Source organism: Pseudogymnoascus verrucosus (assembly GCF_001662655.1).
Source record: "Pseudogymnoascus verrucosus strain UAMH 10579 unplaced genomic scaffold scaffold_77, whole genome shotgun sequence".
NCBI classification, from domain to species: Eukaryota; Fungi; Ascomycota; class Leotiomycetes; order Thelebolales; family Thelebolaceae; genus Pseudogymnoascus; species Pseudogymnoascus verrucosus.
This window is the reverse complement of record NW_017263728.1, coordinates 1-121,036: the sequence shown is the minus strand read 5'-3', so window position 1 is coordinate 121,036 and position 121,036 is coordinate 1. Positions and strand designations below refer to the sequence as shown.

General features: G+C 52.2%; 43 protein-coding genes across 43 annotated transcripts; 22 read left to right on the top strand and 21 right to left on the bottom strand.

Moving 5' to 3' along the window:
* Window positions 1-10: 10 nt before the first annotated feature.
* VE01_10277 (uncharacterized protein) lies at window positions 11-2,149 on the bottom strand. Its single transcript, XM_018279680.2, has 7 exons — window positions 1,795-2,149; window positions 1,681-1,743; window positions 1,465-1,627; window positions 768-1,411; window positions 402-712; window positions 217-350; window positions 11-155 (listed from the first exon to the last, which is right to left on the bottom strand). Exons 1-7 carry the CDS (start codon window positions 1,891-1,893, stop codon window positions 28-30), a joined length of 1,542 nt encoding a protein of 513 aa, XP_018125456.1. The 5' UTR covers window positions 1,894-2,149; the 3' UTR covers window positions 11-27.
* Window positions 2,150-2,317: 168 nt separating this feature from the next.
* VE01_10276 (uncharacterized protein) lies at window positions 2,318-3,563 on the top strand. The gene is made up of 5 exons (XM_018279679.2): window positions 2,318-2,733; window positions 2,794-2,963; window positions 3,011-3,123; window positions 3,180-3,347; window positions 3,412-3,563. The coding sequence occupies exons 1-5, from the start codon at window positions 2,479-2,481 to the stop codon at window positions 3,474-3,476; spliced, it is 771 nt and encodes a 256-aa protein (XP_018125457.2). The 5' UTR covers window positions 2,318-2,478; the 3' UTR covers window positions 3,477-3,563.
* A 227-nt stretch (window positions 3,564-3,790) lies between these two features.
* On the top strand, window positions 3,791-5,184 carry VE01_10275 (uncharacterized protein). Its single transcript, XM_059464141.1, has 5 exons — window positions 3,791-4,106; window positions 4,154-4,384; window positions 4,451-4,618; window positions 4,669-4,970; window positions 5,034-5,184. Exons 1-5 carry the CDS (start codon window positions 4,034-4,036, stop codon window positions 5,118-5,120), a joined length of 861 nt encoding a protein of 286 aa, XP_059319249.1. The 5' UTR covers window positions 3,791-4,033; the 3' UTR covers window positions 5,121-5,184.
* A 252-nt stretch (window positions 5,185-5,436) lies between these two features.
* Window positions 5,437-8,898, top strand: VE01_10274 (uncharacterized protein). The gene is made up of 4 exons (XM_018279677.2): window positions 5,437-5,711; window positions 5,767-5,834; window positions 5,889-6,846; window positions 6,900-8,898. The coding sequence occupies exons 1-4, from the start codon at window positions 5,616-5,618 to the stop codon at window positions 7,890-7,892; spliced, it is 2,115 nt and encodes a 704-aa protein (XP_018125447.2). The 5' UTR covers window positions 5,437-5,615; the 3' UTR covers window positions 7,893-8,898.
* Window positions 8,511-10,443, bottom strand: VE01_10273 (uncharacterized protein). Its single transcript, XM_018279676.2, has 5 exons — window positions 10,163-10,443; window positions 9,986-10,109; window positions 9,342-9,932; window positions 8,819-9,295; window positions 8,511-8,736 (listed from the first exon to the last, which is right to left on the bottom strand). The coding sequence occupies exons 1-4, from the start codon at window positions 10,334-10,336 to the stop codon at window positions 8,967-8,969; spliced, it is 1,218 nt and encodes a 405-aa protein (XP_018125442.1). The 5' UTR covers window positions 10,337-10,443; the 3' UTR covers window positions 8,511-8,736; window positions 8,819-8,966.
* Window positions 10,444-10,599: 156 nt separating this feature from the next.
* On the top strand, window positions 10,600-12,376 carry VE01_10272 (uncharacterized protein). The gene is made up of 8 exons (XM_018279675.2): window positions 10,600-10,804; window positions 10,945-10,982; window positions 11,033-11,121; window positions 11,168-11,311; window positions 11,360-11,441; window positions 11,510-11,647; window positions 11,703-12,122; window positions 12,173-12,376. The coding sequence occupies exons 1-8, from the start codon at window positions 10,778-10,780 to the stop codon at window positions 12,300-12,302; spliced, it is 1,068 nt and encodes a 355-aa protein (XP_018125443.1). The 5' UTR covers window positions 10,600-10,777; the 3' UTR covers window positions 12,303-12,376.
* An 82-nt stretch (window positions 12,377-12,458) lies between these two features.
* On the bottom strand, window positions 12,459-15,579 carry VE01_10271 (uncharacterized protein; the record flags this gene model as incomplete). The annotated part of the gene is made up of 11 exons (XM_018279674.1): window positions 12,459-12,860; window positions 12,915-13,039; window positions 13,090-13,160; window positions 13,281-13,499; window positions 13,553-13,670; window positions 14,042-14,314; window positions 14,371-14,569; window positions 14,620-14,854; window positions 14,989-15,323; window positions 15,393-15,425; window positions 15,481-15,579. The coding sequence occupies 11 exons, from the start codon at window positions 15,577-15,579 to the stop codon at window positions 12,459-12,461; spliced, it is 2,109 nt and encodes a 702-aa protein (XP_018125444.1).
* A 2,380-nt stretch (window positions 15,580-17,959) lies between these two features.
* VE01_10270 (Type I Iterative Polyketide synthase (PKS)) lies at window positions 17,960-27,306 on the bottom strand (the record flags this gene model as incomplete). The annotated part of the gene is made up of 3 exons (XM_018279673.2): window positions 25,795-27,306; window positions 19,229-25,735; window positions 17,960-19,165 (listed from the first exon to the last, which is right to left on the bottom strand). The coding sequence occupies exons 1-3, from the start codon at window positions 26,317-26,319 to the stop codon at window positions 17,960-17,962; spliced, it is 8,238 nt and encodes a 2,745-aa protein (XP_018125445.1). The 5' UTR covers window positions 26,320-27,306.
* Window positions 27,307-31,217: 3,911 nt separating this feature from the next.
* On the top strand, window positions 31,218-33,369 carry VE01_10269 (uncharacterized protein; the record flags this gene model as incomplete). The annotated part of the gene is made up of 5 exons (XM_018279672.2): window positions 31,218-31,616; window positions 31,881-31,899; window positions 32,017-32,094; window positions 32,739-33,307; window positions 33,364-33,369. The coding sequence occupies exons 1-5, from the start codon at window positions 31,575-31,577 to the stop codon at window positions 33,367-33,369; spliced, it is 714 nt and encodes a 237-aa protein (XP_018125426.1). The 5' UTR covers window positions 31,218-31,574.
* A 3,527-nt stretch (window positions 33,370-36,896) lies between these two features.
* On the top strand, window positions 36,897-40,082 carry VE01_10268 (uncharacterized protein). Its single transcript, XM_018279671.2, has 5 exons — window positions 36,897-37,673; window positions 37,820-37,913; window positions 37,970-38,009; window positions 38,084-39,124; window positions 39,245-40,082. Exons 1-5 carry the CDS (start codon window positions 37,408-37,410, stop codon window positions 39,628-39,630), a joined length of 1,827 nt encoding a protein of 608 aa, XP_018125425.2. The 5' UTR covers window positions 36,897-37,407; the 3' UTR covers window positions 39,631-40,082.
* A 2,412-nt stretch (window positions 40,083-42,494) lies between these two features.
* Window positions 42,495-43,697, top strand: VE01_10267 (uncharacterized protein). The gene is made up of 3 exons (XM_018279670.2): window positions 42,495-42,992; window positions 43,073-43,287; window positions 43,364-43,697. The coding sequence occupies exons 1-3, from the start codon at window positions 42,783-42,785 to the stop codon at window positions 43,527-43,529; spliced, it is 591 nt and encodes a 196-aa protein (XP_018125450.1). The 5' UTR covers window positions 42,495-42,782; the 3' UTR covers window positions 43,530-43,697.
* Window positions 43,698-45,042: 1,345 nt separating this feature from the next.
* On the bottom strand, window positions 45,043-47,211 carry VE01_10266 (uncharacterized protein). The gene is made up of 2 exons (XM_018279669.2): window positions 45,934-47,211; window positions 45,043-45,882 (listed from the first exon to the last, which is right to left on the bottom strand). Exons 1-2 carry the CDS (start codon window positions 46,492-46,494, stop codon window positions 45,088-45,090), a joined length of 1,356 nt encoding a protein of 451 aa, XP_018125430.1. The 5' UTR covers window positions 46,495-47,211; the 3' UTR covers window positions 45,043-45,087.
* A 235-nt stretch (window positions 47,212-47,446) lies between these two features.
* On the top strand, window positions 47,447-49,027 carry VE01_10265 (uncharacterized protein). Its single transcript, XM_018279668.2, has 4 exons — window positions 47,447-47,837; window positions 47,928-48,203; window positions 48,286-48,424; window positions 48,505-49,027. The coding sequence occupies exons 1-4, from the start codon at window positions 47,727-47,729 to the stop codon at window positions 48,855-48,857; spliced, it is 879 nt and encodes a 292-aa protein (XP_018125455.1). The 5' UTR covers window positions 47,447-47,726; the 3' UTR covers window positions 48,858-49,027.
* A 572-nt stretch (window positions 49,028-49,599) lies between these two features.
* Window positions 49,600-51,187, bottom strand: VE01_10264 (uncharacterized protein). The gene is made up of 5 exons (XM_018279667.2): window positions 51,035-51,187; window positions 50,721-50,965; window positions 50,516-50,663; window positions 50,190-50,462; window positions 49,600-50,124 (listed from the first exon to the last, which is right to left on the bottom strand). Exons 1-5 carry the CDS (start codon window positions 51,119-51,121, stop codon window positions 49,795-49,797), a joined length of 1,083 nt encoding a protein of 360 aa, XP_018125428.1. The 5' UTR covers window positions 51,122-51,187; the 3' UTR covers window positions 49,600-49,794.
* Window positions 51,188-51,763: 576 nt separating this feature from the next.
* On the top strand, window positions 51,764-56,176 carry VE01_10263 (uncharacterized protein). Its single transcript, XM_059464140.1, has 4 exons — window positions 51,764-52,140; window positions 52,193-52,283; window positions 52,332-55,304; window positions 55,353-56,176. Exons 1-4 carry the CDS (start codon window positions 51,962-51,964, stop codon window positions 55,950-55,952), a joined length of 3,843 nt encoding a protein of 1,280 aa, XP_059319248.1. The 5' UTR covers window positions 51,764-51,961; the 3' UTR covers window positions 55,953-56,176.
* Window positions 56,177-56,326: 150 nt separating this feature from the next.
* NAM9 (mitochondrial 37S ribosomal protein nam9) lies at window positions 56,327-58,065 on the bottom strand. Its single transcript, XM_018279665.2, has 3 exons — window positions 57,936-58,065; window positions 57,409-57,855; window positions 56,327-57,352 (listed from the first exon to the last, which is right to left on the bottom strand). The coding sequence occupies exons 1-3, from the start codon at window positions 57,969-57,971 to the stop codon at window positions 56,522-56,524; spliced, it is 1,314 nt and encodes a 437-aa protein (XP_018125429.1). The 5' UTR covers window positions 57,972-58,065; the 3' UTR covers window positions 56,327-56,521.
* A 171-nt stretch (window positions 58,066-58,236) lies between these two features.
* On the top strand, window positions 58,237-60,204 carry VE01_10261 (uncharacterized protein). Its single transcript, XM_018279664.2, has 4 exons — window positions 58,237-58,295; window positions 58,356-58,875; window positions 58,928-59,730; window positions 59,785-60,204. Exons 2-4 carry the CDS (start codon window positions 58,543-58,545, stop codon window positions 59,900-59,902), a joined length of 1,254 nt encoding a protein of 417 aa, XP_018125452.1. The 5' UTR covers window positions 58,237-58,295; window positions 58,356-58,542; the 3' UTR covers window positions 59,903-60,204.
* Window positions 60,205-60,378: 174 nt separating this feature from the next.
* VE01_10260 (uncharacterized protein) lies at window positions 60,379-61,706 on the bottom strand (the record flags this gene model as incomplete). Its single annotated transcript, XM_018279663.2, has 1 exon — window positions 60,379-61,706. The coding sequence occupies exon 1, from the start codon at window positions 61,576-61,578 to the stop codon at window positions 60,379-60,381; it is 1,200 nt and encodes a 399-aa protein (XP_018125451.1). The 5' UTR covers window positions 61,579-61,706.
* Window positions 61,707-61,755: 49 nt separating this feature from the next.
* On the top strand, window positions 61,756-62,400 carry VE01_10259 (uncharacterized protein; the record flags this gene model as incomplete). Its single annotated transcript, XM_018279662.2, has 4 exons — window positions 61,756-61,866; window positions 61,919-61,938; window positions 62,012-62,194; window positions 62,258-62,400. The coding sequence occupies 4 exons, from the start codon at window positions 61,756-61,758 to the stop codon at window positions 62,316-62,318; spliced, it is 375 nt and encodes a 124-aa protein (XP_018125440.1). The 3' UTR covers window positions 62,319-62,400.
* A 4-nt stretch (window positions 62,401-62,404) lies between these two features.
* On the bottom strand, window positions 62,405-64,726 carry VE01_10258 (uncharacterized protein). The gene is made up of 3 exons (XM_018279661.2): window positions 64,410-64,726; window positions 63,621-64,274; window positions 62,405-63,570 (listed from the first exon to the last, which is right to left on the bottom strand). Exons 1-3 carry the CDS (start codon window positions 64,448-64,450, stop codon window positions 62,544-62,546), a joined length of 1,722 nt encoding a protein of 573 aa, XP_018125441.2. The 5' UTR covers window positions 64,451-64,726; the 3' UTR covers window positions 62,405-62,543.
* Window positions 64,727-64,931: 205 nt separating this feature from the next.
* On the top strand, window positions 64,932-67,039 carry VE01_10257 (uncharacterized protein). Its single transcript, XM_018279660.2, has 2 exons — window positions 64,932-65,091; window positions 65,521-67,039. The coding sequence occupies exons 1-2, from the start codon at window positions 65,013-65,015 to the stop codon at window positions 66,786-66,788; spliced, it is 1,347 nt and encodes a 448-aa protein (XP_018125438.1). The 5' UTR covers window positions 64,932-65,012; the 3' UTR covers window positions 66,789-67,039.
* Window positions 67,040-67,053: 14 nt separating this feature from the next.
* MCM3 (MCM DNA helicase complex subunit) lies at window positions 67,054-70,363 on the bottom strand. Its single transcript, XM_018279659.2, has 3 exons — window positions 69,980-70,363; window positions 67,415-69,920; window positions 67,054-67,339 (listed from the first exon to the last, which is right to left on the bottom strand). Exons 1-3 carry the CDS (start codon window positions 70,050-70,052, stop codon window positions 67,306-67,308), a joined length of 2,613 nt encoding a protein of 870 aa, XP_018125439.2. The 5' UTR covers window positions 70,053-70,363; the 3' UTR covers window positions 67,054-67,305.
* Window positions 70,364-70,571: 208 nt separating this feature from the next.
* Window positions 70,572-72,514, bottom strand: VE01_10255 (uncharacterized protein). Its single transcript, XM_018279658.2, has 2 exons — window positions 71,490-72,514; window positions 70,572-71,432 (listed from the first exon to the last, which is right to left on the bottom strand). Exons 1-2 carry the CDS (start codon window positions 71,704-71,706, stop codon window positions 70,876-70,878), a joined length of 774 nt encoding a protein of 257 aa, XP_018125436.1. The 5' UTR covers window positions 71,707-72,514; the 3' UTR covers window positions 70,572-70,875.
* Window positions 72,515-73,033: 519 nt separating this feature from the next.
* VE01_10254 (uncharacterized protein) lies at window positions 73,034-74,776 on the bottom strand (the record flags this gene model as incomplete). Its single annotated transcript, XM_018279657.2, has 1 exon — window positions 73,034-74,776. The coding sequence occupies one exon, from the start codon at window positions 74,774-74,776 to the stop codon at window positions 73,538-73,540; it is 1,239 nt and encodes a 412-aa protein (XP_018125437.1). The 3' UTR covers window positions 73,034-73,537.
* A 334-nt stretch (window positions 74,777-75,110) lies between these two features.
* Window positions 75,111-75,660, bottom strand: VE01_10253 (uncharacterized protein). Its single transcript, XM_018279656.2, has one exon. It carries the CDS (start codon window positions 75,640-75,642, stop codon window positions 75,325-75,327), a length of 318 nt encoding a protein of 105 aa, XP_018125434.1. The 5' UTR covers window positions 75,643-75,660; the 3' UTR covers window positions 75,111-75,324.
* A 24-nt stretch (window positions 75,661-75,684) lies between these two features.
* Window positions 75,685-77,051, bottom strand: VE01_10252 (uncharacterized protein; the record flags this gene model as incomplete). Its single annotated transcript, XM_018279655.2, has 1 exon — window positions 75,685-77,051. Exon 1 carries the CDS (start codon window positions 76,885-76,887, stop codon window positions 75,685-75,687), a length of 1,203 nt encoding a protein of 400 aa, XP_018125435.2. The 5' UTR covers window positions 76,888-77,051.
* Window positions 77,052-77,384: 333 nt separating this feature from the next.
* VE01_10251 (uncharacterized protein) lies at window positions 77,385-80,203 on the bottom strand (the record flags this gene model as incomplete). The annotated part of the gene is made up of 1 exon (XM_018279654.2): window positions 77,385-80,203. The coding sequence occupies exon 1, from the start codon at window positions 80,031-80,033 to the stop codon at window positions 77,385-77,387; it is 2,649 nt and encodes an 882-aa protein (XP_018125432.2). The 5' UTR covers window positions 80,034-80,203.
* A 245-nt stretch (window positions 80,204-80,448) lies between these two features.
* EXO70 (exocyst complex component) lies at window positions 80,449-82,706 on the top strand. The gene has a single exon (XM_018279653.2). It carries the CDS (start codon window positions 80,760-80,762, stop codon window positions 82,686-82,688), a length of 1,929 nt encoding a protein of 642 aa, XP_018125433.1. The 5' UTR covers window positions 80,449-80,759; the 3' UTR covers window positions 82,689-82,706.
* Window positions 82,707-83,937: 1,231 nt separating this feature from the next.
* VE01_10249 (uncharacterized protein) lies at window positions 83,938-86,184 on the top strand. Its single transcript, XM_059464139.1, has 3 exons — window positions 83,938-84,351; window positions 84,484-84,552; window positions 84,633-86,184. Exons 1-3 carry the CDS (start codon window positions 84,270-84,272, stop codon window positions 85,835-85,837), a joined length of 1,356 nt encoding a protein of 451 aa, XP_059319245.1. The 5' UTR covers window positions 83,938-84,269; the 3' UTR covers window positions 85,838-86,184.
* A 90-nt stretch (window positions 86,185-86,274) lies between these two features.
* On the bottom strand, window positions 86,275-87,796 carry HIS5 (histidinol-phosphate transaminase). Its single transcript, XM_018279651.2, has 2 exons — window positions 87,620-87,796; window positions 86,275-87,549 (listed from the first exon to the last, which is right to left on the bottom strand). The coding sequence occupies exons 1-2, from the start codon at window positions 87,703-87,705 to the stop codon at window positions 86,412-86,414; spliced, it is 1,224 nt and encodes a 407-aa protein (XP_018125415.1). The 5' UTR covers window positions 87,706-87,796; the 3' UTR covers window positions 86,275-86,411.
* A 457-nt stretch (window positions 87,797-88,253) lies between these two features.
* VE01_10247 (uncharacterized protein) lies at window positions 88,254-92,104 on the bottom strand (the record flags this gene model as incomplete). Its single annotated transcript, XM_059464138.1, has 3 exons — window positions 91,141-92,104; window positions 90,471-91,075; window positions 88,254-90,417 (listed from the first exon to the last, which is right to left on the bottom strand). Exons 1-3 carry the CDS (start codon window positions 91,642-91,644, stop codon window positions 88,254-88,256), a joined length of 3,273 nt encoding a protein of 1,090 aa, XP_059319246.1. The 5' UTR covers window positions 91,645-92,104.
* A 23-nt stretch (window positions 92,105-92,127) lies between these two features.
* On the top strand, window positions 92,128-93,456 carry CYC2 (mitochondrial peripheral inner membrane protein; the record flags this gene model as incomplete). The annotated part of the gene is made up of 1 exon (XM_018279649.1): window positions 92,128-93,456. The coding sequence occupies one exon, from the start codon at window positions 92,128-92,130 to the stop codon at window positions 93,454-93,456; it is 1,329 nt and encodes a 442-aa protein (XP_018125421.1).
* A 381-nt stretch (window positions 93,457-93,837) lies between these two features.
* On the bottom strand, window positions 93,838-97,687 carry VE01_10245 (uncharacterized protein; the record flags this gene model as incomplete). The annotated part of the gene is made up of 4 exons (XM_059464137.1): window positions 97,141-97,687; window positions 95,926-97,083; window positions 95,807-95,873; window positions 93,838-95,185 (listed from the first exon to the last, which is right to left on the bottom strand). Exons 1-4 carry the CDS (start codon window positions 97,235-97,237, stop codon window positions 93,838-93,840), a joined length of 2,670 nt encoding a protein of 889 aa, XP_059319247.1. The 5' UTR covers window positions 97,238-97,687.
* A 522-nt stretch (window positions 97,688-98,209) lies between these two features.
* Window positions 98,210-99,950, top strand: VE01_10244 (uncharacterized protein). The gene has a single exon (XM_018279647.2). It carries the CDS (start codon window positions 98,950-98,952, stop codon window positions 99,778-99,780), a length of 831 nt encoding a protein of 276 aa, XP_018125423.1. The 5' UTR covers window positions 98,210-98,949; the 3' UTR covers window positions 99,781-99,950.
* On the bottom strand, window positions 99,838-101,054 carry DPH5 (diphthine synthase). Its single transcript, XM_018279646.2, has 3 exons — window positions 100,888-101,054; window positions 100,706-100,830; window positions 99,838-100,619 (listed from the first exon to the last, which is right to left on the bottom strand). Exons 1-3 carry the CDS (start codon window positions 101,020-101,022, stop codon window positions 100,013-100,015), a joined length of 867 nt encoding a protein of 288 aa, XP_018125418.1. The 5' UTR covers window positions 101,023-101,054; the 3' UTR covers window positions 99,838-100,012.
* A 166-nt stretch (window positions 101,055-101,220) lies between these two features.
* On the top strand, window positions 101,221-102,084 carry VE01_10242 (uncharacterized protein; the record flags this gene model as incomplete). Its single annotated transcript, XM_018279645.2, has 2 exons — window positions 101,221-101,672; window positions 101,725-102,084. The coding sequence occupies exons 1-2, from the start codon at window positions 101,325-101,327 to the stop codon at window positions 102,082-102,084; spliced, it is 708 nt and encodes a 235-aa protein (XP_018125417.1). The 5' UTR covers window positions 101,221-101,324.
* Window positions 102,085-102,639: 555 nt separating this feature from the next.
* On the top strand, window positions 102,640-104,169 carry VE01_10241 (uncharacterized protein; the record flags this gene model as incomplete). The annotated part of the gene is made up of 2 exons (XM_018279644.1): window positions 102,640-103,136; window positions 103,185-104,169. The coding sequence occupies 2 exons, from the start codon at window positions 102,640-102,642 to the stop codon at window positions 104,167-104,169; spliced, it is 1,482 nt and encodes a 493-aa protein (XP_018125420.1).
* A 510-nt stretch (window positions 104,170-104,679) lies between these two features.
* On the top strand, window positions 104,680-105,351 carry VE01_10240 (uncharacterized protein; the record flags this gene model as incomplete). Its single annotated transcript, XM_018279643.1, has 2 exons — window positions 104,680-104,822; window positions 104,970-105,351. 2 exons carry the CDS (start codon window positions 104,680-104,682, stop codon window positions 105,349-105,351), a joined length of 525 nt encoding a protein of 174 aa, XP_018125419.1.
* A 1,904-nt stretch (window positions 105,352-107,255) lies between these two features.
* Window positions 107,256-108,707, bottom strand: VE01_10239 (uncharacterized protein). The gene is made up of 3 exons (XM_018279642.2): window positions 108,489-108,707; window positions 108,191-108,415; window positions 107,256-108,132 (listed from the first exon to the last, which is right to left on the bottom strand). The coding sequence occupies exons 1-3, from the start codon at window positions 108,610-108,612 to the stop codon at window positions 107,390-107,392; spliced, it is 1,092 nt and encodes a 363-aa protein (XP_018125453.1). The 5' UTR covers window positions 108,613-108,707; the 3' UTR covers window positions 107,256-107,389.
* A 1,421-nt stretch (window positions 108,708-110,128) lies between these two features.
* On the top strand, window positions 110,129-111,191 carry VE01_10238 (uncharacterized protein). Its single transcript, XM_018279641.2, has one exon. It carries the CDS (start codon window positions 110,323-110,325, stop codon window positions 111,064-111,066), a length of 744 nt encoding a protein of 247 aa, XP_018125454.1. The 5' UTR covers window positions 110,129-110,322; the 3' UTR covers window positions 111,067-111,191.
* Window positions 111,192-111,374: 183 nt separating this feature from the next.
* On the top strand, window positions 111,375-112,824 carry VE01_10237 (uncharacterized protein). Its single transcript, XM_018279640.2, has one exon. The coding sequence runs from the start codon at window positions 111,605-111,607 to the stop codon at window positions 112,649-112,651; it is 1,047 nt and encodes a 348-aa protein (XP_018125448.1). The 5' UTR covers window positions 111,375-111,604; the 3' UTR covers window positions 112,652-112,824.
* A 1,805-nt stretch (window positions 112,825-114,629) lies between these two features.
* GRE2_4 (methylglyoxal reductase (NADPH-dependent) gre2) lies at window positions 114,630-116,122 on the bottom strand. The gene is made up of 2 exons (XM_018279639.2): window positions 115,906-116,122; window positions 114,630-115,769 (listed from the first exon to the last, which is right to left on the bottom strand). Exon 2 carries the CDS (start codon window positions 115,726-115,728, stop codon window positions 114,673-114,675), a length of 1,056 nt encoding a protein of 351 aa, XP_018125449.1. The 5' UTR covers window positions 115,729-115,769; window positions 115,906-116,122; the 3' UTR covers window positions 114,630-114,672.
* Window positions 116,123-116,790: 668 nt separating this feature from the next.
* On the top strand, window positions 116,791-119,413 carry VE01_10235 (uncharacterized protein; the record flags this gene model as incomplete). The annotated part of the gene is made up of 4 exons (XM_018279638.1): window positions 116,791-117,152; window positions 117,207-117,849; window positions 117,897-118,633; window positions 118,681-119,413. 4 exons carry the CDS (start codon window positions 116,791-116,793, stop codon window positions 119,411-119,413), a joined length of 2,475 nt encoding a protein of 824 aa, XP_018125427.1.
* Between the last annotated feature and the right edge of the window lie 1,623 nt (window positions 119,414-121,036).

Below are 121,036 nucleotides of genomic sequence, written 5' to 3'. Positions count from 1 at the left end.
TTATGTTCTTATTCTACGAAATGGCATTTACAGCACATAGCGGAAATCCTTGTTCTCGAACTCCGTCTTGTCCTGCATCCCAGCCTCGTTACTCATCTCCTTATTTGCAGGGCCATAAGTACGCTCTCTGTATCTGTTGGTGAAAAACATGTATGCTGGAAATAAATCATTAGCTTTAGTATATAGAAAATCCAGGGAAGTAATATGAAGGCTTACCAAGAAGTAAGAGATGGCATCCAAGTTTGACAGAGTAGCCGGCGAGTAGACCTGCCGTTGCAGTGGGATAGGTCGGAGCCTCGCTAGCTTTAACAACAAATGGTCCTGTAAAGTTACCCCAGCAGTATGCAGTGCTATATAAATGTAAGTCTGGTTTCATTTAAAGAAGCAAAGGCAATTCTTACAAAATCATAGCGCTAGCCATCGATCGATGAGTGAACCCCGCCATGTTCGATGAGACGGTCACAAGTGAGATAGTAAATCCAACGGACTGCGTGTTAACCAGCCAGAACGAAACGAGTCGTCCCCAGGTATTAGAACGTGGAAGATATGCTGTACATGCGGCAGCAACTGTGCATATGATATTTGCGGCGGTAGCTGTTAGCAGGCGAGAGTTCGGCACATTAAGGGTAATTGCTCCTCCGATAATGAGAGCAATGATTTGGATCGCATCGCCGACGGACTTGAGCTGGGTCGTTTTGGTAGTGCTAAATCCCTATACGTATAGTTAGTAGGAGAAAATAGAAACATAGCAGATGATGGCGTTGTACCAAATCTTTAATAATGATGGTAGAGAAGGAGTTAACAACTCCATTCGGGATGGCAGCGGCGAAGACAGACGCAAAGAGGAGCAAAGCCTTGGGATCAGCGAAGGCTTGAATGGCTTGCTTGGTGTTGAATGCCTTGTTCTTGATACCCGTCTCGTTGCCAGCTACTCTTTTGACGGCAACGAGGCGTTCGCGCTCGTTGAAGAACCGCGCATTTGACGGAGTGTCGGGGAGCAGAAAGTAGATGACAAATGCCCATAGACACGTAGCACCACCGAGAATGAAGAAAATAAGCTCCCAGCGCTCCGGGGTCAAATCCTCGGGAAGTTTGGAAATGCCCATCGAGATATAGGAGCCGATAATACCGCCCCATCCAAGGGCAGAGTACCAAATGCATTGGCGAAGCGGAATCTCTTGTCTGGTGTACCAGAATCCAGTCATCAATGTAAGACCGGGAGTTACGGCGGCCTCAAAGACGCCCATTATGAAGCGGACGGCGAGGGCGCTGCTGAATGTTCGGCATTGTGTCAGGATAAGAACTGTTGCTCCCCAGAGCAAGCAGCTTATGCCGAGAACTTTCTGTGCAGGGAATCGGCCGATGAGCCAGCCGCAGGGGTACTGTCCAAAGAAGTATCCTGCATATACCACTAAAATGCAGGGTTAGATAACCATTCAAACAAAATCTCCCAGCAAGACTCACTCGCAGACAGGTAATTGAACTGTTGGCCATGTAGCCCAAGGGCTTTCTGATATCCGAACAGATTGGCATAGTTCAGTGCCGTCTTGTCAAGAAATTGCAAGGTCTGTGTGACCAAGAAGATTGGTAGAATGATTAGATCAATCTTCCAACGGACACGGCGATTCTGAATAATTTGTTAGACATCGCGTAAAATGTAGACGAGTGGGCATTGCTTACTTCTTGTTGTGAAATTTCTATGTTAAGACCCTCTCTATACTCCGAGTATCCAACTGCATCACTCTAAATATTGTGAGCCAATGCATAATTTGAACTTGTAACGGCGGTGGTTACCTCGTTGAAATTGTCCAGCGGTTGCTTTAAATCTGCATCGTGATCGATGCCACCATCGCGCTCCACGTGTGCGACTTCGTCAACCTTCACGGTGGTCATCTCGAAAAACTTGAGAGCCGCAGAAGAAATAGTCGTGGTTATAAAAACTCAGGAGAACAGAAACACAGAGGCATGGAAATCCGATTAGCCATGTGCTTCCAGGGAAGGAAGGAGGATCTTAAATCTAAAACAAGTTGGGGAAATGCTGGGGATACCCCGCATGCACCCCGCATATATTCGCTCCATTATTCCCATAAACTGGGGCGCCGGGTATCAATTCGGCTGCCCATTTGCTGGGCTTAAAGATATATCCGAACTAATATGGCAGAGACGAAGCTCGTTGGTATTTCTGCAATTGGGATTCGGCGTTAGGCGTCCGGCGGTCGGCATACCGGACTCACTAGCCCAACTGTGGGGAACCCCGCAATATGGCCGATGATCACCCAGGCTCGGAGTTTCGCCGAATGCTGCGGGAACTCGGCGACGAAGATGACCTACAAACGTGACTTCGTTGTGGTATGTTGCAATCGAACGAAGACGAAACATATCATGAATGGATGATGCTTGTTGATGTCCATATTTTACTACAACTTCCTAAAACTCTCACACCCTTATAAATTTTAACCAAACGACGCATTCATCTTAATGATGGCAGATCCAGTTCTTGCGAAGCCATCAGGACCCTGCTGTCTAAATGGCACAATTCACCAAGGAGAGTCGAAAGGCAAGTTCGTCACACTTGCAGGTGTAGAGACGTACGTTGGAACGCCCACAAAGCCAAATGGTCATATTTTGCTCTACTTTCCTGATGTCTGGGGAATGTTTCCCAACGGGCTTCTTATAATGGATGGCTTTGCTGATGCTGGATATCTTGTGCTGGGCATGGACTATTTTCGCGGGGTAAATTCTCATTCTAGGACTCTTATCACAGAGCAAAATGGAACTCATTTGATTTTATAGGACCCAGTGTGGAAGCACAGAAAGGACAGACACGACAACTCTGATCCCAATTTTGACTATGAGGCTTGGAAGAAGAAGCACACAGCGTTTGCCGATGAAAATGTTCCCAAATGGGTCAGCGCGGTGAAAGAGGAATATGGCGAGGAGCAAACGAAATATGCTTGTGTAGGGTAAGTCTGCTCGATAATCACTGTGATTCTCATACTTATCGTTTTAGATACTGCTTTGGTGCCCCGTACGTTTGTAATGAATTAGCTGGCAACACTGTCACGGCTGGTGCATTCGCCCATCCAGCGTTCCTCAAGGTGCACCATTTTTTCAACCTAAAGAGTGAGTTAACTCCCAGTAGCGAAATTGTAGCTTTAAACTAATGAATTTGCACGAAGAACCATTATTCCTATCTTGTGCTGAAGTCGACCATACGTTTGACACTCCTTCGCGACGACGAGCGCTTGAAATCCTTCAGACGGAAAAGAAACCCTACCAACTACAGCTCTTTAGCGGTGTTCAGCATGGATTTGCGTTGCGAGGTGATCTGGAGAATCCTTATGAACGTCAGTTGCCTCTCCTAAGAAATATCCATCTCATCATGTAATACACATACTAACTTGTTCGTAGGATATGTCAAAGAGCAGAGTTTAAAGGGTATCGTCGAATGGTTTGATTTCTGGTTATCGCAATAAATAATATCTACATAGATCTTGGAACTATTACCAATGAGCTGAATCACAATTCGTGCACAGGCTTGAATAAATATGAATACTTTTACCTCACTGTAATATTGGATCAATGGATGAATGAACGGATCAGGCACCTTCTCGAGTACCTCATCCAGAAGTGGACCCTCTATTGAAAACGTGGGAAGCAAGCTATTTGACCCCACATTCCCCCGGTTCTCCACATTTCCCCGGCTCTCCGGATGATCTTGGCCTAATACCGAGATCTCGGGATTAACACACGCCGAGTATCTTGGAATTGGTGCATCTTCTGAGTATGACCGAGCGACTCACTCGGACGACTCACTCGGAGGAAGTGGGTAGCCTGTGTGTGTCCATTCTCGGCAGAATATCACGATGGCGATCAGCCCGGCGCTTTAACCTGACTTATGGACCTATGAGAAACTCGATGCCATGAATATATATACCCTTCAACACTGAATATATTTCTCCATGTATCATTACAACACTACCTTCACCTAATTAACCACCCGCCTGTTGTCTCCTAAGTCTCACTCGGATCAATGGCGCCTCCTGTAGCTTTCAATTTTGAGGGAGAGGTAGCGATCGTTACCGGCGCTGGCTCCCGCATGCCAGGTATGTTCCTCCAATTATGAATTCATATTCATCTAACCTTGATGCAGGTGAAATTGGCAATGGGAGAGCGACTGCAATTCTTCTCGCCCGCCAGGGTTGCAAAGTTGCTCTGGTTGACTTCAACGTTGAGTGGGCGCAAGAGACGAAGCGCATGATCGACGAAGAGGGTGGCATCTCTGAGGTTATCCAGGCAGATGTCACCGACGAAGAGTCATGCAAGAGTGCCGTGGAGAAGACTGTAGCAGTATTCGGCTCTGTGGATATTCTCGTTAACATTGGTATGGACGGCCCCGTCACTTTATTACAGTTATTGAATTCTCGGACTGATGCAAATGTTTCTATAGTTGGGGTTGGAGGAGCCATGGGCGATTGCACTAAAATCGACATGGCTGCTTGGGACCGCGATTTCCGCATTAATGTAACGAGCATGGTACTTATGAGTCGACACGTTGTTCCTGAGATGCGCAAGAAGGGAAGAGGTTCGATCGTCAATATGTCTTCTGTCAGCGGCCGTATGTCCCCCTTTTCATCGCCTTCCTTACCCCAGCTTACATTATTTTAGTCCTTGGCGGCAATCCGAGCCTATTATATCCTACCACCAAAGGTGCAATCATCCAAATGACACGCGCAATGGCCGCACAACATGGGTCTGAAAACATTCGTGTGAACTGCGTGTGTCCAGGGATGGTGTTTACGCCAATGGTGCGGGGAAGAGGCATGACTGATGATATGCGCCAGGCGCGGATTAACCAAAACCTAATGAAGCAAGAGGGCACAGGTTGGGATGTGGGCTACGGAATCCTGTTCTTGTGTAGTAAGGAGGCAAAATGGATTACAGGACTGATAATGCCAATCGATGGAGGGGTAAGTTTTCCTGGGCTGTGAGTTCTTCTCAAGTTGTACGATACTGACTATTTGGGACGATAGACAACGGCGGGAAAGGCAGACAGGCCAGCGCTGAAGGCCGATGTGCTAGCAGAGATTAATACACAGATACCCAACGGCATAAACTAGATGTTCTGTTGATTTGCAGTACAGGCGATGGATGGAAAGGGGTAAAAATATTATTGATACCAAGCATGGAGTCACGAAATAAATTAAACAAGCCCATTTACAAACCAGCGTGACGACCAACATTATCTAACCCTAACTACCTCGTAATTAAATCATATAGTATAGAGTAGCGATACGTACTATTATAAACAAATAGAAAATATAAAATGCATTGCTCGAAGTAGTAGCCTCACAAATCGGGCCGTATTTTCTTGTGTCGCGGGTAGCTTTGGTCGGTAATTATTCGCCTTCTCCACTCCAGATCCGTGCGGGGAAGTTAACACAAACCTGAATACCTCCTGCAATTGACCCAGAAAACAGGCATTACGATAGCATATTCTACACCTATGTCCTACACATTGTCATAAATCTGCTCCTCCAATCCGGTTCCATTGCGCGAGACAGTCGTGGGTTCTTGAGAGCTGTGATGTTCGCCGGGGTTCCGGCCACGCTCACATGGCCTCCACACACAATCGGCACGCCGGTACTATGCAGGTTGAAACCTCCAATCACATATTCGGTCAAGCATGCATCCACTGCAACCTAAAAAAGGTATTCGCTACTGTTCTAGAAGCCCAGCCTTATGGCTATGTACTAATTAGGGAAGATTAAATGCAGATTATTGACGGAACAGGGGCCCTGCCAATCGTGCTCCTCCTTACGCATTGAGTGCATGTAAGCATCCCTTGCAACTCCCTTATTTCAACCATGCTGATGAGAATCAAATAGCCCTCGAACCCGCAAGAGACGCCGAGCTGCTCCAGCGAGGACTTCAAGTGCAACTTTGCATCATGTTGAGAGGCCGCCTAGCGGTATCCAGAACACCCTAAGTAACCATGGCTATGGTGATCCCACAAGTGCGCAAATGCCACTTCCATTTTGGCCACGCCCGCATTCTCTGGTTATACCTGACATAGTAGTACCAGAGGTCCTTCCTGGCCGTGGGCAGGTAGACGGTTTGCAAGACGCAGATCATGCTGTTCATCACATTCCTGATGAGAGAAGCCATTCATTACCATTACAATCTCAACCGCCTGGAGGCAGCGATATTACCACGGATTCGCCCCGTGAAATTATTACAGTGAACCGTCAAAGGACTGAGTCTCCAACATATATTGGGAGGACGTATTATATTGGCGGCGACACAACCATTGACGAGAGGTCGGCTCGGTCATATACCCCATCGAGAACCGGTGGACTCTCTGATATGGAAGAGAAAATATTAGAGCTCTGCGGATCTTTCAAACTCCCACCGAAGTCTACCCGTCAAATACTCATGGAAACCTTTATGCAGTATTGCTACCCGTGGATGCCGACCCTCAGTCAGTCGGAGCTACATCAAGGCAGCGATAAGTTTCAGTCGTTGTTGCTGATGCAGTCAATGTTTGTAGCAGCTAGTCGAATCTCGCCAGGCCCAGGTGTGGAATCTTATGGATCCTCGGAACAGTTCTACCAGCGTGCAAAGGCTCTATTTTGGGCAGGCCACGAAAACAACCCCCTTACAGTTATCAAGGCGATTACAATGCTACATTGGTATAATCCTGATGGACCCGCGTATGTCTCATACGATGCTAGCGAATTTTGGCTTAAGACGGGAGTCGGCCTTGCCTACCAGATTGGCCTCCATAAAGAGCCACCTCAGGGACCACACAGAGCCATTCGCCGGCGTATATGGTGGAGTTTGGCAGTAAGTTTGGTTCTTCTCAAATGATTAGATTCACGATATTAAAGTAATCTTAGGTCCGTGATTCCCTCATCTCTGTTTCACATGGGCGACCGCGAGCAATCAATATGGACGACTGCGAAACTAGCCCCCCATGTTTGGACGACTTTCCGGAATCTCGTGCGCAAGGAGAGCTGTTTATTCCATACGTTGAGATATGCTGTCTCCTTGGCAACCTCGTTGAGTGCTGCTCTAGAAGACGCATGTGTAGTACACAACGCCTGCACGTGGAAACTGTCCTATTTCGCTGGACAAGGACACTTCCTTCAAATTTAAGATTGTCCCCAAAGCAACCCCATACTCAGACGTATGATCTCCTCGCACACAATTTCAATGCCCGACAATTGCATGTCCCATACTTGATCTGTCTAATTATTCTGGCTCGCCCTACTGCAGCGTCAGGAGAAGTATCACCAGTCCCTGTTTTGGCGGCTTCGTTTGTCGCTGGAATCTACGAATATTTTCTAGCACGCGATCAAGTTAAGTTCTTGTCGCCAGTGTTTACAAATTTTTGCCTTGTCGCTAGTATCGTGTTGCTATCAGTCAGGCCGTTTCCTGATTTATGGGAAGCCATTCAGCCAGATCTTGAGGTCATGCAGAAATGCCTGAATGAGCTTTCGAAACGATGGCGGTCTGCCATTGGAGCATCTAAAGCGCTACAAAAAGCCATCGATATACGGAAATCCCACTTACCGGGTGAAGGGTCGTCTCTAACAAAGCCTACGAGCGCCCAACTGGCTTTACTTGAGGGATTTTCGGTTGATCTCTGCAGAATATGGCCTATTTATGAACCCCAGATTGCACTACAACGTAGCGACAATGCAGCTCAGAGAAATATCGACATTCAAGGCAATCCAGGAGAAGAATTTACATCTATTTCGGACCAGACCACGGCAGCGATGGCCGACGTTGGTTTCGCAACTGAAGCAGAGCAGGACCTTATGAATCTAGATTTTGGAGGTATAGGCGAGTGGTTCATGAATGACTGGGATATGACTGGGTTCAGGTGATCCTCTGGGCCTTTTATTCCCAGATTTTAGACACTGAATTCTCTGCTGGTGAAGAAACTTCAACTGGCATCAATGCGGTTAATACGTTAAAAAAGGCTGTCGCAACCAGAAATGGCGCTCACAATCTCCGATGAGTCGATGGCTGCAGACCACTGTCGCTGGCGGCGAAAGATAGCCACGAGCAGGTGGTGGAGCATCTTCTCGCTGCCGACAGAGCGGATCCTAACAAGAGGCTGCTTACTGCCTTCAACCTCGCTCTAGATTTGGCGTCCCTGATTTGCTCAGATATGTCTAGTCCTTGCCGATGATCTATTAGACATCCAAGCGTTAGAGCATCATGAGAGTTTGGCAACTCAGCTGCAGAAAGCAGCGCCTAAAGCAGCTACAAAGAGAACCAAGTTTGCCGAAAGGAAATGTAGTAAAATAATGGGAGACAAGTGCGCATCAAGAAACCGGTGTGGCCCCGCCTCCATACAACAATCATCGACGTTCCAACGGCGGTTAGCTTGTCGGGTGAGCTGAGATCGGACCATCCTTGAATCCGCCACAACAATGCACTCTTTTCCCGTCCCCTTCAGGCAGAGCGGGCAAAATATCGAGTGCTACAGGGTTTGGAGACGCACATGTTCTAGTGATATTTTTTTAGCTTTAGGCGTGCTATTTAGGTCCTAAATCTAGACATCGAGTATTCGTCTCACAATCTCCGCGGTTCAGCTCAAAGTTCAAATATTGCGCTCTAATTCTGACCTTCAGCTCTGCTTCTAGAACATCCATCTCTAATAGCGCCTTGACAAACGAATCTGAGGTTCAAGCCGATTCGACATTCCTTCTTCCTTTTAATACACTAGTCGCATTGGTCATATTAGTAAAATGAGCCCATGTGGGGGCGGGTCGGCCCGCGGTGAAAGCTTAGACGGCCGACTAACCTGCAACAGTGTCACTAGACAAAGCTATGTGCATCTGTGTGTGTATGTAGGTGCGTAATGCTGATACTGAAAATTTGGAGCTCTAAACAAGTAGGTCTATATCATAGACAATGTACCACCGTTGACCTCGTCTTAAACTCATATCTACCTACTCCTTCAACTGACACTCCAGGACTGTCTGACTGCCCAACTGGCTCCACCAGATCTTAACCAGCCGTAGGCCCGCCGAATCTAAGATCGCCTTAAATTCTTTTTCACTTCTCTCTTTCCCTCCGATAACTAACATGCACATATCCATCCAGTACACCGTCATATCCAAACCTTCGTAGCCTGTTTTCGGCACCTCAGGTACTACCATCTCGCCAATCAGAAGACGAGAATCTGGTGCCATGGCTTCGGCAATGTGCGACAGAATTACGATAGCTTCGCGGTCTTGCCAGTTGTGCATAATGCGGCGGAGGTAATAGACATGTGCGTCTACAAATGTGAGTATATTGCCAGGAACTGTTGAGGGGGCAATTACTCTTGATTGGTTGTGGTGTGAAGAAGTCAATGGGTACTTTTTCCACTCCAGGTAGGGCATCGGCGGGAATTGCATCCAACACCCTCTCCCGATCCTCTAGAATCGCTCTACCTATCCCCGTCACCCCACTCTCCTCGATTTCCCGGGTGATCTGCAGTAAGCTTTGACCACGGCCACCAGCCACATCGACAATGAAAGCACGTTCAGGGTCACTAGTGTCAATAGAGGCAGGCAGTGTGGCAAACGGGAACATGCCAAGAACTGGCAACGCAGCTTCCTGCGTTGTCATAGCAATGTTAAACCGCTGTAGTCGCTCAGGCCACTCCAGCAAACACTCGTAGAAGTTCTTACCTTCCCGGTCATTATGCCACGCAAAGGGGGAGGTGCGAGGATTCAGAATACCTGCAGAATCGTGCGTGGACATGTATTCAGGGAGACGATGGGCGGCAGGAGCTACTTCGTCCACACAGAGGGTGAAGAAGTCGGTTGCCACATCATCAATGTAGACAAGTGAGAACTTGGTATGCGCATAAGTGTCTTCAGCCACGGAGCGGAAGATGTTGGTTGCGGTTAGGATCCGCATGAGACGGGCTGAAGGTAGATGTTAGCCTTGCGTGATAGGCTCAACTGGTAATTGTGCATACTGAGAACCTCGAGATCAACATTCACAATTACAGCGAGCTCTTTGGCAGTTATGCTGCCCTCCCGGGGAATGCTGTGGAAGACCTTGAGCTGTAGCAATGTATTCACAGCTGCTGTTTGCGAGTACTACGCTGAATTAATGTCTGCGTGAAATAGGGTATATGTCAAATAAAACGTACATTGGTGATCTGGCTGAACATCTTCTCAACAGGATCCTCCAAGCCCTCGCGCAGAGCATCGAGCCTAGCTATTAGATCCAACCTGGAACGTTTGTCTGCTCCCTCAACATCGTAGACCTTTGCTGCCTCAAGCAAAGATTCAGCATCCCTAACTAACTTTGACTTAATGACCATGTTGCTGATTGGCCCTAGAAATACTCTTGGATATACTGGAATGGTTGGCAAGTGATATGTTACACAAGAAAGTCAAAAGAAATCCCACGGAAGTGGCTGGTCAAATGAGGGCGGGGTAGACTTCAAACACAAGAGAAGAAGACATCAGTGATTGGTTGATCAGCATTCCATCGGTCGGGCCGTTGCGCCTCCCTTGCATCGGACGGATATATGTAAAAGTGGGGCCTGGATTCATACAGAGCCCCCTTCACAATTGCTTCATTTCCGAAGCCACGACGGGTCTTCCATATACAAATAACTCATGTTCATCATTCAACAGCGCAATGATCTGTCTGTTATCTACGCCTAACCCGTAAATGCATGCACGGGACTCGGCATTTAATTTTAAACTCGTTGATATAAGATACATGATCGCAGCCTTCCCCGTACGGTATATGAAGGATGCAGAGAATCGAAGCTGATCCCGATGTTCGTCTTTACAAATTTGCTTATGCTCCTCTCACACTCATTTCTCATTTCTATATGGTTATAATCCGGGGGATCCGCTAGCTTGTCAACCTGCTATTGTGGCGGAATTGTGTGATTCGATGCTAAGACGATAATCGCAGTTTGAAGACGAGGGAGCAGTCTTTGATGCCGACTCGCTGTTGGTTTTACAATTTCCAAGCTCTATACTTGTTTTTAATGGTGCTTTAGATATGGTGATTCAACGACTTCTATCACCTCGAGTATCTTGAGAGGTGTAGATGAGCATGGTCGAACATATGCTGCATATGGTAAAAGCGGTAAGATGTGAGTGGACAGCCTCAAAGTCGTATCTGACATGTGCAGGGTATGGCATGCCCATAGACGGGGACGAATTGGATCGTATCGACATGAAACATAGGATGTACAGCATGTTGCTAGATGAAGAATTGTTTCTAGCTCCGATAGGCTCAAGCCCACACCGAGTACTTGACCTTGGGACTGGTAGTGGTAGGTCTAATCAGCCCTAAATATGAAGGGGTTCTAATATTATGAAAGGTATTTGGGCTATAGACTTCGCAGACCAATTTCCGTCTGCGGACGTTCTTGGTGTCGACGTCGCTCCTATCCAGCCAGATTGGTTAGTCACTCTACGATACCACTTCGCAGTGCAAATTGGATAGTGAATGCAGATCTGACTATGGATAGGGTGCCTCCTAACTGCCACTTCGAAATAGATGACGTCGAGGAGCAATTCACCTACCATCAGAAATTCGATTTCATTCATTCACGCGATTTCCTTTTTTCTATTAAAGACTGGCCGCGCCTCGTCGGGCAATGTTACGAGTCCGTCATCCCACCACTCTCCTCTTGTTCGTCTCCGCTCACTTTATTCCCCTAGACAGCTGGTACCCGGAGGCTACCTTGAGCTGCAATGCCTCCTTCCTGTCCCCAACTGCGATGATGATTCTGCACCCCCTGAAAGTGGCGTACCCATCTTCTCCACCAAAGTCATCGAAGCTAGCCAAATCGTTGGCTGGTCATTGTTAGAACCAAACAATTTCGCCAAATACCTCCGCGAAGCAGGATTTGTGAATGTCGTCGAGAAACGGTATAAAGTCCCTACGGGCCCTTGGCCGCTCAACAAGAGATTGAAGCTCATTGGCGCATTCGAGATGCAAAGTCTGCTGCAAGGTGCTAGTGCCTTCAGTTTGATGGCTTTCAGTAAAGCGTTCGGCTGGACCAAGGAAGAAACAGAAGTATTTCTTGTTGCGTTAAGGAGGGATGTAAAGAATTTGAGGTATCATACATATTATGAGTTGTGAGTGTGTCAAGTTCCACAGTGGGCGGAGTAAATACTGACAATTATAGTATTGTGGCATACGGACAAAGACCTAAGGATGTAGGTACAACGAAAGAGGCATCACCTGAATCGCCAACTGCAGAGTCAGTGGGAAGCCCTGGCAAAACAGAATCAGAGGATAGCCCTCCCAAAGTTTAAAAGAAAGCAGCCGAAAGCAGCAGCTGGTTTGCTGCAAGATAGTTATTTTATTAGGGGGTTAAAGAGGTGTGCTACAATATACAATATCGATATTCTATTATAAGTGAGTGGAATTTATAGGTAGCCACCATGTGCGGGTTTCCAGCCCCATCGCGACTAGTTGAGGTCTTGTTGTTGTTGTCGAGTAACAATAGACTTGATAAAAGGATGCTCCAATGCCTCCAGCGCTGTCGGTCTCTTCTTGCAGTCCAGCTCCAAGAGGTATAAAATAAACTCTATGCCCTCTCGTGAACAGAGCTCGCGCGGCAGTTTCTCGAACTCTTCCTCGAGCGTTCCTCCCACAATATAAGGCCTCATATCACCCGTTTTAGGGTCCTTGAAGTCCATGGCTTCCAATCCAACCGCTAGCTGCCATTCGCCATACCGCTCCATCTCCTCCGTCATGTCGAAGCGCCCTCTGAGCCTCATCAGCTTGGCCATGCACCACGCGTCAGTGTGGTCCTTGATTATTTTCCCGCCGGGCCCAAAGGGAGTTTTGGACATGAGCCAGTGCACGAGCTAGCAATCACGTCAGCTTCGAGGAGCGGCAGTATGCGGGAATGAAGGGCTTACCGTTACTCCAACGGACCACACGTCGGAGATAGGCCAGGCATCAAGGCCTTTCCATACCTCTGGGGCGCGAGTTTCGAGCGTTTGGGGACATTCGCGTTCTCCGCCCTTAACGCCTTCCATGAATGCTGTTCTAAAGTCAGAGAGATAGGAAGCCGTCAATATCTTCTATCCTTACCCTGGTCTAAGTCGCTTACTCTGACGGTAGGAAATGGCTGATCGAGGTTGGATAGAAGAACATTGTTTGGGCTAATGTCTATAGTATGTTAGTGCGTTTTTCGCATGGGCTCAAGATGGCTGTAGACCTGTATGCACGGCATTGAGGCCTTGGAATACGGCAAGGGCTTCCAATACCGATTTTGAAATCACTTGAGGAAGATTTGGGTGCGAAAGATTTCCGTGTGGCCGGCATTTCCATAGATCAGTATCCATCCATTCGAAAACCAGCTTCTTCGGTTCCCCGGGCGCCGCGCCCCATCTTCGGGATGGATAACATCTACCAACTGCCGAATGTAGGGGCTCTCTTCGATAGCAGGAATTCGATGGGTATCCAATTCGCGCTCAAAAATAAGGTCCTTGATAACTACCCTGGACTGTCTGTTAGTCCCATGCGACAGTAAACAGCAACAGGCGGAATGCACAGGCCTGGCTCAGGCCTCAAACCGGGTCCTAAGGGGAGGGTTTTGGCTTTGGCTACAGTTTGCCCTTTCAGAAAGGCGAGGATTTCGTAGGATGCCCTCTGGCCCTTGAGAATGCGGCCTACGGCATGTACCATCTCGCGAACAGTTTGGCGTCTATTATTGTTTTGGGTATACTTTTCTCGGTATGTAACTAACTACAACGTGGAACAATACATGGTCCGGCGTGAATATATATCCCTTGGCTCCCAACTGGACCCCTACTTTATCTTATCCACGCGCATAGCTATTTCTATCACCATGGAGCAATAAATTAACTAGCTTGTCTTCGTTGCCTGCTACCATAAGGAGCATGCCGGCGAGAGTCAAAAATGAGGAGGCCACCATAAATATTCCAAAGCCATACACATATGTTATAGATTGTCTTATTAAACCATCGGTGTATGGAACTTCTTAGTTGTTGTTCTGTCTCAGGTTGTGGAGGGTGTTTACTATACACGCCGGACTGGTGTCTAGTGGCTGTGCTGGGCGAGCTCTGAACATTAGAGCCAAGGTCGTTCTCCATGTCGGCAGGGTCGGCCCCAGTTCCTAGCAATTTTACCATTTCAACGGCATTGACTATGTCCAGCTCAGCATATAGGCCTGTGCAAAGTGGAAGGCCGCCAAGTTGTTCCTCCTCCAATAGTCTCTTAGACAACCAAGCTTCATCAAGAGCAGATGCCGTATCATCTTGTATAGAATTAGTAGACTTGGATTTCAATATCCCTTATGTATGGTTAGATCGGAAATAAACTTCTCTAGGAATCAAATGCTTTGCATACCTATGGCGCCTTCAAGAAGACTAAATAAGGGAATGATTAGCAACAATGTGGGGACAAGTTGCCCAAACTCCCATGAGTTCTCTTGCAGCACAACGTCTTCCTTACTATCCTGTGTAATTGCAAAATCTACACCTGCTATCATTCTGTCTAGGAATATTCGTAGGGTTCCCCAAGCCAATGAAAAGAGTAGCCAGACAATCTACACGTCTGTTAGCATATGGTAGAAAAGACCGATATAAGTTGACTAACCTCAAAAAGTAAGGAGTCAACACAATCATAAATAGCTCGTGCAAAAGTTATAAACGCCATGATAGCGCAATAGCAAGCAATGTACATGCCGCGCGCTGAGTTTAAGTAGGAATCGTAATACCGCTCTTCCAACTTACTTGCGATACGTTTGCACATTTTCGCAGGTTTATGCCTCAGCCATGTCTTCGAAAACCCAGAGCTCCCGCGGAAGAGTTTGAACACTCTCGTAAGGGAGCTACCGATTAGCCTTCCGATACCATCATGACGTCGAATTTATTTTTGGTGCCTATGAAGCCGGCTTTATCAGACATCGCCAAAAAACAACACTTTCCTGGCGATCCTGGATACACTGGATGAAAACCAAAATACCTCAACTCGTTGGTGCTAGTGTTGCCGTACGTAGATGGATACCCACGTTCATAATTCTCCAATCCACACTCTCCACCAGTCGGGATAAGGGCAACAGCTAGCATGAGCATAAGTACCAACATGAGAACCAGCCTCAGTATCCTAATCGCACTATTATCTTGGATATATCGCCGGAGGAATGTCAGTGTTGTAAGATGCGTCACGGATGAGAACCACGCAAGGCGGACCACCATGTGCCAATGGAAAATAGAAAGGCCGCAATTGATTTGCGAGAAGCCACCAATGAGTATGGAGAGTCCTGTGACAATTTGTGCATCGCTCATTGCTAGGATAGCCTGGGAACGAAGTTTAGCTCTTGGATTAGGTATGTCTCGGCATATGAGGCAGCGCTGTCATGTACTTACCTCAACCAGAAGTCCCCCAAATCGCGCCGAGGGCTTTCTTAATGGCGGCAGCAACTTTACCAGACAGTTTTAATGCGGTGAGACTCACCCCGATCCCAGAGATGTCGGGATTTGGCTGCAGGACTGGGGGTAACAACAAGCCGGTGGCATCGTGCATATAGGAGCAGTCAGGGTTGACACAAGCCATTCTGAAGATTTTTGAAGCTTCGCGCTCGAGTATCACGTTAATGCCTGCATCCCCACGGATATATACAGCTGCGACACCACTGATATATGCAATACCCAAGCCTAGCAGAGCAAAAAGCTCAACCTATCCTTTAACCGCTACAATGCAACCCTCCATGCAGCCAAGGACCCAGGCCAAATCCATTACACACAAAATACGCTACACCTCTAGAATCCCACACACAGGAATCCTTCCACGCTTTCAGCTTTGCTTGACCTGTGCTTATTAATAGGCCAGAATATATCATCCGAAACTTCGCACAACCAGAAAGGAGCCAACACCTACAAGCGTAGGATGGGAGCGCGGTCCTTCAACGAAACCGGTATTAGAAAGAACTTCCTGCAAAAAGAGATTAAGCCAGGGAATAGAAGAGCATATATACTCAACCCCAACGCAATAAGCTCATCAGCATGTCAGCGGCTACACCCGCGCTCGTCCCCACTCTCGGCCTAGTATGAGCCATCTCATCCTCGACAGCCAAACATCGCTCTCTAGCATGGATCGTGCGTTGGCGGACAATCCCTCGCGCTACAAAATAGACGACCTAACCCATCCATCGCAGTGGATACTATCCGCATCTCCGCGGGGCAACATGGCATTTGCAGAGAGAACCCTATCTCTCTCAAGATTTCACATCCCCGCCGCCTGCGCTTCCCTGGCTGATGCGCGATCAGCCTTTCACTGCGCGCGCGTATACCGTCTAACTTCCCAGTATCCCAGTATCAACTCTAAGAGCACAAAGCTGGCAAGTGATGTGACAGCTGTACTGCGCAATAGCGTCCAGTATCGCGCTTTAGGTTGGAGACCACGAATCACCGTCGTTGTATGTTGCTATAAAAATTGCAACCACGATCGACATAACATTAATATATAAATAGGCAAGCGCAACCAACCCAACAGTTATATAAGGCAGGAACAACCAAGATTTATTGGTAAGTTGGCAGGAACGACCGGTTTATGGGAAAGTTGGCAATTACGATGATATGATTTGCATGGCAAATGAACAGGGATGACTGGCTTCATCGCACAGAAGTAGGACGCGAAATAGAGCCCCGATGACAGCTGGCACCCTCCTCCCCACGCCGGATAAACGCTAATGCTTGCCTTGATCGACTTAAAAATGTAGATACCGGGGTATATGAATCCTTACAAGAGGAACCCGATTGTCAAGCTTTGTTCCTTTAACAAGCCTCCGCCTCCTCAGCATCGTATCAATAACCACCACAGCCAACTCATTCACGACCACAAACCCACCCGCTCTACACAATGATGCCTTAATATATTTAATAGATTGCTACCTCGACAGTACCGGACCCCTCAAAAGACACCAAACCAACCAAACGGAAACATATATTTCGCACCAACCCTGCACAGCCGCTTATACAAATAAACGGCCCCCAACACGCACCCTCCGTCCTCCGGTCTCCGCCCCCAACCTTGCCTGCATAGCCCCCAAAACCCTCCAACATCGCTGCCTACAATCCAACCGCCGACTTATCTCGCACCATATAACCCCCCAAACCCCACCTCCCCTTCCCTTCCATTTCCCGTCTTCCTTCTTCCTTCCTTTTCCCTTCCTTTTCCCCTCTTTTTCCTTTGGAAGGTAGGGAAGGGAGGGGTAAACATTCCACACCACATTCTAGCGCGAGCCTTGCTTCCCGTCCCGCCCAAACGCGGCATCCGCGACCAATCCGTGACCATCCGCGACCAATCCGTCGATTTCGTTTGTTCGAGAAGACGGGTGGTTTGTCATATATCATTTACGTTTGTCGTTCCGCACACGGGACTATAGGCGTGCGGAGGGGGTAGATGCGGTAATCGGAAGTAAGGGGAGCAAACAATATTAATCACCAACTACACACACCACGAACGCCACCACAACACCCCCTCCACAACCACAAGACACAAGACACCACAAACACACAAACCACAAAATTGATCTCTCAAATACTCGTATTAAATGGTATCAATCACACATATACATATATACTACCCCCCCTTCTTCCACCCGCTAAATACACTCATCTTCATCTCATAGATCTCATTCATATACAACCTCCCCCCCTACCCTTCCGAATTATGCAACACAAAACCCCCCCCAATCCGCCGACCCGCATGCTATAAAACGCCCCGATCCAGACCCCCGCCAAAAAAAATGAACAAAAAAAAAGAGGCGCGAGAGCGATGGATGATGATGAGGACAAGAACAAAAAAGAAAAAAGGGAAAGATGCTGAACCCCCCAACCCGACCAAACCCGCAGCCACGCTCCGAAAATATGCTTTAACCCCCCCATGACCCCCCTGTTTTTCACTCCTCTCTTCCCCTCCCCTCATTACCCACTCACTCGTCGCCGCTACCAGCCTTACTAGCAGCAGCCCCCAAAAACGCACTCCCCTCCACCACCCTCCCTGCCAATCCCCCCACACTCCCCGCCTGCAACACCTCAAACACCGCCACATCACTACCCGCCTCTCTAAAGATCCAATTCCTAATATCAACCGCGAGCAACGAATCGATCCCATACGCCGCCGTACTCCTGCTCGCATCAATCTCCGCTACCGGCATCGCCAGCGCGCGCGCGAGTTTCGCGAGGAGGGCTTCGAGAACCGTGGCTACGGCTGCGGATTTCGATGGTGCGCTTCCCAAAAGGGTTTTCAGACTCGCGCGACCCGCGGACGAAGCACCGCCTGAGCCGTCTGCTGCGCGCGCGAGATGAGGGCGTAGGGCGTCAAGATGGGAGAACACCGGATCGCGACTCCAAAACGGTAAATCCGCGATATCAGCACCAGGATCAAGACTCGTATGCGCCCCCGTAATGAGATGTCCATTCGTCACACCCACAGCATTGGGAAGCATAGCCAGCTCGATGATAGCGTGGAGTTCCGCCTCTTGGATGTCTTTGAGTCCGATACGGATGAGGTTCTCTTCGATGGTGGAATCCTTGCTCTCGGCTACGACGCCGACGCTGGCGACTTTGCCGATATCGATTGCGGTTGCTGGGAGGCCGAGGCCGAGACGATGTTGGGCGAGGGCGACTTGGTATGTGCATGCTGCAACGTAATTACCCTGTCCTGCATTCCCTAAGAAACTGGAGGCAGACGACAAAAGCACGAAGAAATCGAGCGGCTGGTCCAGCGTAGCTTGATGTAAGGACCACGAACCCTGCACCTTGGGACGCAAGGCAGAGACGAAAGTCTCATAAGGCATATTTGCAAAGATCTGATCACGCAAAACCATCGCGCCCTGAATTACCCCGCGAATAGGCGGCATAGTCCTCAACGACGTGTTGAGCGAGTCGAACAGCCTAACCTCGTCGGCGATATCGCACTCTATGACCTCAACGCGGACACCCTTCCCCATGAGCGTGCTGACGAGCTCGCGGGCAGCATCATTCGAGACGCCGGAGCGAGAGACGAAGATGAGATTCCGTGCCCCGTTGGCGACCATCCACATCGATAAGCTGCGACCTATTCCGCCCAGGCCGCCGGCGAGGAGGTATGATGCGTCGGCGTGGAATTTCGCGCCCTTGAGCGGTTGAGGCATGACCTGTTGGTACGGATTAGCATCATCATCCCCTGACGACAAACTGGGAAAGCTGGAAGAACATACCTGGACCACATCCCCCTCCCCCGGCACCACCACAATCTTCCCCACATGCCTCCCGGCCTGCATATGCCTAAACGCCTCCCCCACCTCCCCAAACCCCCAAGTCCTCACCGGATTCGCCCCTCCCTCCCCCATTCCCTCCCCCTCAAGCTCCCTCCGAATCTCCATCCCCATCTCCATAGCCTCCCTAAACATACTCGCCCCAAGTCGTCTATTAAGCCTCAACATCGCCGTAATATCCACACTAGCAAACACAACATTCCGCACGAAAGGCCCCATATCCAAGCGTCCACCCGCCTCAATATCGCGTTTGCCCAACTCCACGAATCGCCCGAAGGGCGCAACGCACCGCCAGCTCGCACGGAGGGATTCCCCAGCAAGACTGTTGAGGACGACATCCACGCCGCGTCCGTCGGTGACGCGCTTCACGCCAGCTTCGAAACTGACATCGCGAGAGCTAAAAATGCGTTCCGCGGGGATGCCGAAGAGGGACATGATATGCGCCTTCTTCTCCCCGGTCCCAACAGTCACATAAACCTCCGCACCCAACCTCTGCGCGATCTGGATCGCCGCCTGTCCAACCCCGCCAGCAGCAGCATGAATCAGGACTGACTCCCCAGCTTGCATCCTCGCCAAGTGAACCAAGGCGTAATACGCCGTGACGTAAATAATGGGGAACCCAGCCGCGGTGACAAAATCCATATCATCAGGGATCCTCATCACCGTATCAGCCGGATTCCTCATCAGCGTCGCGAAACACCCCAGACACCACACCGCCACGCGATCACCGACAGACACATGCGTGACCCCCTCCCCAACCTGTGTCACGACACCAGCGCACTCGTTACCAAGGTAGTTATCGCTCATCTCGCCCATCGCGATGAGGATATCGCGGAAGTTCAAGCCGACAGCGCGGACGCTGATTTCCACCTCCCCATTTGCGATTGGTACCGTAGCGCCTACAGTAGGGTCGTCGGAGAAGTAGAATGAATCCAGACTTCCCACCCCATCTAAGGTGAGTTTCAGCGGCCGTCCAGGCTGAACCAACTTCTCCGCCCTAGGCTTCAGCGCCGCGGCCCCAGTGCGAGTGGCGATGTACTTGTTAAACGCATCATCCTCCACCATGCGCTTGACATGCAATATGCCATTCCTCTCCGCAAACTCGCGATCATTCACCGCCGCGGCCTGTCCGCGCACGAACGTCTGTCTGAAGACCCCAAAGAGGAGATCAACGACCTGATCAGCAGGGAGTCTGTAATCGGCGTCCAAATCGACAGTGACGCAGGGGAACACCTCTTGCTCAGCCCGCAGACTCCTCGCTAGGCCCTGGAAGATGGAGAGTTCAGGCTTACTACTCCTCCCCGCGATACTACCGCGCGTAATCCACAACAGCCCGACAGGCTCACTCGTCAGCCTCTGCAACTGCGCGAAATCCGCCGGCAGCACCTCAGCAAGCACACTCGCATCCAGCTCGGCGAGACAGATGACAATCTTCCCCGTCAACTCCGTCCTCGCTAGGCCAGTGAACGATACGATTTCCACCCCGATTCCGTGGCCCCCCAACGCAGAACAGGTCGAGTCGAGCAGCTCAGCCGCTGCGGCACCGCCGCCGTAAGGCGCGACGAGGATGACGTGCAGAGAGAGGGGAAGACCGAGGGTAGCGACGTTAGCATCAGGCTTCAGAACCGACGCGACCATAACGCTCGTAACATGCGCCCTCGAATCCAACACATCCGGTACGCTCGCCTCAAGCGCCCCAAAGCCATGCCTACTCAGCACATCCTCCCACTGATGCTCCTGCAACGGCGGTGTCGGTCTTGTCAGTATAACCGCCGCAGAGAGATGAAGATGCGTCGCCTCGAGCAGAATCAGTTTCCCCCCCGGTTTCAGCAGCGCTCTCACATTGGCAAGCGCAACTTCCACATCAATCGCCTCGTCACCAAGCGAGTTCGCGGCGATGACAACATCGAATTGCCGTCCCGCAAAGCCCTGCGCGCCGATATCCCCCGCGATATCCAAGACGCGAGTTTCAAACAGGCTTCCCCACTTCTCAAACGCCTTCGTGGTAGCAGCGAACGTCGCGTCGGAGGGATCAGAATACGTATACGCCTTGACCTTAGGATACCTGTACTTCGCACACCCATCCAGCGCATCCAGGACGTGGCGCGTCGCATCCCCCGTCCCAGCGCCGAGCTCGAGGTACTCCAGATCGGGATACTTGTGCGCCAGCATCGTGAGGTACCTCTGCATCGCAGCAAACGTATGCGGCACCCCCATCGCGGTAGCGAAGTAATCGCTCACCACCCCGCTCTCCTGCCTGAAGACATCTGGGTCGATCTCTCCACGAAGCACACCAGGGAGCGCCATGCCCATGCGCACGAGGAGTCTCGCCTCCGCGTCGCCAGAGGTGGAGAAATCAGCAATGAGGTTATGCACGCGCTCTTGCGTGGCGAAGTCCTCGAGTGCTTCCCAGAGGGGAGTCTGGTACTCTGCTCTTCCTACGCGCACAACCTCGCGCTGGTGGAGGAGGAACTCGTATAGTTCTCTCCTCTCCGAGCTCACCTCCACCTCCTTCACATCGCGGAGCGCAGCGTCGCAGAACCACCACGCTACGACCTCCACGTCTTCACGTCCCGCAACACCAGGTGAAGCAGCGCGAACAGCTGCTCCGCGGAGGACACGCAGCATCTGCAGATCGCCGAGTAAATCCACATCCGGCTCCCACACGGCAGTCCCGCAATGTTTCCTTACCACATCCACGGGACCACCGCCACTAATAGCCGTACACTTCATCCCCTTAATCTTGACCACGGCCTCTCCACCCAGGGGATCAAACACCGTAATCCCAGCCACCGCCTCGCGCACGCCCTTGAACGCCGCCTTGGCGCAGGCCCGGAACTCGTAGCCGGCTTGACTCGCGATGGTGCTGGCGAAGGTTAACTCCTCAATGAAGGTCGGCACGAAGGGCTCGTGGACCGCACTGCCCAGGTCGCCCTGGGAGAGGGCGGGGATGATCATCTGGATGAATCCATCCAGTGTCGCTGGGTGCACGAGGCTCGGGTACTCAAACTCCATCGGCATCGTGGACCTGGTATCCGGCACCGCCACGCGACCGACTGCCATCCCGCCGCCAGTGGCAACAGATGTGATAACCCTGAACGAAGGACCGTACCACAACCCCCCCGCAGCAAGAGCGTCGTACATACCCCCCACATCACCCTTCCGTCCACACACCCGCACCGCCTTCTCCATCTCCGCCCTCGCCGCGCGCTCTCCCTCTTCAAACTCATCAGCGCCGACCATCTCCGCGATAGACACCGGAGCATGACCAGTAGCGGCAGCAACAGCAGCAGAAGCAGGGGCGAAATCAACACCCACTACACCCCTACAATGCTCTGCCCATCCGCCCTCTCCGTAGGAGAACACCCTAAACTCCCTCCACGCAGCGGAGCTCACAGTCGTACTATCGGGAAGCGGACGCATGCTAAACACCGTCTCCACCCCCTCCTCACTCTGCGGCACCACAAGCGCCCTCGAGATCGCCAGATCCCTCACCGTGAACCCGCGCACCATGCGTCCAGGAGGCAGCGCCGTAACAGACAAAACCTGCGCCGCAGCCTCAAGAGCCATACACACGTATCCCGCCGCGGGGTAAATAACCGTATCCTGCACCTGATGATGCTTCAACCACGGCAATTCCGACAACCTCACGAAATTCCTCCACATCGGCTCCGTAGGATTCCAATCCGTCGACTGCGCACCGAGCACATCCGTCCTCGGGAACGGGCGCAGCCTGTAGTCCAGCGACAGTCGCGACTCGGACCAGTACCGCGTACTGTGGTTCCAGGCATAACTCGGCAGATCCGGCAGCGTCGCGAGGGGCTGCGGCAGGGGCGACGGGAAATTAGCCGTATGCACGTCGGCACCGTGTCCTGACGCAGACAGCGACGCAGCGAGCGCGAGCATCGTCTCCGCACCATCTTTATTCCTCAGCAGCGCAGGTAGGTACGTGATCCCCGCCTTACTTAAACTCGTCGACGCAGTCAAGATCTGCTTCACCGGCCCACCCAACGCAGCATGCGGACCCAGCTCGACGAGGATATTAACAGCGCCGCCACGGGCGCGACGCTGGCCCTTCTTCTTTCCCTTGGGTTCGGGGGTGCAGAGGTGTGCGAGGGCGGAGGAGAATTGAACGGGTGACACCATGTTGCGGACCCAGTAGTCGGCGTCTAGTGCTTCGTCGGCAGCGGAGCGGGAGGTTACAGAGGAGATCATCTCGATGGGCCAGCGCTGGCCGGGAGGGGTGACGGCGAGGTTCGCGAGGTCTGCGCGGTAGGCTGCGGCGATGGAATGCATGTGATGCGAGTGGTATGCCGTGTCCACCATAAGTTTCCTCGCAAACACACCATCGGCATCTAATCTGCGCTTCAGCGCTTCAATCGCAGACTCGTCACCAGAAACAGTGACACTCCTCGGGCTATTAATACAAGCAACCACTACGCGTCCAAACGCCGCATCAACACTCTCCACGTACCCCCTCGCAGCAGTCTCATCAAGACCAACCGCCATCATCGCCCCACGCAGCCCCAGCGAAGAAACCCTCGACGAGTGCACACCGCGGAAATACGCGACCTGCAGCGCCCCCCTAAGGGATAACGCACCAATCGCATACGCAGCCGCGATCTCACCGCTCGAATGTCCCACAACGCGCGCGGGATGCACGCCCCACGAGCTCAGCAGATCCGCTAGCGCGATCTGGAGAGCAGTGCACAGCGGCTGGCTGATGGCGGCTTCGTTGATGCGAGACTCGGATTCGGGCTTGGAAAGCTCGGTGAGAAGGGACCAGCGGGCGCCGAGGGAGGCGAGGATGCCGTCGGCTTTCATTACGACGTCTTTGAAAACTGGATAGGCGAGGAGCTCGCGCCCCATGCCGGCCCATTGTGCGCCTTGGCCTGTGAAGACGAAGCCTAGCTTTGGCGTCTCCGCCGCGCGGCGGATGGGTTTGAGACCGGGTGCCTCGAGCTTAGTAGCCAGCTCGGCGATAGACGATGCGACGACTGCAACAGTCCAAGGTAAGGTCGTACGGCGAGTGTGTAGTGTGTAGGCGAGGTTATCAAGGTAAGCCGTATCAGTAGTATTCGTAGGAATTGTAGCGAGATGCTCCGCAAAACTATTCGCCAGCGTAACAGCGAGTTTCTCCTCATTAGCAGAGACTTTAAAAATACGCGGCCGCGCCAGGACCGAGGCAGAAGACAGAATCGCATCCTCCTCCACGATCTCTTCAAACTTCCTCCCCTGACCCAGCAACATCGGTCGCTGCATCCCCTCCCCAAGCAGCGACCTAGGAGACGTAGTATGATTCCCCTTCAACCCGCGACTCTGCAGGTAATGGTACGCATCATCGATAATAGCATGACAATTCGTCCCACCAAAACCAAACGAGTTGATACTCGCTCGCCTCAACCCCTCCGTCGGCCACGCCGTCGGCTCCGTAGGGACCTTGATGCGCCACCCCTCGAAGTCAATCGCGGGATTGCCATTCTCGAACCACAAGTTCGGCAACACCACTCCGCGCTCCAGACTCAGCACCGCCTTGATCAGGCCAGCAAGTCCACTCGCGCCTTCGAGATGCCCGATATTCGTCTTCACGCTGCCGACGAAGAGCTTCCCCTCCTCGCCCGGCCCGCGGAACTTCCCGAGCGTCGCTCCGATCGCAGATGCCTCGATGGGATCTCCAGCCGCTGTTCCTGTGCCGTGAGCCTCGAAGTAGCCAGTAGCTGCGGGATCGCAGCCAGCTTGCTCGTAAGCGGTCTGGATGAGCTCCGCCTGTGCCTCCTTCGAGGGGAGCGTCATACCAGCCGTCTTACCGTCCTGGTTCGACGCTGTACCACGGATGACAGCACGGATGGTATCTCCGTCTCTGAGCGCCGCATCCAGGGGTTTTAATATTAAAGCAGCCATACCCTCGCCACGTGCGTAACCGTTCGCGCGCTCGTCGAAGGTGAAACATGTCGAGTCTGGGGAGAGGAAGTGCATGTTGCTCATTCCCACGTGGATTTCGGGGTTGATGAGAGCATTGGTTGCTCCCACAATAGCCACGCGGGATTCGCCTGCCCGTAGGGATTGGCAGGCCAGGTGGACGGCGACTAAACTACTAGAGCAGGCAGTGTCGACCGTCAGAGAGGGACCCTTCAGATTAAAACAAAAGGAAATGCGGTTAGAGAGAATAGCGGGCACAATTCCCACAGAGTGGTATTTCGGTGACAGCTCCATGTCACGCTTCAAAAGGCCGTCATAATCATCCGTAAAGCACCCGACATAACACCCCGTATCAGAGCCGTCAAGATCCGCCAGCGTAATCCCGGCGTTCTCCATAGCCTCATAAACGACCTCTAGCAGAATCCGCTGCATGGGGTCCATACTCTTCGCCTCAGCGGGAGATATGGAGAAGAAGCGCGCATCAAACGTTGCAATATCTTCTTTTAGGTAATGCCCACCTTTTAGGTTCATCTATCACCCGTTAGTCCGCATATCATGAGAAAAAATATATATATATCAAAAAAACTTACAGAACCACTCCGGTCAGCATCCGGATGATAAAACGACTCAACATTAAACCGATCTTTCGGAACCTCCGTCCTCGCATGCCTCTTATTATACAACATCTCCCATAGCTTTTCCGGGCTCGTCGCCTCCTGCGGAAACCTACATCCCATTCCCACAATGGCAATGGGCATGCTCTTATCCTCGCCTTCCCCCTCCTGCACGCTGCCCCCCGCGCCCTCATTCACAGAGGACCCAGGCGTCAGCACCTCCGCTACCCGGCGCTGCTGCTCATCCTCTAGCAGTGTCTCCTCGCGCAGCGGCGCGCTCAGCGGGGGCGTATCGGGGGCATATGGTAGGACGGGCCGGCGGTGTATAGGCCGGGGGGAAGAGGTGAAGGCGCTGGTATCGGTGCTCGCGAGGCCCCCAAGGGAGCGCGCTTCCAGCAGGTCGAGGCGCGAATCGAGGCGCTGTGAGAGGGAGGCGAGGGCGGCTTCGACATCGAGGGCGAGGGCGCGGAGGGAGGGGTGCGCGGATGTCAGGGCGGGCATGGCCGCGGTTGTGTATGGGAGAGCGTGAGCTCTATCCGGATGTCGGTGGGGAGGAGAGAGAGTATGAGGCGTCTATGGCGTTGCCATCAGGCAGCGGCGGGGAGGCGGGGATCCGGGATTCGGGGGATCGTGGTGGGGGAGGTTATGTGTAATTCCGCAGGTGCCTGTGTAGTCGAGGATGTAGTCGTCGTTGTCGTGGTAGTCGAGAGAGTGTCGGTGGAGGAATGGCAGCAATGCGGGGAAGGAAACATGCTTTGAGGGCGTGTTTCTCTCGAGTGTCGTCGAAGGGGAGGCCGTCTGTTCGGTGGGAGAGGCGAGACAGCGATGATCTTATCTGCGGGAGGGAGGGAGGTGCGTGGGGAGGGCGTGGGCTGCTGGGCTGGGCTGGACGAGGTGGACCTTGGTGGTTTTCTTGGGCTGGGCGACGGGGGGGTCCGGCGGAACGTCGAGGAGTGATTTTTTGCAGTGGAGTGGCAGCCAGAGACGTGCGTGCGCGGCTAGGTACAGTGGAGGCTTTGGGGACTTTGGGATTGGATTTGGCCTGGTACGGGATGGGATGATGGCTTGGTATGGTTGGGATGGATGGCGCTGGACCGGCTTGGTATGGCTGGTATTGCTTGGTATAGTTTGGAATAGGATGGCTTGGTATGGCTTGGTATGTACAGGAATGGAACGACATGGGACTGCTCACACGCGTAGAGTGACGGGATTGTCGGTATCTGCAGCACGATGGCGGGCGGTGGTGGTAGTGGGGACGGACCGGGGAAAGTACGGGAGTACTCGAGGGGCAGAGTGATGTGATGGGTCAGGTAAGAAAAGAAAAAAGAAAGGCGACCAGGCCGGTCCAGAGGTGCAGGAGTTCGTTCCAGCAATCCAGTCCAGTCCAGTCGAGTGTCAGTCCAGCCAGCCAGGGAACGGAGAACGCAGAGGCGAGAGCACAAGTCGTATGTATGTCGAGAGAGTAGGTAGAGTTAGGTATGGGGAGGTTGTTAGCGGCGAGAAATAATGGATATTGAAGGAGAGTAAGTGGCGATGGAGTAGTAAGTACTGTACCATGGACATGGACGACGACCCTAGTACCAGGTACACACTCTCTCCGTCTCTCTCTCTGTCTGTGTTTCCTCCTCGTAACCCTCTCTCTCTCTCTCTCTCTCTCGTGTGGTGGTGGGTGGTGGTGGAGCACGTTTTCGGTGGAGTTGAACTATCCAAAGGGGGAGGTATGTCCGAGAACGGGTAGGACCTGCGGTCTTCCGTGGCGTCGCGGTTGCGGGCGGCGGGGGGGTCGGGATGATTTTGGAGATTTCTTGGGAGTAGGGAGTGGGTTTTCTTCGGGAGGGTTCAATTGTGGAGACTTTGAAGAAGAGAAGGGGATTGATTTGGATTTGAAGAAGGGGGTTATTGAATTGGGGGAATTGGTATTATGTGCAGTGTTTCTAGATGGGGTTTTCTAGAAGAGAGAAAGTATGTACAGATGTGTAGTATGTAAGTGTAGGGTTGCAGTATATACAGAGTATAATGCATGAAACGCGGAGAGTTAAGGGCGAATAGAGAATCGAAGAATAATGAAGCAAATGATGACGGGATGGGATGGGGGGAAATGAAGAATTGTGAAAAGGGATAGGAGGGGATGAGATGGGATGGGGGGCAAGGGGAAAAGAAAAGCAGACTAAGAAGCGAAATAAAGCTAAGCGAAGAAGGGGAAGGTGGTGGTAGTTAGTGTGGTAGTTGACTATGCCTCCGGTACTTGCATCTGCATGTGCCTGGCACGATTGGTAGGGTAGGTTTGTGGTAGTTTGGGACGGAGTTCAGGTACAGGGCGATGCATGTGCATGTAGCACGGCATGTAGAGGTACGTTGGTGGAAGTGGAGTTAGCATGGTACTATTAGGGTTTAGGGTTGATGATGCCCCCCGGTAGCCGAGGTTGGTTGTTTGGTCAGATGGGTTGCGGTAGTTGGTTTATGCTGGTTATTGGTTATACAGGGTAAATTATACAGAGTAATTATAGTAATTATACAGCTTATTTATACAGGCTAGTTATACAGTATCAAATATCGTCGTGTCGATTTCTATATAGCTTCATCTTTGTATGCTACCATACTATACTGTACTGCACTGTACTATGCAGCCTTTTCTTTTGTTTTTCCCTATTTTCTCCTGAAAAACGGCACGGGCAACGCACGGGCACGGGCACAGGCACAACACGGCACGGGTGCGGCACAGTTCCCGTTGAAGGTGGCTGGATAGCTGTTGTAGCTGTAGAAATATGACGAGTCGCGTTTCGCCATCATCCATAAAAGTATGATGGCGAAACGCGTTGTCGTCTGATGGATGCCCTGTGCGTCGATCTGCATGTATGTGTCAGATTTGTGTGTATGATATGTGTGATATGTATGATATTGTTGGTGGTATTTGCATTGTTGGTTTTGTTGGTTTTTGAGGTAGGAGGTGGTGTTGTATGGCTGTATGGTAGTGGTATTGCTGTATTGCTGTATTGCTGTATGGTAGTATGGTAGTATGGTAGTATGGTAGAAAGGCTGTGGTGATGTATGGTAGTGGTGATGTATGGCTGTATAGCTGTGTGGCTGCTACACTTCTATACACAGAGTATCTACCATACATCCCCCTTACCACACTTCACCTTCACCTTCACCTTCACCAGAGAGTGCACAGGTGCACAAATATCAACCTTCCAATGGGATAATTAGACAGACAGATAGACCACCCACCACCCCCGACGACTGACAGACGGCATCTCGATCGGCATCGGGAGAACCATTCGTGCCGTCCCATTGTCATATCGTAATAAACTGACCCCCATACTGATCCCGCCAGCCACTACCCGTTGAGTGATTACTCAGTCGCACTCACTTTCTCGAATACAATACTAATCTAGTATAATACAGTGGATATCCACGATATTACGCCAATCTCCCCGCAGAGTCATGTCCCCCCCTCCGGAACTCCATAAACTCCATACAGGAGTCCGTATGGCGATTTCTTCTAGAATTACCAACACCACTTCTAACACTACTAACCCTACTAACCCTTCTAGCACTACTAACACTACTAACACCACTACTGCACCCCCATACCCCCATGCCGTCCATCATCATCATCGCCACCACCGACCGAGAATCCACCACTATACACCACCACCGACCGAAAACCCACCACTATACAGCACCATACTAATCTCACACCACGCGCTCGCCACGCCGGTGAGACATGGATCCCCCCTGCGCACTCTACTGTCCATCTATTATGGAGTTTACGATCCGATGCTACGCTGATCAGGGGATACACGGACGGGAGCACGTGGTTGGCCGGGCTGTCCGATGTTCTTTCTAGTATATCGCACAAGAGATGCTTGTATGAGATGAGGGAGGGAAGGGAGGCGGCAGATCGAATCGACAGTGTGCAAGATGGTGGTGATACATTGTGTGATGTGATACTAAGCGTGGTTGGGATGACAGCATAGCACAGCATAGTAGCCGTTTGTAATACCATACCACCACATACTCCCGAACAATAACAGCACAGCAGCCGTCGGGTCGGCGAGCTGCACTGTCATGATGATACAACCGCAGCGCATGGCAACGAGACTGGCTTCTTCAAGCGCGGTATCACAGCATGCGATAATACTATCCACGAAGCAGCTTACCACGGCATCGGCTCTATCATACCAGCGTATCCCCGAATCACCACCTCTACCACATCATCAACCCCAACACCACTACCATAGCACTGCTGCACAGTTAACACGGTATCACACCACAGCAGTCCTGCACAATCACCACGCCATCACACCTTACCAAGCAATCCTCAACCACTGTACCGGCGCCGGCGTAACACCCCTATCCCTATCCACGTCCACATCACTATCCACGTCCTCATCCTCGTCCACCCACAGCATATGCTTCCCTCACATCCGAGATCCCATGTACGGCATGGGTATGCGCGTACGTAACCCTCAAGCAAGGGACGGCAGTTCATGGGGTATGCTGGACGCAGGTATCGGAGTTCGCATATCATCCGTATCGTAAAGTATGCCGCGGAGTTGAGTTGAGTTCGCATACCCAACCCCATACCCAACCCCATACCACGTATCCATACCATACCACATACCCCAAGAACACAAACACACCGGAGAATAGCAAGGAACTTCGCATGTTGAACAAACGGTGTTCGTATCAATCACCGAACGGGGCCATCCAAACAGGGCCCATCACCGACGGAGACATCACCGAACGGAATTCTCCTTTCCCCTTCCCTACGTACGTACGTACCCCCCTACCCCCCATCTCCCCTACACACCACCACCACCCACCCCAATCCTCCCCATGCACGCCTACCTGATGCATGGGGTGTAGTTGCACATCCCTCCATCCATCGCCCCAGACCGGCGACCCAAACGCCGTACCCACGGCGACGTCCCGAGGGCCTTAATGCTCCTTCCTTCCCTAGGGTTAGGGGGGGGGCTTGTACGTGTTCTTTCTACCCCTAACCCCGAACCACACCCCATGGAAATGATGCATGCATGGATGGGAAGGATGGATGGATAGATAGATGTCGGTAGGTCGCCTAACGCCGAACCGACCAACGGACGCCAAGAGAAACGCGCGCCAAGGCTGTGGTTGCGCGCTAAGAGTTTGCCCTTGTCCCTGTAGACTGTAGACTGTACTGGAGAGGGTGGTTACCCCACTCTACGATACCGCTCTGGACTCTCGGTGGGGTACTACGTATCTCACTGTAGTATGGCGCAAAAAACCAGGTACTGCTGGGTGGGTGTACACGCTACGGCGATTTTTTGATACAACAGAGGGGAGGGAGGGGAGGCAGGTGACATTTCATCACTAGAGTGCTTATGCACGTTATCTATACCCTATTTTCCTTCCCCCAACGAACGACGCAGAGGCGATCCATCCGGGCTGTATTTTATTACCACGGTGTATAAGTCGTATATATCCCTCATACGTACATACTATATACTGTGCATAACGCTCTATCCGATCGACGACCAACGTACCGGCGAGAGAAGTGCCGAGGATCCGAGAGTCGGGCCGTCCGTCGTGGGAGATAGAGAGGGGGGACACGTGCTCCGGGGATTCCGAGTATCAGAGAGTACGACGTTCGTATTTTTTGAGGGGAGGGAAAAGGAGTCGGTGGAATTATTGGGGAAAGGAGGGGAAATAGGAGGATAGGGGAAAAGAGAAAAAGGGAGGAAAAGAAAGGAAGGGGAAAATAGGAGGGAAAGATGAGGTTTCTCTGCTTGCATGGGTTGGGGTGTAATGCTGATGTTTGTTGGTCCTTTTCTTACTATCTTCATTTTTTATATTGCCCCTCGTTCTGTCTATTTCACTCTGTCTACCGCTGTCTTTCTCTCTATCTCTTTGGTCCCTTTTTTGCCCGTTGGACCCTTCTTTCTTTTCATCTTTCATCTTTCCCCTTTCCCCTCTACCCCCGGTTCAGTCAGTCTATCTCATCGATACCCTTTCCTCCCCTTTTTGCTTCATTTATATCCCCCGCAAGATACGGAAAGCACATACTAACACTTCCCCAGATCTTTGAAGCGCAAACTGGTAAGCGTTACCTATGCCCCCCTTCACCAGTCCATCAGAGTGGCCATCCCCCCTTCCACCAGCAGAGGGAGACAGTCAGAGCCCAAAGAGATGCACCTACTAACACCCCCCCTCCAGCTCAAATCCGCGAACAACTAGGCGACAGCCACACCTTCGATTTCCCAGAGGGCGAATACGATATCCCCGCTCCCAAAGGTACGGCCTCTTTACTCTACTTTTCCTCTCCGTTTCTCTCCCTCCCCCTCCCCCTCCTCTCTCCTTCCTCGGGCGTTCCTTCCTCCAGTATCCCCGGTCCCTCGCTCCGTCCTTGCATTGCTACCCGGTAGTCCCGGTAGTTTGGGTCTGTCGTGGTCGGTCCTTCCCCGGATTGGATGCACATGGCATGGGGGTCGCTCTTTCCTTCTGAGAGAGAGATGTATGGCGTCGTGCCTTCTTTGGATACACACTGGGTCGCCTTGGATATGCATCGTGTTGGACCTTCCTTTTCGAAGTATGCTTTTGGACGATCGTTCTTTCCTCTGCATATTTTCAAGCGCTCCTTCCGCGAGAAGTGCATCGTTCCTTCCGAGAGAAAGCTGCGACCGCTCCTTCCCAGTTCTTTCTATATCCTCCTTCGCTCTTTCCTCCCCTGCCCCCCTCGGTCTTTACCTCCTTCCCTGCTTCCTCACTTTCCATTTTCCCCGTTTCCCCGTCGCTCCTTCCCTCCCTCCCTCCGTTCCTCCATCATCGTTCCTTCCTGACTTTCCCTCCCCATGTTGCTCTTTCCTCCCCCCGCCATCTCTCCATGGCTCCTTCTTCCCCTCCACGGTTCCTTTATCTCCAACTAACTCTTTCACCAGAAATAACAGCAATCTACCCACCCCCCTACCTCTCCTGGCACCCCCCACACACCCTCGACACCCATATCGCCCAAGGCCTCCTCGACATCCGCACCTACATCGCCGACAACGGCCCTTACGATGCGTGTCTCGGTTTCTCTCAGGGAGCCGTGATGCTCGCTCTTTTACTACTCGAGGATTCCGCTGCTGCTATCAAATCCTCCACCACCAACGGTACCACCAACGACTCATCCGCCAACTCCAACGGCACCAATGGCACCAGCACCACCAACGGCTCCTCCAACGGCTCCACCACCCCCCCAACCCCCCTCTTCGACCTAGCAATCTTCCTCTCCGGCTCTCTCTACCCCCTCGCCACCCCCCTTTTAGCATCCGGCGCCCGGATCTCCATCCCCACCACGCACGTCTGGGGCGGAAAACGCGATTACGTGACGTTGAATGGGGCGGGGGAGGCGCTGAGGGATGCGTGTGTTAGTGAGGGGAGGGTGGTGGTGGAGCATGGGGAGGGTCATGTTGTGCCGAGGGGGGAGGGGGGGGTGAGGGCTGTGGTTGGGGGGGTGGAGAGGGGGGTTATGAGGGCGATATATAAGAGTTAGTTGGTGGGAGGATGACAGGCTCCCAGGAGGGTTAAGGGGGAGGGGGGGGTAGGGGGAATGAGGGAAGTGGAGGGAAAGGGGAAAGGGGAAAGGGGGTGTATATACGACGACGGACATCGTGATGGAAATTGGTTTCTTTGGGGTATGATGAATATACGGCTGGCAGCGTCGCTGATGGAAGGGAAGGGGAAGGGGGTAGAAAAAGGGGTGTATATAGAAGGTCTATCACGACTGAGATGGATTTATTTGTTGGATACGCACATACCACTATAGTAGGATAGATTCAAGGCAAATATCAGTTTGCACTTACAAGATAGGAGAGGGTTACGTACTTATTTACCTCTGCAGCCATACTCCCCCAACCAAGAGGCACTACGACTCTCTTCACGGCTACCGTCGACTCTGAAGAGCTATATATCCCATCTACCTATCCCACATCTTACCCTCACACACCTCCTAATCTACCTCACACTCTCAAAAACCCCTTACCTCCACATCCCCTCCTCCATATCAACCCCTCCCCTATCAACACGCAACCCCCTCTCCATCAAACCCCTCACCACATCCAACCTCGGCACATCACACATATAGCATACCACCCACCACACCGCACAGCGCAACAAACCTGTTTACACCCTCACTGCCAGCGTGGCCATACCCTCCTCCCCTCATTTCCTCCGTCTTGGCACCACACCACACCACACCACACACACACACACACCATCTCGGCTTCCACGCCGTATATATATTACCCCGCGTTCCACATACCACCATCGCGACTTGGCACGCACACATGACTTACCTTGGCACATCATGCATCACCACACACACACGCAGCTTGCATCGCACATCGCACCACACGGCGCATGGACGGTTGCCGACGGCGGCGGTAACACCCGCCACCACGTCCATCTACAGCACAAGTACAGTAAGTAAGTGAGTAACCCCTACCCCCCGCCCCTACCAGCTCGTATGCACCACAACCACAACCACCGCCGATACGCTTGCACCACTACTGCTGTACCATGGTGGTGTGTGTAGGCGCGCAAAGCAAGGAAGTGCATCTGGGCTATCAAAGACACCGCCACCGCCGTATCGACAGCATGTGAGACAACACCCGCAGAATCAGGATCGCGGACAGACCACCAGCTACCAGCTGCTGGCACGGTAACCGCAAGATTCGAGACGAGACAGCATGGGGGTTACGTTACACGCGGGTCCTTATAGTTGTGCACCACATTGTACTGTACTGTACTGGACTGGACTGGGCTGGACTGGAGTACTACCAGCGGACTCGCGCGGCAAGACGGGAGGGGAGCACGGGATGACATGACATGTCGGCTGGGTGATGGGAAGTGAGGGCGGATGAGACATCTTCAGCGTACCGCGGCGGGAGGGAGTGAGTTGCCGCGGCGGATGGGGTTCGTGCGAGGTGATGTGTCGGATTTTTTGTGCTGTATGATATCATATACGGGTGTGTAGAATACGATACATGTGATACCGTAGATACCGTAGATACAGTATCTACAGTAGGTACGGAGTATGTCGCGGTGGTATTTTCGGGAGTGTACTCAACTCTACATACTCTACATACCGCATATCTACAACTTAAGACCGAGTCGAGGCAACATCCATCTCGGCCTAACCTCGCATCCATCAGAGTCTGTCTGAGCACACGACCCATACACCCCAAGTCCCCAAATAATCCCGCCGCAGTCCGCCCATAAACTGGGACCAACACCATGACACTGCAAACATGACACTCCAAGCCTGACACACACACACACCACCACATACTCAAAATGAGACACGCGCACGCATCGGATCGGATCGGATCCCCAACACCCCCCTGATGCCGAGGGAATCACCCACACCAAACCCGACAGTCCGGTACCCGTCTCGGAGGGATGATCAGGAGAGGGAAGGAGCTACGTTGCCGGGTTCGTCCCTAGAGTCCGGTGCGCGTGGATGGATTGGGTTGTGTGCAACAATGCGAGGTGGGTGGGAGATCCAACACGAGGAACGGGGGGGGGGGAGAGCCAAGAGATGGTGAGATCTCGGTTGCGTGGAGAAGGAGGAGGGTAGATTGGGTTCGGCTAGGGGTAGGGAGGGAGACGGGAGGGAGGGGAGGTAGAGGCAGGAGGTAGAGGACGGCAGGGAGGAAGGAGGAGGGAGAAGACGGGAGGTAGAAGACAGCAGGTAGAAGACGGGAGGGATATGAGGTCCAACTGAGATCTCCACTGGGGGGCGGAGGAAGGATGAGTGCATCGGCGGTGGGAGGACGGGAATAGATTGTTATGGAGATGGAGTGGAGGGAGGGAGATGTGGCAGTTGCTTCGGGCTGGGCGATGAGGTTGGTAGGGGGGGAGGAGAGGAGATATATGGTGGCACGTGACATGCTGGTTGTTTTGTTATTGGTTGAAATGTACGAGGAATCAGTTGTGCATCGGAGGTGTATTGTATGTGGTAGAGTATATGATGTTATACGTAAAATACAGTAGATATACGTAAAATGCAGTAGATATACGTAAAATACAGTAATATAAAATGCAACTCTACTATAAAATGCAGTACTATAGTAAAACCAGTAGTATAAAATCGAGTACTACAGTAAAATCAGCACTACAGTAAAAATTACTACCATAAAATCGAGTACAGTGTGTACATCCACTAACAGATTTCAGTACTAAAGAGTACGGACACCAGTACAGACCACACTACAACACTATTCCCAATCCAGACTAGCCTTCCAAGTACCCATTTCACTCCCTGTCCCACCCCCTGTCCCGCCCCCTGTCTATAAAACAGTAGAAAAGAGTACGTACCTCTAATTCTGCACCTCTATGCACCTCCATGCCACCCCCCCTGTCCCTTGCACACACACCCTTATCCCTGCACACACCCTCCCAATAAATCTTCAATCTCCCCTTCTAACCGCATCTAGATAGTCGACCGAGTCTAATCGAACGACCCCTTCTGGCCATGTCTCCGAACATCGACTACCGGGTCAACCACCACCACTAAACGATCCGCCTCTCTACACCAGGAAACTCCCGAAATCCCCCCCGTTATATCCGTCCACATATGGAAAGTGCGAGTCGGAGAGTGGAGAGTCCTACAACACCCCCCCATACCCCCCCCCCATGACGAACGGGGCCGCGGCGGAGATGGGGGTGGAGACGCAGACATGGTACTTTATCGACAACGTCGAACCCGTTGACTCTCTCTCCGCTTGTCCACCCCCCCCCGGTCCATCCCATCAATCACTGGGCAAAATGCTGGGCACACGCTGGGCATACACTGGGCAGATGCTGGGCACACGCCGTCCAGGCCTCGGCCCTCCCCTCCCCCTCCCCCCATAACCTCACCACCATCTCCATCTCCAACACCTCCTCCCCCGCCGATCACCCCTTTCCCCAGCGACCGACGTACAAGCAACCCCCCCCACCGCCTATCCGCTAAACCCCCTCTGCACGTCGTCCCGCCGCCAGCGACCCTCCCCGCCACGGCCATCCTGCTACGTTCTGTCGACTCCTCCGCGCGACTTTCCTGCACCGAAACCGACGCACCCACCAACCGTCGTCCGGTTCGATCGATCGTTAAAAGCACCGGAGAGCGGACAGCGAACGAACGAACGGACACGCAACGAGCAAGTCGATCACCGAGAGATATGCGAGGAAGCGTGCGTTAGGAGAAGGGAAGAAGGTTACTTCTTGAGCGAAGCTTATTCCTCCTCCTCCTCTTCCCGTCTTCTCTCTTTTTTTTGTGCTCCATTCGATATCCAATTCCTGCTTGTTTGGTTTGATTGATTGATTGGATTTGTTTGGCTGAGCTTGGGTTTCGTGAGGCCATTGGGTTTGCATACGTTGCTGGGACCGAGGTGCGAGCGCCTTGATTGTGAGATTGATTGAATCATCACCACCACCACCCACCACCGTCGCCGCGCGAGTCCATTGACGACAAACAACACTCCACACCACACGAGCAATATCCCATCTCGAATTCCAACCGCCAAGCTCACCAACCCACCCACCTTCATCGACACACACACACACACCCCCGCACCCGCCCAGATGCCCAAACACCGCGCCTCAACATCCACAACCATGGACCTCGTCTCCCTCGACGGGCGCTCCAAGTCCTCTCGCCCCCCGTCAGAAACAGACGGCAGCGGCAGCAGCGGCAAGGCCGAGGAGGGCGGCGCCGCGTCACATACGCTCCATGAACGGGGTGCGCAGAATGGGGATACGCAGGCGAATTCGTCGGGGTTTAGGGAGAGGGCTGGGGAGGCGGCGTTGAGGCCACTGGAGGGGTGGAGGTTAGGCGGTGTTACGACTGCGTGAGTTATTTCCTGGATATATCCTGGGTTGGAGGTGGGAGTTTGGGAGGGAGGGGATGTTGCGGTGGGATGGAGCTCTGGTGGAGAGGAGCTATGGTGGAGCTGGTGATACTGAGGGATAACGGCTAATGACGTGACGTCTACAGATTATTGCTTGGCCTTTTCCTCGCGACACTCGAGACGTCGATTACAGCTACGGCACTGGTGTCTATTGGGGAGGACTTTTCAGCTACGACTACTGTATGTGCCCGTCGCTACTCTCGCGAATTGAAGATGATGGCTAACGAGTTGGACAGACTACCTGGGTTGTGATATCCTACCTCCTCTCATATATGGGTACGCCCCCTCCCTCACTCCCCCTTCACCCTCCCACCACCCTCTCTTTACACCTCCCTAACGCCCACCCCCAGGCTTCGCCGTAATCTTCGCCCGCATCTCCGACGGCATCGGCCGCAAAGGCGCCAGCATCCTCGCCTGGATTCTCTTCGCCGCCTTCTCCCTCGGCTCCGGCCTGGCCACAAACATCAACCAGCTTATCGCCTTCCGCACCCTCCAAGGCATCGGCGGCTCAGGCCTCTTCTCCCTCTCCATGATCGTCCTCCCGCAAATCACCCCCGTCAAGCTCTGGGCCCTGATGTCCTCCTTAGTCGGCATGTCTTTCGCATTCTCCTACGTCCTCGGCCCTATCCTGGGTGGTGTGATAACGCATAATTCCACGTGGAGGTGGATATACCTCTTCAACGCCCCCGCCGCCGTCCTCGGCATAGGCCTAATCCTCATCGCCTGGCCCGCGCAAGCGGACCGCAAAAACCGCCTCTCCACCTCCATCGCCCAAATGGACGTCCTCGGCGCATTCCTCCTCCTCGTCGCCACCGTCCTTTTGGTATTCGCCCTCCAACAAGCCGGCTCCCAAGAATACGCCTGGAGCAGCCCCGTCATCGTCGCCACGCTCACCATCTCCGCCGCATCATGGGTAGCCTTCATCGCATGGATCGTGTATCTCGAGAGCGGTCGGTCCGGGCTGCGGATTAAAGCGATCTTCCCCCTCTCAATAGCTTTGAAGCGACCAACAGGCCCCGGCATCCTCTCCTCCCTCATCGTGGGGTTTCCCTTCTTCATGATCCTCATCAACCTCCCCATCCGCTTCCAAGTCGTGAATAACGACAGCAGCGTCATGGCTGGGATCCACACGCTCCCGTTCCTGGGCGGGGTAGCTCTGGGCACCACGCTGGGGGGCGGGATCGCGACACGCAAAAATTTGACTGCGCATGCGCTTATTTTTGCGACGGCGCTGACGTGTCTCGGGTCGGGGTTGTTGTCGACGACGGGGGATGGGCTGAGGATCCCGAGGGCGCAGTATGGGTATCAGGTTATTTTGGGGACGGGGTTCGGGTTGGCGTTTACGAGTATTACTATGATGATGGCGTTGGCTCATGATTTTGATACTGTTGGTATGTCTTACTTCCCTTTTACTTTCCCTTTCCCTTCACCCCACCCTCCCCCTTCACCCCACCCTCCCCCTTCGCATCCCTTAAACTTAATCGCAGAACCAAACTAACACCCCCCCCCAGCCGCCGCTCAAGGCGCCGTAGGCCAATCCCGCGTCCTCGGCGGCTCCATCTCCCTCGCCATCGGCACCATAATCCTCAACCGCCACCTCCGCGCCCTTCTCACCCACGCCACCTCCCCCCTCTCCCTCCCCCAGCTGTCCTCTCTCCGCGCCTCCCTAGCTGCATTACCGAGTTTCTCGGAAGGGCAGCAGGAAGCGGTCAGAGCGGCGTACGCGAGCGCGTTTAGAGAGCAGATGAGGGTTTGTGCGTTTGTGCTTGTGGGGGGTGTGGTGGTTACGGGGTTAACGTGGCAGAGGCACCCGAGGAGTGTGGAGGAGAGTAGGGAGAGACAGAAGAGGTTGGCGGAGATGCAGAGGGGTGGGAGGGGGGGGGAGGGGACGGCGTAGTGGTCTCGGACGCCTCTTGTTCGTTTCTCTGTGTTTTTGAGTCAGCCTTTTTTTTTTTGGCTTATTGTGGTGGTTGGGATGCATGTTTTTGCATACCTTTACCCCGTTCCGTTCCGGCTGAGTGCCGAGTACATCTAGCGACTTGTCTTCGTCTATTTTTTTACTATCATCACCTACATCATCATCACATATAACATCACATCACCACAACAACATCACCACAACAACATCACACACATCACCACATCACACACATCATCATTTACTTTACATCGGCGTTCTCAGGACGGGGTCATCACAAATCGGGGTTCAACGGGGGTACAACTTGGGATTATCGGGTTCGTTCGGTCAGGGACCGGTCGCGGTCGGGGTTGGAGGAATCAATCGTGTGTATAGCATATGTCTTTCTTGTTTATTCTAGCATTTAGTTTGTTTGTAGTCTGAGGGGGGAGATTGGGGGGGAAGGAGGGAAGGGGGGAAGGGGGGAAGGGGGGTTTTTTGTATATGATTCGAGCGGGGGGGGGTGAATATAAATGTCTGTTTTTTTTATATGTATGTGCTTTGAGGGGGGGTGAGGGTGGGGGGTTATGAGTTATGATCTAAAAATTGCAGTTGTCTAAATGCCATCGTACTCCGCGTGATATCGAACCCTGCACTCTACCCATACCAGTGAACAGCTCATCCTGTCGTCCTGCCATGGGGAGCACACTACGATCGCGAGAATGGGCAGTGGTGGTTGAAGTGGATAGATGGGGTCAGTATATATACCACCGCCACATCCACGACAACAACTCCAGGTCCGAGCCCATTCTTTTTGATGGGTCAACTGAGAGGGGGTGGCGTGTGTTCAATAGGGTGATGTGGGTGGAAATATCGCGTCCGTGGCGGCGGAGTTAACAAAGCGTCTGCGGGCTGTGGCGATTTCTCACTACCGCTGCCGTTCTCACCACCTCCATTCTCACCACCACTATTCTCACCACCGTCACCACACTCCTCCCCACCACCACCACAACACCTCCTTGTACGAGACCACATCACACCACACCCCACTCACATCTCAGTTCTCAAAACAGTCACACACCAGCTTCACACGCACTTGCGAAGGTGTTTGTGAAGTGGTAAAAGCATTGGTGAGTTGAATGTTTCGGGGGAGAAAGGGGAGGGAGTATATAGCGGTTGCTGGGGGGTGCGGTAGTGGAGGGGCTCGGGGGAGGGGGAGGGGGGTTTGGGGATGGAAGAGGGGCTTGGTTTGGTAAGGGGGCTGGAGGAAGGGGGGTGCTGGTGGGTGTTCTTGGGTGTTGGTGGGTGTTAGCGGTGGCGGAGTTTGTTCTGAAGGGGCCTTAGAGACTTAGTTTAGTTGACGGGGTAAGAGATGGGGTGTAGATTGCTGGTCAAGTCTGGTGTAGTGTGTGGAGTTGGTTACGGCTCTTGGTTGCTGAGGTTTGGATGTGTATGATGTGTGTATGTGAAGCCAGGGTGGGGTGGCGGGGGTGGGGAGCTTCAAGGGGTGTTACGTGGTTGTGATGATGAAATTCAGCTGTGTAGACTCCACGATCATCATCCTCACTGAGGTTGGAGGGAGTGGTCGAGCAGGTAGAAGGTTCTTACCTGGAAGAGTGAGATATATGTGATTCCAGAGTCGACGATCAGTGCTCGTGCTGGTGTAAGTGGTAACTAGGGTGAGTTTGCTTCTCTTCATCGCCAGCAGGTCTGTAGGGCGCTAGTGGGCTTTGAAAGAGGGGGAGCGGTGGTGCTTAGATGTCGATGTAGAATGAGCTCATCTCCTAGGGTAGTCAAGAGTAAAGGAAAGTATGGATTCTGGCTGTCATCGCATTGTTTCTGTCCTGGTGCTGATGTAGTAGCATGACCTGCTTCGAGTATAAAAAGCACTCTGGAGGCGCAAGAAGTCGACAAGATGTAAACAAGTTTTATAAGCACATTGACGTCCCCAGTAGTCCAGTCGAAGTTACTATAATGTTTAAGATGGCAAAGATAGATGTGTCAGAGAGTGACCTCGGGTTTATTAACGGGGACAATGATGAGAGTTACGTATCTATGCACACAAATAAGCAGAACCAACAGTGAAGCTCCCTGTCATTGAACCCCTGCTGCTGTCACCGCAGATGCATGCCACCGTCAGCGTTTCTCCCCGCCACTGCCACCCCCTTCCCAACCCCAATGGGATAGGGAATCTCAACCACGCTTGTGGCGGGCTCTGGATTTTTGTCTCTGTTCGGAGGCCCAGGCGCTCCATAGACTGTGTGACACGTTTGGTTTGTGTATTGAGGATTGATCAGGTACTGTGGCGGGTTCATACATAGCCATTTTTTTGTCCGAGATGATCGCTTGTGGAAAGGGGGAAGTCCGGGCGAGCTGGGTGGTGGGGATTGGTTTGGATCGGAGAATGGGATGGTAAAACAATGAATCGCACACTGGACCTCCACATATCGCTGACGCGGCGGCTACTATCTCTTTACATTTATGTCCGAGTTTTATTCCGCTTGCGATTATACCCTCTTTTCTTCCTCTTAATATATGGTTACAATAGTTTTATGATGTTGTCGCAGATTTTATATATATATAACGTATTTCCGAGGCGAGCTAGTTACCAAAACACTAAAATCTAACTATTACTATAACTACTATAACGCTACCCTACATAATGACCTTTATTTAATTGTATTTGATTCCTAGCGCCTCTTACACGTACGCACGTACGCACGTACGAGTATTATGTCCTATTTTCTTACATTATAAACGAGGCAGAAGCTTGGCGAGCGAGTACGAGCGAGTACGAGTGCGAGTGTCCGAGTCCGAGTGCTGACGACTCGATATCACCAAAAAACTTTAATTAGAGCATTGAAGTGACGAACGCTGAGGTCCTCTATACCTATTTTATCTTAAAATTCGGTATACAGTAAGACAGCATGATTCAGCTAGCATGTAGGTTTCTTGGCTGTAACGCACACTGTTGCTAAGCCTCAACAATCTTTGATTATATAACTAGGCATCGACTCGCCCGAGTCTCATTGCCTCAATTATCATTACAACCTCAACTCTCTTACTCTCTATCCAACAACCCCAGAAGAGGCTACACAAGCTCCCCAGAGTCACGCTAAATCAATTAGAAAATCCATTCGGCAACTGCAACGATGAATTGGATGAAAGGCTCATTTCAAACCCGTCACAAAATCAAGCTATGGTGCCATCTGGTGGCTCTCGCCCTTGCGGCAATCGTTACTGGAATTGCAGGCGGCCGCATGATACTTACCCAACAGCAGATGAAGGCGGCAGCCGCTGCTAGTGGTGTTACTGGGAATGGTGGTCGCCGGAGCATGTCAGGGCAGATTGCACTTAGCATGGTAAGTTATATATCCTTCCACCTCCTGATTGCTGAACGCATCTGCAAAAGTTCATGGACTGACAAGTGAGGTGCAAATAGGGAGCAAAGAGTCTTATGTTCATTACATACCAGCTGGTCTCCGGACACACCAAGTTTTTGAAAGAGAGGTTAAAGGTGAACATGATTCTCAGCTGTATAGAAGTTGTAGCCTGGCCGGCAGTTGTGGCATTCACCGTTCAGGGGATTATAAAGAGATGTGTAGGGACGACTTGTATTTTGAGTTGGGTCTTAGTTCCCTTGGCTGTGGCCATCAGGTATGTGCTATCTCCCCAATTCTTCCTACTCAGTTACGCTCGTCATTTTGAAGTCTAGATCTAATGAATGTCATAGTCTCGTGTCTACAATTGGAGCTTACATTGCCGTGGGCGACTGGTTGTATCTTAGAGGAAATGGCCCCAAGCCTAAAGCGGCCGCAGTTGAAGAGGTGGACATGGAGTCTATGGGCTCGCGTGGTCGACTTCACAACGAGGACAATTATCGACCAGGTAGACATTGATAAGAACTATCATGTCTAGAAGCTAGCCCTTTCAAGAGCCGGTGACATGGCGCTGGCGTAAAGCTAGTGTAAAGCTGGTGTAGCTGAGGCAGAGGATATCTCTACTAGGGATTAATGGGGAATACGGCGTTCCACACCCAAAAACGGGTGATATAGAACATATAGAACATATAGAATTGATTTAATTATCTACCTATCTTACTGGGCTACGTGACTATATACCTGATTCCTGGGGGTGGCCAAAACCCTGAGTTTTGGTCGGTCTCACTTCAACTGCCCAGCTGAGACCAAGTGAGCCGCCTGGGAAACGCCCAAAAATAGGGCCATTTCTTGGGCAAATCCTGGATCATCCCCGGAATCTCCAACAATCTCAAGACATTTTTATGAAGTACACATGTGTTTTGTCACGCCTTGCGTGCTGACCTAACTGTACTAGCACACGAGGTGTTCTAGAGCAGTAGAAGTGCTACATACTGCGTGCTGACCCTAATAAACCCGTAGCACACTTAGGTCAAGCCCGATCGTGTGCCAGCAATGGTGAACACGGATTTGATCACGTGCTGATCATTTCTATTGTGATCCTAATGTGGCTCTGCACTTTTTTACGTAGTGGATTATAGAAGATAAGAGCAAGGCAACTGAACAAGGTACGTAAGCTAAAAACGGCACAAAATTGACAGCAAAACGTTGCCACCTCACCCCGCTCACCCTACTCACTCACCCGTCAACTCACCCTGCCCACCTTCGCTGCACCCCAAGATCACCCTTAAGGCAGCAAGGGGCTCAAATTCCACGCTATGCCTATTGGCACGATTGATAGTAATAAGCAAGTGGATTACAAGCTTGTGTGTGGCAGATCGGACGGGATGCCCGATTCTCTTCAGTCTATGGCCGTATGTGATTATCCTTCTGTGACGGGGCATATATACTACTTTCCATCCCACCCCCCTCCCATATCATCACATCATCGTTAAATCTAGGCCATTCTCCCCTCTCTTACCCCTTTCTCGACTTTAACGATCAAACAATACCAGCTCAATACAACACAATTGAGCGTCACAGGAGAACGAGATAGAAAAAGACGGTCCCTAGAATCGGTTCAAGCTGCATAAATATTTGTTAGGTCTCTAATGTTATGGCGGTAACTGCCCTTTATATTTTTGACGACGTTCTCACCGCCAGAAATGGGCTGAGTCACGGTCTCAAGGGGATGGGATTCCCGCCTTCGCTGGCTAAACTGTTGTATAGTAATTTTCATCCAAAGTATCAAAGGGCTATGACCTCAACGCTGGTGTGTTTCCGCAATACACACACCATGGTGGTCAGGGTGGCGTCCTATTGTCATTATATGCGCTTCCAGGAATGATTCCGTACGCCCGAACTACCAGAGTCGGTATTAACATCGCATGAACAGTTTCCACAAGCATGAGAGTATTTTATGATTAATAAGATACTTTATTGAAAATAAAAGGTCATATAAGTGTAAAACATGAATTCAATAAATCCAGCACACTGCACCTTTTTTTGTCACCATCACATCATCATCTTCATCCGCCATCTAAAACTTGATTGGGTTAGGCATCACCTGCGGTTTCGCCTTGTTGTTGGTCTTCTCCAAGATCAAGTGATCGAACGAAGGCGACCACTCAACACGCGGCGTGAAGGGCGCAAAATCCCACAGGTACCCAAGAGTCCTCAAGATCGACGTAGCACTGTACGACACAGTCTCGCCATCGCTGTTAACACCAAGCTTCTCAACGTACCCCGAAGCGACCCAAGGGGAGATGATCCAGGTTGGCAGACGGCCTCCAAGACGGTCAAACTCAAAAGTGTACTGATCCTTATCAGGGGTAGCGACGGTGTAAGTCAGGTTATCTGGGCGCGGCGCAAGCGGTGGCGCGACGTGGTCATGGAAACCTCCAGTCTCATCAAAAGTGACGATGAAGAGGGTGTTCTCCCACTGCGGCCCATTGCGGATGGCATCGTACATCTGCTTGAGGAGGACCTCTCCGTCAGAGACGAGGCCAGTGGGGTGCATAGAGTTGGTTCCGACACCGCAGCACGAGGGGTTGACGTAGGTGAATTGCGGGAGGCGGCCGAGGTAGGCGTCCTGGTAGAACTCGCTGAGGGACTTCATCTTCGTCTTGGAGTCGCCGCTGGCGACGGTGGAGGCGAAGTACATGGCGTCGCCGCCGCCGGCGACGGTGGCGTAGTTCTTCCAGGTGATGTTTTGGGAGGACAGCTGCTCGAAGATGGAGTGCTGGGTTAGAGCGCTCTTGCCGAAGTCGGCGTCGTTGGTTCCGTGGCCGGCGGAGGTTCCTGAGACGATGTAGGCTCTGTTGGGGTTGGTTGGCTGGGATGAGGGTTAGAATATGGGAAGCTTCTTATGGAGTTTATCACTTACGCCGGGGTGGCCAGAGTGCCAGTTGTTGAAGGTAACAAACTCCTTGGTGAAGCCAGTGATGACGGGAACTTGCTCCTCAGTGTAGTAGTTCATGACCTGGTTAGCAAGGACCGATTGGTCTTGCTTAGCAGAGTACAGACGGAGCTGTTCATGGACGAAACCGTTCATCGTAGGCTTAAGCTTCCCTGCCTGGATGGCAGCGTTGTCTGGCAAGAAGGTGCCGTAGAACTCAATATTGTTTCCTGGGACGCCGTGATCGGGGTCGTTGAGGATGGAATCGTAGTCCTTGGGCTTACTGCATGCCTTGCCCTTAGAGGTGTCCGTGAGGTTGAGGGGGTTGCAGTATGGGCCATTGTTGACGGAGTTCTCAATGCCCTTGGTCTTCTGTCCACCGAGGAGGTTGTCGAGCGAACGATTCTCCATGGTGATGAGGACAACATTCTTGATCTTGTCCTTGAGGTTGGCGATGGATGCTTCCGAACCGGCCTTGTTGGTCTTGGGGGCAGCTTCAATGGTAGCTGCAAAGGCAAGGAGCCCAAAGACAGCAGCGGTGACCTTCATCTTGTGAATTTTGAGGTGTAATTTTCAGATGAATAGAGTAGATGCCTTGGGAGGATTGTTTCCTAGGTCGTTGAGGAGGATTCTTCTCACTTTATATAGTTATCCTCAACAACGATTGCTCCATGGTCCCATATCTCATCGGCAACTTTCTTCCGAGCCCTCAATATGCAACTATGCTTCAGCATACTTCTAGAAGCTCCCGCTTCGATGATCCCTATCACTTTCTGGCGATCGCTGCATTGCAAGGTAGCATATTTTCTCCAAGCGTCAGAACGTGGCTCGGAATACACGCTCATTGTCTCCAACCAGGAATTGCTCTGCGTCCCGTCACGGCCTCGAACATTCCGACATTCCGACATGAGGGGCTGTCCTCCCCCACGAACACCACGCCTGCATACGATCGGCACGGGCGACAAGGAAATGTGATAATTCGTCAATCTCGAGGTTGGGGATAGCATTCACCCCCACGTGAAGCGGCAGCATAACTGCATCTAGCAGATAAGACAGTAGATCATTATATATAAATTAGCTTAGCATATTAGCGGCGTTGCTTCAATTCTGGGCGTTCTGCCAATGACGACTTTGACATTGCCAATCATCGCCAGTGAGCGAATCCCTTGGCCCACGTTCCTGTCACTCGGTTGATTGTTCCTGCGCTATGCTATACAATAAGCAAGCTAAGCAACACCAGCCGCCCTCCCCGCTGCGGCTACAACGTTACAATGCGAGGTAGAATATGCTTCAAAGTGGAAAAATAATTAAGAATTTGTTTTCTACTCTGTTGTAGAACTCCACAAAGAACTTCTCACGTGTATCGCATCACATGACCATGGGTAGCGTAGTGCACGTGAGGGGAGATCGACAGTTCGTATAGAGTCGGACTCGTATAGACTCGGACTTGCCTCATTCGTATTTGCTTCGCCGCAGTAATCTCTTTCCGCGCCGTTCATTTGTTGGTTACACTTCGATTCCACTGACAGGTATTGGCGTCGACTTGGCAGGGCGTTAGTGTTAAATGGCGGAAATATAGTTTAGTCACTGTATAATACCGAGTTATCGCGACTCTTTTTATCGTTTGCCCCTGGGTTAGTTCTGACAGACCTCAACCTCGTCCGCCCCTCGTCCGCCTTGTCAACCCCACAGTCACTCGTTAATCTCACCATTCACTCGCTGATAGTCGTCATTCACTCATTTTTATTATTTATTTTTAATTAATATTATAATTAATCATCATGGCGCGATTGTCTACTTCGTTAATGCTCTTCTGCCTCCTCGGCAGCACTCTCGCCGTTGCAAGGGAACCATACGACCAGGAGACGCAAAATGCTGACGCAACTTGCGATGTGAGTAACTATCATGCATGCACTTGGTTACATACCAACTCTCCCAAGTGCTATGGGCTTAGTGTAGCTAATATATTTCTTCCTCATTAGAATGGATGCTTCTCAAAGTACTTTACCAATATGTGCTCAGATGACGCAGGGTGCTTGTGCAACCAGAAGGAGCATCGTGAGGGATACCTTTGCTGTATGGCAGAGAACTGCGCCCCTAGAGTCTATCCAGAGGCCCTCATACGGACTTCCTTGGCATGTGAAACCAGAAACTTGCCTTACGAATTCGATGTGGAGAAGGTCTGCGGCATTACCCTGACTACCACCTACGCTCCTCCCGTTCCTACCAACACTGCTGAGGCTGCATCGGATTGCGACGTGAGTAACAATCTTCCTTGCACCTATATATCGACGTCCGAGTTCTATGAGTTTAGTAGCTAATATGTTTCGTCCTCATTAGAACGACTGCTTCTTCAATAGCTTTGCAGGCGGTTCCTGTACAGATGACCCAGCATGCATGTGCAACCAGCAAAAGTATCGTGAGAGATACTTTTGCTGCATGGCCACGAACAAGAACTGCCCCAGTTCAGTCTTTCCCGGTATGTAAACTTTCTTTCGTTTTTGCTATCCTTTATTGTCACCTACGCCGAATTGCAGCTAATTGTTTGGTACTATCTAGACGCTCTCGAGCGCCACACCTCAAACTGCGCAGGGAGAAACATCCCATTTACTTTCGACGTGGAGAAAGTCTGCGGCATTAAGCTGACTACTTCATCTTCTGTTGTGCCAACTGCTACTCCTACCGCCGCCAGCGACTCCACCAAGTCGTCAACTTCGGAAACCACCAGCAAGGCTTCGACTCCGGACAGCACTACCAAGGGTTCAACTCCTGACGAGGCTTCGTCTTCAAGCGCCTCCGAGGCTTCATCTACAGAGAGCGTTACTCCTGTACCCAACAGCGCGCCACAAGCGACTGTCATATTCAATGGTGTTGCAATTTTTCTTGCTGCGTCTGCAATGCTATTCCTGTAGATGGGAATAGGATCCAATAATCACATTCTCTGTTTATCTAGTACGCGATTATATAATAGATAATAGATAATATTACGTGTTGGGTTCGGGCAATAGAGCTCGGCCACCTCAAACGTTTTATTTTTTGAAAACCTGCGGTATATATGATATCGGCTCAGTTGTCAGGGTGGTTTGCGGGTGGGAGTCTAAGGGAATGAGAGAACCCCAAAAGTTTCCATCTTTGGCTCCAACATCTGTATTATATGGAAGACAGAATTGTACGTGTAGCTCCCGGCAATTTTTTTCATTCCTTGCGTCGGCCTCTGCTATGTTGCCCCTCGCCCATAGCCCCTCTCACATCACATCATAAGTGGGTCGGAGTTGGGCTGACAAGCGCAGGTATATCTGTGAATGAGTCTTTCAATGGTTTCATAGAAAGTAAGGGGCCGGGCCATACACGGCGATTCAATTATCCTCATCTTCCTCACAGAGTTCGCGGAGATATTAGTGGAGCACCAGGCATGTACCTGAGAATATGGGAGTCTTGTAACAGTACAGCGGCACGACAGTAAGAGGAATGCGACAACAGCAACAGCCGGTGACAACAGGGTCCGGTGGCAGCAAAGCATACAGTGTTGAGAAACGAATAGCAGCCCTCCATACCGATGCCCTTATTCTCGGCTTTCCTTCCCAGCACATCCTGTGACATCCATGAAAGTAAAAGCAAAACCAGAACAAAGCACGGTCAACCTCTCTCTGCCGCCTTCTTCGAATAAAAAGTAAAATATACGGATATTATCACCCATGGCTTCCATTTGTCGATGTTCGGTTTTGTGACGTGATTGTTAATTGCGATTTTTTTCGGGTATAGTTAGATATTTATAGCGCTATAAAGAACTTTTTACCTCAAAAAACGTAACGAATCCAGAAAGCAGAGCAACGCCCTTAGGGCCTGCGACTAGATTACCTTCGCCTCTATCATATTTCGAACGGTGTCAGTGACACTAGTCTCTAGATCAATATACTCCCAGCGTCGTTCCTTTGTTCCCTTGGAAAGAATCTCCAGACTCAGCTGCGTATCCCATCCGGTCGGATGCACTCCTAGCGGGAGGACCTGCGACGGGTTTCCTTTAGGGACCCTATCCCGCAGGGCAGGAAAATTCTTCCTAATGATATTTACGACCAATTGCGGCGAGATGAGGCCTGAGATTAGAAGAATCCGCTGCCCGCTGGCGTTGGTGTTTGTCAAAGCATCAACATGGCTTCGAGCCACATCGCGGACATCCACCTGTCATAATAATTAGATCGGGGGCGGGAGGGAAAGGGGGGAAACCATAGGTCAGTAGAGCTTACGAAGTGGTAGAACGGAAACGTCACCCCTTCAACCTGCTGATGGGTTCCGTCAATAAAGCTAGCGATCGCAAAGTGATTTGTCTCGTTAATAGACTTGGGGCCAGAAATCGGGTGCGTCATTGGTCCAGTAATGATATCCGGATTAATGACGACAAGGTCAAAACAAGGCGACTCTGATTTCATAAATTCCCAAGCCGCAGACTCCGCTCGTATCTTAGAGACGTTGTATCCGAGAACCACGTCCTTTCTGGCGATGGCATCCTCAGCTGTGACCTATGCCTAGTCAGTGAGGCGAACCTTGGTGCCCTGCGTGTAGTTGCCCGTACCGGGTTCCAGTCTTTCTCAGTATAGGGCCGGCCTTCCTGCGTGATATCCTCAAATGAGTTCAAGACGGATACTGCGCTTCCTAACAGGACGAAACGTTTCAGGTTTGCGCCACCGTGGTGATGGGCACTCTTGAGAATCTCTGTGGTCCTGCAGATAGAGCATGTTAATTAGGTCTAGGCCGTAAGGAAGTCACACGTAGCTTACCCTCTTACGGCTGGCTCGATAATTTCCCTTTGAATATCTTCGAGTCGGAAGTTCACGGGGGATGCCGTGTGGATTATATGGGTGAAAGGAATTTTCGAATTAATGAACAGTTCGTCAAATGGCTTCGCTGAGGTGAAATCTGCGACAATTGCAAATTCAATCTTGCCCTCCCATGAGGGGTGGGTTCTTACGATCTCAGCGGCCTTTTCCTTTGAGCGCACTGTCGCAGTAACAGCATATCCACGCTAGCAACAGCACTATCATCAGATATATGACCTTGACTGCCGACCCTAAGAGGAGCGATATTCACTTACCGCGAGCAAGATCGTTAGTATATGCGAGGCTACAAAGCCGTTCGCTCCTGTCAACAGGACGTGGAAGTCGCTATCCTTGGGTGCCATGGGTTAGAAATGATATTCTCTATAGGATCGATAAAGGATATTATCTTTAAGGATTGATGTCTACTGTGTTCATTCGCACTGTACATATACGTCTAAGAGGTCTCGTAATCAGCTACGACAAGACTAGCATCAATAACGTCACCATGACAATATACGAAAACCGGCTGGTACAATAGACGCAAACCCTCCATTTTTAACAATAACAGGTTGCGTATGCTCGAATAACATTAGCTACATGTAACTAAGGAACTAGGGTCCCAGATACGATTTATGGGAAAGAAGTTCACCTCTACTAAACAAGTTGATCTAGTAATTATACTGATAAAACATAATCTTAGTTATATTCACAATAATAATTGCATAATTTACAATTCAATAAATATACCAATTATATATTAACTTTCATTTTGTATAAATTCCTAGGCCGCTTAACAAATATCTAGGATTAATATACAAGCAGCCATCGTGGGCTGTTGACCTCAAGTTGTTGATGTTATCGTACGACAGGCTGGTGTTGGTTGTGTTGTTCTCAGTTCTCAGTTCTCAGCTCCTTGAATTCAGCTCGTCTTGAGGTATCGAGTCACGTGGTGAGGCAACTGCACTAGCGCGTCCCACCTTTCGCGTATGCCAGGGTAGCAGCGACCAAAACAAACCGGCCTCACCACCATTCAACAACGACAAAACAGCGATATACTCGACGAAAAACGACTATCAACAATCGACAACAGCTCGAAATCATTGCGATGCTGTGACGCTACGACTCTACAGCTTTACAATTCGAAAAGCCGCGCGCGCGTCGAAGAATAGAGCCCATATAACCTTTGTTTACATCCCGTCAAGATGGCCACCGGACGCTTAACTACGAGACTTCAGGTCGGATCAGCAGCATGGGTGGCGGAGGAGAGGTCATCTGCGGTGCAGATTGCAGATGCGGAAGTGGAGGAGTTTACCTTCTCTGCACGTAACGAGCTGGACTGGTTGAACGAGCACATGGCGGAGATATTCAATGAGAATCAGATGTAGGTTGACGTGGCTTTTGCGCCGGCAGTTCGATTGCTAACGCGAACGCAGGAATGTCACAGAGATGTTTAAGACGCCTGGAAAATTACGTGGCAAAACGCCGCGGACAGCGAGGAAGCGGAATCCCTTGGAAGTGAGAGCGGTGAATACATATGCTTCGTGGAATATTGGGCTTGACTGACTGTTATAGCCTCTTTCCGACATCTTCTCGGCATCACCGCGACAAAACGGAAATGGAAGTCCCTTGCGCCAGGTTTACAACGAGCGCCAAGCTCCTAAGTTCAAGGTCGCAGAAGACTTGCCTGTACCACAAGCCGATTTCGCAGTGCCGCCAAAACCAGCACGGGCAGGCAACAACATATTTCAGGATTCGGGTTACCATGGCAGCCAATCTACCCAGGCGGCTGCCTCTATGGTGTTTGAGTCTCAAGAGGCTACGCAAGAGGCAACACAACCATTCACACAGCCATGGAGTCCATCGAGGACACCCGCCAAAGCCAATCTCCTTTCAGTAGTGGATGATGTGCAATCAGAAGAGCGGAGGACAACCGAAGGCTCGTATGAATCTGCAAAAGAAGAGCAGACTATGCAGGTCGCGATGGAAAAGGTTGCGACGGACACTGCCCCAACCCCAAAGCAACCCTTGGAGATGAATTTCGACTCGCCCGAGCAGGCTCGACCGGAATCCCCTGAACTGAAGTCCCAAGAAACGGCTGCGCCTGCTTTGCTAGAAAAAGAGCTACCCCAGCTGCCTGGGACCGAGCAGAAAGAGGCCGAAGTATTTGACGAGGCTGCGACACCATCGGATGGCTCGAGCCCGGTCAGACAAATTGTTCGCAAAAGCAGTCTTAGTTTTGCCGCGCTGCCAGCACGGGAGCCATTGACAACGAAGAAGAGCATGGGCAACCGCCCAAGCCATCTGGAGCAAAACCGAACGAGCTACTATGGAAGAGGCAACGATGACAGAGGCTTCGGGAACGAAGAGGAGGATGAGATGGACGTAGACGCTGCTGAGCCAGCGGCAGAGCCTGCCTCAAAAGCAGCACAGGCTTTTAATAAGACGTACACTCAGCGTCTGCAAGACCAAATCAGTATGCTGGGGCAATCAAAACCGAATGCGCCTAGACCATCGAAGTCGATTCCTAACATTGCCGCCATGGCTGCTCAACAGCAAGAATCTCGCCCGGCAGCATCCCCAAGCCGAACTGAACGCGCGTTTAACGCACCTGGAGCGTTCCCAGAAGATGAAGACTCCTGGATTGGGCCGCCAACCACAGCTGCCCCATCGAAGTCGTTCAGCCCGAGACCTGCATTAACGAAGAGCTATACGACAGAAGTGATGGAAGACATTCGCGGCAAAGAGAGCATTGGTGGGCATGAATTCAACGTCCCAAAGCAGCGTGAAACACGCCAGCCTTCTCCATTACGAGAAGTCGCTCAGCACCGTCCGAATGGCCTTTTCGGCCACGCAAAGTCCCAATCTACGTCTGTTATCCGGTCTCCAAACAAGGCACATGATGATAAGGAGCTTCTCAAGAAGACCATTTCAGTTTCGAACCCGAATCCTGGCGGCGAGCAATCACCTCCTAAGTCGCCTACAAAAAGTTATCGCGAGAGCCCATTGAAGGCGGCTAAGGACAAGCTTTCGTCAATTTTGAAGACTTCCAAGGGACTCTTTGCAAGTAGCGCTGCAGCCAGTGCAGATGCTATGGCGTCAACATTGTCACCACCGCCTGGAAGAATGGCCTACCAAGCGTCAAGGTCAATGGCCGATCTTATGGAATCAACACACGCAACTTCCATCTACCCGTCGCTCAAGACTCAGCCCAGTAGCCAGAGCTTGATACCAGAGAGCCCGTCTAAGAAGGCTACCATACGCAAGGCGAAGGAGAAGGAAGTGAGAGACGCTGAAGTCATGGTGCAACAGCTGAATAAGCTGGATAGAGAACGCGAGAAGGAGGCTGAGAAGGCCCGACTTTTTACACAGCAAGAACGTGAAAGAGTTGCTGCGATGGAACGCAAGGTGGCTGCACAGAAGGAACTGAAGGAACAGGAGAGAAGAGCCGCCGCTCAAAAGGAGGAAGAGAGGAGGCTTGCTGCACAGAAAGAGGAAGATCGACGAATTGCTGCGCAACAAGAGCAGGAGAGGCTAGCTGCCATCCAGAAGGAAGAAGAGAGAAAGGCTTTGGAACGTGAGGCTCTGGCTCGTGAGGCACCTGTGCCACGCGCTACGAGAACGAGTCCACGAAAGACAAAGGCACAGCTTGAAGCAGAAGGCAAGGCTGCCGCCGCTGCTGCTGAATATGCGGATGAAAATGTCGAGATGACGGAAGCTTCGTCGATACCCCAATCCCTCAGTCGTTCGCAAATTGGAAGGCCCAAGGAGCCAGTCAAGCGTCCATTAAGACCTACCGCCAAGCAGCCACCTACCAATTCTCGTGGTGCGCCCGTTGTCATTCGGGTTAACACTGGATCCCGCCCATTCCAGCCATCCAACGCGGCATTGGCTGCTTCTCTTGGCGACTCGCTGCCTCCGGCTGCTCCCCAACCTGTTGCTGGACCATCCAGAGCCAAGCAACCTGTCAGAGGTCTCCACCCAAAGGCATCTGTTGATAGCCTGAAGAGCGTTTCGTCATCAACGACAACGAAAGTCAAGGCTTTGGAAGCCGCTGCCCGTAAGAGGGAGCAGGATGAGCGAGAGGCACAGCGGAAGCGTGACGCCAAAGCTGAGCTGACAAGCCAACTTGAATCAAAGCGCAATGCCCAGCGTGCTTTGGAGAAGAAGCAGGAGTTGGAAAAGGCAAAACTCAACAGGCCTCCTCCGCCACCTGCTCGCCCGAACCCACATGCCGACAAGCCGCTTCCTGCCACCCATCGTGCGGCGGAGCCTGAGCCAGTTCATCGCATGAACCCTACCATGCAGAGGCCCCAAGAAGAGAGCAGAATGAACACTCTCCAGAATACAACAAAGGCACCGCCGAAGCGCCCAATGCCTGCTGACGAAGCTCAATCCCGTCCAACTATGCCGCGGAACGGGCCTTCTTATCACCAAAATGATTCGAAGCGACGCAAGACCGAGGACGAGTTCCTTGATGATGCCATGGAGACTCAGCCTAGGGGAGCAATGGCTCCTCCAATTAGGCAGTCAACCATTCGTCAAAAGGTGTGCAACTCAACAGAACCTCTCCAGACTAAGCTAACCAATTTTCAGGATATCCCAATGAAGTCTCTCTTCCCAACTGGCTACTCTGCCGCACCATCTTCGCACACCACTGTCCACAACGCAATCCCCCAGCACATGCAATCCAAGCCTACCCGCCCCATGGACATGACACAGACCTCCAAGGCACCCATCAACTTCGCACCCAACCCCGCGCACAAGACTCCTGCGCGTCCTCTTGGCCCTGGCCACCCCAACGGCAAGTCGACCTCGAAGCCTTCGGCTAAGTCGTCACCGCGATACATGAACGGCGAGAACATCGAGTTGCCTGAGATCCACACGGACTCTGAAGACGAGGACTCGGATGCAGGCGGTGACTTCGCGGTTCCCGAATGGGCGAACAGCCCTAACCTTGCAGCCGGTATCATGGCGCAGGAGGGCTGTGACCCGACGAGTGTGTTTGGAGCACCAGGGGAGCTGAGGATGGAAGAGGTCTTTAGGAACAAGGAGCGCTGGGGGAAGTTTAGGCAGAGGACTAGCAGTGCCAACTGGAGCGGGACTGATAGGTTGACGGAGGAAGAGATTCAACGCGATTTGGTTGCGAGGGAGAGGCTGAGGAGAGAGGGTGGATGGACGTATGGGATGAGCTGAGGGGTTGAAGGGGTTGAGTGATGATTTGCATGAAGGGGAGGGCGAAGCGGATTATATTTAAGGAGAGCGGTTTGCATATTTACTGTCCTTGCTTGCAGGACATGCATACGATTTTTGGCGTTGGGTGTCTGGATAGTATCTTGAGTGATGGATAGCAGAGCGCTTCCATCTGTTACCTTAGGGTCTTATGAACATATGTTTGGAATTGAAAGTCTTTCTCTATTAAATATCTTCTGGTTACCGTAAACGATATCGTGCTTCGAGTGTGAAGAAACTGTTGAAGGGTAGATGAGGGTCCCGTGTCTCGGCCTTGCGGACCAGGTCCTCATGATCAAAGAAACCCTCGACACTTAGCAGAATTTTAGGAATTGCCATAACTTAGAAGAGCTGTACATTTCTATATAGAAATACATTTTATCTCATTTCAATACCCCAATCATACACGTTCGAAACATTGCACAAACCCCACCTATGATACAAATGCACGCTACACTGCTCACCCCCCAAACTATCTTACCCCATATATCCATCCCTCCACTCCACATTCTCCTCCCCTGTCTTATCCCCATCTACCTCCGTCTCAAGTACCAGTTATAAGCCAGTGTCGAGCTCTTTGACGAGAACGGCGACGGCACCTCCGCAACTCCCGGTCGCGCCACCGGATGCCTCAAGTACACCGCCGCGCAGATATTATGGTTAACCTCCAGGTATCTCGGCACAAACGCAAACGCAGACATATACGGACGCGGCCTCCACGGCGTCGCATACGGCTTACTCGGATCGATCGGGTTCTCACGGACCTCACGCAGCGCCTCCGCGAGCGTCTGGCGGTCCGCCGCAGGCGCCTTCTCAACAGCTGACTCCTTGGTAGCCACGACCTGCGCCTCCAGCGACGGATCGACGGTTCCGGAAGTCGGAGCAGCAGCCGGCTTGGCCTTGGGCAGGTTGGCGAGGGAGAGCTTGGACACCAGCTCGGCGACTTGGGCGTCGAGGTCCTCGGTGGTGGTGCGGTTCACGCCGCCGATTGCGCGGCGCACGGCAGCGGCGAAGGCGCGGATCTCCTGCTTCTTCTTGGCGTTGGGGCTGTGGGCGCTCTTGTCGGCGAGGACGGCGCGCGCGCTGGCGAGGAGGGATTGGAGGTTGTCTTTGTGCTCTTTGCGCTGCTTCTTCTCGACGGCTGCTTCGTCGAGCTCGGGCTCTTCGGCGGGTGTGGCTTCCTCAGAGGTTTCTTCCGAGGTGGTCTCTTCGCGGGGGGCCTTCGCGGCGGCGAGACGCTTGCGGTGGGCTTTGGTTGCCTGGACGTCCTCGACTTCTTTGGGGGCGCCGGTGGCGAAGAGGACGCGGTCGGGCTCGACTTGGAACATGTCGCCGGGGTTGAGGAGGTAGCCGGGATAGGTCATCTAGAGCTGTTGTTAGCCGGTAATTGGCTTGTGTGGAAACTTAACGCTGCTCATACCTTCTTGCCATTGACCTTGACGCCTCCGTGCAGAACATACTGTCGTGCTTGCCTTGCACTGCTGGCAAACAGGGCACGGAAAACCGCAGTGTCTAGTCTCCGCTCCACTGGCGCATATGTCATGCCCATGTAGGGGATCACTTTGCCTCGTTTCATCTGAAGAGCTTTTGCATCCAAAGGTTCACCAGTTTGAAGACCCGAGCCGCGGCCGGCGGCCTGCTCAGATCCATCGTAGCGGGCCATGTATCTGTGATGCATGGGTATCACGGACTTGATGCGGGACGTAAACATTCGCTGCCACTTCTTCTCGCGGATCTGCTCGCCGTGGTAGGCGCGGGTTTCCCTCTTCGCAAACCATTTCTGCTGGAAGTAGGTGCCGCGAACGGCGGCGTGTTTTTGTTGAGAGAGGTTGTAGAGATTGTTTTTGCTCATCGACATGCGGATTTTCTGGCAGGTTCAGATGGTTAGCAGGCGCACACGGGTGAAGCGTTTGGAGACGCGGAAGTTGGGGCTGGAATGAAGCTTACTGGCAACTTGAGGCCATGGAAGCGTTTTGTCCTCATGATGAGCTATGTGTATGTGCTGGACTGCGGGAATTGGAAGCAGCACGCGGCAAGTCAAGACCCAATTCAAGCACGAGACGACGTTCGGGATGCTTCAACCTCGAAATGCAAGCCTCGAAAAATCTCAATGCGGTCTAGCGGGCGGAGCGGCCAAGAACGGAGCGGAGCGGAGGCAGCGGAGGGCGGCGGAAAGCTTTTGCGGAATTTGCAGCCTTGCCCATCAAGCGAGGCAGCTCTTCGATTTCTTTTGTCGAACTTTTGGTCACCAGCCTTGCATTTTACTCAGAGCATTAAAACACTCATAACCACTCTGTCGCCATTCTTGTACGTCAATCCCTTCAAATCACATATATTTTATACGGCATACTTATATTTGCTTAACAGGATTATTTCTTGACAAGAAAGCAAAAAGACAGTGCAGGTTGTACCGCGTGTTATCAACCTTTCACCCCGCCTTTTCCCTCATCACCGCATCCGTCATTCCAACATCGACTTAATATAACCTACAAGTTATATTAAAGAATACATATATCAATTGTTTGCCGGCCAATCCCTCAACAAGCTAATTAATATGTCGGATTCCGTTCCTGAGGTTCCCAAGGTGGAGGAGCCCGTCGCAACTTCGGCGCCTACAGAAGTCCCAGCGGCGACTGAAGCTGCGCCAGAGAAGACTGAGGCTGCACCGGCAGCGGATGCTGCCCCTGCAGCAGCTGCTACTGAGACCGCTGCCAATGGCGCCGAGAAGAATGGAGAGGAGGCGAAGGACAGCTCCGACAGGAAGGGAGGAAACCAGCGCAACGGCCAGGACAGAGGACCACGCGTTTTCAAGAGATACGAGAGCAAGAGCAAGTTCGACCCATCTAAGCTCCCAATCACGGACAACCCGTCCGAGATCCGCGCACAGGTATGCGACTCACCCTTTTCTAGTTCCTTGACGAATGCTGACAGGGTTGAAGGTTGACTTCTACTTCGGTGACTCAAACCTCCCAACCGACGACTTCATGCTAGAATTGACCGGCGGCTCCGAGAACAAGCCCGTATCGCTGAAGAAAGTCCACGAGTTCGGGCGCATGAAGCGCTTCCAGCCCTACTCGGCCATCGTCGAGGCGCTGAAGACCTCATCCGTCGTCGAAGTCAGCGGCGCCGAGGGCGAGGAGGTCGTCAAGCGCAAGGTAGCACTTAGAAAGAACCAAGGCTCCGAAGCCGCTGAGCTATCCAAGGCGAAGGAGGCCCGCTCCGTCTACGCCAAGGGCTTCGGCGACGAGGAGGCAACCACCCAATTCGACATCGAGGCTTTCTTCGCGACGTACGGCCCCACCAACGCTGTCCGCCTCCGCCGCGACGACGACACCAAGGCCTTCAAGGGCTCCGTGTACGTTGAGTTCGCGAGCGAGGAGCTGGCCAAGACGTTCCTTGCGCTGGACCCCAAGCCGAAGTGGAAGGGCGAGCAGGAGCTTGAGATCATGTCCAAGGCCGAGTACGTCATCAAGTGCAACAAGGAGATTGCGGATGGCGTGAGGAAGCCAAAGGAGACCAGGGTCCGTGGCGGTGGACGCGGTGGCCGCGGTGGCCGTGACCGCGATCAAGATGACTGGAAGAAGCGCCGTTCTGATGACCAGAGGCACGGATTCAGGGATAACAAGGGAGGTCGTGGAGGCCGTGGTGGACGCGGTGGACGTGGAGGACGTGGCGGACGTGGTGGAAACCCCAACCGTGAGGCCAGGGGCCCACGTCCGGATAACAACAGAAACGAGGAGGCGTAAGTGGAACTATTCCCAATTAATCCTCGAGATTTGTACTGACTGAATGATAGTGCTGCCAAGGCGGAAGGAGGCGAGAGCAACAAGCGCGCACGCGAGGATGACGGAGGAGCAGGACAGGCACCGGCTAAGAAGGTTGACACCAAGGAGGCGCCAGCTGCGTCCTCGTAGACGGTTTTCATTTGGATGCATTTCGTTTGCTTGCCTCAAAAATACTTTGCTGGGCGTTTGGGTATCGAGAGGGTGGTTCTATATAGCTACCAGCATCTTAGGAATGGTAGCATTTGTATGAGAGATATGGATGGGATATTGGGGGGCTTTGTTATATCGGTGGCGTGAAATCTTGCGTTTGATATGCCCGCATACATCATTTGATCTTTGGACGTTATGGATGATATATGGTTGAAGTTGGCACTTGTGAAGTGAAGAATGTATGTTCATGTTCGAGAGGTGTGCATTGAATTCTACATGAGCCAGTATATTGTACAAACTATCCACAAATAGTACACCCAGCATGCGCCCAAAAACGCTGCCATCTCCCCATCCCCAATTCCCGCTAGTAGTAGTCCAATACACGAAGTCTCCCCCATTCCCATGCCCGCAAACCCATCATACAGCCTATACATACAAACCCCCCCCTTCCCCATCTAACAAGCCACAATCTCACCCATATCAATATGCGCCCCCTCCCACCTCCCCCCTTCCTCCACATCACTCGGCACCGGCGCGCTCATCCCCTGCCCAGCAACGGGCGAATACATATACCAAGCCTTCAACGCCGCAATCGCAGCCCTCGTCTTCGCCTCCCCCAGACTCGCCCCCGCCGCCTCACCAAGCTTATCCTTCCCGCTAAAAATCCCCACCACATACACCGGATGTCTGCTGTTCCTGCCCGTCTCGCTCAGCAGCCTAGCAACGGGGAACTCAAAGTCCTCACGCGCACACAGCCGCGACAGATCCCGCGTCGCCGTCTCAAACACGAACAGCTTCTCGATCGCGAGGTGCCGCGACAGGACGTGCGCGCGGATAAACGCCTTTGCGGCTGCGCGGCCGTTGTGCATGTACACTGCTCCCACGAGTGCGCGCACGAAGTTCGAGTGTGCAGCTTCCGAGGTCTGCGCTTCAGCAAGGGAGAACTTGCTGACCACGTCACCGAACTCGTCATCGTAGACTACACGACTGCTCAGACCACGGCGGTAATTCTGGTCATCGTTCGGGCGCGCCGATGTCGCGGTAGGGAGCTGGCTTCCCGGTTTGAGCTTGGAGAACTGGAGGAGTCCCGGGTCGACTTCCGAGCCGGGGGCGGCGGCGGACTCGACACCCCATTCTTGGGCTAGCTTGCAGAGCGTGGCGGGGCCGACGTAGGCGTTCATCGAGGCGAAGAGGACGGCCATCGGGAGGCGGGGGTAGGTGCAGAGAATCCACTCTGAGACGTGGAAGGAGAGGAGCGAGGAGCCTACTAGGGCGAGGGAAGCGTTATTGAAATCCCTCGCCTGGTCAGCGGAGGGGTCGACGAGCGTCCTCGCGAGGGTTTCCACGGGGAGCTTCGCGGGGAGCCCGAGACGGGCGTGTAGTGCTGCCAGCTTGGCGGAGGTGTGAGCCGCGCTGGGTAGGGGTGATGGGAAGGACTCCTCGGGTGCTTGGCGGAGCGTGTTCAGCGATTCATCTTCAAAGAGAACTTCGTCTGCTGCGGCGGCCGCGCTCGACAATTGCCTGGTCGTGGCAATGCCTCGTACGAGCTGCTGCTGCGGACCTTGTTGGCGCTGCTGTCGGATGCAGCAGGGTCTTGCAGTCCTCCTTGCCAGCAGCTGGCCCGTCCATTTCTCGGCCACCCGTAAGCTCTTCATCGGGTATAATGTATATGTCCTCCTCTTGTACGTCCTCGCCGGTCCGGTATGACAACTTCGTAAATGGTCGACTGGGGCGGCGTTGGGCGAACTTGCTGCAGTAGGGGGAGGGAGTTATATGCGCGGTCCCAATAATTTTTAAAGCTTGCGAGAAAGATCTCGTGCCTCAATTGGGTGATGACTAAGCGGGCCGGGAAGTCCCTCACCACGCCAATCCAACCTCATCCGCTGAAATTCGCGTTGGAGCGGAACATCAACCACCACGATTACAGCCAATTCATCAAGATGGTAAGTCAATTGCACGTCTGCGATATGTGGGATGCGTGCTAATGGTTATCAGGGTGGCGGCGCAAAAGTTCCGTACGTTTGCGAGCTCTCTCCACAACACGATACGATTCCCCGAGGGCATCATCAACTAACCAACTATTTGTAGATACCCCAAGCACGTCTGGTCACCAGCTGGTGGCTGGTACACGCAGCCTAAGAACTGGAAGGTCAACACTGCAGTAATGCTGGCTGCCATCTTCGGAGTCACGGCAATGTCATGGAAGTACAGCGCCGAGAACGAGTACCGGACGAAGTTCCCAGAGCAGGGTCGCTTCTACCCAAGTCGATAGTATGTGCAAATCTCTCGCCGCAGCTTGCGTTGAATACCGTCATGGATACTAACGGGTCATAGCTGGAGCAAGCAGATTATTGAGCACGAGAAGGAGGTCAAGGAGGGGAAGAAGTCCGCATAAGATGTTGGATGGCTGTGTTTGTACATATTCGGAGTCGCATCAAGGGTCATAGACGAAGGGACAATATTAGTAAAAATACGAGAATCCTCTTGACAAACAAAGATACTTCAATTGCTAAAGCTATGTGACTGCCACGCTCTACAGCGACCCCATGCAACGCTGGTATCAACAGTGAGGCACACCTATCGATACAAATATAAACTAAACTCCCCGAGAAAAACGTATCTAACCGGCATGCTCTACAATCTCACTGATAAGCTGGCCCTTCTCATTAATATAGGTGCGGATCTGCTCCGGTAGCGCCATCTCTTTGAAGTCGCCCCCTTCGCCCTCATCGTTCTCTTCGCCCTCAATGATATTCAGGTTAACGCTCGAGGACTTGCTCGAAAAGACCTCCGTTTTCATGCTATCCTTGCTCAGGTACATCTGGGCGCCGTCGACCTGGTCGAGAAGAATAGTTGGCAGCGTGCCCATAACCTGCAATGCGAAGTTGGAGGACTTAACAACGTCAACGGACGAGACGAGAGAGTCGATGACGAGAGACAGGCGGGCGGTGTTGTCAATTGAAATGGCATTGGCCTTTCCATTGATTTTAATGGTGGTCTTGCTGCACCTGCTGATGAGGATGGATTGAGAGATGGAGGCATCAATCACAACCATCTCAGCTTCGTTATCGAAGTTCTCGATAATCCACTTGTTCCCGTCAAGCTCCTTCTTCGGGGGCTTCTTGGTTCTCAGCGACTCTGGCTTTGGTGTCTTGCGCGGCGCAGGGCTCTTGTTGCGGTTGATGGACGACGTCGGGCTCAGACTACTCTCGCTCCGGTCTGGGACGATGGAGCTAGCACGCAGTGATGGGTTCTTGTGTGTCATCTCGTTCGCGCTTACTTTCTTAAGACCCTTAGTCACAGAGTCACCCTTGTTCAGCTCGGAGAAAACCGCGCCAATCCCTCCTACAGCAGCTGCAGGTTTCGCAACCTCTTTAATATCGAATTTTGGCGCTGGGCCTGGTGGAGGTGGAGGGGGTGGTGGCGGTCCTCCTGCGGCTGCAGATGATGCTTGAGACGGAGACGGAGATGACGATGGACCCTGGGTTGGAGTCGACTCCCTTGAGCTAACAGTCTTCATGGCCTCCTTCGGGCTGACACCGTTCGCATTCCACGTCAGTCCGTGGGGGAAGGTGGTCTTGACGTATGCGCTCAGGTCCTTGAATATTTGGTAGTAAGATTGGATCCATTGAACTTGTTGAGGGTCCCTGGATTCTATTAGTATGCCGTAGCTACCTGACATCATAGCAAGACTTACTTCTCTTTGAACTCCTTCAGGACCCTGTTTCCAAAGTACTGAGCGGATCCCAAGCTATCATCAACATGCTTGTATGGCTTGGTGTCCATTGTGACCCATGCGATGACTCCTATACTCTCAGCAACTGCACTGAGCTGGTTTGAGAGTTCTGAGCCACGGTTTGCGTCCTTTACATCGATAACCGTTCGGATCTCTTGCTGGAGAGGCTTGAGGAGCTCCATATATTCGCTCCCAGACGAGTCGGGCTTCTTCGACATTGTGGAGATGAGGAGCAGCGTGCGCTCATTCTGGAAGACCTTTGCGACTCGTGCAGCCTGAGCCGCAATGGCGCCGCCGATTTCGACACTGAGATCAACATACTTCTTGACTGATGTGTCCAGGAAGGTATCAAAGTCCTCCACCGACTCGGGCACTGGGTCGTCGGCTGGCTTGGGCGGGGAAATTGTATTTGCTGCGGCGGCCGCGGCTACCGGAGCAGCTGCGGCAGCACCGACAGCACCAGCAGCAATGCCAGCTGCGGGCGTGCTGCTTCCCGACGGAGCGGGGGTTCGGGTGGTTGTGGAATTGTCGCCGTTTTCTTTTGGTGTCGACGATGCTGGATCCTCAAAGGCTGGTGTCACCAAGTCCTCCAACCTAGATGTCGCAGCTTCCAACCTGAGAATCACTCTAGTTAGCCTGTGGTCCTTCCTGATGTTCCAAATAGATTTAATCGGCCGCATGTTGAGTGGTAGGCTGCGCCCACAGTCGTGCTTTGGAGATGGGGAAGAAAGATAATTGAGCGGGGATTACCTCTTAATGAGAGTTGTCAGATTATTCATGTTGGCAGCCATCTTGTGTAGGGTTTGTTGTGCAGAATGAGTTGAAGGAAGGAAGGCGCAGGCAGACGGTTCTTGTTCTTGCCAGACAATGGAGGGAGGAAGGTAGTAAGGGTCCAAAGACAACAACTGCAAGCAATTATGCAGGAAAGTGCGATGATATATGTGAATATATGTGAAGATATGAAGATATATACTTTCTACAGCGAAGAGAAAGAGATCAATTAGTCTTTATTGTGTTGATAGCAAATGTCAATGTCAATTGTCGTACGTAGGCTGACATAAGTCAATAGTAATAGAATAGTAGCTCGTCGGGCCACTCTTTGTTCACCACTTTCCGGAGTAATTAAACGGCGGATCGGCGATATATTTAATCCGGCCTCCTGAAAGGGCGGGCTGAGTGGGAGCCTTGCGGGTTTTAGTGGGTGGTAGGCGGTGGGCGGTGGACCCAGCAACTAAATTTTGCCGCCACAAATAAAACCCTCAGCCTTGTCCTCGTCGTCGTCGTTCGTTGCTTCCCCTCTACTGTAGAGTTGAAAGCTCTATAACTTCACCATATTAACGATATTAACAGAAAATGGCCACCGCTATGGACGTGGAGGAGATCAACCCGGATCAGGAGATAGACTTCTGCACTCTTGGGATGTTCATTCTTGGTAAGCTCCTGTGTTTATTCTGTCTTTGTTCTCCGTCTATCCTCCCAGGCGTCAATTTACACCGGTATCGGTGTCATATGTACTGTACAATACCACCATCTATTATACAGCCAGGATGCATATATACCCTTGTCTACATATGTGAATAGTTGGGGATTGTAGAGACTTTGCTATAAGTTTTATATAAGCTCAGTCTCGACTTTATAACTTGATGTTATTACCCCTCATCCTGTCATACCCTCATCTCCCGTCTGGCATGATTTGCTCTGTCCACAGACGATCTTGAGCTTTTTTGAAATGACTCTCAGTGTATTTGAAAGTAGAGCTAGGAGTGCTACTACAATACATTCTCGAATTTATTCATTCCTTGGCCACTCTCTCCTTCAAAACACGTGTTCCCCCTCAACCCCCCCTCTAACATTCTCACAGATGAAATACAATACCCCCCCCCCCAACCACCTCAACACAACATCCTCGGCGGCGCCGGCACCTACTCCGCCCTCGGCGCGCGCCTCGCCTCCCCCGCCCCCCACCTCTCTAAAAAAGTAGGCTGGATAGTCGACCGCGGCTCCGACTTCCCCCCCTCCCAGACCTCCCACCTCAACACCTGGCAAACCTCCTGCCTCCTCCGCACCGACCCCACCCGCCTCACCACCCGCGCCCTAAACAGCTACTCCTCCCCCACCGACCCCCAACACCGCGCCTTCCGCTACACCACCCCGAAGCTCCGGCTCGAACACCATGACCTCCTCGACTCCCCCGCTCTCCTCCACGCCAAGTCCTTCCACCTCATCTGCTCCCCCTCCCGCTGCATCAGCCTCGTCACCAACATCCTCTCCTTGAGGCGACAAACCCTCTACCCCCTCTCCCCCCCCAAACCCCTCTTCATCTGGGAACCAGTCCCAGACTGCTGTCTCCCCACCGAACTCCTTGCCACCACCGCAGCACTAGGTTACGTCGACATCTGCTCACCCAACCACTCCGAACTCGGCACCTTGATGAGCTCCCCCGCCTCCCTCCCAGATGGCTCGGTAGACCGAACCTTCGTCGAAGACGCAGCCGAGATGCTATTGGCCTCCATGCCCCTCTCCGCAGTCGCCATCATCGTCCGCTGTGGCGCAGACGGATGCTACATAGCGCAAAACGGCGGGCGCTCAGCCCCAACACACCCTCGGCCAACACCCTCCTCAAACTCGAACTTCGCATCCCCTCCCCCCCTTCCTCCGAAGAAAGCGAAGAAAATCCGCGGCGGAGGATTGGCCTTAACGGCGGATATAGACATGATGTCCCTCTTCGCCGACATTCCCTCCTCCCCCACCTCCACCTCCCCCACCTCCTCCGAACCGGGAGAAGATGACGACATCTCAACCCGCGACTTCGGCCTCTCATCCTGGCTCCCAGCCTACCACACCAACTCCGCAAAGGTCATCGACCCTACGGGGGGTGGAAACGCCTTCCTCGGCGCGCTAACAATAACGCACGCCCGTGGAGCGGGACTGGAAGAGGCCGCGCGGTGGGGGAATGTGGCGGCGAGTTTGGCTATTGAGCAAGTTGGGATGCCGGTTCTTAGTTTTGATGAGAAGGGGGGGGAGAGGTGGAATGGGGTGGATGTTGGGGAGAGGATGAGGGAGTTGGAGGGGCGGGGTGGGGGTGGGGATGAGGGGTTGGCGGGGAGGATGGCGGGGGTGTCGATATAGAAGGGCGTGGTGGTGGGATGGAGATGGGCGTTTGGAGAGGGGGTTTTGGGATTTAGATTTTTGAGAGGGAAGGAGGGTGGATTGGATTCGTGGTAGATGTTGTTGCGCCGTGCCGTCTCATTGATTTGCCAGCCAGATATCCACATCCACATCCATCCTCACTCGGACAACTCGCCACTAATACTACCATTCTTATATAGCGTTGAAAAGGCGCCTTTGGAGCAAGCAGACACATAGATAGATAGACAGACAAATATATTTGATTCTTTGTTCACTCTTATCATCGTCTCCATGCATGCAACCCCAGCGTCTTCTAACGCCGCAACGAACGCCCACCGTGGGCAAAATTTCAATAACGCCTATTCCCCCCCATCTCAGATCCTCCCATCGTCTTCCTACCGTGGTGTCCCTCACATGTGTCGCGTCTCAACTATCATCACCTTTCGTAAAATTCCCAATTACATCCCACACCCCCCATCCCATCCATCCCGATCTAACTCAACCACAATCCGGACTCTTAAATCTTATAAACCATCTCCCCATCCGCAAACCTATCAATCATCCATTAGTCTCCATTCCAACAAACATCCAACCCCCACACAGGAAAGGGAAAGGTTAGTACTCACATAATCTGATTCAACCCATCCATCTTCCTCAACCCAGCAACCACCTCCCCCCTCCCAAACACCCCCCCAACCGCCCCCCCACACTCCCCATTAACAGCAACAACCACATCCCCCACCTCCGCCGCATCATCCGCAAACAACGGGCCCCCAACCACCTTCCCCAACGCCGCGCGGAAAACCACAAACCTCTCATCACTAATCCCCTCTCCCTCCTCCTCCTCCTCATCATCATCCATAGCATCCGGATTAGGAACAATCGACAACGCCGCCGTCCCGCTCGCCAGATCAGCAGTCGACTCCCTCGCAGCCTGGGACTGCGACGCCGACGCCCTCGTCCTCGTTGTGCGGGGTGAGGCGGTGTATACCTCCTCCTCGCTCTCCTCGCTGGCTTCTCTCGCGCCGCGTTTGGGCATAGCTCTCGTCCTCGCCGTGCCGCGGGTGGACGGGGCAGTCGCGCTGCGGGAAACGGGTGTCTCATCCTCGTCGTCATCGTCGCTATCGTCCTCGCCACTGCTCTCCTCATCCTCGACCCTTGTCTTGCGGCGCTTCCCGCGCTTCTCGTCCTCTACTACTTCCTTGAACAGCGCGAAGCGGAGGATCGCCTCCGCGGCGAGGGCATCCCTCTCCTCAACTATAGGACTCAACCTCGCCTTGGCGTGCGCGGTGGCGAGACGAATGAGCGTCTCCAGCGTTCTAACAGTCATGGGGGACGTCTTGCGCTGGTTCGCCACCATATCGTCGTTCCGGAGACTAACATAGATCTCTCCGATCCGCGCGCCCGCATCTGGGAGCAGGGCCGGCTTGACCCGCGACTTGGCGTACTGGATGTACTTCTTGACGAAGGGGATGGAGAGGACCTCAATGCGTTTGTTGGCGCCGCGTCCGCGGGTCAGGGTCACGCCCGAGTGAAGCATGACGTTGAATTTCTCGAAGACGTCGGTGGGTGCGCCGGCAGAGGCATCGTTCGCGATGCCCACGCCGAGAGTCTGGCCGCCGGACTCGCGCACGGGGGCGCCTTCCTCGGTGCCGGGCTGGCGGTATCGGTGCATGCGCAGGACATGCTCGCTGACTTGGCGGTCGCGTTTATCCTCAATATCATCCGTGACGATAAACAGCAGATCGAAACGCGACAGCAGCGAATCGGGGAGGTTAATGTTCTTATGCGGATCCTTGTGCGTATCGTACTGGCCGTAAATCGGGTTCGCGGCTGCCAACACCGAACAGCGCGCGTTGAGGGAGGTGTGGATCCCTGCTTTAGCAATGGTGACGGTCTGCTGCTCCATGACTTCGTGGATGGCCACGCGGTCAATGTCGGACATCTTGTCGAACTCGTCGATGCAGACTACGCCGCGGTCGGCGAGGACCATGGCACCGGCTTCGAGGCGGCGCTCGCCGGTTTCTTGGTCCGTGGTGACGGCGGCGGTGAGACCGACGCCCGAGGAGCCGCGGCCGGTGGTGGCGATGGCGAGGGGGGCGGTGTTGAGGACGAAGCGGAGGAGTTGGGATTTGGCAGTCGAGGGGTCGCCGACCATGAGGATGTTGATATCTCCTCTCAGATGTGTGCCGGTGTCGAGGTTCTTCTCCATGCCGCTTAGAAGCATGAGCAGGATGGCCTTCTTGATGTAGTCGTGTCCGTAGATACTAGGTGCTAAACTCTGCGAGAGGAGCTCGAAGACGTTCTTCTTCTTGGAGATCTTGTTAATGTTGCGGATATCTGTGTCGGTGATTGTTGCTGTCGCGATACCGCCGCCAGACTTGGAGGACAGCAGGATGATATTGTTGGCTAGCACGACCGTCTTAAAGAGCGCATTGTTATGCGCCGTGTTGCGGTTCCCGAGCGAACGAAATGTGCCCACGAGCTGGATGCGGTCGCCTGGCTTGACCATATCCACCAAGTCGTCATCAATAATCACATCCACACCCCTAGGCAGCTGTCCCGCCGGCGCCTTCTCCGGCATCTCCTGTATACTAATAGTCTGATGATCTCTATACGTCGACAGTCCATACTCAGTCGTAAGCGGGTTCCCATGTTCATCCTCCTGCGGATACACGCTACTCGTCGACGCCTGGCCCATCGTCATCGTCTGGTCCTGATACGTCCTGAAATGCATCTTATCCTCTTTCTCATTATAATGAACCGACTTCACAATCTTCGGCCGCACCAAACTGCACTTCGTCACGATTCCCTCAAGACTGACCATTCGGTTCAGATGCGACGAGTTGATTGTGCGAGGGTTGCAGGCCAGGTGGCCGAAAGAGCCAGCAAAGGCACAGTAGTACATCGTCTCCTCATCCGCCTGCTGCTTCGTTATGTTTGGCATCGTCGCCACGACATTCTTGAGCGCCTTGTCGAAAGCTTGCGAGAAGTCGAAAGGCTGGTTGAGCAGGCCCTCTGCCAGCTCGACGCTGTGGTCGCGCACGATATCGATGGAGACGACGAGGCGACGCTTCCTTTGCTGCAGCATTAGGATGATCTCCGAGCGGTAGCTGCGTGCTTGGTTGTCATCTGGGGACTGTTAGATTCATGCTTTCCAGTAAGTAACCACCAATCTCAAGACGACATACTGGGATCGAGAAACTCCTCCGCCTGGCGGATGCGGTCCTTCACCACTTCATCTCTCAGCTCCAAGCCGTTCATATTGGGCGATTACGAGCGAAGGGATAGGCAAACAGGGCCGGGTATATCGCTCCTCAAAAATCGACGTCTAATATTCTGCCAACAAGAGACGGCGGAGATGTGGTGTCGTGGTCGTGGTTGTGGCGGTGGTTTACTTCCGAAGTTGTTCCTTCGATGCGGGCATTTGAAGTTGGTGGATAGGAGATTTGACGCGACGCGCTTGATCCAGACGCGTTTTCTCGCGTAAAGTGGTTTCTGGGGCGGAGACCCCGCGTTGAGTTGGGACCTGAGTAAACACGTGCTTTTATGTGGCTGGGACTTTTAAATATTAACAGTAATCTGGAGAATTTACGAGATTTGTGCTTTTTGGAGAAGCGGTGGAGTTATATGGAGGAGTATAAATTTTGATATTTGGCAAATAGCAAACTGGTCTCACTTCGAGGCGAATAGCTCGTCGGCCTCTCACATGATATACACCAAACATAGCCCATCCACATCAAGATCGGGCTCAAAGAAGTCCTGCGAAGCAAAGTAAAATATCGATAATCCATTCATTAGGTTCCATCCATCCATCCTCTCTCTAGGTATACGACGTACTATGTTCCAGGGTATCATAATATCAAACGGCTGAGTACTCCCTCCCTCAATGCCACCAACAATTTGCTTCGCTCCCAATCCCACTCCCCGTGGGCTAAAACCATGGCTCTCACCCAGCCAGCAGCGCCCATAAATGCATCCGTTTGCGCCAAAATCCAAATCCAAATCAACGACATCGCTCCCATGAAACGCCAAAAACGAAAGCAATCTCCACCAATAACTAACGGGTATTCCTCACTGACTCCGCTCAACAAGCAATATCCTCCCCCACCACCCCCTCCACAGGCGTCAACAGTCCCCCCTTCATCCTCGCACCACCACTAACCCTTTTCCCAGCCATCTCCCACACCATCCCCGCCCTCCTCATATCCTCCTCCGCGCCCTCAATTAGCTCTCCCCTCCATAACCTGGCAACTCTCCAGCCTAGATTCTCCAAAACGCAGCGCTCAGTGACATTCAACATATCCACTCCCCACCTCCCCTCGCCAACAACCTCGCTATAAGTCCTCGTCCTCGTTCCGGCGTCGTCGAGGAATTTGTGGGCTATCATCAGCGCCGCGAGGATGATGACTTCGGGGCGCACGGAATCGATGTGTTGGGACGACTCGGGGAGAGAGGAGAGCGGGAGGGAGCGGCGCCAGAGGGTTGCGAAGCGGGGGGTGAGGGAGTCGAGGATGCAGGCTGCTAGTGCGAGGGTTTCTATAGGGAGGTTTGCGTGCGTGAGGAGTGTGTGGGTGAGTGATGGGGAGGGTGAGAGTAGGGAGGCGGCGCAGGGGATGAGGTTTGAGAGGTAGGTTGCTGGGCCTGGGGTTGGTTAGCTTGTGATCTTGCCGGTAGGTGAAGAGGGGGAGGGTGGTGTACCTCGTAAACTGGTGTCCAGCGAGCAGTCGGACGGGGTATCGGGGAATGGCGAGGGTGGGCTGGAGGTGTGTGATGAGGGCGGAGGCGTGGGAAAGCATGAGAGGGGAGCATATGTGTGGAAATAGTACTCGGAGTCGTCATCTGAATCGAAGTTGTCGTTGTGGGAATTCACATGCTCTGGCGAGACCGCCCTAGTAGTTGACGGCGGGAATCCCATGGCGAAGGAAGTGAAGCGAGTGTCACAACGTGTATGTCGGACCAAGGGGACGGTCCCTGGGGAGAGAGCTTTGTATATATATTTACTGTATTTATTTTTATTCCGCAATGACCGCCTCTTGCACAAGCTGAGTACGACCAAAAAGAGGTAGTGGCTGTATTAAGCTTTCTGACCGCCGATCCACCACGGGCACAGCCTCGTATTGGCGGGACTTGAGGGAGAGAAGAGGGTTGTGGGAGAGGCCATAGACTGAATCACTGGGTCGTGAATGGGGAGTGAGGCGGATGACAGGGACATATGTACAGAGAGAGAGAGGAGGAGAGAGGGTTGTTTGAGGGTAGAAATAGAATATTGAGTGAGGGAGGGAGGAGAAAGACGGAAATAGTAGTTGATGTGCGGTGAGCTTACTTAGTGAGCTTGGGTGGTCGGACGGAAGTGGAGCGGTGTCGTGTGTAGTCGACTAGAGCCGTGTTGGCAAGACAGCCAAGAGCTTCTTTTTGACTTGTGCAGTGTTGTGCAGGATCGGTTCTGGTTCATGCACACGAAACACGGATCGCCATGACTAAAAGGAGAGGGATGTGGAGGTAATGTGGAGGTATGTGGTCTTTGAGGGGGTACAGTACAGCAGCGAGCGGCGGTGGCGGTAGTAGTAGAAGTGGAGTGTTGAGTAGAGAGTAGAGAATACTGGAGTAGAAAAGTAAGTAACGACGGCAAGAAGAGAAGAGGAATGAATATCGAGCGGTAGAGAGTTACGAGGATAGTAAAGATGTCCGTTCTCCCAGCTGCTGTACTGTACACTCTAGGTCTGAGTTGGCCTTTCTCCGGTGTATAACTCGATAATTGAGTGGGATTAGCTGCACGGCGCCAACGCTAGGAGGGGGGGCGTCGTAGGCGTGTTGCGATAATGCCGGCGAACCCCCCCACACCGCTGCCGATCAGCGTCAGGAACGGGATACGAACAGACCGAGGAAAGAGCAACGGGCTTGGCTGTACGGGCCACCCACCACGAACCAAGCATGAACCACCCACGACCCGCTCTGATCGCATCATCATCATCACCGATCGGAATACCGGGGCCGCAACTCGATATAGCGGTAATATAGGAGACTATTAACCGGGTCTTGCCCCATAGTGCTATACGCGGTTGCGGCGGACACGGATCTGAGGTCAGATCTCGTATATATGGAGAACGGCATTGTATAGTTTACTTACAAGGAAGAGTTATTTCGAGTATCACTTATACGCACACGAGCAATAACCATAGCTGATAGAGAGTAGAAGTATCCGGGGATGCCCCTTTTTTCGCATTTGCACTTCTAGCTGATGAACCCCCACGAACCGCTATCACGTGCTGGACCCCTTCGTCGTCACATCGTGGGAAAAAAAACCACCCTGGTCCTGTCTCAGCCAATTCAATAACGCCGTTATAACGCTCCAGCACTGAAACGGCGTAACCTTGCGGTCTGTTCTGCACAAATTGGTGGTCCGTGGAAGTGGTGGCGCTACGCCAGGGCTGACAGCTGTTGGAGTTGGGCTCGCTCAGCCGCTCGATTCTGCCTCTGAAGCGCCTTTCTTGATATCCCGTCATATCATATCTCTTTGTTTTGTCTGTGTAGGACTCGTCTTGTTGTTTGGTTGCATTCGGAAAGTGATCCCCCTCGGACCGGCGCAACTATCCTCTGTCTTATAATCGTACAATCCATGGGCAACTCATCTGTCTGCAAATATCTCGTTCCATTGACAAGAAGGCACGGAAGTTGATCCTCCCCGCGATTTACCTAATGATGAACGTGATAAGAAGGCTGATATTATTTGTGACTTCAGACCCAACTCACTGATCCAAGTGCTCATCCCAAATGTCGGCATAAATGCGCTCGCTTTCATTTTCCTCGTAGAATCGCTGATAGAAGTGGCCCACATCTAACCAATGCGGCCCAAATTGACTCCCCCAGATACCTGCAATCTCACTCGCAACTTCCTCGCTCACATCCCTCCATTCCTCATCCTTGGTGGCTTCATCATGTCCTGAGCGTGTGGTGATGTCAAACCGATGCCCCGCCCAGATACCCCTCCCGATCTGGGGCACGTATCGCAAATCAGGCGTGCCTTTCGCAGTCCACAATGTTCGCGCCACAACAGCGTCTCCAAACCCTATCCCGGAAATAAATGGCCCATTGATGAAGTCGGTATCCAGGGCGATTCCCTCTGCCGTAACAAACTCCTTCATAGTCAGGTTCCGAAGAATCCAGTCCTCTTCCCGCGGCGCAAAATCAGGACGGTCCGTGTAAATCCACCGCCGGAGTCTGGCACGAAGCTCTGTCGAAGGATAACGCGAGCAGCGGCGTAAACACGCGTAAAAGACTCTCGAGGCCTCTGCATCTGCAGTGATGCCCTCCCTATCGAAAGTTCCGTTAGGCGGGTAGGCCAAGTTAGCCAACGTGCGCGGCGATTTCTGAGGCCTGGCCAAGAACCTCCCACAACCACCCCCAAAATAGACGTCAGCCTCCTTGTTCAACCTCTCGACTTCATCCGGAGAAAATAAGTCGGGGGGGTAGTCCCCTGCTGGGATTTTCTCGCCGACACACACAATAGCTTCGCCTGCCCACTTCCCCAGCTTTGCTTTGTACCGCTGATGGATGGTTCTCTGGGTGACGTCCCATAGGTATGGTGTCGCAAGGGCCACGCACGTGAGATCCGCGATGTCGTCGAGATGGTCGAAAATCATTGAGAGGATGTCTAATGGGAGCGTGCTGAAGGTGTCCAGCGGGTTTCTGGTGGCCGCTGTGGCATCCGTGAGTTTCTGAGAAACGACTACGGCCTTTTGAGATGGGCTTAAGTCGAGGCGGCCACTCTGGGCGTTGGTTGTAGCGGCTGAGGCGGTGGAGGCGGCGGAGGGTGAAACTGCTTGATTCTGTGATTGCTTCTGTGATTGCTTCTTTACCCTAGTGGGGACAACGAGGAGTGTGACTAGTTCGCTGGCCTTGTTATCAAAGAATATATTCTGAAGTTCGTCGCTCGAACGAAGCATACGCTTTGCTCGCGGAGCTGTGATGTAGAACACCTCCCCCATTGTGGAAAAGTAGGATAAGGTAGGTTGCCTTTTTTGCCGAAGGGGGGAAATTTAGCAATGTTGGGAGATCTTCCAAGAAAGAGAAGGGTATCAGAAGTTTATAAAGTTGTTCAGTTGGTGGTTATTGAGTGAGTTGTTGGTGTTGTTGTGGTTGTTGTGGCTTAAAGCAAGGCTCATAGAGATGTGACAAGAGAAGCGAAGATGGATACAGATAACAGAACAATGCCATATTTTAGTTGAGCTGGATATAGAAAAGACCATAGAAGACCTTCCTATTTCAACGCCTCCTTCACCTAATGACTTATTTATTTACTCTCCCAGATCGCTGCAATTTCTCCTGCTACCTCGCTCACATCCCTCTGGCCCCCTTTTATCCCCACCTCTATACCCCATATCCCCGTCTTCGCCCAACCATCCCAAACGCATCATAAATCCAACACCATACCGGAAGACCCATAAGCACAACTGAAGGGGCCCATCTCATGCTGAGAAAGAGCTAAATCTCGAGACCGCCTTCCCATCAGCTCAGTGTCTGTAAACATAGCAGTCTATATAAATCTCTCCCGCCAGCCAGCACCATACTCGCTCTCCCAGATCGCTGCAACCTCCGCCGACACCTCTTCGCTCACATTCTTCCATTCTTCATCTTTAGCGCTCCTATCATGCCGTTCACGCGTCGCGATATCGAACCTATGTCCTGCCCACACTCCAGTACGAATCCGCCCTCCATAGAGACCCTCATCGCTGCTATTCAACGACCAGCACGTACGGCACAATATTACATGGCCAAACCCAATACCGGCTATAACAGGCCCCTTAATGAACTCCGCATCCAAGGCAATCCCAGCCGCTGTAACAAACTCCATTGTCGTTAGGTTCTATAGAATCCAGGGCTGGTCACCCATGGCTCATGTCCAGCATTTGGTGCCGCCACCTCCGAGTACTCGCCCTAGAATAGTCCATTTATACCTTTCAGCCCTTTCAATAGCCACCTCCTGCCAGCCGGGCCCATACTCGCTCTTCCAGACCGCCGCAATCTCCGCCGCCACCTCCTCGCTCACATCCTTCCACTCGGCCTTTTCATCCTTGGTACTCTTATCATGCCGTCCGCGCGTTGTGATATCGAAGCAGTGTCCGGACCATACCCCATTATGAATCTTCCCATCAAAGCACATGCTAATGCTACTACTCGAGGACCAACACGTGCGTGACACCAACACCTGGCCGAACCCAGTGCCCTTGATAAATGGCCCATGGATAAACTTTACGTCCAAGGCGATCCCGCCTAATGTGACAAACTCTTTAGTTGCCAGGTTTCGCAGAAGCCACGCCTGATCCGTCGGCACAAACAGTGATTCCTGAACGCAAATCTCCCCGACCTTGCGCTGAACCGCATTCCGCCACGACGACTGCGAATGGTCTGGTGCAGTCGTCCGCCTCAGACACTCGTTATAGACATTCCGCGATTTCTCCTCGATGTTTATCCTCCCATAGTAACGGACACCGAGCCGTTCGGCCATGTTATACAGGGTGAGTGGCCCAATATCTTCTCTACCGTCACGCATGGTGGAAACCCTCCCGTTTAAATCTTTCGACTCTGAAACTAAGAACAAGGCGGGGGGGTAGTCGTCAGGGAGGGTATCGGCGCCAGCAAAGACGATATTCTCGCCCGCAAGGCGTCCAAAGTGCTTTCGATAGTGCCGATGAACAATATCCTGCGTCACCCCCCAGAGATATGGCGACGTGAGGCCTACACACGTGAGGTCCGCGAGGTCGTCGAGGTGGGCAAAGATAAGCTCGTGGATGTCTAATGGGAGCGTGTAGAAGGTGTTCTGGGGCTCCTGGCTCCGGGTGACAGCGACGACCGCGTATTGGGATGGGCTTGAGACATCGAGGCCGCTGCTGCCGCCTTGGGGTTCAGCTGAGGTGACGGGCGTAGCTGGGCTAGCGACGGCTGGTGAAGATGCTTGCTGAGCTGATGCGGTCGGGATAACGAAGTGAGGTACTGTAAATTCGTCCATCGTGGCAAATAACATCATCTCGTCGACCGTGCCTCCCTCGCGAAGCGTGCCCCTAGCTCGTGGAACTGTAAGCTTGAAGCACTCCCCCATTATAGAACGTGGCTGTAGGTTGCCTCTTGATTTTGATTTTGAGGTTTAGAGAGGCGTGATGACTGACGGATGTGAGTGATGGGTAGAGAGAAGCAGAAGGTGTCTTTGTTTAGTGGGATATAGGACGCGTTCTTACTATGAGAATCTTTATTTCTTTGTTTCTTTGTTCGCAAAGACTAGGGGTGAATTCTTACACGTAGGTGAACATTAAACGTCCCCACAAGTAAATTCGATTCCCGCGTGCTCCGTATGTGATAAAAAATTATACAGATGGATTCGACAACCTTTAATCTTAATGGCCACTTCTCCTCTCGAGCATCTGCGCCATCAAAACAAACTGAACTTGGTATTAGATGCCCAACTTACTTCACATACACCAAACAAAACTACCACCTTATATCAACCAACACATCCACCAAACCGAAACCCCCCATACCCCAGGCCCCAAACCACCCAAACTCCCAACCTCATACACCAACCGCCCCCCCACACACCCCCTAAGCATGCTCCTGCCCCCCATCCTCCCCCACAGCCCCCATCCTCATATTCCTCCTAAAAACCTCCTCCCTCTCCCTCCCCTCCCTCTCCTCCCTCGCCCTCTTCTTCCTCTCATACACCGCCCTCACCACCCGCCTCGTCCTCTCCTTCCCCTCCTCAAAATTCGCCTTCGCAAGCCCAACAACGTTATCCACGTCCTCGGGCGTGTATATGAAGTTCCACGTGCTCATGTACGGGCTGGTCTCTGGGTCCACACCTTCCAATGCTGGGTTCGCGAGGAGTGGGAAGTAGACGACTGCGATACCTGCGTCGGGCTCCATGAGTTTCCACTCCTCGGATTTGGACTTAGGTTCGGAATCGGACTCGTCCTTGGATTGCGGGGCCGTGGATTGATCGGTGTGTTCGCGCTCTTGCGTGCTGCCGACCCAGACGCTACAGAATCCCAGGTCGCCGTTGTCACCGATGTTTCCATCAAGATTAGCGGCCGCAACTCTGCCTTTCGAAGTATCCTTCTTAGCAACCGCCTTATCATGCGCCTTATGCTCCGCCTCCGCATCCGCCTTCGCCTCTTTGAGCTTCGCCTCTGCCTCAGCGGCCGAAGTAACCTGCGCGTCTTCAAGCTGGGCAGCGGCTTCCTCAGAAGAATCGGACTTCTTGGGCCAGCCGGCACCGAGGGGCCATCCCTTGATGCCACGCTGCAGGGCGTAACCCTCTGTCACTTGGAGCCAGTTCTCGGTCTTGATGTCGGCGCTGGCGTCGAAGGCGATGAGGATATCGACGTCGCGACCTGGGCGGAGACAGCTGTAGATGGGGAGGTTGTTTGACATCCCTGCGTCCATGAGCTCGATGTGATCGGTCTTGAAGATGCTCTCGGGTGCTGTGTCGGGGAGTCTGTCTTTCATTCCCACACAGTAGTTGGGGATTGATGCGGGGTCGATGGGGTGCACTTTGGAGAGGTCATCGTTGCGCTCCTCGATGATGTCTTTGATGGTTGAGAAACCGACTGGTAGAATGCCCTTCATGATTGGTTTGACCTCCTTCGCATAGTGGCTCAAGGTAGCGCACATAGCGCTACCAAAGACACCCATTAGAAGTGGCAGCTTCATCTCTGGGACTGTAAGGCCGTTCTCTTGCGGGACGTCTTTGCCGTCTTTGAACTGTCGGCCCATGGCCCAAGTGGGAATACCGGCTGAGAACTCTTCGCAGAACATCTCGTAAGGGCTGATCTCGAACCATTGGAACCACGCCTCCTTCTTTGCCAGTGCTTTCGTCTCCTCAGATGGCCTGTCATTCTCCTTCTCCTTGTCGGTGGACTCTTCAAGAATGGGGATCTCGTGGCGGACAGCAGTGTAGATAGGCATGGGGTGTTCGCCATCTTTCAAGCTTTCGCGTTGGTTGGAGATCTTTAAGTTCCTGTTGTCGACACCAAGCTCGCCCTTTGGAACGAGAAGTCTTGCCGCGAGTAGCAGTCCATAGAGATCAACGACGCCAAAGTCGGCACCGGGGTCTCCCTTCAGTTTCTCGACAAAGCCGCTAAGTAGGAACTTGTTCGTAGGTGCAGAGTTGAGAGCCGTAAGAGCATCGGGTGGGTACGCGATGTGAGTACCAAGGCGCGCTCTTAGATGATTAACCATAGAGTCGAAGCGGCGATTTCCCAGAGATGAATGGTAGATTGCCTGCATCCAGCAGCTTCCACTAACACCGGCGGTGTAGGTGACGCACTGGAAGAGGCCGTCTTCATGTGCAGCAAGCAGAGAACCTGTTCCTGCGACAAGAGCGCGCAACCCACCTCCGGAGCTCACCATAGCAATAGTAGGGACATCATCCGGATGGACCTCTTCTTCTGGGATACCGAGATATTTTGCCAGTGCGGTTGTGGTGACCACTTTGCGCCTCTTCAGAAACTCCTTTTCCTCGTCGCATAGCTCCTGGGACACTCGAACGGTCGCGCGGCGCGCGATCTCGGGGTTGTTTTCTGGGTCTTGGGCATCCTTCCAGATCTCATCGGCAAGACTTCCAGGAGCCATTGACATCTCAAGCTGCAATTTCGACAAGCCTTCCTGGATGTTCTTTGCCCACTCCGGCAGGATAAAACCAGCGATGTTTCCTTGGACAGTACTCCACTCAACATCCTTCAGAGAAGCCAGTGATTCGAACCCGCTCGCAAAGCGGCCCCATGATGAATCGTCTGCATTTTTATCAGGAGCGGCCGCCTTTGCGAAAGGCAAGCTTGACAGCTCCTCCACATTCTCCGTCGCATCCTGCTCAATCTTCTCCTCTAGCTTCTGGCGCGCAACTCGCTCAACCGTCAACCGCTCCCGGGTCTTCGTAGGCGGCAGGGGCTGGAGAAAGTCATTCTCATACAGGACATAGGCGAGGCCGGCGATAAGTACAATTGTAGTAGCCTTGGCCACAGTGCCATTGGAATCCATCGGAGCCTTGGCTGGCTTTCGTCGGAAGAAGTGTCTTTTCTGGGCGACTACGCGATCATGCCTGAGGGGGTTTCGAGGTTCAATCCGTCCTAATATATTCGATCGCGGGCCTCGACTCCAATGCGACAGCTGCGCAAGCTGCGAATAAGGTACAAGAGCGCGGCGGCTTGGTAGAGAGGGGTTGTGTTTAAGGGTCTTCAGCACTGTCAGAATCATGGCAAGATGCAATTGGCACCCAATCTCATGACGGCGATGAGCTGGATGCTATGCAGAACTATTATGACCTGTGATTTTTTTAAGAAGCTAAATTCTAGAGGAGCTGAAGATTCAGAATCAGGGAATAAGGGATTTTGGAGGGGACTAGACTGACTACCGGCGTATGGCGGCCAAACCAGGAACAAATCGGGTAGGTGGGTAGCTCCCGCCACTTCTTACTCCCCCGGCGCTAAGGCGCTAAGCCACAGAAAACATACTCTATCATATTTTAAATTGCATGTGACATCTGTGGCTGATGACTGTGGCTGGTAACATGGCTGGTGCTGTCTGTGGCTGGTACCTGATTCAATATGTGTGTGGCTGGAGCCACCCATGAGGCCCGCGCGTGTAGGTAGCGATCATCACTCACCTCTCACTCGTCGATCAGTGAACCTCCCTAAAGCACACTATGCGACACGTCAGAATTCACAACATTCCAGAAGCATACGAAGGTCATTGAGTCTTCTATAATATACTACTTTGATCCCTACATTATTTGTGACTGCATAACTCGGTTCTCAACAAGATCCCGCAACGGGGCAACCTCACACACCATACCCAAGCTCGACAATAACATCAGCTCACCCTTCGATTGGCGCCTGGCTGGAGAGAATGACGACATTCCTTTGAGACAGCACAGTGATACGGGATTATTTCACTCCGGTAGCGGATGCGCAGCAAATCGCAATGGCTATTACCCTGAGCGCGCGCCAGGCAGCAGACGAGGAGGCGCGAGCGGAAGTCGATGTCCTGACATCACGACTGGAGAAGACAGCGCAACTGACGAAGAAGATTCAAGCTTCCCTGACACGACTAGAGACCAGCGGGCGCAGTGTACAGGAGGCGATTGGCCCAATTCACGGGAATACACAACGACTACAAGTACTGGGGAACAATATAGACTCGATACTTGGTGCGATTGAGACGGTGCGCGGGCCGTCGGATATCAAGAATAATGAGGAGGAGATCATCAGATCGGGGCCGGACAATGCGGGATTGTCATCTTATCTGGCGTCGATGAACCGTGTCACTAGGGCCTTGTCGGACCTCAAATCTACAAATATGAAATCAAACCAGCAAGCCTTGTCCGATCTCAGCAGGTTAATACAGTTTGGGAATCAGCAGCTAGAGTCTGTCTTTCGGCGCATACTACAGGAAGATGCAGCACCAGTCGAGCCGCTGAACTTCATCACGAAACAGAAACCCTGGCCCACGCTCAGCCAGGACAAGACCACACGGCTTGGCCTCATCAACTCCTTCGTTGGTGCCCGCCAACAGACATCAATGGTCGCCCAAGCCCAAGAGAGCCCAACCGCAAAAATCTACGCCAACGTCCGCGGCCCATACCTACAAGCCTCCCTCGCCAACCTCGCAGCCGCATCCGTAAACACAGCCAAGAAGAAGTCCGCCGATGCCATCTACAAGCACGGCACGAACGGGATCGGGATGTACGCCCAAGCCATCGAAGGCGCCTACATCGCCGAGCACGAGAACGTCTGCGCGCTCTTCGCCCGCGACGACTGGGGCCGGGTGTTCAACCTCGCCTGCCAAGGCGCCATGGACGACGTCGGCAGGACGCTCCGCGAGCTGAACGTGCATATCCGCGCCCACCTCACCACGGACTGCTTCCTCGCCTACGAGATCCTCGAGATCATCTCCCAGCTCTCAAGCCGCGTTGAGACGCAGACAGGCGAGCTCAAAGGCCCATTCGGGTCTGTCCTCAAACCAATCCGCGACACTGCCCGCACCTCCCTCGCGGAACTCTTAGACGATACACGCAAACGCGTCAGCGGGATCCAGAGCATCCCCGTCGACGTCCCCCCCCTCCCCATCACCACCGAGACCATGGCACGTCTCCAAACCATGGTTGAATTCCTGCGCCCCATCTCCGGCATCATGATCTCCCTCGGCGACGGCAACTGGAAGAGCGCATCCGGCACCAACGCCTCCGCGGACACTACCCCCTCCCTTGCCTCGTTCGACGTCACGGCGGACGGCAAAGAGCTCTTCGCGCACTACAGCGCCGACACGGTCGATGCGCTGCTCTCCTCCCTCCAGGCTAAGGGCGCGCAGCTGCTCAAGACAAAGCAGTTGCAGGGTGTGTTCTTGGCGAATAATCTGGTGGTTGTGAATCGCATGATCAGCGCGTCTGATCTCGCCCCCCTGCTGAAATCCCGGATCCCGAGCCTGGATACGTGGAAGAAGAAGGCGACGAGTCTGTATATGGATCCATGGCTCGAGACATCGAGGATCCTAATGGATGTCGTGCATACGGGTGGCAGTAGGACGGGGGGTGGACGGGCGGGTCGGCCGGCGTCGGGGAGCACAGGGAATGAATCCGCGGCGGTGGTGAAGGCGTTGAGTAGTAAGGAGAGGGATACGATTAAGGAGAAGTTTAGGCAGTTTAATGCGACGTTTGATGAGCTGGTGGCGAAGCATAAGATGTTGACGATGGAGAAGGAGGTTAGGGAGGCGTTTGCGAGGGATGTGCAGGCGATGGTGGAGCCGCTGTATGGGAGGTTTTGGGATAGGTATCATGAGTTAGATAGGGGGAGGGGGAAGTATGTTAAGTATGATCGCGGGGCGGTGGCGGCGATTTGTGCGGGGTTGGCGTAGGTGGTTGATACCCGGGGGTTTGAGGGGGAGGGAGAGTGAGTGGGGGAGAGGAGGGTGTTTCCGGGCTGGCCTGGGGGATAGCATCTCGAGCTTTTTTAGAGGCTGAATTACACTACAACTACTATTATGATCTTGACAGGTATCATTTTATTCAGTCTCCTTTTATCGCAGCCTTGCTCTCCCTTCTGAGGAATATCTATCTTCTTGCCTCTCTGTCCTCCAGCCTGTCCTCCTACTGCCTTACGCACCCCCCACACATCCCCACGCGTCCTCACAAACCAACCCCCATCCCCTTTCCCCTACTCCCAGGCAACACAAGCACATGAACAGTGATGTGTCCTCGCGACACGACCACGCGTCCCATCACACAACGGGGATGGATGACTCCTTTGATATCGGGTTGTATCACATGTCAATTTTGTTTATTTTTGTGAGGGGTGGTGGTGCGTGTAGGGGTATTTGTTTAGCAGGGGGTAGGTATTAGGTGCGCCACAGATTGTTGCTAGGGGGGTGCGGGCGGGTGGTGCGGTACTTGGGAGATAGATAGCATAGCACAGACAAATATACCATGGAAAAAATATCATAAATATCATATTACGCACTGTTTATGTTTTGGTCTGGATTTAGGGGTGATCTTTAGGGGGGACGGGAATGAGGGTATACAGAGGACAGATGGAGATTCAGATATAAGTAACACGCAAAAGATGAGATACATCATAATGAGCACGAACATGGCACCAACATAGAGATATACAAAGTATCTTAAAGAAACAAAAAGACAGGATTATTGTGGCGTACACGTCATGGATGCATAGTGTACATTTTTCATTTTCAGTGATTATTGTATCAGCCACAAAGCAAAGCTCGTGCTTGGTTGCCCCTTCTAGGAGTAAATTTTAGTAAATTTAGTAAGAAATGTTAGTGATCCCAAGTACCGTAAAGTACTCTGCATAGCTTAGCCCCTACACTTCCCTGTAGAAATTACTATCGCAAGTACAAGGGGGATACATAAAATAACTAAAAAGTTGGGCTAGAACGAGGGAGTTCCCTATACAAATTGTCAGGATTGTCAGGATTGTCAGGTTCGGGTTCTGTCGCCATCATAGAAAATAACAAAAACCTGTACATTAATAGGTGAATCTTGTACCTGTTAGAGAATAAATATGTACCTTATCGCTGTTTGTAGTATGCATGAGATACTCCTGTTCTCTCTAACAGGTACCTCTTACTACACCAGTAATTATTGCCTGGTCCTCCCTCCCTCCACTTTCCCTGCCAACACCACCATAAACGGGGCAACTTTACTTTTCCCTCCTCCCACATAAACAACTCCTCCGAAACATCTCCAAAATTCCTCCTTAAACCTTCACAAATCATACGCTCTCACACAGAGTCATACCAGAGGACTCGCTATAACAGTCTCTTCTATCTTCATCACCCTTTGACAGGCTCTGCCGTCTCCAACAACTCTATCTCTGCTCGATACCGAGAGAGAGAGTAAAGCTATACTATATAGCTCCCTCGCCGTCTCGCCGTCGCTGCTCGACCACAAACAACAAAATCCACCCCACGACCTTCAACATGTCTTCTGCTCCCTACCCAGTCATCGGCTCTACTGAGGGCTTGACCACAGGCTCAAACGCCGGCAACACCTTCACCAACGGTGAGGTACGGAGCTTCCCCATCTCCCTCAAAAGCTTCATGTTACTGATAACGTCACAGATTACCCCTTCCACCTCCCTAGCTCCCAACACCACCACCACCACAACAACAGCTACTGATATCTCCCCTCTAGGTGCCGACGCCTACAACACCACCACAAAGCGTTCCTCCAAGAAGAACGTCAAGGAAACTTTCACTGAGGGTAACACACCTCCCTCCTTCCCTCCCACCTACAAAAAAAACAAAACAATGAGGTCATAGCTAACCTTTCCCCCCCCTCAGGTCCCGTCGCCGAAAACGTCAAAGCCGAAGCAACCAAGACCTCCGCCGAGCTGTCCGCCCTCTCCGCCTCGCGCCAGACGCCCTCTACGCGCACCGCCACCGGCCAACCCCTCACGCACTACCACTCCTTCTTCGGCTCTCTCTTCAGCTGGGAGAACCCCCGCGCGTCGGCCCTCGCCTACGCCGCGACTGTGGTTTTCATCTTCGCAGCGCGCTACTTGGATCTCCTCCGCTATGGACTGAAGTTGACGTGGATGGCGCTCGGTGTTACCGTCGCTGCGGAGGTGGCGGGGCGCGCGCTGTTCAATGCGGGATTCACGGCACAGATTAGGCCGAGGAAGTATTATACCGTTCCCAAGTCTACGTTGGATTCGATGACTGGTGACCTGGACGAGCTGATCAACTTCTTCGTTATCGAGTCGCAGCGCCTCTTGTTCGCAGAGAACGTCCTCGCCTCCGGCGCCGCTCTTTTGTCCGCATTCATCTCCTACCACCTCGTTAAGATCGTCCCCCTCTGGGGCCTCGCTCTCATCGGCACCTCAGTCCTCTTCCTCGGCCCCCTGGTGTACACCACCAACAAGGCCCTCATCGACGGACAAATCGAGCAGCTCTCCCAGATTGTCAACGCCCAGACCACCCAGGTTCGTCAGATGGCCAGCCAGCACGCTAGCAACGCCGCTGCCACCACCAAGATGTACGTCGGCGACTACTCAGCCAAGGCACAGGAGATTATCGGACGCGCGCGCAGCTCCTCCCCAGCAGACAGGAAGTCCGTCGAGCCGTCCGTCACAACTGGTGTCACCGCCTCTAAGGTCCCATCTACCTCCTCTTTCTCCCCGGCTGCTACTTCCACCAAGAAGTCCAAGTCCAAGTCCGCCATCCCAGCCGCCGACTCCTTCCCCAAGGTCCCGGAGACTGACTCTTTCGCCCCCTCCACCACCACCTCTTCTATCCCAGTCGACACCACCACCACCATCCCCACCACCACCCTACCAACTTACACCATCCCCCCACCCGGCGCGGCGATGAAGACTGAGGGTCTCGCATCCTCAGCTGCGGACGCGGCGGCGGATCTGCGCTTTGATGATTTCCCGTCTGCGCCGAAGAAGGTGGTTGATGTTGGTGAGGACGGCCTTGCGAGGGAGGGCGTGCCGAGTGTTGGGGGTTTGGCGGCGGGGTTGAGGGAGGAGGAGCTTCTTTCTTAGAGTTGAGAGTTTGTGTGGATGATTGTGAGGGTGAGTGGTGATGGGGGGGTGTTGTAAGAAGAGAAGGGTGTATGCTTATATCTTTTGTCCGCGCTGCTTTGACGACCTTTTTTAACGTTTCTTTTCCCACACGACGAAAAATCGGACGGAGGAGGATGGATGGATGGGGTTGAGTTATTCTTTCCAATGAGTGGACGGACCGACGGACGGGCTTAATTCTCTCTGCTCGGTGTGTGCGTGCTGGTTGCTGGTTGCTTTCATTTGTTGCTGCTCTTAGGTGGCTAGTGTAGCTGGGTACAGTGGGAAGGAAGGGGATGGGGATTGGGGGTTTCTAGATTGGAAGGGGGGATAGGGAATGGAGTCGTCTTTTTATTTTAATTCTTTGCCTTGGCTTTGATGTGTTTTGAGTGAGGTGTGCACGAGTGACTATCGAAGTACTGTAATTATCATTTTTTATTCGTCTTAGAAGCTGACATCTAGATTCTACCCCCCCTCTTTTTCCTTCTCCAACCCCAGCTCCCTCCCTCTCTCCTCCTATGTCCTAAATCCATCTTTTCCCACTCAAATTCTATAATTACGCACCAACCTCCCCCCAAACCTCCTCAACAACCTTCCCCACCTCCCCCAAAAACCTCGTCACCTCCTCCTCCGTCCCAACCGTAACCCTCAGACACCCAAGACACCCAAACTCCGTCCCTCTAAACCTAACAACCACCCCCCTCCCCGCAGCAAGACGTTCATAAACCCCCTTCGCGACAGTATTATCCGGCTCCCCCTTCTGATTCAATATCTCAAACAGCAGGAAATTCGCTGCCTCTCCTCCTCTCAACCTTCCAACACCCTTAATGGACGGTAAAGCAGCAACAAGACGTTCGCGCTGCTCAACGATTTTCGAGCGCGAGGCTTCCATCTCCGCCACCCCCTCCTTCGACAGCGCGGCGGAAGCGAGGATGCTGGTGGGGGTGCTGATATTATAAGGCGCCTTCAACGCATTCATCAACCCCGCTACCTCCTTCGCCGCAAACGCCGCACCCAGTCTCACACCCGCCAACCCAAAAGCCTTTGACAGCGTCTGCAGCACCACCAGGTTGGGATACGCAGTCACCAGCGGCGCAGCCGACGAAGACGCGGGCGCGAAATCAATATACGCTTCGTCTACCACTATAATCCCATTATACGTCTTGTGACTCAGCAACTCCACAATATCCTTCGGCGGGATGAGCGACCCAGTCGGGTTCCCGGGTGAGCAGAGGTAGAGGATCTTAATCGTCTTATCTGCCTCTAGGGCGGCGGAGAGGGCAGGGACGTCGGGCCCGAAAGTCGGCGCTGGGAGAAGCGGGACGGAAACGAGAGAGACGTCGTTGGTGTGTGCAGAGACGGTGTACATCCCATACGTCGGCGGACAAACCAAAATCTTATCCCTACCCGGCACGCAAAAGCTCCTCAAAAGTGCATCGATCGCCTCATCGCTCCCAACACCCAGAAAAAGGTTCTCTGCCGTCAACGGCGCGGGCGTAGGTATTTGGTTCGGAGGCGGGGAGGCATTGCGGAGATCGCAGAGCAGCGTTTTCAGCGGGCCCTGGTGGGGGTCGGGATATCGGTTTAGAGTCTTGAGGGAGAGGTCGGCGGATGTGAGGGAGGGGGGGAGGGAGGGACCGAAGGCGTTTTCGTTGGCGTCGAGGAGGATGTTTGTGCCGTCGTCTTTGTAGTCGCTGTGAGAGGGGTTCGAGGTCAGCATGGGTTGTCTGGGCCTGGGGGGGATGGAGGGGAGGAGGGGCTTACTCGCGCGCGCAGCGGTATGGTTGGAGAGCGAGGATATTAGGGCGCGCACAGGTCTGCAGATTGAAAGGCGAGGATGAGGAAGTCATGGTGGGCGGATTGGATGTGTGAAGTTGGTGATGGGGGAGGAGGAAGAAGGGAGGAAGGGGAGGGATTGGAATGGTTATATGGTGGTCGTGGTGGGGGAGGGGAGTCACACAGATTAGTCGTACAGTATTGTAAGCCGCTGTAGGATTTATTTTTACGGTGGGGGGATTGGACCAGATGTGCAGGTTTTTGGTGGGGGTTTTGGCGGGGTATTTAAGGGGGATCACGTGTTTTGATGTTGGGAGATGGGCGTCAGGAGAACTTGGGTATAGAGAGGGAGACTGGAATTATACGTGTGGTAAACGATGGAGGCTCTCGTGGGAAGGAAGATAGAGAGGCCGATATAGACATAGTCACACGGACCCAGACAGATAGTGTCATACAATATAACCTTAAATCCATTCTATCTACTCGTGGGGCCCAATACTCCACATCCTATGTTCAGTCTGGGTATATATATCCTATCCCTATCCCCATCTACACCAACCTCACATTCTCCCCTTCCCCTAGCTTCCCCCTTCACCCCCCTTCTCATCTATCTAGCACAACGCTACTTCTCCCCCGGCAACCCCGCCAAACTCGCACTCCTCTTCCCCCACCCCCAAAACCCCCCTCCCGTCGCCGCCGCCGTCGCAGCAGGCGGCGTCCCACCCCCACTCCTCGCTCCCTGACTAACCTGCCTCTCCAACGGCGACCCTCCCCCTCCATTCCCACCACCACCATTACCATTCCCACTAATCATCCTCCTCAACGCCTCCAGTTTCCCCCTCGCCTCCTCCGCCTCCTGCCTCGCCGTCGCCTCCGCCGTCTTCGCCTGCACAAGCTCCAAAATCAACGCATCGTTATCCGCCCCTCCCCCTCCGCTCTGGCCACTCAAACTCGGCGCCAAACTAGGCGCATGCAAACTCCCCGCCCCCGGACTCAACGGCACGGGCGGAACCTCCTCCTCCTCCCCCGCAAGCATGGAGGTATACAAACTACTTGACCTCTTCGCGAACCCGCCGGGCCCGGAAGCGGGAGTGCGTGTTGATTTTTGCCGGCCGAGTTTGAGTTCGCGGAGACCGTTGGAGCTGTGTGCTGAGGCGCGACGGCTCCAGTCGCTTCTTTCCCCGTCGTCATTGTCGTTGTTGTTGGAGCTGGCGCTCGGCTGCCGAGAGCGGAGTTCTGCGACTACTTTCTCCAACCGACCTCGCTCAGCTTGGCCTTGGCGGACATGTGCGTGCCCTTCTCGCACTTGCTCGCCTAACTTGCTAACCTCACGCTCGCAATCGAGTAATCGACGAGCCAGGTCCTGGTTCTTGGAGACTTCCATCCCCAACTGTCCCTTGGCGTGGGCGAGGTCAGCACGGAGTTGGGCTTTGGATTGGAGGACCGCGGAGTCGCGGTTCGAGGGGGTGGAGAAGCGGTGTGAGAGAGTTGCGAGGAGGGCAGGGATACTGGGCGTTGAGGGTGCGGGGCCCGAGGCGGCGGCGATGGCGAGGGAAATGTGCGCGGGTGTTCCGCCGGGTGATTGCTCGTCTGAGTCTTGGGGGGATGATTCGGGTGGAGGAAGAGTTGAAGAAGGTTGTGTTGATGTGGATTCTTCGGTTTCGGTGGGTGATAATTCAGTCGTACTAGACGTCGCACCAACAGAAGACGAAGCCTCAGTGTGTTCCATCGGGGAATCATGCTTCGACCCCTCCGTGCCCTCTTCACTCTCCTTCCCACCGTCCTCGGTCGTCGTATCCTCAGGGGACTCCCCCTCCGTCTCCTCCCCCTCAGCCTCCATACCATTCTTCTTCAACACGTCAAGCAGCAGCCTAACCGCCACGCGGTCCTCCTCCCTTTCCTCCCTCTCCCTCTGCAGCCTCGTAGCCAGCATAGCCTGTTCCCTCTGCATTTCGCTCAGCGCGAGGAGTAAATCCTCAATCTGCCCATTTAAACTCTTGTTACTACTCGCTAGCGCCTTCTGGCTCCCCACCGCCGCCGAGAGAACCGTAGACGGCACCCGCACCGACGCGCCGTCCGACTGCGACGATCCCCGCGACGTCGCTTCGGTCGTCGAGCTATCTGTGCTCCCCTCCCCTGACCCAAGAGTAGACATACTCTGCTTGCTCGTCGATTTCCTCAAGAAGCTGCCTGCGCGCCGGTACGGCGCCAGTGTCGCAGGGTTGAGTGTCATGCTCTTCGACGAGGAGTTCCACATGCGCCCCAGGAAGCGGGAACCCGCTGATACGATATCAGCGGAGTGGGCGGGTGCCTTGCCGCTCTCCTGGCTCTCGCTGTATCGCCTCTCGAGCGACTGTAGGAGGTCATTTGTGATCGTGCCAGTCAAGCTGACAAAGTCGTTAACGAAGGCATCGGCGTCCATGCGATAGCAATCCCAGAGTCCGCGGGACAGAAGCAACTGCATGACGTCCTCAAACTCGGCGCAAGCAGTGATACGCTCCTCGTTCTTGCGCATCACGGCGAGCGCGACACGCATCATGGTCTCCGAGGCACCCTCGGCGAAAATCACATCGTAGATGCGAAAGAGCATCGGTAGGGGACAGGTGACGGCGAAAAAGGAGAGGAACCATTGCGAGACATATGCGGGTTCGATTTGGAGGTGATCGAGGTGCGCAGCGAGGGCGGGGAGGTGGCGTTTGAGCAGTTCGCCGAACTGGAAGATGCGCACGTGCAGACCGGAGAGGTCGGGGAGGTAGCAGCTTCGGAGGTCGTAGTTCTCCATCAATCTAGCAACGAATGAGCCTGTGTCTTCGTAGTAAGTGGGATAGGGGGTGCTTACCGCACTAATATACAAAACGCCTGGGTATCGCCCATATGCATCAACAGCGGCCCCACGAGGAACCCCAGACCCTGACAATACCCAATCTTAGGATCGTACAAACTAAAGCACCTCAGTACCTTCCCCAACATCCTCTGTCCCTCCCCATTCGGATCGCGAAACATCTCCACCCCCGGAAAGCTGCGCCCGAGATCCTTCCCAATGATCCCCTCATACGGACTCGAGCCCCCGCATAGACGCTCATATTCCTCCTCGAGCGCCAGGTCCCTTGCACCAGACATGCTCTGCCACACCACGCCCCTCAGCGGCGGCGGGATACCCGCACGGATCTTCTTGGACAGCAGCGTCGGCAGTCGCTGCGCAGTGCGCTTGTAATCCTGCACCACCGCGGCGTAGAACTCGAGGTCCGTCATCGCGGGTGCGGGAAGTAAGGAATACCGCAGCGCTGGAGGCGAGGGCGCATTAACCATCTGTTTTAGCTGCTGCATAGACGGTGGGCGTCGCTGCATGCGTTGTTCTGCTTGTGCTCGCGCGAGACCAGATTTCGGGTTTGTAGCTAGGAGGTTGTTTTCTTGCTCGAGGCGGGCGAGGAGGAGGGCTGTGGACTATGATTCAGTTAGGATGGGAACAAGAAGGTGATTCACAGGCAATGGGTGGTAAGGGGGCTTACATCTTCAGTATCCTGATCCCTTGGCTCTTGCTCCTCTGTCCGCTCAAGCACCTCCCAGTTCACGCTCTCGGTCTCGCTGTCGCTTTTATCACTCCTCCTCCTGGCCTCCTTGTCCTTGGCGCCGGGGACTTCCATCCTCGCAATCTCAGTCTCGTAGACAGTATCCGCATCGGTATCATCTGAATCCTCCTCCTCAGGGATGATTCCCCTCGCAATTTGCTCGGTTGCAGTTGTTTTTGTCTTGTCCTCTTCCTCCTCTTCTTCTTCGTCGTCTTCGTCCTCGCTATCCTTGTCCTCGTCCTTATCGCCAGACTCGTCGTCAACCTCGTTTTTCCCTCCTATCTCAGGAGACACAGCAGCAGTTCCAGAAGCAGTCCCAGAAACATCAGACCCTCCCAATGCAGGCTCAGGCTCAGACAATCGCACCGTGACCATAGAATCACGCAGCACCGTCTCCTTCTTCTTCATCGCGACATCGCTAGGAAGCTCCCCTAGCTCATCCATAATGACGGTTCCTTGACGCAGCGGTGGGCCGAGAATGACGCTGCGAATTATGTGCGCGTCATGTGTGCCTTTTCTCAGCCAGTATATGATAAATTCGAGAAAGTAGTATTGTTTCGTATGTCGGGATATATTGTACAAATCGATTCTTTTCTCCTTGTTTCGAGGGCGTTTGTGTCGTGGAAAATGAGTTCCTGTCGCCCGTTTGGTGCCAGACCCTGCTCGTTCGTCCCTGTCCCTGTCCCCTAAACACAATCGCCCACGCGCTCTCTTCAAATTTACCCAGACAGACGTAAACAAATCGCCCAGCCGTATATACAACCAAACAAGCAGTCCAAATCCCAGACAAAAATCCTCTTTGAACGAAAAAAACAAAACTGTTCTTCCTATGTAAATAAAACAGAAATCACAGCGGGGGGCAACCAGGGGGCGGGCACCAGACGACAGTCAAACGGCAGTGGAGGGTTGATCCCTCCCCTTTGAGCCATGCAGGGTCCGAGGGTCGCGCATTGGGAATTTCCCGCGCCGGCGCCTTACCCCCGTACGTCTGTCAAGTCACGTCACCCGCCAGCCTTGCGCGCCGATTTTAAATTCAACCTCCCCCTCCTCCACCAAGACGAAAAAGCTTCAATGCATCGCTGTGCACGACTTGCGCGCTCGACGCGGCGGGTATGTAGGGGAGATGTAGGATATACGCATAATACGACGCCGGTCGCCGTCATCTTCAGATGCTGCTTTTCGACGACAACTCGCGCTGCAGAACCCAGCAGCGAATCTACCTCCTCCACCCAGCCAACACCACCAAAATCCTCGAAATCAACCTCTACACTCTTCCTCACAACCCTCGCCCTCGCCGCAGCAGGAGCAACGACATACCAGCTCTCCTCCTCCTCTTCGCCGCCTAGTTCGGGGCTACACGAACGCATATTCACACCCTACACCATCACGTCCAAAACGCCCATCTCACCCACCTCTACGATCTTCACTCTCTCTCCCCCGCCCTCACAAACCTCCCCGACTTCAGACACACAATCAGCCGACCCCTTCGCCCCCCTCTGGCCAACAATCTGGTCCCTCACCTTCCGCCAACCCCAACTCCAAGTCGCCCGCTCTTACACCCCTCTCCCCCCGCTGTCCACCACCCCCACCACCCCCGGCGCCCTCCGCTTCCTCATCCGCCGCGAACACGGCGGCGAAGTCTCAACCTACCTCTCCCGCCTCTCCGTGGGTTCTACAATCGACATCCGCGGTCCGGTAGTCGAATACGCCATCCCCCCCGACGTCTCGGACGTCGTCTTCCTCGCTGGTGGTACCGGGATTGCTCCCGCGTTACAAGCTGTGCGCGCTGTACTTGGTGATGGAGTTTCGGGGGAGGGGGATAAATCTACAAATACGACGGTGAAGATACTCTGGGCAAACCGCCAACGCTCCGAATGCTCCGGCGCACCTCTACCCGCGCCATCATGGTGGCGCATATGGGACACCACCCCCACGTCAACCGAACCACCCAGCCCCCTTGTAGAAGAACTAAGGGGTTTAGAAGCGCGATACCCCGGCCGCGTGGAGGTGAAATATTTCATCGACGCAGAAGGCTCATTTATTGATCGCCGGGGCATACTTGATGCTGTGAAATCGGCAGGGAAGGAGGAGAAGGAGGGCAGGAAATTAATCATGGTCGCTGGACCGGATGGATTCGTGAAGCATTATGTTGGGCCGCGTGTGTGGGAGGGGGGAGAGGAGAAGCAGGGACCGCTTGGGGGGGTGGTGAAGGGGTTAGGGCTGGGGGTAAAGGGGTGGGAGGTTGTGAAGTTATAGGAAAAGGGCGTTGATAAAGAGGGTTGGATAGAAGAGGCTGTGAGATTATAATACTGTATACTGTAGATACTGTACCATAGAAGTGAAAGGAGTAATAGAAGTGATAGAAGTGATGATAGAAGTGTTAGAATTCGAAGTCTAGTTCCGCTTCACTATACCTCGCTGTAAATGAGTAGAACGCATAACATACAATACAACCATCCATCCACCCACCAGACAGAAACGCATAAGTCATCCCATCTGTATGTATACCGGCCCAACTCCGCGCCTCACGCCAAACCCCCATCTCCAGCGCCATGCATAAATAACAAAACCAACCACCCGCTCAACCCAGTCGGCGCCACTCACTCAAATACCTTATATCCTCTCTCCCCCCGCCTACTAAACCTCCCCATAAAGCCTCCCCCCCACCTTCTCCCCCCTCCCCCCCACCGCCTGCACCCCACTCTGAAACACCTCCCTCGCCCACACAAAATCCTCCATCACAGCCCCATGCCTCCCACACGCCGTATCCCACCACATCCTCACCTTCTCATCCTCCCTCACCCCCTCCACATACCTGCTCACAACCTTCCCGCCAATCGTCCCCAGCCAGCCCTTGGGGAAGGTATCAACCTCGTTCTTCCTCGCCACAAAATGGCAGACCATTTGGGTGTTGAAGGCGTCCCATGCGGCCATGTATGCGTGCATAGACGCCATGTAGGTATCCCACGCCGCCTGCGTCGGGCGCGGCGCATCCGGTGCTATGGCGGGAGGGGAGGGGCCGCGGGGGGGTTGCGGGAGATCAAGGTTAGCGGGTTTAAACCCCACCCCCTTCCCAACCGGCGCCGTCGTCGCTGCCTTTGAAGCGAAGGGGAGATTAGACGTCAGGTCAGCGAAAGATGACAGGCCAGCGGGGGGGGTGTAGAGAGGTTCCGTCTTCTTGAGATCGTCGAGGTTGGCGGCTAGGCCGGAGGTGTTTAGGGCTTCTTTGGGGGGGAGGGCAGGGCCGGGGGCGGAAGAGGGGGGAGCGCCAAAGGAGGTGCTGGTTGTGTCGCTAGGACGCCATTCCGCGCGCGTGGGCTCGACATAGACGTTTCGCGCGTCATTCGTCGGTTGAGGGGGGTCAATATCCATTGCCGTCGGGCTTGACACAAGCGGTGGCTGGGCGAAGGTACTCGCCCCGGTTTCCGCGCCTGGCACGGGTCTCGATCCCATTAACTGCGGCTCATCATCGCCGCTATCAACCATAGCAGCCGTGCCGGTAGTCTTAGTCACAGGCGGCCCCTTGCTCGACGACGAGGCAGCCTTGGCGCGTCTGCTTGAGTTCGTGCGAGACCTGCTCAAAGATCCTGGGGAAGGATGGGGCGGTGGAGCGAAAATGCCAGGTTTGAACGTTTGGGCCCATTCTTCGGCAGAGAATTTCGTGCCGCCTGGAGACGATGTAGCTCCTTCTGTACCGCTCGACTGCTGAAGAATCTCGGGGTCGATATTCGGATATGGCGACTTGGTGCTGACCGGTGGAACTCGCGGCTTTGGAGGAGATCGGTTCCTAGCGCGACTGGTAGAGTTACCGCGGGCCGGTTGAGCAGCGGCTTCCTTTCCGAAATAGTCTTCACCAGCTTCGAATTTTCCGTGCCAGTCCGTAGGCGTGAAAGTCGTGCTGATGTTCTCTGTGCTGCTAGTAGTAGGGAACTGTCGTGGCACCGAGTGCGCCGTGTACGTCTCGCCATCGACCTGGAAGGTAAAGCTAAAGGCGCCAGTAAAGTCAGCATCAAGGGTCTTGTTATCTTTCATACATTTAGAGAAATCCTCCCAGCTGTGGAAGGTGAGGTCTGGGCCTTCGATACTGCCGAAGATAGTGGGATTTCGGATGATGGAGAACCCGGCAAAGTAGAATGAGGCGCCACTTGGGCCGCTCTGTGCGTTCAATGGTGGGATTCTTGAGGTAACTCCGAAGGTTGGCTTTTCCACTGGTACGTCCAGAATAGGGTAGGTAGTTGTGGTGTTTGGCAAGCTGCCATGTCTCGCACGGCCGACAGGCGTCGTGGCGCTGGCCACCTTCCCGGTGACAAGAGTAGACGGGTCATCATGCTTCTTGACAAGACGATCAAGGACATTGAACTGCTCGGCTTCGAACGCATTCATGCCACAGGAAGATCCGTTGAACAGGGCTCCACTAGGAGTATTTGGTGGCGAGAGATCCGAGTGCGACGGGAAAAGATTGGGCCACTTCTTGCCAGCCTCACTAGAAGCACGTGCAAAAGGGCTAGAAACAACCCGTCTAGCTTCATTGACAACCACACTTGGAGAACGTCTTGCGGAGCGGAGATATTGTGGGCGTGGAAATGGGAGCTTAGGGTCTCTGTACATTTTTGGGTCAGCGTTTGGTCTTCCCGCGTTCTGTGCGCCATGGCTCTGCTGATCATGCGATGCTTCTGCGAAACGTTAGACTGGTCGTACGAAGGCATTGCAAGGGGATCAACTTACGAGCAGTTCCGGTTGGTGTAGCTTGGGCTTGTGTTCTCCGAGATCTGCTCTTCGCGTACACTCTCTGTTGGACGTCCTCCGATTCGTCTGAGCTTGAGCTCGAGTAGTCCACAATAGCTTCAGTGGTGCGTGGCTCGCTCATATTGCTAGCTCTGGTTGCTCGGGAAAAGGTCCGCTTTGGAGAAGTGTTGAGATTGGTGTCTGACCCAACTCTGCTGCCAGCATTGAGCTCGGGTGACAGGCGAGGAGTACGACTGGGTCGACTTGGGCTTGCACTGCGGTGTCTCTCACGAGTCCCTGACGAGCCAGAGCCCCTGCTGCCGCCGGCTCTTCCAGACGGAGTTCTAGTGCTGTTGGATCTGCCGAAATTGACCGACTCGAATGGGTCTGTCTTTTCGCCTCCATGGCTCGCATATGGAGTGCTTAATCGCGGCTCCAACGGTGTTCCTGTCTTCTCTCTGAACTGTCTCAAAGGGTCCACAGGTGCATTTCTTGGCGGGGTCTTCTGAGGTGGTGGCTGCTGTTTCGCAGTTGGTGCCCTGCCTGCGCGCTGTGTATAATATGCCGAGGTATTCGCAGCAGCGGGTTCATCTCCACCAGCGGCGCCAGGCGCGTAGCCGTTTCTCTTTGGAATCGGAGGTGGCTGCGGTTTTGGAACTTGCTGTCGGGAGCTTCTCCTCTCATCCGTACCTGGTGTTGGCTGATATCCATGGGGGTTATATGGAGGAGGCGCCTTTCCACCTCGCATTTTTGACCAGGCCTCGTATGTCTTTCGTCGTGCCTCAGCCCCATCGTCCTCCGCTGGCTTTGCCCCAGATGAAGCCGACGTATATGCTCCTGAGCCAGGCTTAAAATTGTTCGCATATCGCTGAGCACCTGCTGATGGCGGGGGTGGCTGAGCTCGTGATCGCGACGGTCTTGGGGGAGGAGGAAAGTCGGTAGCAACGTTTGCCCAAGGGTTGCCTCGTGCAAACCCAGATGCGGGGCGGGCCTGAGACGCAAAGCCACCTCCAGCGCCGCCGCCTCTGGACCGTCCTACATCGTATTTTGCTCGCTGTTCTGGATCGGTGAGGACTTCGTGTGCGGACTGGATCGTTTGGAATTTCGCGTTCACTTCGAGCTCGCGTCCTGGGTTGCGGTCGGGGTGGTATTTCAAAGCTGTGAGGTGAAGAAGGTTAGAAACGGCGAGCCGCGCAAGCTGAAAGAGGTACTAACCCAGAGATCTAAACTGCTTCTTGATCTCGATCTCCGTAGCATTGGGCGCAATCTCCAGATCACCATAGTAATCGCGTGTCAAGTCGGCCTTGACCATTGTGCCTGGACACAAGGACGATTAGGCCTGGGTCAGTCGTCTTGGGTGGCAGATCTTGGCATATAGCTCGACTGTGCTTCGTAACTGTCGCACTCGTAGTGAATAAGGGTTCTATCTCGTCTCAAATATGCAGATGAGAGCTATGCACGCAGGATAAGGGCAGAGAATAAAATGTGACTGAAAGCTGTGTCGAAAAGCCAACGTAAGTCTGGCTTGCGTGTTTGACAAAAGTCGTGGGTGCCGCGGCAACGAGGCCAAGGATAGAGAGTGGGTTTGTAGGCTATGCGGGAAAGTGGAAACGCAACTTTCTGACCAAGGGCACAGCGAGAGAAAGATGAGCTGGTGATGCCACAAGGAACAAATACAGTATCTGATACACAGCCACGAGATGTTGGGCGGGGTGCAACAAGATAGCGGAATGGTGCAGTTATTCGGATAGCGAGGCGGAGGGGATGTGTTTACCAGAAGCACGCTTCTGTCAGAACGAGGCAGCTGATTTTAGGCGAGGCCAGCACAGCAAGCAGGAAAATAACGCCGAGTACATGGGGCATGGGCAGGATTTGGCTATATGGCCAGGTATATGAGTAGTCAGGGCTCACAATATTTGCAAAAGATGATAATATTCCCAATATATGATATATTACTTGTTATATATTTTGATATTTTGTGAAAGTGCATGGCAGAATACATCGTCTCTCATACAACTTACTGCGTACACTCGAGTACACTTTATCGTTGTAATCGTTTGTTGATCAGCCAATCAACAGCCTTCTTAGACGAGGCTGTCAGAAATGGAGCGATACGTACTTTTCCATACAAAAAGATGCACCATCATTATCGATAATCATCACGTGACCATCCCTTATTTTTAACTTTAGTGGCCCTTGCGTCCCTTCTTCCTCCACCATCCCGCCCGCTGTCTACTAACAGCTTAGCGTCAATTCTTAGCGTCACGGCAGAACCCCCGACCGACTGCCATATTAGGTACCGCCCTTAGTACCCTATTGTTCCCTATTAGTCGACAATTACAAGGGACAATTATTGTCTGCTCTATCGAAATAAAACAAAACTCAGATATTTCACCTCCAGAGTTTTCTTCTTCTTGCGAGAATAACTACTAAAGAACCCTCGATTCTGAGCTCCTCACCAACAATTCCCTTCCTTTATAATTCCAACCCCACTCTTGCTGCACTCCCTGCACAGCTCTCCAACCAGAACTGAACTGCAGCTGCCAGCTCCAGCTGATCGGCGCCGTTGAGGGGATCTGCATACAATCCAAGACATCTTGTCAATTCACATTCCACCTCCCTGCAGCTCGAGCAACACAAATCTCACAGGGATCTCCCCCAACAGTCCAATCTCAACTGGCATATAAGCTCAATCGACCTCGCTGGGCACGCTGAAGCACGGATACGACAGGTGCTTTGTCCAGCCAGGCCTGCCTATTCCCACCGTCTCGTCGACGACCCCCTCATTCTTGCCCTGAATCACTTCCACTTCACCAATCCGCCCCGTCAGACCGCAACCAACGCACATATCTTCCTCTCGCACCTCTCATGCCTGCCTCTTCCCCCGCAGCACCCCGCGCACGTCTCTCCAACTAACGACATCCTCCCGCACCAAATCACGGCCCTCGCCCTTCTCCACAACCCGCGCCTCAGCCTCAATCCCCCGCACTAGCTCCACCACATCCACCCCGCCGATCCCCCGCCATGCCCACCTTCCTCATCCACGGCTTCCGGTGGTACCGCATCTCCATCCGCCAATACGTCGCGACCTACGACGTCGAAGAAGCAAGCCCCGACTGGATCGTCACCCCGGCCTCCTCCCACGCCCTCCTCAACTCCCTCTACTCCCTCCACGACTTCATCCCGCCCTGCCAGCAACCAACTTCCACCTCCCTCTCGTCGTCCTCAACTTCCACACTCACCCCTCCGCCTTCCCACTCACCTATCCGCGCAACAACCGCCCCTGCCCCGGCCCCGCGAGACACAAGTCTCTCACCACCACGCCCGCTCCTCCTCCCCCGCTCCGCTAACGGCGCTGCCGCCGCTTCACCACCCCCGCCTCTCTCACCCGCCGAACGCGCCTTCAACGCCTGGTCCCCCGTCAAACTGCTCGAGCAACACGATATCCTCAACCCCGCCATCTCAGAGCCCTACGCCTTCGTCGGCGACGCCCTAGTCCGCATCTCCCTCTCGGCAGACATCGGCGCCGAGATCGAAGCCTATGAATCTCGTCAAGGCTGTCGGAGGGAGGGCGCCTCAGTAGGGGAGTTGAGGAGGTTAGATAGGGAGGAGGGATGGATTGGGAAATTAGCGGGGCATTTGGAGCCGAAGGAACGGGTGGGCTGGTTTGTGGTCGTTTGTGGGGATGAGGAGAGGTCGTTTGGGAGGGGGGGTGGGGAGAGGGAGGAGAGGGAGGAGGTGATTGAGGCTGCTGTGGTGAGGAAGGAGAGGAGGGGGTTTAGGAGGTTTTTTGGGGGGAGGGAGAGGGAGGATGAGGGGGAGGTTAGGAGGATTAGTAAGTCCAGGAGGGGATGAGTGATGAGTGTTTGGGTATGTGAGTGTGCGGGTGGCTGTTCTGTTTGGTCTGGTTTTGGGGAGTTGAAAATGGTGTTTTGGGGTAATGGTTATTTATGTGTTACGAGAGGCGAAATGTGCAGAGGGATAGGATATCGAATACCACACCGCGTCAACCGAGTATTCCAAAGGTCTCTAAATCAGCTTCTCTCCTCTACTATATCTGTCTGCTTCACTCCACCCACTCATCCCCCTAAGTTCTCCCCTCATAATCCCTCTTCCAAACCTCATCCCACCTCCCCTTATCCAGCGCAAACTCCCTCACAAACACATGCTCCAACTCATGCGTCCTCCTCCCCAACAGTACCAAACTATGCAACGGTCCCCCCAACACCTCATCCGCTCCCTCCGCCAACTCCTTAAGCGTGCCACTAACAAACGTCTCCCCCTTCGCCCCCACCCTCGCCGCTCCCACCGCCAAACTCTCCGGCCCATACGCATTTTCCCCTCTAATCTCCTCACTCTCCAACATCTGCTCCGCGCACTGTCCAACCGTCATATACCTCGGCGGTTCATAAATTAGTCGTCCCCTCGCCATATTCTCCAAACTTTGTTCCTTAACCTTAATATCCAGCAAAACCAGCGTGTGCAGCCCAATAGTGCGGTTCTCTTTAACGCGATCGTAGAAGGAGGTGGGTTTCCAGGAATCGGTGAAGAACACCATGGACACGGTTTGGCCGTAGTTGTAGAGCTGCAGACCGGCGGCGCCGATGGCGGACATGATGGACGCGTTGGGGATGCAGGTTGTGGGGATGGAGAGCTCGCGGGCGCGGATGGTTAGGTCGGTGTGTGTTGTTGCTCTGGGGGGGGGGTTAGTAGCTAGCATTGAGAAAGTAGGGGAGCCCGGGGGTGCTTTGGTTGTGGAAAAAGGAGGGGAGGGAAGTACCCATATGGATCCCCGACAACGAGGAAGGCTACGTCCTCCGTCTCGGCGCCTTTGAGGATGGAGTCGCTGTCTGACTCGACCATCTCGCGGTCGGCAACTATAACAGGACGTCCATAATATTCCTCCTACATCCCATTAGCAAAACCTCCCAATATCCCACACACAGCACGGGGTAAACTTACCAAAACTTTCGTCTCCACCAGCAAAATCGCCGTATAATTCTCTAAATACACCCTCGCGGCCTTCCTCACAATCTCAAGCCCCTTGACGGTGATATCCGTCTCGTCTGATAGGCCGAGGCCAATGAGGTAGAGCATCTTTGCTGTGCGAGGTGTTTGGGGAGGGGAGGGAGGGGAGGGGAGGACCTTGAGGGGAGGGGAGGACCTTGAGGGGTTGGTTGGTGGGGTGGAGGGGCAGGAAATTTTGGGGGTGCAAACAGGACAAACACGATAAGGGTTTTTGATGGAGCTCTTATCGGGGGATACCTCGACATCGTCGCCACCTTCCCATCTCTACAATAAACAGACCCAACATCCCAACATCTCCTCCACTCGCCCCGAGCCAGCACCACTCTACTCATCCCTCCCTCACAAGCGGCAACCCCGCACGAACCACCACCATGACAGAACGCAAAGGCGCCTACGGCACCGCGGCCTCCGACACCGACTTCCGCAAAAAATACGACCGCGCCGAGTACGCCGAGAAAGCACGCGTCCGCGAAGCAGCCGAAAAGGAAGAAGGCAAGCTCCGCTACGAAGCCAAGCTCGCGGGGAAGAAATACTACGCCCCCCTCACAGGCGACGAGACGCTCACGGAGGCAAGAAAGAGCAGGTTGGATGTTTCGGGGAATGTGGGAAAGATTAGTCTGTTGCCGGCGGGGGCGGCGACGGGGAAGAGGGGGAGGGGTGCGGGGTTTTGGTGTGAGGCTTGTGATTTGACTTTTAAGGATAATTTGCAGTGGGTTGAGGTGAGTACTCTATCTTGGACTACGACGAAGGCGTTATGCTGATATTTTGTAGCATGAGAATAGTATGCAGCATCTCCGCGCGATCGGACAGACAGGCGAAGTCAAGCGCGCGAGCGCAGAGGATGTACACAAGCGCATCGAGCGGATCTGGACAAAGATGGAAGAAGAGCGCAAGGGAGACGTGAAAACACTCCGGGAACGGCTCGAGGGGCGCGCGGAGGAGGAAGAGAAAGTGAGGGAAGAACGGAGGAAGAAGAGGCAGGAGGCAGCGCAGAAGAAGAGGGAGGAGAGGGAAAAGGAGATTAAGGTCAAGTCGGAGTATGATGAGGATGTTAGGGTGGAGGGGGAGCATGATGTCGAGGATATGGCGGCGATGATGGGCTTTGGCGGGTTTGGGACGTCGAAGAAGTAGGGCTGAGGGAAAGGCTGATTTGAATACTTAGCGCTGGCGTTGGGGGGTTGTGATATAGGGAATTATAAATTACTCCTCGGAGAGAGAGAATTCGAATCTTGTATGCAAGGCTGGGGCTATGCATCTATGTGGTTGGTGGTATATTATCCCGGCCGAGCCACACGAGGCTGCATCTTCCATGTTGGAAGTGCCGACTTAGGCAGTCCTCAACTACTCTCAGCCGTCTTATCCTATTGCTTCAGTTTCACTTCCCCTCTTTATTGTTTTTTTAATACCCAATAGCGAGAACGAATGCGCGCGGGCTGTGCTTGGCCCGCAGAACGGCCATGCAATAGTGGGATGCAGATTCCAACAGGACCTCGGTGTAGGTGCAAGGCTGATTGGTGAATGCACTTGGTCAGATGCAATGCACCACACCAGCTGCAATCCGCGGTATACTACTTAAATCGTGATTGCTGAGCCTCCTATGGTGAGATAAAGGCGGGATGGGTAGCTGCCATTTGCACGGGTGGTTGGGAATTTCAAATCTCGGTTTAACAATATTATACAGATGCAATGGGCGTCGTAAGCGTCCTGGGCCCTGCTGGGAGTCTGGTGAGCCTGATCAATGCGACTGGAGCGCTTTCCAAAGAGTTGTACTGTCTTGCACGTGGGGTTAGAGCAGCTAGAAAGGATATCCGAAAGTTTGCTCGCAAGCTGTCTATGTTTTCGTGGTCTTCGAATGAGGCGTGTGCTTGCCTCCTCCGACATTATTCAAACGAGACTGGTCTGGACACGCTCTCAAATGCCAAGAAGAAACGGTTTTTAAAGCGTGCCGAAGAGTCCGCAAGGGAGATATTGAAGGATGTCGAAAATATTAGTCCGCGCATACTGGCAATGGAGCCTTCCGGAATCGAGCTCACTCTGATTTCGAAAATCAAGTGGTATCAAAGAAAGTCGGAAGTCCGCGACCTGACTTTCGAAATGAGTGCTTTGCAAACATCGCTTGCTCTCTTGATGACCACGGTGACTTATGAGGTACAAATACGGAACGGGGCAGATCCGGAGACCTTGTGAGTCTGGTATGCCTTAATGGGAACGATAAGCTGACATAATTAAAGGGCCATAACGATGGCACATATTACCAACTTTATTGAAGGAGCAGAAGTTATGGCTGCAAAGTTTGAGAAACTCTCAAATGCCCAGCGTGCAACAGACAAGACACTACAGCGCCTTGGCTTGCTAGTGGAGAATGTGATAAACGTTGCCGATAAGCAGTTAGATGATGCGAATGAAGCAAGGGAAGCTACTGGATTATATGAACCAGGCTGTTGGGTGTACAAAAAAGAACCGGCTCCAACCGCTCATGTGTTTACAAGCCCGAGGCGCCCAAGAATGAAGACTCGGGTCCAGAAAGAGCGCCCTGGCTCTCCTCAGCCGCCGTCACCTCCTAATGATACGATGCCTATCATCATTGCTACGGGTAGCCAAGGAAAAGGCAAAGAGCGACGAACGGACCATGGACCTCCAGAAGCTTCTTCCTCAAGAGGTATGCAAGAGTCCCTTGAGTCCAATAGGTTCGATTCGCATAATGCTGGCAACATTATAGTCTCTAAAGACGTTCGCTCAACACAGCCACCAAGCACTCGTTTTCCCGAAGGAGCGGACCTGAAATATTGCATTGCCCCAGGTGCTTCAGACGACTATGAAGAGGTCAATGGCAAAGTCTCTAAAGAAATGAGCAGAAATTCTAAATCTTTAAGTCGAACCATCACGGCTAGGGTATATGCTAACTTTAGCGTGAACGCCGTGTCCCGAGACTTCGTTGAGAAGTTGGGGCTGGAGATCACTGTCCTCTCCGACGAATTTTTCGTGGAAATGTTGTCTGATATTGGATCGACTCAGGCGCGAGTCAATGATACCGTTGGCGAAGTTACGTTTAAATGGCATACTCCTGCACATATTCTCGATGTCCCTTGCACGGTGTTCGAACAAGAGATTGTACCGGGCGTACCTCTCGCTTTGGGAAAACCCTATGTGCAACAGGTAGAAGAGGCAGGTGGAGTAGTCAGGGGAGAAAGCTCAAGAGCTGGTGCAGATTCGTAACTGGGGTGGCGGTTCGTTAAGTTATGGGCAGCGATGTGATTTTTGGTACTCTTGAATATAATTACTAAGGGAGCCATGTTATAATACTCCACATACACCAGCTGAATATGGAGTCAATTTACCGCATGGACATGAATATAATGCAGCATAAATCATCTATCGATATTAACATTTAAAACAAAACAAGGCCATACTACCGCATAAACAAAGCCATTGAAGAGATCGACAAACCCACAGTAACATATGAATGCTTCGGGGAAGCTCAAAATGCAATAGGGGATGCAGATTCCAACGGGACCTCGGCGTAGGCGCAAGGCTGATTGGCGAATGAATGCACTTCTTGCTTCTTCACACCATCAAACCCCTGCTCAGGCTACGGCCTTTCCCAGATGTACATTTAGTGACTCTGATGCGAGTCATGACGTTCCTTCCAGCTAAGATAGCAATATTCCCGTCGCTTTTTGATCCCCTAAGAGACGAGGCGTCCTTCTCGCGATCCCTATCTAGACAATGAACGGGGATATCTATGTCGTGCCCTATTTCCCCGACTTGGTGAAGCATATCATTGCTACTGGCAGTAGCCACTACGTCGGGTTCGTCAATGACTCAACAATCCTGAAGTACCCCCACTTCAAAGGGACTTCAGCTGCTCTGTGCGCTGAATCCAGAATCCTTCAACGGCTCTGAAAACACCCTCGTATCATCGAATTTAAGGGAGAGCATGACGGCGGCTTACTTCTGGAATATGCGCCAAACGGATCATTGGAAACGTATCTTCAAGAAACGCAAGTACCGATCAGAGAGAAGCTCCGAATCGCGAAGGAAACTGCTGAAGGTGTTGCCTATGCTCACCAGAGAAACGTTCTAATCTGCGACATCCATGCTCGGAATATCCTCCTGGACGCTGAGTTCCACATTAAGTTGTGCGACTTCCAGGGTCGGCTGCTAAGCCCCGATGGGGAAATCCTCATTTCTGGGGGAGCTTCAGAGAATGCAGAGTCGTTTATGCCTCGTTGTGACAAAGAGTTTGCGGACGTCAAGACAGATCTTTTCGCTCTTGGATCAACTATATATCATATCATAACCGGTCACCGGCCATTCCCACAATACGACACCATCGACGATGAAGCTAAGTTTGAGGTGAGGCAGGCTAGTAGGGGCGTAGGCTCATCATCACTGTAGGTAATAGGGGTTGGAACACGTACCATAGAGGGAACCGCAGATCAATAGCCGGCGCTCCCGTATTCTATAGTATTGTGCCCGCCCCTATGTCTGTCATGTGTCTACTATAAGAGTCTATGGTAGAGCTAGACCCCTCGCAACGGAAACGGCTAGAGCCAGAAGCGAAATCCATTCGATATCAAGCTCTAGAATATTCTGCTTCAAGAAAGTGGACGAGCTGTGCTCTGTGATTTCAAACCGTCTATGAGAGGAGCTGAGCCAGTGCGCCATAATAGGGGAACTCCCTAGTACATTCCTCTAGAATACATATTTGGCGGCTAACGAGGACGAGAAGGTGACGTTTAGGAGGGTTAGAAGATCGCAACAACATAACTCTTCATAATGCAGCCCACTAGAAAATGTTAGAATGGCTTCGCGAAGTTTAAAAGCTATGGATGCTCTAAAGAATCTTTCGCAATTCCGGTCCATACTTAAACCGAATCCTCGGAAATGCATCACAGCTGCACAACTAAATATTAAATTAGCTTAAATACTTTTAATATAACGTATTTCACAAGCGAGTCGGACACCCAAGCGGGTCGGACACTGAATTTCTCACCCAAAATCAAGAATTTTGCAAGGTAATAACTCAACAACAGCTTAATAATATATATTAAAATTATATTTCTAGCCTTTAATACTTGGTTAGATTCCTACATAATCATCTAGGAATAATCTATATAGTAATTCTTGAGATACTAAGTGTAAACGCTAATATAAGCGCCGAAATTTATACTAGGTCATTATATCTCAATATCTACAAGTCTAATTGCTCTAAAACTAGAAAAACAGAATCTATATGTATAGATAAATTTGAATACACATTTTTAGGAGATACTATTAAGTTGTTGTTGAGTTATTACCTTACAAAATTCTTGATTTTAGATGAGAAATTCAGTGTCCGACCCGCTTGGGTGTCCGACTCGCTTGTGAAATACGTTAGCCTTGTTTAATTAATTAAATAGCTAGAAGTATCCTACCCTCTTAATTAGAGGATTTAGCTTAAGTTAGTGTTACTATTAATTATTATAGTAGACTTAATGCATTTTAGTGTTTTTATAACTAGCTTACTTATATAACTAGCTTAGATGTAAAATACATTACTTCTATAAACACTAAATTATCACTTATTACTTATTAGCTCTCTACTAAGCAATATAGAGTTATATAGTAATATAGAGTTATATAGCTTAAATGCAGCTCTTAATTTAATGTTATAAGCTTAAAATGTGCTTAAATCTCTAATATGCAAATATATCTTATGACTTTAAGAACGAAAAATACACTCTTAGTTAAAGAGCTATAAGATACGTAAAGTGTTCTATCTATATGTAGAATAAACAAGCAAGGTAAAAGAGTAGCGTTAAAAGGAGTTATTATTATAAGTACATAAGAAATCTAGTTAGTAGTTTTATAGATTGAAAATGAGACATGGAAAAATAAGGGTAAAGGTTGAGCATAACAGGTTGATTAAGACAGTATTATCGAGGAAATTGAAGAGGACCTACTTATGGATGATTTGTCTAACTTAGAATTGGGTACGCTTAGTTGTATTATAGTAGATAATTGATTTGAAGTTGCGAAACTTAGTTCATTACGCCATAGTGATTCGTTACACCATTGCGAACGTTAACTTATCCTAGAAAACCGAAACCGGATCGGCACACGGGCAGATTTGATCCTCGCAGGGAATTTCAGCCGACATGACCAACTATGGAGAGGGGACGAAGTGTCCGCGGACCGGCAAGGGGAGGCAGATTCGAGTATTAAACTTGTGAGTGATCATGGGCTCCGTAGTCAGCTACAGCTCTAGCTACGAGATTCTAATCGGCTTAGTGCTAGCTTCCTTCAGAAAGCTAGTATCTCCCTCGATCACATGGCAACTGTCTGGGTCAACAGTAGCATATTTGAGCTCTATCACACCTATATCGAGATATATTGCTTCATAGCTTCCCGTGAACTACATCAACGTGCCAACATGGCATCTGGTATACACTCCTTACCCACTCGTCTCGCTAATTCTATATACATACTTGAATCCTCTTGCTTCGCCATTCTTTAACTTTTGCAGGCCTCTGGCCACCCCGTCCAAACCTCCTGGAATGACTTCATATGGATGGCCTTCAAACCTGCCTTTAGCCAGCAACCGTGACAGGTATCGTACGAAGAGATAAGCAAACTCGACGTCACCCTCAACGCTCTCTTTGTCGATGGGTTGTTTCGGCATGCCCGTTTTGTACGCACCATAATGTGCTGTGCCAACGTACGTATACTTGATCTCTACCCCAGCGGGAATCTCAGCATCGTCGTATTTGTTACCACCTGAGGTGACAGACATCTGGCTTCCTGACGAACTCAGCATTTGAGACAATGGAATCCAAGTTGCATTCGCACTAATAGCATCCAGAGCATGTTTCGCATCCAGTGGCCCTAGCGCTACCCTGACTGCAGCCTTCATGGAGTCTATGCCTTCACGGTAATCCACAAGAGTGTCTCCTTTAGCCGAGTCCAGAAGTGTGGTCACATAATTCTTGCTGCCACCGCAAATGGCGATAATAGGGTGAATATTCGCTATTTTCGCGAGTTTGATAGCAAAGGATCCTAGAGCAGAAGAGGCGCCATATATGATGAGAGGAACTGGTTCCATGCTCGATGTCCGTGGCGACCATGGAGGAGGCAGGCCCTGACGGCGGAAAAGCGACAAAGCCGCTGTCAAGGTAACGAGAGGGATAGTGGCAGCCTCTATGTATGGCATCGGATTAGAAACCATCCAATTTTATCTCAGCAGAACTTGTCTAACCTTCGAAACTTGTTCCTCTGGGGAGCTTAAACACAGTATGAGCAGGAGCTGTTGCATACTCGGCGTACGCTCCTCCAGGCATTAGCATAGGATGGAAAGCAGCAACGCGATCACCAATGCTGAATTCGCCCGTAGCTTCGACATTTTCACCGAGCGCGGAGATGGTGCCGGCAATGTCATCACCGCTGTTGACAGATAGACCTTGTGTTGTAATGTGGAGCCAGTCTGTGATTTTGGTGGCCGTCAGCTTTGTACCTCGCTTAATGAAATGGTAACCTAGAAACAAGATGGGATCTACCTTTAACATTGCTTCCCGCGACAATCACTTCTATAACGACCTCATCGGGGCCAGGACTAGGAACCGGTATATCATGGATCACTGTGTGCAGTGTGGGCCGAGGGTGAACAATGACTTCCTTCATGATTTAGACCGATCGTAGATAAAACTGACGGGTGTAAAGATAGTACCAAACACGTAATGCTCTTTTTATATTCTTCCTCTTTTAACAGGTGATAATGTCAGCGCTCCGGCAGTCCCATTGAAGGTGGTGTAACTTGATCATGTTAAGGCTGACGTAATGTGGTATAGTACTAGCTCTAACATCATGTGCCTATCTTTAGTACCTTATTGATTCTAGGCCCTACGTACAACGCCTCTTTAAAGTTAGTGTATGTGGGGTAGATGCTCCACCTCCTATTGAGAGTAAGCTACTATAGTTTAAAACATTTCAACGCTAGACCTAGGTTTCCATAAATGGCAAGTGTACTCCCTTTATAGAAAATGCACACTCTACCTAGGGCTAAATACGATAAATGGGCCCTTGTAAGCATAGGCCCCTATAAGCACGTGCTTAAGAGATGCAGGTTTAACGTCTAGACAACGCTAGTGCCTGCAAGTGGCGTCAGCTTATAAATTTGTACAACTTCCTAAAATAAAAGGTTGCATGAACCAGGGTATATAAGCTAAATATTAGAGTATCATTTTCGTACTATTAGCTCTTAATATTCATTTTCGCCCGTGAGCGTTATTAAAAGTGGTATGTCATCGTTTAGAGCCATGTTTTGATCTAAAGGAACTGCCGAGAACAGGCTATACATACATACTAAGGCTACTAGCCAACGTATTTCACAAGCGAGTGAACAACCAAAACACTGACATTGACTATTATACCCTCCTAATACAAAGTGTTGCGCTGGCTTATTTGTTGCGCTCGCATATTGTGGAGTTCTCACTCTGTGCCTGAAATGAGGGCTGCCAAATCGGGAGCTCTCAGTTGGGCAGGCGGGGTACGAATCACCGGAGCGAGCGGTCAGCTAACTGATATATCAAGGATGGCTTCAATCGAGTATGTATTGTCTGGAGAGCAAAATCCTGTGCCAGCGCCAGGATGTTGCACTCAGCGAGTAAACTAAGCCTAAATAGGGCTAACTTATATGAGAGAGTGCTAGTTATATGATAATATCGAACACGTGACATGAAGAACTTCAATTCCAACTGAGAGCTTGCTGGCGCCAAGACCAGAGCTCGCCCAACTAGACAGGAAAGCTTTAGGATTTCCTCTCTGAGAATAAGCCAGAGCAGAGTTTTCACAGTATATATAGTAGTTAGAATAGGTAGATTAATATATTATGCCATTCACTTTTGATCAATTAGGCCCTACTCTTGCTGATACCGGAATTACCATATCACTATTCTAAAGAACCTGCCAAGCGCAGCTTTACACATATAAGGATGCGTACGAGCTGTGCAGTGATACCTCACATGAGCGAAAAATGACCCATCAGCTTGCGTGCATCCTCAACGAGTTCTACGCAGGAGCCTATAGTGTGGCAACTCGTTATCACATAACAAAGCAAGGATTCTGCTAGCGCATATGCATGCCCATCCGTGATAATATGACCGGCTGCTACGGCATTTACGGTGGCTTCCGACACTTTCGCCTATGGTGCAGATCTTATTAATTATATATTGGTTTACCCACCCGGCTAGCCACCAAGTTAGTTATCTCCATCCTTACCTAATCCTCACTATATTTAAATCTTCTGACTACTATATCCAATCCAACTTCCAACTTCGATACAATCTCATCAAAATCTATAAATCTACACGGTCCATCCTTTGACACACTATCATGCCACTCAAATCCAACCGCAGTATAATCATTGTGGGGGCCGGCCCATTCATATCCCGCTCTCTCTGCCAATACCTTGCGAGCCAAAACTGGCGAATCGTCCTCATATCTCGCACCGAGCACAAACTCCAAACCTATGCCACCGAAACCGCAAACATCTATCCTTCGGCCCCTCAAGTGCTCACCCGTACGGCCGATGCATCAAGCCCCTCAAGACTCCTGTCAGCCCTCGATTGGGCGGCGTCTCAACTAGGAGGAAAAGTCGATGTCCTCTGCTATAATGCCGCTGTCATCGCAGAATCCGACCTTATGAGTCTTACTCCTGAAGCTTTCACAGCCGACTTTCAGATTGCCGCTATAGGGGTCCTGATTGCTGGTCAGTGGTTTTCCAAGCACGCGAACAAAGACTATATCTCAGGAGGGGAGTACCCGCTATTTCTCGTAACGGGAGGCATATTAGATAAGAATCCAATTCCGTCGTATTCGTCACTATCAGCAACAAAGTCTGCATCGCAGAATTTGACACAGCAGTTCTCGCAGGTTTTAATTAGAGAGTATAGTATTTTGGTGGGGCAACCTTTGGTGGTTCATCCTATAATTCCAAAAGAAGGAGGGGGGTGGCTCACCAAGTCGGATCCGGAGGTTATTGTGAGGGAAATTTTTCAGCCATTTTTAGAAGCCAGAGAGGCTATTGGGGAAAATGATGACGGGATCAGGGAATGGATTAGAGACCGTGTGTGGTAATATTGTTCTTTATAAAAGGTCGCCGAGGCGCTACTCCTGCTAGCTGGACAATTTGTGGAAACATTTGACCAATATAAAATGCAGACTAAACAATTTAAAATACTATGCAAGGTAGATCAAAAGACCCCGTTTCCATGTATTGCCAAGCTTGATACAGCGTGGCTAGATATATCCCAGATAGTACACCATGAAATTATCCTGCGATCGGAGGCGAATATTATCACCAAATTGGGTTAAGTTAAGCTATATTTTTTCCAGCTATCTACGGCGATTGTATCAGCCAAGTTTATGTAACTTATTCACAAACATTTTCATTTCAACTTCTGACGCTTACCAATTATGCCGATATCTCACTCTTAATAAGCGCAGGTGCTACTCGTTTATTTGCTTTATCTAGGGAGCAAACAAAATCAGAATCGTCGTTTTGCACCTTCCATACTAGGATTTTTTTATAGAGGTCGACAAAGCATATCACTGCTCAACCATCTTTGATCGTCCCTCGCCCTCATAGGCCTTTCGCCAGCCGCGATTGTCCAGAATGCCATCTTCAATCTACACTCATTACCCCTGGACCTCTCGGCCTCTGATCGCGAATGCGCCAATGGCCGGCTTTGCCGGATCTCGTCTCGCCACAGCTGTGACAATAGCAGGAGGACTAGGTTTTATTGGCGCCGCGGTCGATATGGGGATATTATCTACGCAACTTGAGGAGGCCACATCCGTCCTAGCCGGCTCGCATATCAGCACCACAGGACCGACCCTACCCATTGGCGTCGGGTTCCTGATCTTCGCAGCCAAGGTCGAGGATGCAGCAGCCGTTGTGGCGCACCACCGTCCCGCCACCATCCTGCTCTCGTGCCCGCCAGAGCCGCAGGACTTTGCCTTCTGGATAAAAGCAATGCATGCCGCGTCCCCAGAATCACGTATCTGGATCCAGATCGCGGGTGTTGCTGCTGCGGTAGAAGTAGCTCAGCTCTGTTCTCCCGACGTCTTGGTCTTGCAAGCCGCGGATGCAGGTGGGCACGGTGGCTCACCTGGTGCAGGGCTTGTGAGCCTAGTGCCCGAAACACGTGACGCCTTGGATACGGCTGGGTTCCCGAACATTCCCATTCTTGGCGCCGGAGGCATCAGCGAGGGAAGGGGAGTGGCCGCAGCGCTGGCATGTGGCGCAGAGGGCGTGTTGTTGGGAACGGTATTCCTGGCTAGTCGAGAAGTGGATCTTTCATCTAAGGAGTATCAGCAGGCGGTCCTTGAGGCTGCGGATGGTGGCATAAGCACAGTTCGTGCCACTATCTTCGACGAGTTGCTAGGTAAGAGTATCTGGCCTGCTGGCTATGATGGCCGAGCTCTGGCGAACTCAAGTTATAATGATTATCTAGATGGCGTGGGAATAGAGGAGTTGAGGAGGAGGCATGCAGACGCGGTCACTGGTCTAGATAAGGGCTTTGGAGGCGAGCGGCGAGCGGCTATTTGGGCAGGTTCTGGAGTTGGCCTGTTGAAGGAGGTGAAGGCGGCTGGGGATATTGTTCGAGAGCTGAGGGAAGGGTGTAAGGTGGCTTTAGATAGGGCATATTCAAGGCTGTAAGTTACTACAAGGTAGTAGGCAATGATGCAGTGAGATAGCGATTCTATGAAGATACATCAAGGCTCCCTAGTTTCCCGTATTGAGCAGAGATACAACATATACGGCGTAAGACTCACGATTCCCACGCATGCAGATTGCCTTATTAATATAAATCAACCTAGTCTCGGCTTGCGGATATGATAAAAGGGCCGTTCGAGAGCGAAATGGTTAAATTCTCACTCTTTGCCTGGTGATAAGAGCCGTGGCGCCATGGCTGCCACCAGCGATCACCACACCCCGGTCAGGATAGCGAGCCTTGGCACTCCTACTCTGTGACTAGCTCGGATTTTCCACCGAGATCAGCATCGTCGATCTATTTGAGTTTGAGAGTCAGCAACGTCAGCACCAAGCAAGCCAGGCACATACACAGGTGGAGATATACATGATTTAGAACGGCACTTAGAAGTCCCTTGTGTGTCATCCGAGGGTTCCTACGGCCGAGGCGTTAGCATTCAATGAGCTAGTGTTAGCAAGATATAGCCGCAAAGGTTCGAGAGGATTGGATGAACATGGTTAGAGGAATGAGGCCCGGGAATGGGAAATTAGGTAAATTTGTGCCGTATTCACGGTTTACTCATTAACAACAATTCTGCCTATAAGAAACCCATTTCCACGTCTGGCTGACTCTGGCGGGCGTGTGGGGTCGGACATGGGCTTCCGCGATGTGTATCGAATCAAATTTTGATGACCGCAACCTATCTGATGTGCGCTCAAAATCACCCACGCCTTTATCAAGGTCGAGCTGACTTACTATGACAGTTGGTTCCCATTGCTCAAGAACGCGACTCTCTCGTGGACATGATATGTCACTGAACCTTCCTCAACTCAATTAAACCGAATTGTTGCCGCTTACTTGTTTAATAGATTAGATCCAAATTTCGAGATCTGACTGTGGGTTGTCTCCTTGAGTGCTCCAGATGTGATGCTTATCATTTGTTAAGAATGCGTGGAATAAAATTGCGTTCCTCATCAGGGATATCAAGGCATTGGCTGCGTTCTACAAATCTTAAATCCGTCACATCATAATCCCCCATCCCACTGTTTTACCTAGCTAATATTGTTGGACGATTGACCGTGCGCTTTGAGCACAGGCGGAATGGGCTGTAATCGTACAGTATATAACACATTATATAGTATAGTAGACTCAATTGAACTAACTAATTACCTACTGCCTACGTAGAGCCTTATATAGGCCTGCCCGAGCTCCTATTGAGCGCCGAGCTTCGGGGGGGCTCGTCAGCTCTTCGGGGTGATCGCCCCTATTACTCTGGGGCTGCCAACCCCTTTGGCCTACTGGTTTAGCTACTCTACTCTGATTCCAGTTTTCCAGTTCCTAGTGCTGAAGGCTCTTCAATTGGCTCCAGTTTATGGCAGCTGCATCACTCGCCGATCACATGACTTCCCAATCGGGAAGTCGGCAGAGGCGGCCAATTGACAACAAATATGCAGTGTAGCTGAAATAGTTCGCCAGCTTCACTGAAGTAATCCACAGAAAAGGGAGCAAGCGTCTAGGGACATCCGTAATCCGGTTGCGAAAGTTGACGGATTGAGCACCGACGTGCGAGATCGGTGGATGATGGAGTTGGACCACGAAGCTGCCATCGCATACGGCAGTCGCCACCCATTCACGGATCCCTATAACAGATTCACGAATGCGAATGCAACCCAGTCCTATAGATATAGCGGGAATAGCATCGGTTTTTACTACCTGCCTGACGTTCTCGATGTAACAATTCGCTGCTCCTCAGCAATCATCACAGGGCTATGAGCTGACTATTTTATTAGAGCCTCCGTGACGCATTGCAACTGAGCGGTAACCTAAGAACTGCCACAAACCTTTTCGTCTTATAGGTAGCATAGGGGCCACTTTAGAGCTCATGCCTATAAAACAGTATTATTTCTTACGGTTGGCATAGGATACGTCATCTAATACCCTGTATGTAACCTATAAATTATATTTAAATTCAAGTTGGTATAACTATTCAGGCCGCACTCTTCGCCTCAAGATCCAACAGCTGCCTAGCCAAACCGACAAAAGTCTCCTCTCTGCTCCTAAACTTCAACCCCAATACCTTCTGCGCCCTCTCACTGCTGCAGGAATATGCGTTCTTTGCCAATGGGTTTCCACCAGGAAGACCCTTTGGCGTCCTTGCCCGAAGCTCAGGGATATTCTCGCGCAACGCGTCGCTGATGTCCTGACTGGAAGCCCGCCCACCGCAGATGATCATGCGGGTGTTTGACGCAGCGGGAGTTGTAGCAGCGAGACAGTGCGCGTCTGCTAGATCTCTTACATCAACATAAGATGGCATACCATTTGGTGGAAGCTCGTCATCAGCCTTTGCTTCAATGAAGAGGGTATATATCCTTGCTGTGCTCTCATTAAGTTCCTTTGGGCTTGGAACAGAATGTCTGATTGGGCCATACACCATGGGGGGGTTCAGTACGACGAGATCGAAGTTAGGCTTCTCTGTCTCCAGAAAGTCCCATGCTGCTTTCTCAGCGAACGTCTTACTCGCGCGATATGCCACGTTCAGGGTGCCCGCCATTGCCGTCTCCCAGGAATCAGGATTCCAGTCGTCTTCGGTATACTTCTTGGATTCTGCAGTTGCGGGTTTGGCAGTCTCGCTTGAATGATCAACAACTGCTGCACAGCTTCCAGTGATGATTACCCTCGTGACGCTTGGGGCAAGTGCCTTCACAGCCTTGAGGATCTCCTTTGTCCCATTCAACGCAGGGACCAAGAACTCGCTATTGTCGTTGACAATGCGGTACAAGAAGGGCGAGGCAGCGTGGATGACGGTGTCAAATGGCGGAGTGGACATCACTGCCTTTTCATACGCCCCTGGAGCGGTGATGTTTGGCACCAGAGCGAAGTCGAGTTGAGAATTGCTGTAGTCGGGAAAGTCTTTGCGCATTTGATCAAGTTTGGCCTGGGAGCGCACAACGCTTCGTACTGAGAAACCCTTTGAGAGGAGAACGGAGAGGATGTGGCTGCCAATAAAGCCATTGGCGCCTGTGAGCAGGACGCGCTGAACCATTTCTGTTGTATCTTGGTGGGTTTTATGATAAGGATGAGACGCTATAAGAGTCAATGAAAGTTAATTAGTCGTTTGTTAAAGCAGATGAGTTTGAATTTAGCTGTGTAAAGTAGAATGTCGACCCTGGATAGGTGGGAACGCACACTTATATTGAAAAGAGTTTAGGAGGCCACTTACGTCAGGATTTCCTAACCACAGTGCTGCTTTTTGGTCTCCTCCGTGCCTCCGGCATCTGCAATGTCTGTGTATGAAGCAGAAGCACTTATTTGCGGCTGTCGTCCACTATTCCTTTCTCCACCAATGGAAGGCAGCTTCCAAATGCACAACTCTCAGAATATCTCACACGATACAAGCTTGTATACTCGATACAAGCTCCTAATGAAGGGCCTTCTCGGCGCACAGACAATGTACAGTCACGGTCGACTCGCAGTGGGGCGACACAGCTACCAGTCAGAGCGATAGCCGGCCAAAATCCTAGCATGGTAGCATCTCCAATTTTCAGGGATTGTGTTTCTACTCCACCGTCTGACAAAAGCCACATTGATGTCGCCCCACAAATGGCTCCAATTTTAGAGCCGACGGTTAGCACCCTGGCGGCATCGTCGCATCCTACTTGTATGTATTTCGTTCGGGTGGATGTATAAGATTAGTACTTAGAGAGATAGCTTTCTTGTACGTCACAGCAGTTTATTGCATTTCGCGCCAGTACAAAGTACGCTTTCCATAAAAGGGAGTACACTTGCCATAAATGGAAACTCGGGTAATGTAGAGTTACCATCCACCTAATAGGATATATCTGTAGCTTATAGTAATTGCACAAAACACGAAGGCCGTAAAATTGTAGTTTTCCTGAGGATACATCGACACCTACCCATCAACCGTGTCGCAAAGAATTATTTCGTAACTTAGTCCATATTCTCAATATCGGTTAATTGAGCATCGTCTCAGTTGGGTTTGACTATACTATTTTCGTTTTGTTTTCAATCCAAAGAGTGTTCACATTTCCAACAAAGCAGTGAATCTGTGTCCAAGTTTGTTATTTGATATAGTAATTTCCCCACCATGGCTTCCGTTAGATGCATAGCCGAGGATAACATGTTAACCTCTAGAACTATCTCTTCAACTCAGGGAAAGAAGGACCGCCTGCGGGTGATTATCGCTGGAGGCTCTGTTGCTGGCCTGACGCTGGCGCACGCTCTTCACCATAGTAATATCGACTACGTTGTTCTCGAGGCGCGTGATGAGATTGCACCCCAAGTGGGCGCATCAATCGCCATTCTTCCCAATGGTGCGAGAATCCTCGATCAGCTGGGCATATTCGATGACATACTTGCCATGGTAGAGCCGCTAGAGAATGGACTGAGCTGGACTGGCGACGGAAAACTGGTTGTGGATAGCAACTCGCCTCTTCTGACTAGAGTTAGGTGCGTTTGGATAGGAAGTATAACACAATATAACATGCTGATATTATAACTCAGAACGGGATACCCCGTCGCATTCTTACAGCGCCGCGATCTGCTGAAGGTTCTCTATAAGCACATCCCGGACAAGTCCAAGGTTCACACCTTAAAGCGGGTATGCAAAGTGGACCACAACGACTCCGGCGTTGTCGTACACTGCCAAGATGGAACGAACTACCAGGGAGATATCATTGTTGGCGCGGATGGAATACACAGTGCAGTGAGAACTTTGATGCAGCAGCATATCGAGATAACAAGCCCTGGCGCCACAATGAACGACAAAAACAGTATCTCTGCGGAATATAATTGCATTTTTGGGCTTGGAGACTCCGTTGAAGGAGTTGTCCACCCAGGAGATTCGCATAGGTCTTACTCCAAGGGCCATTCAACCCTCTCCTTCATTGGGAAAGGTGGAATTGTATACTTCTTTTTGTTTTCAAAGATGGACAAAAGATATCACGGCAAGGATATACCACGGTACACAAAGGCCGACATAGAAGAAGCTGTAAGGCCATTCTTTAACATCTACATGACTGACACAATCACATTTAAAATGGTGTGGGAGAAGCGGACATTCGCAAGCATGAGCTGCGTTGAAGAATCTACGAATGAGCACTGGACCTCAGATAGATTTGTGTGTTTGGGGGATTCTATACACAAGGTAGGCTGATTTCAAAGCTCAAGTTTCACCAAACTAATCCGAAACAGATGACACCCAACTTGGGGGCTGGAGGCAATGCGGCAGTTGAGAGTGCAGCAGCACTGGCTAACAGCATGTCAAGACTCGGTCCAAATCCTTCGTTGGATGAGGTTCGAAAGGTGCTGAAAGAATTTTACCAGAAGCGACACGAACGTGCAAACGCCATCTGTAAATCAGCCAATGACTTAACCCGAATCGAAGCATTAGCAACTCTGCCGCATAATATTTTTGCGCTTCACCTTATACCGACTTTGGGTGATTTCCTCGCTGATATTACATGTGATTCGATGGTTGGAGCAGAAATTCTAGAGCGCCTGCCCCATCCGCCAAAGTCCCTTACAGCGACAATGCCCTGGAATCCCGAGATGGGTGTCGGAAAGCACGAAAGCAAATTGATCCGAGCACTATATGCTCTTCCCCTTCTTGCCATCTTCTATGGTTGCGGAAAGACAATGGGCCCGGCTTTAGAAAATGCCCTTCCAATACTTGAGAGTGCGCTCACAACGGGAGAGATCGCTCTCGGCGGTGGGAAAGTGGCGTCTTTGGTCACCAGCTATTTCAGAATCAAGAGTATTGATGACCTCATTGGTATCTATGTTGCAGCTTTCACTCCATCGATTGGGGGACAAGACCCTGCCAGCCGGATGCAGATGATATCACTCCTGGGGGACCTCATCCCAATCCAATCTATATTCATGATTGAGTCGATTAGACGTGGCAACTTTCTCACGGCCTCTAACCTATTGTAAGTAAACATATCTCGTAAAAAAAACCATCACTTACCAAGGATAGGCCAACGATTTTTGGAATTCTTTACCAACTCAAAGGAATCGGCTACGTTGCGCCAATCTACTTCTTCCTCCACTACGTCCAGTCCCCGCTCGAGAACTATCATGCAGCGGACAACAGACTCACCCAGATGGGCCCTGTCAAAACGATCATTCCCACAATCCTCCTGTCATATGTCCTCCCAACCATCGGAATGTTTGCAGCCACAACTCTTTTCACCCGCCAATGGATCAACGGCATATTCTGGCAGCCATTTCCAATTTACGCTTCCATCCTCCAACACGTCCTCAGCAGGTTCGTCAAGGACACCACTGACGAAGATCGCATCAACAACCCTGAAGCAGATATGCCACACCTCCGCCGAATTTATCGTTTTGCCGGAATAGCCGCCGCTTGTGCGTTCTTATACGTCCGCCTTAGGTCCCCAGTTCCAGCAACGGAAGTTTTCTTCAGCGGTATCAGGAATCCATCAGCTGCCGTGTCCGTCATGCAAAGTCTTGCGAAGACCTTCAGGTACGATCAGATCTGTGCATCTAGTGCGGGGGCTATCTGGACGATGCTGAGCTTCCGCGACCTTAAAAGGGCCGGGAAACTGTCGGCCGGCTGGGGGAGGATTGTTGGAACTTTTGCTGGGCTGACGGCTGTCGTTGGCCCGGGAGCTGCGATGACGGCTATGTGGGCGTGGAGAGAGGAAACTTTGGCCAGCAGAAAGGTCCCGGCGGTCAAGGAAGATTGATGATCAATGATAGTTGAGCGAATGTAACGCGTTAGACTTAGCATCTACTTGGCTTTTTGCTGGATGTATTCATATTCAGGGTCCCATGTTGATTTCGTGTTTAGAATGACGCCGTGGCAGAAGAGAGGCTTGAGGCAGCCTGGGGATAAGAGAGAGCTTGAGCGAAGATACGACCTCACGTGATGTCGAGACTGGACCTGCACAAGATCCTATCGATTCAAGTGGAGGGGGAGGGATTACATGAACGGTGCAAATTAAAATTTGCGTAACAAACTGAGAACAAAGATAACACTCGAGAGCTTTTGAAATTGTGGTAGCAGTGGTAGTAGTGGCCTCTATGTATCTTTACATACAATTTACTATGTAAATGTGCTTACTTTCTTTTGTCGTGAGGCGACGCACTTGCTTCCTCCGACTGTGAGTGAAGCGAACAGGCGGATCCGTGGATATGCTGTACCCGGTATGGGATGCAGCGCAACCTACGCGCAGAGCACAGCTAGCAGACCCCGCAGCGGAATGGTCGTCCCTCAGCCGTAGCGAGGCGAGCTCAGACCGCTCCCATATCGTAATCATCGCGATGAAAACTGAAAGAGTGATGCGGATAGAGAGACGGTGCAGAGCCTGGCCCTTTGAGTCGCCTGGATCTATCAGCACGAGGCTGCGGGCCAGCTTTAACCGCCTCCTGATTCTTCGACAGCCCCTTCTCGCCTCATCTCTAGCTAGGTTACCGATTTGGAACGTCTAGCTAGAGATCACTAAAGAGTTGCATTATGTTAGGCTGACGCAATGCGGTATAGTATTAGCTCTAACATTATGTGCCTATTCTTTAAGTACCTTATCGATTCTAGACCCTACGTACAACGCCTCTTTAAAGTTAGTGTACATAAGATAGATGCCCTAACTACTATGCAGAGTAATCTACTATAGTTTAAAACATTTTAACGGTAGACCTAGGTTTCTATAAATGGCAAGTGTACTCCCTTTATAGAAAGTGTACACTCTACCTAGGGCTAAGTACGATTAATGGGCCCCTATAAGCACGTGCTTAAGAGATACGGGTTTAAGAGATATGGGTTTAAGAGATATGGGTTTAACGTCTAAAGCTACACAGCGACGACACTAGTGCCTACAAGTGGGCGTAAGCTTACAAATTTGTACAACTTCCTAAAATAAAAGGTTGCATGAACTGGGGTATTTTCGCCCATAAGCGTAATTTAATTGGCTAGCTATAACGTATTTCCCGTACGAGTGGCCCACCCGAACGAGTGGCCCACCAAAACACCAAAATTGACTATTACTGCCTACTACTACACCACCACCCTACATAATAACCCTTATTCGATCGTAATTGAATCCTTGGGCCTCTCGCACGTACGGGAGTTATGGCCCATAATACCACATAAGCCGCAGCGCTTCTGTCGGCCTATAGAACCCACCTGCTGAGTAGTCCTACTTGCCACCTCCGTACGGACTTGAGCATCAACCTCAGCACTTTGAAGGATATCCTCTGCATCTCGTACGGAGAGGGTTCCCCCTTGCATTATACGCCTCTTACGCTTCCTTTCCCTCCTCTTTTTCTGTTCATTTGCTGCTTGTAGAGCCTTAACTTCTGCCTTAAGTAGA

What these genes read in the sequence shown, in the direction of transcription:
- HIS5 (XM_018279651.2), bottom strand. Translation starts at nt 87,705, where the DNA reads ATGACTTCCTCATCCTCGCCTTTCAATCTGCAGACCTGTGCGCGCCCT. An exon ending in CCATACCGCTGCGCGCGCGA is followed by an intron (nt 87,550 to 87,619) that starts GTAAGCCCCTCC and finishes CCCCTCTCACAG; the next exon opens with CGACTACAAAGACGACGGCA.
- GRE2_4 (XM_018279639.2), bottom strand. Translation starts at nt 115,728, where the DNA reads ATGGTTCAGCGCGTCCTGCTCACAGGCGCCAATGGCTTTATTGGCAGC.
- EXO70 (XM_018279653.2), top strand. Translation starts at nt 80,760, where the DNA reads ATGGCTATTACCCTGAGCGCGCGCCAGGCAGCAGACGAGGAGGCGCGA.
- VE01_10265 (XM_018279668.2), top strand. Translation starts at nt 47,727, where the DNA reads ATGGCGCGATTGTCTACTTCGTTAATGCTCTTCTGCCTCCTCGGCAGC. An exon ending in ATGCTGACGCAACTTGCGAT is followed by an intron (nt 47,838 to 47,927) that starts GTGAGTAACTAT and finishes CTTCCTCATTAG; the next exon opens with AATGGATGCTTCTCAAAGTA. An exon ending in CCCCAGTTCAGTCTTTCCCG is followed by an intron (nt 48,425 to 48,504) that starts GTATGTAAACTT and finishes GGTACTATCTAG; the next exon opens with ACGCTCTCGAGCGCCACACC.
- VE01_10273 (XM_018279676.2), bottom strand. Translation starts at nt 10,336, where the DNA reads ATGGTCATTAAGTCAAAGTTAGTTAGGGATGCTGAATCTTTGCTTGAG. An exon ending in TGTTCAGCCAGATCACCAAT is followed by an intron (nt 10,110 to 10,162) that starts GTACGTTTTATT and finishes AATTCAGCGTAG; the next exon opens with TACTCGCAAACAGCAGCTGT. An exon ending in TGTTGATCTCGAGGTTCTCA is followed by an intron (nt 9,933 to 9,985) that starts GTATGCACAATT and finishes ATCTACCTTCAG; the next exon opens with CCCGTCTCATGCGGATCCTA.
- VE01_10268 (XM_018279671.2), top strand. Translation starts at nt 37,408, where the DNA reads ATGCCCAAACACCGCGCCTCAACATCCACAACCATGGACCTCGTCTCC. An exon ending in ACTTTTCAGCTACGACTACT is followed by an intron (nt 37,914 to 37,969) that starts GTATGTGCCCGT and finishes CGAGTTGGACAG; the next exon opens with ACTACCTGGGTTGTGATATC. An exon ending in TCATGATTTTGATACTGTTG is followed by an intron (nt 39,125 to 39,244) that starts GTATGTCTTACT and finishes ACCCCCCCCCAG; the next exon opens with CCGCCGCTCAAGGCGCCGTA.
- VE01_10253 (XM_018279656.2), bottom strand. Translation starts at nt 75,642, where the DNA reads ATGGAGTTTGTTACAGCGGCTGGGATTGCCTTGGATGCGGAGTTCATT.
- NAM9 (XM_018279665.2), bottom strand. Translation starts at nt 57,971, where the DNA reads ATGAGGACAAAACGCTTCCATGGCCTCAAGTTGCCA. An exon ending in TCCATGGCCTCAAGTTGCCA is followed by an intron (nt 57,856 to 57,935) that starts GTAAGCTTCATT and finishes TGAACCTGCCAG; the next exon opens with AAAATCCGCATGTCGATGAG. An exon ending in TCAAGGTCAATGGCAAGAAG is followed by an intron (nt 57,353 to 57,408) that starts GTATGAGCAGCG and finishes CAACAGCTCTAG; the next exon opens with ATGACCTATCCCGGCTACCT.
- VE01_10272 (XM_018279675.2), top strand. Translation starts at nt 10,778, where the DNA reads ATGCAGAGAATCGAAGCTGATCCCGAT. An exon ending in GAATCGAAGCTGATCCCGAT is followed by an intron (nt 10,805 to 10,944) that starts GTTCGTCTTTAC and finishes CGATAATCGCAG; the next exon opens with TTTGAAGACGAGGGAGCAGT. An exon ending in TGCTGCATATGGTAAAAGCG is followed by an intron (nt 11,122 to 11,167) that starts GTAAGATGTGAG and finishes TGACATGTGCAG; the next exon opens with GGTATGGCATGCCCATAGAC.
- VE01_10239 (XM_018279642.2), bottom strand. Translation starts at nt 108,612, where the DNA reads ATGAAGGAAGTCATTGTTCACCCTCGGCCCACACTGCACACAGTGATC. An exon ending in CGCGGGAAGCAATGTTAAAG is followed by an intron (nt 108,416 to 108,488) that starts GTAGATCCCATC and finishes CCAAAATCACAG; the next exon opens with ACTGGCTCCACATTACAACA. An exon ending in CAGAGGAACAAGTTTCGAAG is followed by an intron (nt 108,133 to 108,190) that starts GTTAGACAAGTT and finishes TGCCATACATAG; the next exon opens with AGGCTGCCACTATCCCTCTC.
- VE01_10277 (XM_018279680.2), bottom strand. Translation starts at nt 1,893, where the DNA reads ATGACCACCGTGAAGGTTGACGAAGTCGCACACGTGGAGCGCGATGGT. An exon ending in CGCTGGACAATTTCAACGAG is followed by an intron (nt 1,744 to 1,794) that starts GTAACCACCGCC and finishes CACAATATTTAG; the next exon opens with AGTGATGCAGTTGGATACTC. An exon ending in ATGCCATCTCTTACTTCTTG is followed by an intron (nt 156 to 216) that starts GTAAGCCTTCAT and finishes ATTTATTTCCAG; the next exon opens with CATACATGTTTTTCACCAAC.
- DPH5 (XM_018279646.2), bottom strand. Translation starts at nt 101,022, where the DNA reads ATGCTCTACCTCATTGGCCTCGGCCTATCAGACGAGACGGATATCACC. An exon ending in TGGTGGAGACGAAAGTTTTG is followed by an intron (nt 100,831 to 100,887) that starts GTAAGTTTACCC and finishes AATGGGATGTAG; the next exon opens with GAGGAATATTATGGACGTCC. An exon ending in GTTGTCGGGGATCCATATGG is followed by an intron (nt 100,620 to 100,705) that starts GTACTTCCCTCC and finishes CCCCCCCCCCAG; the next exon opens with AGCAACAACACACACCGACC.
- VE01_10263 (XM_059464140.1), top strand. Translation starts at nt 51,962, where the DNA reads ATGGCCACCGGACGCTTAACTACGAGACTTCAGGTCGGATCAGCAGCA. An exon ending in ATATTCAATGAGAATCAGAT is followed by an intron (nt 52,141 to 52,192) that starts GTAGGTTGACGT and finishes ACGCGAACGCAG; the next exon opens with GAATGTCACAGAGATGTTTA. An exon ending in AGTCAACCATTCGTCAAAAG is followed by an intron (nt 55,305 to 55,352) that starts GTGTGCAACTCA and finishes ACCAATTTTCAG; the next exon opens with GATATCCCAATGAAGTCTCT.
- VE01_10244 (XM_018279647.2), top strand. Translation starts at nt 98,950, where the DNA reads ATGCCCACCTTCCTCATCCACGGCTTCCGGTGGTACCGCATCTCCATC.
- VE01_10237 (XM_018279640.2), top strand. Translation starts at nt 111,605, where the DNA reads ATGCCATCTTCAATCTACACTCATTACCCCTGGACCTCTCGGCCTCTG.
- VE01_10238 (XM_018279641.2), top strand. Translation starts at nt 110,323, where the DNA reads ATGCCACTCAAATCCAACCGCAGTATAATCATTGTGGGGGCCGGCCCA.
- VE01_10255 (XM_018279658.2), bottom strand. Translation starts at nt 71,706, where the DNA reads ATGGGATTCCCGCCGTCAACTACTAGGGCGGTCTCGCCAGAGCATGTG. An exon ending in GCTGGACACCAGTTTACGAG is followed by an intron (nt 71,433 to 71,489) that starts GTACACCACCCT and finishes AACCAACCCCAG; the next exon opens with GCCCAGCAACCTACCTCTCA.
- VE01_10257 (XM_018279660.2), top strand. Translation starts at nt 65,013, where the DNA reads ATGGCCACCGCTATGGACGTGGAGGAGATCAACCCGGATCAGGAGATA. An exon ending in TCTTGGGATGTTCATTCTTG is followed by an intron (nt 65,092 to 65,520) that starts GTAAGCTCCTGT and finishes ACATTCTCACAG; the next exon opens with ATGAAATACAATACCCCCCC.
- VE01_10267 (XM_018279670.2), top strand. Translation starts at nt 42,783, where the DNA reads ATGAATTGGATGAAAGGCTCATTTCAAACCCGTCACAAAATCAAGCTA. An exon ending in GGCAGATTGCACTTAGCATG is followed by an intron (nt 42,993 to 43,072) that starts GTAAGTTATATA and finishes AGGTGCAAATAG; the next exon opens with GGAGCAAAGAGTCTTATGTT. An exon ending in CCCTTGGCTGTGGCCATCAG is followed by an intron (nt 43,288 to 43,363) that starts GTATGTGCTATC and finishes TGAATGTCATAG; the next exon opens with TCTCGTGTCTACAATTGGAG.
- VE01_10249 (XM_059464139.1), top strand. Translation starts at nt 84,270, where the DNA reads ATGTCTTCTGCTCCCTACCCAGTCATCGGCTCTACTGAGGGCTTGACC. An exon ending in CGGCAACACCTTCACCAACG is followed by an intron (nt 84,352 to 84,483) that starts GTGAGGTACGGA and finishes TCTCCCCTCTAG; the next exon opens with GTGCCGACGCCTACAACACC. An exon ending in CAAGGAAACTTTCACTGAGG is followed by an intron (nt 84,553 to 84,632) that starts GTAACACACCTC and finishes CCCCCCCCTCAG; the next exon opens with GTCCCGTCGCCGAAAACGTC.
- VE01_10264 (XM_018279667.2), bottom strand. Translation starts at nt 51,121, where the DNA reads ATGGCACCCAAGGATAGCGACTTCCACGTCCTGTTGACAGGAGCGAAC. An exon ending in ATCGAGCCAGCCGTAAGAGG is followed by an intron (nt 50,664 to 50,720) that starts GTAAGCTACGTG and finishes CTCTATCTGCAG; the next exon opens with GACCACAGAGATTCTCAAGA. An exon ending in CTGAGAAAGACTGGAACCCG is followed by an intron (nt 50,463 to 50,515) that starts GTACGGGCAACT and finishes GACTAGGCATAG; the next exon opens with GTCACAGCTGAGGATGCCAT.
- VE01_10266 (XM_018279669.2), bottom strand. Translation starts at nt 46,494, where the DNA reads ATGAAGGTCACCGCTGCTGTCTTTGGGCTCCTTGCCTTTGCAGCTACC. An exon ending in GGCACTCTGGCCACCCCGGC is followed by an intron (nt 45,883 to 45,933) that starts GTAAGTGATAAA and finishes CCCTCATCCCAG; the next exon opens with CCAACCAACCCCAACAGAGC.
- VE01_10276 (XM_018279679.2), top strand. Translation starts at nt 2,479, where the DNA reads ATGATGGCAGATCCAGTTCTTGCGAAGCCATCAGGACCCTGCTGTCTA. An exon ending in GCATGGACTATTTTCGCGGG is followed by an intron (nt 2,734 to 2,793) that starts GTAAATTCTCAT and finishes TTGATTTTATAG; the next exon opens with GACCCAGTGTGGAAGCACAG. An exon ending in CCATTTTTTCAACCTAAAGA is followed by an intron (nt 3,124 to 3,179) that starts GTGAGTTAACTC and finishes ATTTGCACGAAG; the next exon opens with AACCATTATTCCTATCTTGT.
- VE01_10258 (XM_018279661.2), bottom strand. Translation starts at nt 64,450, where the DNA reads ATGGCTGCCAACATGAATAATCTGACAACTCTCATTAAGAG. An exon ending in CTGACAACTCTCATTAAGAG is followed by an intron (nt 64,275 to 64,409) that starts GTAATCCCCGCT and finishes AGTGATTCTCAG; the next exon opens with GTTGGAAGCTGCGACATCTA. An exon ending in CTGAAGGAGTTCAAAGAGAA is followed by an intron (nt 63,571 to 63,620) that starts GTAAGTCTTGCT and finishes AATAGAATCCAG; the next exon opens with GGACCCTCAACAAGTTCAAT.
- VE01_10261 (XM_018279664.2), top strand. Translation starts at nt 58,543, where the DNA reads ATGTCGGATTCCGTTCCTGAGGTTCCCAAGGTGGAGGAGCCCGTCGCA. An exon ending in CGTCCGAGATCCGCGCACAG is followed by an intron (nt 58,876 to 58,927) that starts GTATGCGACTCA and finishes ACAGGGTTGAAG; the next exon opens with GTTGACTTCTACTTCGGTGA. An exon ending in AACAACAGAAACGAGGAGGC is followed by an intron (nt 59,731 to 59,784) that starts GTAAGTGGAACT and finishes ACTGAATGATAG; the next exon opens with TGCTGCCAAGGCGGAAGGAG.
- VE01_10274 (XM_018279677.2), top strand. Translation starts at nt 5,616, where the DNA reads ATGGCCTCCACACACAATCGGCACGCCGGTACTATGCAGGTTGAAACC. An exon ending in TCCTTACGCATTGAGTGCAT is followed by an intron (nt 5,835 to 5,888) that starts GTAAGCATCCCT and finishes AGAATCAAATAG; the next exon opens with CCCTCGAACCCGCAAGAGAC. An exon ending in GTATATGGTGGAGTTTGGCA is followed by an intron (nt 6,847 to 6,899) that starts GTAAGTTTGGTT and finishes AAGTAATCTTAG; the next exon opens with GTCCGTGATTCCCTCATCTC.
- VE01_10275 (XM_059464141.1), top strand. Translation starts at nt 4,034, where the DNA reads ATGGCGCCTCCTGTAGCTTTCAATTTTGAGGGAGAGGTAGCGATCGTT. An exon ending in CGCTGGCTCCCGCATGCCAG is followed by an intron (nt 4,107 to 4,153) that starts GTATGTTCCTCC and finishes ACCTTGATGCAG; the next exon opens with GTGAAATTGGCAATGGGAGA. An exon ending in TAATGCCAATCGATGGAGGG is followed by an intron (nt 4,971 to 5,033) that starts GTAAGTTTTCCT and finishes TTGGGACGATAG; the next exon opens with ACAACGGCGGGAAAGGCAGA.
- MCM3 (XM_018279659.2), bottom strand. Translation starts at nt 70,052, where the DNA reads ATGAACGGCTTGGAGCTGAGAGATGAAGTGGTGAAGGACCGCATCCGC. An exon ending in GGAGGAGTTTCTCGATCCCA is followed by an intron (nt 69,921 to 69,979) that starts GTATGTCGTCTT and finishes AACAGTCCCCAG; the next exon opens with ATGACAACCAAGCACGCAGC. An exon ending in GATGGGTTGAATCAGATTAT is followed by an intron (nt 67,340 to 67,414) that starts GTGAGTACTAAC and finishes GATGATTGATAG; the next exon opens with GTTTGCGGATGGGGAGATGG.